The 144,179-nt window shown below is 39.0% G+C and overlaps 2 protein-coding genes across 2 annotated transcripts in view; both read right to left on the bottom strand.

The window, feature by feature from the left end:
• Positions 1-7,324, bottom strand: part of LOC134624775 (protein turtle homolog B-like) — a 16,800-nt gene extending 9,476 nt beyond the window's left edge. Inside the window, exons 1-3 of the mRNA XM_063469823.1 lie at positions 7,107-7,324; positions 6,280-6,612; positions 1-71 (exon numbers count right to left, since the gene is read on the bottom strand). The exon at positions 1-71 is cut by the window's left edge and continues 268 nt beyond it. Coding sequence (XP_063325893.1) covers positions 1-71; positions 6,280-6,612; positions 7,107-7,167 — 465 coding nt within the window. The 5' untranslated portion in view covers positions 7,168-7,324. The remainder of the gene's footprint in view (positions 72-6,279; positions 6,613-7,106) is intronic.
• A 27,534-nt stretch (positions 7,325-34,858) lies between these two features.
• On the bottom strand, positions 34,859-123,292 carry LOC134624770 (kin of IRRE-like protein 1). The gene is made up of 8 exons (XM_063469812.1): positions 123,104-123,292; positions 104,062-104,172; positions 103,226-103,561; positions 100,174-100,509; positions 98,085-98,414; positions 87,574-87,915; positions 39,951-40,286; positions 34,859-36,223 (listed from the first exon to the last, which is right to left on the bottom strand). The coding sequence occupies exons 2-8, from the start codon at positions 104,120-104,122 to the stop codon at positions 36,021-36,023; spliced, it is 1,944 nt and encodes a 647-aa protein (XP_063325882.1). The 5' UTR covers positions 104,123-104,172; positions 123,104-123,292; the 3' UTR covers positions 34,859-36,020.
• Positions 123,293-144,179: the final 20,887 nt, after the last annotated feature.

The following is a 144,179-nucleotide window of genomic DNA, read 5'->3' as shown; positions in this document are numbered from 1 at the left end:
GATGTTGTTGTTTGGAGCTCGACATGTCAGAGTGACGTCCTGTCCAGACTCAGCTGTGATGATCATTGGGTCTGAAAGAGGAAACAACACAGAGCAGAGAGGTTAAAGGTCAAAGTACAATTATGATCAGAATGACTGACTTGAAATATTTAGTTTATTTCCTTTGACATTTGAGTTTTTAGTCATGTTGGATTTCATGAACCTCTGAACATCCAGCAGCTATTTAAATGTTTTAAAGTGGAGTTTTCATAGTTGAACATGTTCTGTTGTCTCTTTCTCTTTAATCTCTCTCACACTCCTGTCACACTGGTGTGTGTGACTGCAGCAGCATCTGCACATGTGCAGCTGTCGGCTGCTCCTCCTACACTCAGCTTCAGTCTAACCTGATGTGACTCTAACTCTATTCCTGCCATGTGATTGGTTCAGAGTGATGCTATTTTCATTGTTAGTGAACTTTAATGTTACCTGTCAAAAATATGGATTGAATAAATTCTATTGACTTTCTATTGAGCATGTTTCTTGTTTCTACTGAGGAAAAGTTATTTTGCAATAATGATCTTTATCATTTCATCGCCCAGCTCTAGATTACAGTGAGAGACATTGAGCCCACACAGACTCCATCTACCCTGATGATGCCTTCACACACACAGACAAACTGAATCAATATGAAAATAATTCTTCTGAACTTCTGGTTTCTAACAGCTTCATCTGACCTGGAGAGACAAACAGCAAAGTGGAGCAGACTGACACAGTTACTGCAGACGTTTGTGTGGTATTATTACTGCTGATCTTACATTATTATACATGTGTGAGTCTGTAATCTCAGTGACTAACAGAGAACCTGAGTCTAAATGTGATCAGATGAAGTGTGAGGTTGTGAGAAAGTCTCTGACTGCATTCATAGATGTGTCCTTTCAGCTGCTCACTCTGATCCAACCTTTGGTCTCTAAGGAAGAGGCTTCATGTCACGTTCCTGGGTCTGTTGACCCAGCGTTTTGAGTTTTAGTTTATTTTGATGTTTATGGTTTATTTCTAACTTCATTAGGTTATCTAAGCTCATTTGTTTATTTAGATTCTCCTTGTGACTCCTACCCCTGTGTTTTAGTTTCCTTTTGGCCTTCATGTGTTTCATGTCTGTGTTCCTTATGTTGTCATGTTTGCGTTTCATTATACTTCCCATTTTATTTTGAAAGAGGTCCTGTGTTCCTGCATTTTGTTTTACTCTTCCCCTGTGACGTTGTTATGTTCATGTTGTGTCTACTGTGCCTTTCTGTCCCATGTTTCAGGTCCCTATGTTCTGTCTCCCCAGTCTGTTAAGTTTACATGTCTTGAGTCAGTCAGTGTGTTTCCTGTTTTACTTTCACAGTCTATGTCCTATGTTAATGTTTCTAGTTTTGCTTCCCTTGTCTCGTCCTGTGTAATTACTCCCAGCTGTGCTCTCCTCCTGTGGCTTATTCCCCCTCGTTATCCCTCTGTGTATTTAAGCCCCGTGTTTCTCTTTGTCAGTGTTGCGTCCTCCCTCATAGCTGTGTGATTTTCCCCTGTGGCTCCTTGTCCTTTAGTTTTCCCAGTTTAGTTTAGTTTTGTATTGTTTTTTGTGTCCCACTCCACGCCAGCAATAAAGCTGTGTTTTTTTTAGTTTACTTTTTGTCTCTGCGAGTTTGCGTTTGGGTCCTACTCTTGCCTGCACACAGCCGTATTGTGACAGAAGGACGCAACCAGACAATGGACCCAGCAGCTCATAATCCCTCCGTTGAGCTCCGGGAGGACATGATCTATGCGGTGGAGTTTCTATGCCAGGAATGGTTTGCGCTGCCATTTGAAGAATACCAGGAGGAGTTAGCCATCTGTCTGCAGAGGATGGTTTCTGGACTTCCCTGGCTATTTGGCGCGCTAAACCCTCTCATCCAGGACTTCCTCGTTTCCACCGTACACGTCCGCCCGAATCTGTCTCTCCAGTATGAAGACTCGGAGGAGGTTCAGCCCGGTCTGCTGGAGGATTCGCGGGCTGGCACGTCTCCTCCTCCTTCCCGGAGAAAACGGCGTTCACGCCGTCAGCGATCCCAAGCAGCGGAGAAGTTTTCTTCCATTGCTGGAGGGCCCGAGGAGCCCGTCCAGCCTCATGCCACGTCAGCTGGAGGGCCCGAGGAGCCCGTCCAGCCTCATGCCACGTCAGCTGGAGGGCCCGAGGAGCCCGGCCAGCCTCATGCCACGTCAGCTGGAGGGCCCGAGGAGCCCGGCCAGCCTCATGCCACGTCAGCTGGAGGGCCCGAGGAGCCCGGCCAGCCTCATGCCACGTCAGCTGGAGGGCCCGAGGAGCCCGGCCAGCCTCATGCCACGTCAGCTGGAGGGCCCGAGGAGCCCGGCCAGCCTCATGCCACGTCAGCTGGGGGTTCTAGTGAGCCCGTCCAGCCACCTTCTGCTTCACCACCTGTGGCTTCCGTGCCTCCGCCTGCAGCGCCACCACCTACTTCACCACCTGTGGCTCCCGCACCTGTTCCTGCCACGCCTCAGCCAGAGGTCTCCGCACCTGGTGGCCCTGCCACGCCTCAGCCAGAGGTCTCCGCACCTGGTGGCCCTGCCACGCCTCAGCCAGAGGTCTCCGCACCTGCTGGCCCTGCCACGCCTCAGCCAGAGGTCTCCGCACCTGCTGGCCCTGCCACGCCTCAGCCAGAGGTCTCCGCACCTGCTGGCCCTGCCACGCCTCAGCCAGAGGTCTCCGCACCTGCTGGCCCTGCCACGCCTCAGCCAGAGGTCTCCGCACCTGCTGGCCCTGCCACGCCTCAGCCAGAGGTCTCCGCACCTGCTGGCCCTGCCACGCCTCAGCCAGAGGTCTCCGCACCTGCTGGCCCTGCCACGCCTCAGCCAGAGGTCTCCGCACCTGCTGGCCCTGCCACGCCTCAGCCAGAGGTCTCCGCACCTGCTGGCCCTGCCACGCCTCAGCCAGAGGTCTCCGCACCTGCTGGCCCTGCCACGCCTCGCCTGGTCCCGCCTCACCGGCCAAGCCACGTCCACCGCTCCCTGGTCCCGCCTCACCGGCCAAGCCACGTCCACCGCTCCCTGGTCCCGCCTCACCGGCCAAGCCACGTCCACCGCTCCCTGGTCCCGCCTCACCGGCCAAGCCACGTCCACCGCTCCCTGGTCCCGCCTCACCGGCCAAGCCACGTCCACCGCTCCCTGGTCCCGCCTCACCGGCCAAGCCACGTCCACCGCTCCCTGGTCCCGCCTCACCGGCCAAGCCACGTCCACGTCCAGCACGGCTGTTTTTGGGGCCTGTCAAAACAGCCTATCCACGGAGACCCACCAAACCACCCGAGGGGTCTTGTCTACGCCATCAACCACAAGTCAAGCCACCCGAGGGTCTTCATGCAGGCCCACGTCGCCGCCGGCCGCCAGCCAAGCCGCCCGACAGGTCTCGTCCATGCCCACGTGGCCGCCGGCCGCCAGCCAAGCCGCCCGACAGGTCTCGTCCACGCCCACGTGGCCGCCAGCCAAGCCGCCCGACAGGTCTCGTCCACGCCCACGTGGCCGCCAGCCAAGCCGCCCGACAGGTCTCGTCCACGCCCACGTCGCCGCCGCCCGCCAGCCAAGCCACCCGACAGGTCTCGTCCACGCCCACGTCGCCGCCGGCCGCCAGCCAAGCCGCCCGACAGGTCTCGTCCACATCGCCGCCGGCCGCCAGCCAAGCCGCCCGACAGGTCTCGTCCACATCGCCGCCGGCCGCCAGCCAAGCCGCCCGACAGGTCTCGTCCACATCGCCACCGGCCACGAGCCAAGCCACCCGAGTGGGGCCAGCCTTACCTGCTTCACCACTGCCACTTTCCACGTGGCCGGCCCCCTGATCTGCTCCGTCGTCATCTCTGGACCCGTGGCCGGCCACCTGAACTCTTCGGTTATGAACTCCTGTGCTGTCGGCCTCTGGGTCGGCCCCCTGAACTTTTCAACTACGGACTGTTGTGCCCTCGACCCCCTGGTCGGCCACCTGAACGGCTTTGCTATGAACTCCTTTTCTGCCGAGATCATGGTTGCTCTCCTGAAACAGGGTCTCGGACTCTAATGCCTTGTATTTGGACTGAGTGGTTCAGGTTCTTTGTTTTTTGTAGTTTTGTTTCAGGCCCTCCATCCTGGACCCCCGCCACCCGCCCTGGGTGGGTTGTTTTGCTTTTGTTTCATGTTTATTTTCTTGTTCCTTTTTTCATGGTTTGATTGTGTATTTAAGCCCCGTGTTTCTCTTTGTCAGTGTTGCGTCCTCCCTCATAGCTGTGTGATTTTCCCCTGTGGCTCCTTGTCCTTTAGTTTTCCCAGTTTAGTTTAGTTTTGTATTGTTTTTTGTGTCCCACTCCACGCCAGCAATAAAGCTGTGTTTTTTGAGTTTACTTTTTGTCTCTGCGAGTTTGCGTTTGGGTCCTACTCTTGCCTGCACACAGCCGTATTGTGACACTTCAGGGAGATGTTTGCTACGTTGGACTGCAGGGCTCGCAAAATCGCTAGCCCGACGTCCCGGGGCTAGCGATTTTTCCAGTCGGGCTACCAAAATCCATCTCAGCCCTGCCCGTCGGGCTATCATAGGAATGAAAGATATATGTGACACATTGAAATCGCGTTTGAATTTGCGCTTGTTTTTTGCTTTCACTTTCACTTTGCGTCACTTTGCGATCGCGCAAACTGTGTATAGAGAGCAGCAGCACTGATTGGTAAGTCACAGATTAATTGCGCACCAATTGTTCTGACATCGTCTTATCAATCGTTAGCTTACTATCAAACATGGCAAGTGAAATCTCCTGCAGTAAGCTTAAACATGTGATAGAGGTTGATTGCGCAGAGAATTGCTGATCGTTATGTAAGTACGTGTGTAAAAGCAGATGGATTTACGCAGGTATTTTAGTTCTGCAGAGCCAAACAAGACAGGTCAGGGTGAAGAAGGGGCAGCCAAAGAAAAGCCGACCACAAAACGGAAAAGTTATGACAAATCAGACAATGAGGGAAAAAGAAAGCACAGCTTTTTTGGTTTCATGGACAAAAGAATTTATGTGGCTGGAATATGACGAGCTAAATAACATAATGTTCTGCCGGGTGTGTTGTGAGTTTCCCTCGATTTCTGAGTCGACAAGCGCCTTTGTTACTGGGACCAGTCATTTTAAGAAAGACCCCATCAGAACCCATGAGAAATGCAAGAAATACATTATTGCTCAGTCTGCAGTATCTTTCCCAGAACAAACACCAATTGCAAAAAAGATACTAAAAGTAAACCAAGCATAACAAGAAGTCCTGAAAAAGCTGTTTAGAACCGCGTGCTATGTTGCAAAGAGTGAACTACCACTGGCAAAATGTAGCAGTCTTTGCAAACTTCAAAAAGCAAATGTCCTAGATCTTGGTTCCACTTGCCTCTTACCTGTGATTTCAGTGGAAATTTCAAATTCAGGATCTGACACAGACTGATTCATGTTGTACACAGTTCTTGCAAGTTCATAGAAATTTCTGTTCAATTAGAACCAAATATTTGAGTTGATGGTTGAAATTGCTGTTGTAATTTGTGTTTTAAATATTTTTAGATTGATGTTTTGTTTCCTTTACAATATTATACATTAAAGTATAGGAAACAAAGGAAACAAAACATCAATCAAAAAATTGTCCTCTTTTTTTTTTATTCGGGCTACTTAAATTTATTTTGGGCTACCAAAAACTGAAGAGTGCCTGCCCGAAGGGCTACCAGGGATTTTGAAATTTTGCGAGCCCTGGACTGTAGGACCATCAGAAATGTGTGCAGTAACAAAACAGGCAGCACTGAAAGGAGCTCTAAGTGTTTGTGTTGTTCAATGATTTGTGCACAACAACAAAAATGGGACCTCTCTCATCCATCAGTCATCATGTGGACATTTTTCTGACACACTTTGAAGCTGATGGACGTTTTGTGTCTGCACTAAGTACGTTTTCACCAGCTATGGCACCGGCAGGATTCACTTTCACAGACTCACAACCACCAGCTTCACCCCTCCCCTCCCCCTCCAGCTGTAGGCTTTAATATTGAGTTTCCCCACACATGTTTACAAACGAGTTAGAGAGAAAAAGAGACTGATTCATAAATGTCTTTGTTTCTGCTCTAACCTTACCCAAACAATGCTGCTCTACAACTCTAGACTACCAGCCACAAAGACAACAGCTGGAGAAACATCTGTCTACCTCTGACATCCACCAGCTCATCCATACAACAAACAAACATCAACAACCAGGAAGCAGCTTCACCTCTGATCACACACACACTCAACTCTACTCACTCACCTGGAGGAATAACAACCAGGTAGATGACGCTGAGCTTCCATGAGTGTGTTTCTCTCATGAAGACACCACACTCGTATGTTCCAGTGTCATTAATCGTCACATCCTTCAGAATCAAAAACACGTCTCCATCCTTCATCTGTCTGTTCTGCAGATCCACCCGGTTCTCAAAGTATGGATGCTGTATGTGTTGAACAAGCTCTCCAATCTCGTACCGAAGCACAAATCCATCTTCCAGTTCAGCTCTCCTCAAGTCTACAAATCTGATATTGTTGTTTGGAGCTCGACATGTCAGAGTGACGTCCTGTCCAGACTCAGCTGTGATGATTTTCTGGTCTGAAAGAGGAAACAACACAGAGCAGAGAGGTTAAAGGTCAAAGTACAATTATGATCAGAATGATTGACTTTAAATATTTTGTTTATTTCCTTTGATATTTGAGGTCATGTTGGATTTAATGAACCTCTGAACATCCACCAGGTCACCAGTGACCCACTGAGGGGGAATTTTAGCTTCATGCTAAACATGCAAAGTGTCAGAAACTACAAGATGTTAGCTTCCACAGAACAACAACATGTGCTGATAATAAGTGAACATAATGTGTGAGAGAAAGCAGCCTCTCATTATAAGACACTGTGAGTCTCTGCATGCTGCCTTTATGTAGCTACAGCTGTTTGTATACACTGAACAAAAAGCTTTGTAGCTGTATACTGACTCCTGACACTACAACACATCACACTGACACACACATTACACTTCTTTGTCTCTGTCACAGCTGGATTACAGATGTTAAGTGTCCACCCACAGTCTGGTTTCTAACAGTAAATCTCACCTGCAGAGACGAACACAACAAACAGCAAAGTCGAGCAGAGCCACTGTGGTCCAGCTGCCATTTCCAAGTCTTGTAGTTCTTCTGATCCAACTCTTAGTTTGCTGTTTAAATCTGTCGTATTTTCAGTGAATAACAGAAGCTCAGTTTAAAACTTCACAAAATGAGATTCAATTTAAGGTTTAAATAAAGCTGAATGAAGTCATGGAGGTCAAGTGAGCTCTCCTTTGTGAGCCGCGGTTAAGCCAGCCGCGTCTTATCCGCCACATAAATTTCCTTGCGCTTCTACACAAGGCTTTACGGCAGAGCCTTTTCTCCTTCTTTCCCGGTCGCAAACACAGATCCGGACGTACGCACGCGCGCCCGCGCACTCACACATGCATGTGCGCACACAGGGACAGTCTGGTTGTGTCATTTTCAAAAATTCATTAAAAATCATCCCTGATAGTTGATGTTAAGCTTTCAACACATTCCTCCACTGGGCCACCTACTGTACCTCTGATCCAAGTTTCACCTCCATCCGCTGCATCAGAAATTATTCAAAATGAATGGATCAAAAATGCTGCTGAGAGAGTCATGACAGGGAATAGACAGAGAACATATTTCACCCATATTGGCTTGTGTTCATTGACATCCTTGTAAATACAATATTTAATTTACAAACATTTTCAAATTATATATTCATTCTCATATACTCCTTTTTCTTGTTAAAATATTTTTTTCCCCCCTGGCTTCTGCTCCGCGGCTGCTGAGTGACCCCTCATCTGGGACTCTCCTCAGCTCTTTCTGGGATAGTGGCGCGGCTGCCCCTCTGTTGGTCTTCCTTGGTCTCTTGTGTTCTGGGGGCCTCTGGATGTCTGGAGTTTTGATCTCCTCCATACCTGCTTCATGCCCTGGAGGACGGGGGCAGTGGCCCCCCACACCCTCTAGCAGATCATTACATGAAGGAACCTTTTAAAAAAACAAGCGCGTTCATGCTCACAGGTGTACACACAGGTGATCACACACACAAACTACACCCTTTTTGGCTCCTACCTCAAAGCACACTGTGCGCTGTCAATCTTATGTGCTGCACAATAATGTTTAATATTTAGTATTTACTGTCATATTCCCATATATCCTTGTGATGTTGTTTATTCTATTACTCTCGTTTTCTTCTGCTTGTTTTCTTTTTTCTTTCTCAACAGGTGATCCAGGTGATCGATATATGTATTTTTTGTCTACTTATTGTGTTGGTTTTTGTTTTTTGCCCTTTTTCCCTGTCCCTCTTCTCAGCTGTTTTTCTTTCCCTCTTTCTTTCTCCCCTTTCTTTCCCCCAGTCAAGTCTGTCCCGTATTCAGCAAGTGAAAATAAAATAAACAATAAAAGGTGAATCAAATAGACCATTACGGCAAGGCTGGGATGGTCCATTTGGTAAAGTAAATCCGTTGGGCATCTTTCTTCGCCTTTAGACAATAATTCTGATGGCAAAAGAGCCAAATGGGACAAGCAAAAAAAAATAAAAATAAATATTTTTTTCATTTTTTTGGCACCTCATGAACTAACCAACTTACTGGTAGTAACACACACTGTAACTGGGAGACACCAGGGAACGCTCAATTAAGGCATACTGCACCCAGAAAACACAATATATAGCTGAATTGATGCTTCAGACAGGGAGATTGGCCAAATTTATTCGTAGGATGGTGTTTAGGGGAATTGGAGACGCTGCGTAACACAGCAGGGATAAATTGGGAATAACAAGACAGGGGAAGTAAGACTAGACACAAGACGGAGACAAGAGGCCACCAAAATAAAACCCAAACTAAGACACACGAGCTTGACACTGACAAAACCGTAAACAGACATGAAGACAAGAGTAACTTAACACTAGAGTGTTTTAACAGGTCCTCCATCCACGTGTGGAACACTGAAAGTGAACTACACTGAAAAGAGAAATGCTTTATAAACTGACCGAGGACAATGTCATCATGTCATTTTTTTAATATCACATTTGATGCTCCTGATGTGCAGATAGTCCCATCTTACAAATACCAGGGAATCAGAGTGGGTGACAAGCCAGAGTTGTCTGCCCACACATCCACTGTCTACAAAAATTGTCGAGGGTGTCTTTACTTCCTACAGAGCCTTTGGTTGTTCAATGTATGCAGTGGTCTGCTGATCTTCAATCAGTCTGTTTTTTTCTAGCTGGGATACAGGCATGAAAGAAAAGGATGTAAACAAACTAAAAGTCATCAGGAAGGCAGAGTCTGTTGTTGATGTGAAGCTTCAACAGAACAGTTTTACTGTACAAAGTAAAATAAAACACGATGTGGTTTCAATGACAAACAATAAAATTGTTATTCATTTGTTTTTATTACATTCATGACCATTACATAAAACGTTTTTTCTTATTTTTTAGTGTTAAATATATTTTTAAACTGTGATGCACTTTAATTTTACTGCGTGTCTACAGTTTCTCTATTGAAACGTCCATTTTAAACCCTTTTCATGGGCTTTGTTTGACACACACAATTGCTTCTTTAATAGGTACAGCATTTTTACGTGCATGTGCTTAATTGAAAATACAAAATAGTGATACCATCTATAAACATACTGTATGCATAACTCATAGGAATTATCTAAATTATCTCAATTGGGCAGGTGAGTATGTTTTATATACATATTTATTTATTCATTTATTTATTTATTTTTAAGTAAAAGCTCCGGCCACGGATTCTGTAATTTTTCTGTAAGGCGTCCAGTGACATCAGGTGACCTATTTGAAGTACATTTTGCGCTGTGATCTGGGACATTGACCAAGGGTGATAGCGATAAGATGGTCAAAGGAGTCAGGTACTTGTGGTGGTGGTGAGACGGGTGCACATCTTGCTACAATAGAAACGTAGAAACTACAGACTGACGATTTTGCTTGACTGTTTTACACGAGCTAAGTTTATAAACTTCAGAGAGGATTCACATGAGTTTCAGATGTGTTGTAACGAGGTGTTTGGAAAGGCAAGTTTTAACCTTAATTAATATATTGGAAAAAATATGCTATTAAATAAACTTTGATATTACACACGTACATAATGCACAAAATTAAAAATTTAATTGACAATTATAGATGATTATATTTTATTGATTTTCTTTATTTTTATTTACAGATACGGAAAATCGTTCTGAAACGTGAAGCGCCTTGAGGTGACTGTTGTTGTGATTTTGTGCTTTATCAATAAAATTGAATTGAATATAATAAATAGTGAATAGAGATAGTGGACTTTTACAAGTACCTGGGTGTTCACCTCAACAATAAACTGGACTGGACTACAAATGCAGACATCCTGTTTTAGAAGGGCCAGAGTCGACTCCACCTGCTGAGGAGACTGAGGTCCTTCCGAGTCTGCAGGACTCTATTAAGGACATTCTATGACACTGTGGTAGCATCTGCCCTTTTCTATGCAGTGGCCTGCTGGGGGGTGGATGCACGGACAGGCACAGGAGCAGGATTGACAAACTGGTGCAGAGGTCTAGCTCTGTGCTGGGATGTCCTCTGGAGTCTGTGGAGGTGGTTGGCGAGAGGAGGATGTTAGTAAAGCTGACATCCATCATGAACAACCCACATCACCCACTGCATGAGTATGTGAGTGGGCTGAGCAGCTCCTTTAGTCAGAGACTGAAACACCCTCGCTGCAGGAAGGAGCGCTTTCGCAGATCATTCATCCCAACAGCAGTTAGACTTTATAACTCCTTAATCACGATGTCATAAGTCACTGGACACTGTGAACATCCACGTACACCACTTTATGCGTAATGGACCTTCTATGTATATGGACGTGTGCAGGTATATATGTATGTAAATGTATACATATGTATACTTAGTGTGTGTGATAGTGGACTTCCGGAGGTGCAGAGAAGTACACACCCCCATCACCATCAACGGCGCTGCTGTGGAGAGAGTGAGCAGCTTCCGCTTCCTTGGTGTACATCTGGCTGAGGATCTTACGTGGTCAGTACACATAAAAAAAACAGTGAAGAAGGCGCAGCAGCGCCTCTTCTTTCTCAGGAGACTGAAAAGATTTGGCATGAGCCCCCGCATCCTCAGGACCTTCTATCGCTGTGCCATTGAGAGCATCCTCACTGGATGCATCACCACCTGGTACGGCAACAGCACCGCTTACAACCGCAAAGCTCTCCAGAGAGTAGTGCGGTGCTCTGAACGGATAATTGGAGGTGAGCTTCCCTCCCTCCAAGACATCTACAGGAAGTGGTGCCTGAGGAAAGCGGGGAGGATCATCAAGGACTCCAGTCACCCCAGCCATAAACTGTTCAGACTACTTCCATCAGGAAGGAGGTTCTGCAGCATCCGGTCCCGTACCAGCAGACTGAGAGACAGCTTTTTCCACCAGGCCATCAGACTGCTGAACACGTCATAGACACCTCACCCTCACTACTGGAACTTCACCATTATGCACTCCATACTGTACATTAATGCCACTGTTTTGCACATGTCAACTACCGACCTCTGTATATTTTATATATCTTATTTTATTGTTTACTCTATTCCATTTGTAAAATATGTATATACACACTCACACACACACACACACACACGTAGAGAAACATATTTAGTATACACATCCAGTAATGCATATACTCTTATATATTGTACATATATTTATTACTTTCAGATTTAGCCATTCTTATATTTTGCTTTTTTTACGTTATTGTATTTTTGCACAACTCTGTTGCTTGTGAAGCTCGCACACAAGAATTTCACTCTCATGTACTGTACCAGTGTACCTGCACATGTGACGTGACAATAAAAGTGATTTGATTTGATTTGATTTGATTACATGTGCGTGTACGTGTCTATACATAGGAATAGTAGTGGTACAATAGTTCTGTTAAGCTATATAGTTTATGTCTTGCATATTTCCAACCATATCCATAATCACATACTGTGTATGCTACCATTGTATATAGTGTATTATCTTATTTATTTTTCATTGTTTATACTTATTTGTATTTTTTGTATTTTCCTTCTGATATCTGTACCTGAGCTGAGGTAACGCAAAAATGTCTCCGTAGTGGGATCAATAAAGTCTTGTCTTGTCTTGTCTTATCAAGGACATTGACACTTTCTCAGAATCAAGTAACAGAAAGAAACACAGTGTTCATAGAGAAGATGCATTCTGGACTTAGGAATACCAAATAATTGCAGCTGATTTGGCATTACTATCCCCCTGTTTGATTTTCCATGTTTTGATATATGTGAAAGGTTTTGGTAATTTTATTGGTGTTTGTGAGCATAACTTATGCAATATGCCTTAACTGTTTTGATAACTGCATTAACTGTGTTGAGAATGACATTGCCTGTGTGAGAACAGCGCCAAATAAATCAATAAAAACTGGAATTTAAACCTCTATTATATTTGTGCTAGAGAGTAGGAGCTAGATTAAATATTTTAAACTGAAACATTTATTTCTTTATTTAAGTGAACTCTTAAGTTATTAATTATTTCAAACTCAGGATGAAGAAAACACTGGTGACTTGAAGATGTCTCCACCTTCAAAGGAAGACAATGAGTCTCTGTAATCCCTCAAACACGTTGGATTTTGTTTTTCATTACTTTAAACTACTTTCACTCTATGAACACAATGTCTCTAGTTACAAATTATGTTTGTTTGGCAAATCTACTCTCATTCAAAGGATATATTGGAGGCCAGTGAGGACAATGGCATTGTTCAAAATGTTCCTGCTGAACTGAAACAACCACACAGTGATGTTTCTCCTTCACAATCTTCTTCATCACTTGAAACTATTTATCACATGAAATAATAACTATCTATTCTATTGTTTTCATAAGATCACGTCATAGATTATTAATCTCATGTCTTTTGTGCTACAGGAGTGGAATACAAATTCTTCTACCAATAGAACTGACAGCAGTAACGCTGAAGAGGACTTTTTCAAATGCTCTTTGCCACAGCAGCCATGTTTTTTTTCATTGACCAGAAAGAATGAAAAGACCTAAAAAAAACACAGAAATGGAGGCTTTTCAAAGGTTTGCAGTGGACTCATGTTGTAGCCACAGGCATAAAGTCAGTACACTCCTTTTGCAGTTTTGGATTTAAGAGGCATAGTATCCAAACAAGTCAGTCAACCAATAAGGCACCTGTACTCTCTTCTATGGCATACTGTTGTTTTCAGGATTGTCCAGTGACTGTAAAAGTGGAGGTTAAAGATGAGAAAATCATGAAGGCTAAAGTGTTTTTCCAAGGAGGTCAGGTGTGCCACAACACAAAAGAAATAAAATCAAGACCTGTGTGTGGACAGTCCACAAATGTCATTGTGGAAAATTTAGAAACAAAATTACCACAAAGTCTTTACCTGGATTCTCTTAATAAAATTCCACAACAAGTGTTAGAAGCAGGGTGTCGGGATGAGGCACCATCTAAAGATGTCCTCAAAAATATTTCATGGTCCCAGAAAAAAAACCACAGAGACCTCATTTAAATGAGATGTCCAGTCTGCAAATGTTGATAGACACACAGCAAGGACTTCCAAATGAAGTCCTTCAGAGAGTCCTCCTGCATCCTAAAGGGATAATATTGTTGTCCAAAAACACTCTTTCAGTCTTTTACCAGAGGTGCAAAGAAGACATCGTTTATTTTCATATGACTGAAAGCATTATCTGTAAAGATAGTATGAAGCAGCAGAAGCACTATGTCTGTGTATGAAGCTCACTAGTCTTTGCCTTGGTGGCATCAGCCAATTTAGCCAACCTGCTGTGCAATTTTAAGATGAAGCCTCTTCTCACAAACACTCTGGTATTATTTATGTTGCAGCCTCGAGCTGCGTTGTAACAGTCTAAGAGGTCATTGTGAGAAATCCATTCAAGGGATCATCACCACTACCAATAGCAACATATGTGACATGTGATCACACCACTGCTTCTGTGACCTATTTTCTTCAAGCTTTTCAAACAGAGCTTACAAGAATGTCTGGAAGCAGGGCAAACAAAAGGCCGGGGATGATTATATGTGATGGCTCTCTTGTGCTTCTACAGTCCATTTCAGTGACATTCTGTAGAGCAACTTTGGAAGAGCTTCTGGAGAGATACTTTCAATGTATCACTGGACAGTTAGACAAAGACAACTTTGATATACCCATTCTCCACCCATGTTTAAGCCACATAATGAAGAACGCAAAGGATCTTTGCAAAAAGAGGTACATGTGCTACAGTCTGTGAGTGTGAGTGTTATTTGTGTTCAAAATATACATGTTTATTGTTTATATGCTTTATTTCACATAGAATTCCCCAAAATTACAAATTAGGCATTCACATATTTGGACTTCTGGCATGTTCTTTCAACTTGAAAGAAATGGATGACATAATTATAAGTGCAACAGTCCTTTTCAAAAGTCCATGCAGTGGACTATAAGTTATAAAACACCTAAACAACATCAAAATGCTGATGGATCACAGGAAGTACACTGTAAAATGTAATTCTAGCTGTTTGTGATTTCAACATATTATTCTATATCAGTTTGACGATAGATGACTGAAGTTGTTGTTATAACATAGAATTACAAGTTAAAAACGTCCCAATTACACCAAAAAAAGCTAACTTGAAAACTCATGTCCAGCTAAATCAGAAACTTATGTGAACTTGACAATGCGGGTAAGTTGAGCACAGCAGGATTCAAAACTGCCTCACGTGACTGCTACCGAGGTGCATCATGGGGAATTGGCGGTTAACGACATGCTCACTTTACTTGGACGTTTTCTAATCGTCTTCTTTGGAATATGCTTTCAAGGTGAGTAACATTGGTTATAACTATAAGTAAAGAGAGCTACAAAAGTTGGAACATGTTTTGAATTTATGGCATGACATGTGTTTTTCTCTTTTACCGAAATGTTTGCTTTAGCTAATGTAACTTTAGCCGACAAGGTCCAGCTTGTGTGTCATGACCAAACTTGACCTAATAAACTGACATATGGCCTTTTTTATGGGTTTAATGTGGCGCTGAGCAAATCACAAGTATTGTGCCGCTAGCTTTAAGGTTGTGCACTCAACCACTGTTGCGATATTAGCAAGCTAACTCAGCTAATTAATAAAGCTTATTTCATATTGTCTCTGTACTTGTAAATTCCTTTCAAGTTCACAGGCTGTTGTATTTTGGTGGAAGTTCATTTTGGCAATATTTCCAATAACTGGCTGGGTTCAAAAAGACCTTTTTGGCAGGACTCGGATGCTTGTTGTCATCTGTTTATCCCTATGTAATCACTTAAGGTGTTATTAACTGCTGCATGCTAAGCTGCAAGAGTGCACTGAGGACAGAGACAAAATATGGTCTACAAACCAGCATTATATTAGTTTTTATCAGATAGTCCTCCAGTGTGCTTATTTTTTGCTTTAATTATATTGTGCAGTTATTTGTTACCCTGAAATGCTTTATGCTTAACAACAGTTCACTATTTTGACTTATTTTTGAACTCTTGTGATCAGTATGACTAGATTGTGTGAGTTTCCATACTAAACGAGCTGTAGTGATAAAATAATTGGCATCAGAGACACTGATTTTTGGCATGGTATACTGCAGAAGTTTTTTTTTTTTTGCATAATTTACCTTTTAATTAAACTGCATTCTCTGTATTGTAACAAAACTAACATTGTTTATATGTCAGAAAATTAGCAAACATGAATAAATGGCGAAAACAATATAATTATAACATATATTTTTATTTTACTTATTTTAGGTCTGTGAAGCCAAACTTGATGCTGGGGATTTATTTTTGTCAGTGGAGTCAAATGGTAAGTTACAATTTGTGCATTTTGTCATACTGGAAACACCTCAGATTATATTGTAATTTAATAGCTCTGTAGAACAAATGATATAAAGATTGTAGTGTCAGGGTACTTCTTAAGAAGTAATATGGCACTATTGATGATCACATGCAGGTGGCATAAACTAAATATTCAGACGTGTTACCAACAAATGATTCATTAACAAAAGCAATGGAGCAGACTGTTTAGGTTCTTGTGGTTGTAATAACATCCATAACTGCAAGTTTGTCATTAATTTATTTTCACAGGTCTAGATGATCACATTTGACTTTGTCATTTAAATGAGGTGGACTTGCAAACTTTGCGCTCTTTTGGGTAAATTGCTGTCCACTACATATACACAGAATCTGCACAGTATTTCAGATCTAAAAAGGGAGTATGTAATGGACTTGCTGGCTTTAATGTAAAAAGCCTGTTGTGTAACTTTAATGAGGCAGTTGGACTAAAACAGTATTGCTCATCAAGGTAAACATCTGAGGAATAAGTAAACTGTTACTTGTCCTTTTACTCAGTGTTCTTTTAATCGCACGTTTACTAAAGTTTTACATCACATAAGTCATTTTCACAATCATTCTACTTTAAAAGATTTCAAGACAGAGCTTATTGTTCTCTGAACTTCCTTGTTTGCTGAACGGCAGGTAAAGTGCATCTTTTTGTTTGTTTGCTTTTGTGTGTTTGTGTTTTCTCTAATGGGCCTCAGATGACTGTTTGCTTAAATTTGGGTCTCAAAGAATCTTTTTTTAATTCTGCCTGTACTCTCCACCCCTCTTCTTCTATTGCTCAGGTTGAAGCAGAATTTGCCCGTCTTACATCTGTTGACCTGAAAGGGTTCCTTTTTGCTGTGCTTGACCATTATGGAGAGGTTCGTGGAGCTGTACAAAATCAAGAGCGGCATAGAAAGGCTAACTAGGCTCATAAGATGCTTCGGAGATGATGTAAGTGTTCAACTGCGAAATCTAATCCTTTGTTTAAGTTTTAGGTTATCCAGTTCAACTGATGAACTCATTGAAAGAAAGCTGATAAGTAAAGTCTGTCATCATATTTCACAACTGGACATTTAGTGTGGTAACTTTTACAGAATCTATGTATATTAGTGGTAGGTTGGATATCATATTCTACTTGAATGTCCTGATAAGCCTGATTCAAAATCTCCAATGATAATCATATATTGATGGAATTATGCATCAAAAAGCTGTGAATTTGGAGCTGTCTACATGCTTCATAAACACTGTTTAAAAAGTGTTTTTGATTTCTTTTTGACTTCTTTGACCAGAGCCCTACACAAAGGAAGAGGACAGAGGACCTCATTTTCTAAAGGAAGATCCCTCACACACTTTCAAGACTGTGAAGGTTAGCATTGTTTCTTTTAGTAAATTTAATAATGACAGCACCACAGTGGATTTTAAATTAAAAAGTACATGTGTACTTTTTCCTCACCAAATGTATTATTACACGATCTTTGACACTGGATTTGGTCTGGGTTTCAGAGAAACTAACTGGCAAGCTAGCATTGATATTATTAGTGTCTTGTGTTTATTCATGTCTTCACCAGGGTCTTTGACATTTCGCTGCTGTACTGTTCACTTCAGCTTTACGTTTGATTTCTCACATTGTATATTGTAATGGCAGAGATATTAGGATATTTAAGGGGCTGCAGTGGCTGCTACAGCTGTGGGGGGCAATACTTTGGTGAAATGTCCTGGACCCTGGAAAAGAGACTGTGTAGACTGGGTAAGCAATTAAAGGTTACTGGCCGAGAGTCATTGGGCAGCTGGGTAAAGGTGGATGTTGATATTCAGTGCCAATTATGCAACCTGTTCAGCCATGTCTATATGCTCTTTTTTCATGCTGTTAATATAGGGGGAAAAAATAAACTTTAATCAATAAACTGATTAAAGAAGCATTGTCTATGGAGCCATAATCTGATCCTGTAGTGTAGCTGCAGTTTGCACATTTCATGTATTCTCAGCCAGATTTGGTTTAGAGCACAGCCAATATTTAGCATAAGTAGATTTAAATTCACACACTGGTGATGGCAAGCTACATTGTAGCCACAGCCACCCTGGGGCGCACTGACAGAGGCGAGGCTGCCGGACACTGGCACCACCGGGCCCTCTGACCACCACCAGTAGGCAACAGGTGAAGTGTCTTGCCCAAGGACACAACGACTGAAACTGTCGGAGCCAGGGCTCGAACCGGCAACCTTCCAATTATAAGACGAACTGTCAACTCTTGAGTCACGATTCAGTCATCCACCCATGTGTGTGAATGACTGAATGTGTAAAGCACTTTGGAGTCCTTAGGGGACTAGTAAAGCGCTATGCAAATACAGGCCATTTACCATTTAAATTGAAAATTTTGTTTGAATTCTGCAATTGAAGACATGCTCAGTTATTTATGAACATGGTCTTTGTTTAAAGCAAGAAATGGATTTGTAACATGGGGGTGCATATCTCATTCTGAAAAAACTTTAACAACTAATAAGTGTTACCCAAAGCCAATCACCATCATCCAAAGCATCAGTATGGCTCTTCTTTGGAAAGACATGAATTGTTAAGCACACGGGATATTGTGTAATTGTAATTGTGTAATTTTTTTTTTTTTTTTGTCTTTGAACCCTTTTATAGCCGACAAGTATTGAAGACACGTTTTCTAAGAGGATGAAAGTTGGCATTGCGATGGTGAAAGAAGAAGACATCGATGTGTTGGTTGTCCTTGAGGCAGCAGTAATCCTGTCTAATCTGAGGGATGTCTCAAGTGCCATTTCCATGCTGATGGGCCTTCTTTTTGCCCTCAACATACACTATCCAAAGGAACTTAAGGACATCTTTGAAGTCATTCAGAACATCCTAATGAACATTGGTGGAAGGCAGTGCATCTCACTAGTGCATGGTCTAAGAAACAGACTCTTGCAGAAAGCCATGCAGAACTGTAATTGTATGATCCTTAGTGTTAAGGACAGTTTTTATTTTACTGTTTGTTTTTTTATTCTTGCAAGTTCTCATTCTCACTTTTGTATGTCACTAAATGACTACACTTTACATTCCAGATTAGACAATTACTCATTTGTTCATGGTTTAAGAAACTTATGTGAACAACAATATAATGCTGGACTTTGCAGATGCTTATCTCATGCAAGTCAGTAGTTTTTCCTTTGTTTTGCAATTGAGCAGACTCAAACTAATGTTTCTGAAATATCCATATTATCAAATGTTTCAGAAGCATGCAGTCATTTTCAGAGATATTGGTTCTGTGGAATTTGTTGCAATTGTAAACGAAGACAAATACAAGAGTTTGATGTCTTAGTTGTTATAAACTGATCTTTACTGTCACTTATCAAAGGTTTTGTACTATTTTAATATTTCAAGTTTTATGCTAACAGGTGTGACTGAGCACAATGAAGTTTAAAAATTTTGTAAATGTAAAGAATAACTTTTCTAAAATAGCAAGTGTCCCGTTGATACATTACATTAATGCAGACTTTATGTTGTTACTTCACAAGAATCACTACTGCTCCTAGAGTATTGGTCAGAATTTAATCTTCACCCAAACTGGGCTCAAGACCAAGTTCAAATTTATTGTTTCACAGGGAGCAGCCTTTGAGTTTTGATGGATTGTGAGCCTGATGAGCTACGTCACTGATTTTTCTGTTTCTCAGATGACTAAGATGGCACAATAAATGGTGAATGTTGGGTGCTCATGAGTAATTGTCTTGTCATGTTCTTAAAACAAACTTTCTGTATGAAATGATCAGATAGACTTTAATGGAATCTGTGGGGTTTTATTTTTTTCTGTAAACAACAGAAAATTAATTTAAAGGAATGTAGATATTTAAACCTGAGATCTAAGATAAACCTAACAGGTAGTTTTGCTGAAATGGATGTTAGAAAGCCAAAAAAAAACAAAACAAAACTTAAGATGTTTAATACACATTTTTCTTTACATCCAGTCAATCAACTCTGATAATTAAAATGAAACTGATTTACAAGTTCACTCAGCTACCTTAAGGAGCTCAGTTAATTAATAAACTTAAATCAACTTAGCTAACAGATTATGTTAGTTAAGCTAAAATAGATTCCTAAGTTAAAAGAACTACTAAAGTATTTGAATTAACTAAAAAACCCAAGTCAACTGAACTAGGACAAGAGTTTAAACAATAGATTATTTTAATTTAGCTGAAAGGGTTTTCCCAAGTAAAGATGACAATTAAAGGAGTTGAACTGACTAATAAATCTCAGTCAACTAAACTAAGATGAAAGTTTAGACAACATGTGATTTTTCATTAAGATAACAATTGGTTGTGTTATAAGAACAAACTCTATTTCTTGACTTAACTTAAAATTTTAAGGCAGCCCTTTACCTCATATTTTTAAGTTGAAACAACAAGTTATATTTTACAGTGTAGCGGTTTTTGATACGGGCGACACGGGCGGTTGCCCGGGGTGGCATCACGGGCATCGGCAAAAAAAACTTAAAAAATTGCTCGTACTCATGCTGCCCCGACATCATGCCAGCGCATATTGGGAATGGTTTTCTGCCGCCCATTTGCTGGGAGTAAGGGTGCCCTCCGTTTGCCTGCTGTTTGCGGCACAGGGAGGAGAGGGCGGGGCGGCGGGGGGATTCTCTGGCTGGCTGGAGCAGCATCTAATAACCAACTCGCAAAATAAAACAAAATAAAAACAAACCAACAAACACGAAAACACCAGACATTATGATACAGACTTATAATTTGTTTTTTTTGAAATTCTGTACGCGAAAAGTGAGCGCGAGAGCCCTCGGTGCGCCTGCTCGCTGCTGAAGTCAAAGTAAACTTTATTGTCATCTCCGCTACATACAGTCCAGTATATAGAGAGACGAGACGACGAGGCTCCAGTTACAACAGTGCAAGTAAACAAACAAATATAAGAAGAGTAAGAAAATAAATATACAGGTCCTTCTCAAAAAATTAGCATATTGTGATAAAGTTCATTATTTCCTGTAATGTACTGATAAACATTAGACTTTCATATATTTTAGATTCATTACACACAACTGAAGTAGTTCAAGCCTTTCATTGTTTTAATATTGATGATTTTGGCATACATAACTCATGAAAACCCAAAATTCCTGTCTCAAAACATTAGCATATTTCATCCGACCAATAAAAGAACAGTGTTTTTAATACAAAAAAAGTCAACCTTCAAATAATTATGTTCAGTTATGCACTCAATAATTGGTCGGGAATCCTTTTGCAGAAATGACTGCTTCAATGCGGCGTGGCATGGAGGCAATCAGCCTGTGGCACTGCTGAGGTGTTATGGAGGCCCAGGATGCTTCGATAGCGGCCTTAAGCTCATCCAGAGTGTTCGGTCTTGCGTCTCTCAACTTACTCTTCACAATATCCCACAGATTCTCTATGGGGTTCAGGTCAGGAGAGTTGGCAGGCCAATTGAGCACAGTAATACCATGGTCAGTAAACCATTTACCAGTGGTTCTGGCACTGTGAGCAGGTGCCATGTCGTGCTGAAAAATGAAATCTTCATCTCCATAAAGCTTTTCAGCAGATGGAAGCATGAAGTGCTCCAAAATCTCCTAATAGCGAGCTGCATTGACCCTGCCCTTGATAAAACACAGTGGACCAACACCGGCAGCTGACATGGCACCCCAGACCATCACTGACTGTGGGTACTTGACACTGGACTTCAGGCATTTTGGCATTTCCCTCTCCCCAGTCTTCCTCCAGACTCTGGCACCTTGATTTCCGAATGACATGCAAAAGTTGCTTTCATCCGAAAAAAGTACTTTGGACCACTGAGCAACAGTCCAGTGCTGCTTCTCTGTAGCCCAGGTCAGGCGCTTCTGCCGCTGTTTCTGGTTCAAAAGTGGCTTGACCTGGGGCATGCGGCACCTGTAGCCCATTTCCTGCACACGCCTGTACACGGTGGCTCTGGATGTTTCTACTCCAGACTCAGTCCACTTCTTCTGCAGGTCTCCCAAGGTCTGGAATCGGTTCCTCTCCACAATCTTCCTCAGGGTCCGGTCACCTCTTCTCGTTGTGCAGCGTTTTCTGACACACTTTTTCCTTCCCACAGACTTCCCACTGAGGTGCCTTGATACAGCACTCTGGGAACAGCCTATTCGTTCAGGAATTTCCTTCTGTGTCTTACCCTCTTGCTTGAGGGTGTCAATGATGGCCTTCTGGACAGCAGTCAGGTCAGCAGTCTTACCCATGATTGCGGTTTTGAGTAATGAACCAGGCTGGGAGTTTTTAAAAGCCTCAGGAATCTTTTGCAGGTGTTTAGAGTTAATTCGTTGATTCAGATGGTTAGGTTAATAGCTCGTTTAGAGAACCTTTTCATGATATGCTAATTTTTTGAGACAGGAATTTTGGGTTTTCATGAGTTATGTATGCCAAAATCATCAATATTAAACCAATGAAAGGCTTGAACTACTTCAGTTGTGTGTAATGAATCTAAAATATATGAAATTCTAATGTTTATCAGTACATTACAGGAAATAATGAACTTTATCACAATATGTTAATTTTTTGAGAAGGACCTGTACACTTTAGGACCGGGGGTAAAGGGATCAATAACAATTTAAAATTTACAGTTTAATGATTTAAAGTCTCACACACAACCCGTCGAAAGGGGAGGGGGCCGGCTGCTTCGAAATAGAGCACATTTCATTCATAATGTTGTAAATCCAAGCCCATTATGTATTCATGATTTGAATCTGGTTGTGCGAAATCTCAGAAATAAACCCTAGACAAAGCGATTCTGTGAACTAAGGTGTAGGTTTATTAGGTTATGTTGTGGTGATTCTGGGGGATGGGTGTTCATACTGGAGTGCAAATTTAAAACCAAGATGGACAAGAAAAGTTCAAAGCCATCAGGTCCTCAGTTTAGAAAAAAGAGAAAAGAAGAGGAGGAGAAACGAGCAAAAGATACAGGTAAGCAGATGTGTCATTGGATAATGGCAGGTCATCCTGAAACAATCAGAACCAGAATACTTTATTAATCCCTAAGGAAACAATGTGGGTTACAGTTGCTCCAAGAAGAAATGGTAAAAATAGTAACAGTAACAGACTAAACTCCAAACAATACATTATGTTACAGATTTTAATATTAATTAGTCATTGTCAATTGTTGATTTGTCCTGTTCTCATTGTATGATGAATTATGATGGCTGTTTGGTAGCTGTTTGCATACTATCCATACTCTCTCTCTCTCTTCATATGTGCGTGTGTGTGCGTGTTTCTCTGGTGAAATTCAGTATGGTTCTGACAACAATTTTATGTTAATGTACAATCCTTAATATGTTTTATGTGTGTGTGTGCGTGTGTGCGTGTGCGGGGGGGGGGGAGTGTTTGCCGAGGGCACCAAGCAGACTAGGACCGCCACTGATCAGAGGGGGAACGTTGATGTTGGAGACACAGGCATCGTTCCAGAGGACTAGAAGGTAATTATAAAATTCAGCTTGTTCTGTCAGTGGTTGAGATATTAACTGTGTTCAGGTCATTGTGTGACACCAGTAACATTGATAGTAATAAAACATGTTTGTACATATATGACATGTAATTTTTTTCATTTCAGGTGGATATAGGTCCTTCATCGCTTAATTAATGCTTCAATCTTAAATATGATCAACCTATCCCTAATAATTGGCTACAGTACCACAGGCCTTCAAGCTGGCAGTAGTTTGATTTGGCGCATTTATTTATATAAATAAAATTGAACTGAATTTAAAGGGTTAAACATCACTTTGCAGAAGTCATTGCCAGAGCCCCTGTTGATGTTAGTGGACCACCGAACGTGTACCATGCACCAGCATTCATTTCAAGTATTTTCAAAATACTTTCTACCACATGCCACCTTGTGGTCTGGAATGCTGCTTGGTTTGTCTTATTTATTGAAGTGCTTTCTTGATAAAAATTCTGTTTGTCTATAGGAGAGCTTGGACGGCATGGGAAAGGCCCAGGGTATAATTTTCTCAGTAAACGGTACAATAATGTGTCGCAGTTGAAGAAGCAGGTAGAATAAGTTAGCAAAGTGAATGAAACCTTCAGAAGTAATGGAACAAAATGTAAATGATTCAATTTCCATTTTCAGAACTACACTGAAGACGATCGGACGCAAGGCATAATGGAAAAGAGTCAATGGGACCTGTAAAGACTTCAGTTTGAACGATGGCGTCTCACTAGACTAGATGATTTTGTGAGGCTATACCAATGGACACATGATGCTCTTCTATAAGAATATGCTGATGTTGGGAAAAAGGAAAAGAAAGTGCTGTTAAAAGTACAGTTTTAACAGCATTATGTAAAAACCTTTAGACTTTTGATTTATTCGCTCCAGTTCATGCTTTCTAATACAGCAGCTAATAAAGTGAAGAGATGGCTGGCATCTAGAGGAGCATTGTCTAATCTAATTGGTGAAATACATTGTAGTTGAGATTGTGAATGCATAGCACATTGGAGGGATTGTTTTTTATTGAGATCAAGTATAAATCATTATGTTGCACAAGGTGATTTTGTAATAATTGTAAAAATTATAGCATTCAACAACGCAGGACCTTAAATAATATGCATGTTATCATCACTGTATTTAAGATCATTCTTAATTTTATGAATTTTATAAATACTATAGTTTTTGTTGTAGTGAAAATTTTTTTGATAATGTAAACTAATATAATTTATACATTTTCCAAACAGGAGGACACAGAACAACCTGCAATAATGTCAGCACAAGTCACCAAAGATGTGAACCTTTCGGTGTGGACTGCTGATCTCTGCATGTTTAAAGTGGACGCTGTTGTTAATGCAGCCAATACATTGGCTGGAGCGAATAAATCAAAAGTCTAAAGGCAACATTGTGGTGGCCTGGCATTGGCCCTCTCTGAAGTTGGTGGGCCAAAAACACAGAAAGCGGTAACTACATAGCTGCCCATTGCAGACAGGAGAAGCAATTGTATCAAGCCTTGGGAACCTGCCATGCATATAAATTATTAACGTAGTGGGGCCAAGTCTGCGAAGCAAACCAACAGCAAAAGAGGCAAAACCTCTTTTGAGACGGGCAGATTCAAAGGGCAGAAGAGCACAAACTGTGTTCAATTGCAATTCCGGCAGTAAGTTCTGGAATCTACAACTTTCCTAGCAGAAAAGTTGAAGGTCAAAGTATAACTGTTTACTTTAAGCAGCTAATCAGAGTGAGGAGAAAACCCACAAACATACAAACGTGCTGATAATAAGTGAACATAATGTGTGAGAGAAAGCAGCCTCTCATTATAAGACACTGTGAGTCTCTGCATGCTGCCTTTATGTAGCTACAGCTGTTTGTATACACTGAACAAAAAGCTTTGTAGCTGTATACTGACTCCTGAAACTACAACACATCACACTGACACACACATTACACTTGTTTGTGTCTGACACAGCTGGATTACAGATGTTATGTGTCCACCCAGCCTCGTGTCTCCTGCACACACACAGACAAACTGAATCAATATGAAACTAATTCTAAGATAAATATTATTAATAAGTTAAACAAAGTCAAACTCAGTTTAGTTTCTAACAGTTAAATCTCACCTGCAGAGACGAACAGGACAAACATCAAAGTGGAGCAGAGTGACGCAGTTACAGCAGACATGTCTGTGTTCTCTGTTTCTGCTGATCTGACTCTTAGTTTGTTGGTATTTTCACTGAATAACTGAACCTGAGTTTAAACCTGAACACATCAGATTAAATTTAAGGTTTAAATAAAGCTGAAAATCCTGTTCCTGCTGTCAGAGCTGTTTTGTCATTCAGCTGCTCGGCCACTACACTTCTACTACACTTCTGATTTAACGTGACGTACAGAAGTTGCGTTGGACTGATGTTTGATATGTTCGACCAATAAAAATACATTTTCTACCACCCACATAGCAGACAGGTATGGCCTCAAGCTGGCTCTTCTTACTAGCTGGTGTCATGGCAGGGTGTATGTCAACCAGATGTGGCATACTGCTATAGTAGCCAACAATGCAGATTTGACAGGTTTGTGAGTGTACAGTTTATCCTTTATCCAAAACCTAGTGACGGTTTATTCATCTTTGCCAGCAGCTTGCTGTAACTCAGACGGTAGAGCAGGTCAGCTACTAATCAGAATGTTAGTGGTTTGATCCTGGCTCCTCCAGTCTGCATGTCAAGAGTAGAAATGTGTATGAATGTAGTTAGGAAACACTCAGTTTAGAGAAAGTGTGTGATTGGGTGAATGTGGCATGTTGTATAGAGCACATTGAGTAATCCAGGAGAGTAGAAAAGCACTATATAAGAATCCAGTCCATTCACTGTCTGAACAGAGTTTTGTCATGTTACTTTCGCGCTATTATGTTCTGGCACATGTTGTTATTACACGGCTTGATTAAGGTACACATTAGGCTGACATCTGGGGCCAGAGCTGAAACAGTTGTGGGCCAGCACAGGGCCAGCAGTGTGTCTGGAACTGGCCTGTGGCTGCACACAACTTACACATGTCCCACATACTGCAAAGAATGACGGCCCTTTGGTGGCCCAGATCAGGTTTGCCACAGGTAGTCCACTTCAGCAAAGAAGTTTAATCAGTACTTCAAATTTTACCAGAGTATTTGTACAGCTTGAGTATCAGTAATAATGTATAATTTACTGAATAATATGGAGAATTTAAAGCAGAAGCTGTGGGATGACTTACTGTAGTCAGGAGTTCAGGAGAATCCTCACAGTTTCTGCTCCTCATCATGATGGAAACATGAAAACATGTTGATGCTCTTTGAGCTGGAATCAGTCCAAAGCAGCCGTGAGTGTGAACCAACAGACATCATTATAATAACTCTGACATGAATCCTGATAGAAATCCTGCTCACTGACCTCTCTGACTGTAACTCTGTCACTGACACATCTGCCAACATCTGTTCCTGTAACAGCTCAGAGGAGTTCAGCACTTTCTCTCAGATTATTATCAGAAAAGTTAATATGACCGTGAATGTGGCGCAGCAATAAACAGATTCCAAATGATGTCTATGACATCTGTGAGCCTTTTATGGACACGTTTCATAAATCTGCATATTTGTCCCGTTCAGCACTGTAAGAATCTGAACTGTTGTCTGAAGGCCAAAAGATGCCAAACAGATTTAGGTTCCCAAGTCGACCATTACAGCATAATGTTCCACTTGAATCACAACAGACAAGACCAGGAGATACAAAAACAAATTAAGAGAAGTGTTACACTCAAAAGCCGCAGCATAGGCTTCAGAGGGGCTTTTAATTCATTTACAGCTCCTAGAGGAACCTTTTGAGGGAGGAGGTGTTACGCCCCTCTGCAGCCCTTAATCTCCTCAGTGTGTTCAGCTGTTGCTAATTGACCACACCTGGTCAGCTGTGGATAAAAGCTTACCTGAGACAGGCTTTCAGAGAGGCTCATTAGTCCTTGCCTGGGTGATACCAGCTGTTTTAGCCAACTTGATTTGCATTTTAAGATCAACCCTCTTCTCACTGAAATTCTGGTGTTCGTCTCCTTATTTATGTTGCAGCTTTTGAGCCGGGTGGTAACATAAGGGAGAAAGTTAACAGAAGGAGAGGGAGAGAGAAAAAATAACACAGTAGGCAAACCACAGCAACAACCAACATATGCATAAATAACAGTAAATAATAAATAATAATAATAATAAGTGCTCACCGGGCAGCCAAGCAGCCACCAGGAGTGAACCCAACCATATGGCTGGAGTCCTTCTCCCAGCCTCCAGCCCCAGAGTGGAGAACGCTGGTGTGTCAAAACCCCATTCCTCACTCTGCTCGCTCATATGTGGTGTTGATGTGTGCTGTTCTAAAGTGCATAAAGCCTGACTATGTGAAATTAACTTAGTGTTACTTGATTGGAGGAGTGGGAGTTGTTTGTTCTAATTTTTATGCTCTACGTGTCTCTGATCTTTAATGTTCTCACAAACATTAAAGACCATCATCAGCCACAATGATGTCACTGTATAAAAATGTATGTTGTACTATGGAGGAGGCAGCATTTAAATGTAGCCTCCATAAAACCACAGCTGTTCTGGAGAACTTTTTCCAAAGTTTCAGTGACAGAGAAGCAGCAGAACAAAGCAGATATAAAACTAATGAAAGACGAGCAGCAGAAAATAGTCTGCAGGGAGAGAGAGCATGCAGCGCTGCAGCACTTCCTGGAAGTCACATGACTGTAATGAGAGTACAGGGCAGTAACTGAGTACACTTCCTCTTTGTGATGGTGGTGATTTTCTTCTTTATATTGTGTCAGATAAAGTCTGACAGCTTTTCTTCAATTCATTTCATTTGATGTGTTTTCACAGATGAAACCAGTCAACAGTAAATCAGATGCTTTAAACTAACACCACATGACCTTCATCTGTAACCAGTAGCCACTTCCTGTTGTGTGTGTGTACTTGTGAAACAGCACTGGATCAATGCATATAACTGATGTGCACATGTCCAACAGAAGAAGGTCGTCATCGTCTGTCCTGTTCCTTATTCTGTCATTATTGCTCCCAGAAATGTGTTATTATTTCAAACATGTGAAGCTGAACTCTGACACATAACATCAAACAGCTCAGCCAACCAGTCACACATTCAAATGTACTGCAGCTCTTTGAGTGTTTGAACCTGCTGTTGTGTTGCTTTTGTGTGCTGGTGTCACTGATGGCTGCTGCTGCCGTGACAACACTGCATGAAAACATCTTAAAATATGAAGCTTTTACAGATTATAGAGGCCAGATTTCCAATTCTGCTCAAATCATGTGGGTAAAGATAATAAATACAAAGGTCAAAGGTCAGGGTCATGTGAATGAGGACAAAGCTTTAGTTTCCATCTCCAAACATTAAAGTAATATATTAGTCATTGGAGGACATGAACACTTTCTTTGTTTGAGCTTTTTAAAATATTTTTTCAGTGCAACATTATGTGACTTCACACTGACACAAAGATTAATATACTGCACTAGATTTACATATTAACACTGCTGACATCAGCACATGATCTATAAAATTTGAAGATGGCATCAGGCTGACACCAGCATGATGTCATAAAGACATCATAAAACATCAGTTTTAGTAGAGCCTCTTGTTATCTCCTGTAGTCTGAGTGTAGCCATTTTAACAGTGAGACAGCACTGCCACCATGAGGTCAAACTGGAGCATTGCAGGTAATAATTCTCAGCCTGAACACTGTTGGAACATCAGATTTAGTTTTATCAGAGTTAAAGGCAGTAATTAGGCTCCACCCTAGTACAGAGGCTACACCTGATGTTAATAAAAGCCTTTCTATGCAGCCTGGAATAAATATCTATGTAATATCAGCACTTTATGCTCGAGTTGAAAAGCACTTTATGAAACTGGTCCATTTACCATATTTAATGATTTTGGGATGAGACAAACTCCAGGCTTCATACCTGAACCAGCTAAATGACACTATTTGACTTTTTTATTATCACAGTAGATACCAAACATACATCTGTACCAAAACTGAATTCAGTTAGCTGTTAGCTTGTTTTTGTGTAATACATACTATTAGTTGTTTTTATGAGTCCCATGATTGATAATCAGTCAGGAAAAGGACTAAGATGGCAGTCACTGCACATAGTGGATTTATGAGCTAAAGACACGATTTATAGGTTTCATGGTCTGACTGTGTGGATGCTGAGGGTGTAGCTGTCTGATATTCAGATTTTTCTCTTTGTCACAGACGACATTTTGTTGGAGATGATGTATTTGAATACAAAATTACCTTAAAATTCTAAAACTTGACAAAATATAGTTTAACATGAGTTTTTGAATCCATGTTCACAGACTGTGTCTCGTCTGATTACAAATTTAAACTAAAAGTTGAGAGCAGTGAGTTCAGTTAAGTCCAAGTATAGAGTATTTAAGTCGAATGGACTGAATGAAGTCAGTGCGGACAATGATATTGAACTGGCTCAGTCTTAAAGCAGTGATTGGTTTATTTGTGGTTTGTCCTGGTCCCTGCTCACGTTCTGTATTAAGGGCTCATTTTTCCTTTTTCCTTGTTGTTGGTCTTTGTTTGTCTCATATGTGGTAAATCTGTGTGTGTGTGTCAGATCTCAGAAATAAAAGAAAAATTAGCAACATGTTTCATTTCATTTTCATTTCTGTGTGCATGTAAGAACAGCCACCAGTGATCCTACAGTGTTTCTGTTTTTACTATTAGACAAACTAAACAATATGAGACTCACACATGGACTGCTTATCTATTCAAAATAAACAATGTTAGATGGGGAGGATGTGGGTCACATGAAGTTTCAAAGGGAGAATGACAGAGAGTAAATATTTAAACCACACAAAGTGGAGGCTGATTGGCCCAAAGAAGGCAGGCAGGCAAGAAGATGACTGAACTAGAGTAACTACAAAAGTACTGAGAGTGACAGCGTGGGAAAGTGGTAGTGATGTAAAGAACAAAAAGCAACATAACACCTGGGAAAAGAGGCAGATGACTGACTACAGATCTGCCTTATTGAACTTTGGACTAAATCATAAAAAAAATAACTCATCTTTAGCTGCTTCAAGTAAAGAGTGGAAGGGAGTGCTGTCCTTGTAGAATCAGTGCCTTGTACATTCAATTAGGAGAGTATTATGGCCTAATCTTAAAAGTAGAGATAGTGTCTGTCTCCTGAATCCAAACTGGAAGCTGGTTCCACAGAAGAGGGGCCTGAAAACTGAAGGTTCTCCCTCCCATTCTACTTTTAAATACTCTAGGAACTACAAGTAGGCCTGCAGAGTGAGAGCGAAGTGCTCTAATAGGGTGATATGGTACTACAAGGTCAATAAGATAAGATGGGGCCTGATTATTTAAGACCTTGTATGTGAGGAACAGGATTTTGAATTCAATTCTGGATTTAACAGGAAGCCAATGAAGGGAAGCCAAAACAGGAGAAATATGCTCTCTCTTTCTAGTCCCTGTCAGGACTCTTGCTGCAGCATTTTGGATTAACTGAAGGCTTTTCAGTGAGTTTTTAGGACATCCTGATAATAATGAATTGCAGTAGTCCAGCCTAGAAGTAATAAATGCATGAACTAGTTTTTCAGCGTCACTTTGAGACAGGATATTTCTAACTTTAGAGATGTTGCGCAAATGGAAGAAAGCAGTCTGACATTTTTGTTTAATATGTGCCTTGAAGGACATGTCCTGGTCAAAAATGACTCCAAGGTTCCTCACAGCATTACTGGAGGCCAAGGTAATGCCATCCAGAATAAGAATCTGGTTAGATACCATATTTCTAAGATTTTCAGGGCCGAGTACAATAACCTCAGTTTGATCTGAATTAAGAAGCAGAAAGTTAGTGGCCATCCAGGTCTTTATGTCTTTAAGACATTCCTGCAGTTTAACTAATTGGTGTGTGTTACCTGGCTTCATGGATAGATAGAGCTGGGTGTCACCTGCATAGCAATGAAAATTTATGCTATGTCTTCTAATGATACTGTCTAAGGGAAGCATATTTCCCTTAGGAAACATGCACAAATTGGAGTCTATTAGGTGTGATTCAAACCACTGCAGCACAGCACCTTGGTGTGGAATTTTGTAAATAAAGTCTGTAACAGGGAAAGAGCTGTGTTCAAGCTACTGGGCAGAGAGCAACTCCCACTATCTTTTCCCAGGAAGCTCCTGGCACCGGTCATCTCGGGAGTTTTGTCCTTCTACTCCCCAACAGTTAGCAGATAACATAGTGAAACATCGTTAAGCAAAGCTAAGCAGTTTTCATGAGGTCATACTGACACATACTCGTGTCACAGTCTGGCTGAAGCAGACTGTATGGAGTGAGGAGTGGACCCAAAATGCAGACACGAATGAACATGAAACAAAACTTAATATTAAGTAAAATAATAATAATAATAATAATAATAGAATAATAATATATAATTTAAAAAAGTGAGCTGTTTACTGAGGTCTGGCAAAAAACTACAAACAAAAAGGGCAAGGGCGAAACTGAAACCTAAACTGGTGAACTAAAGCACAACATGAAAGAGCCTAACATGAACACAGATAATCTTGGGCATAAATAACCTAGACGTGGAACATGGGAACCTAGGAGCATGGCATGGAAAACAACAGACCACCTGACAAAGACTGAATGAGAAAACACAGACTGAATACACAAAAGAGGCTAATGAGGGAAGTGGGAACACATGAGGAACCAGCTGAAACAAATGAACATAACGTCAAAGTAAGAGAGAGATAGAGAAGAAACTAAGAGAAAAGCAGAAAGTTTAGGATATTGATTCTTAATGCTTGTGTTGCTTAACTTTCTGGGCATTCTTCCCAGACCTTATTATAGATCTTCATTACAGTCATCTTTGGCAGGTTTATGGCTGAGTTGAGTTCATAAAGTCAGAAGTAACGCCTGTTATGTCAGCTTTACAGTAAGAGATAATTACTCTTGCTTGACATTTCTCTGACTTTAAGACAGTTTGCATGACCAAAAATAAAACTTAAATCTTGCCAATTAGGAATTTCTACAACTTCCGGCACTTTGTGTTGTCAAAATGAGCCATATTTCATAAATAATTGCTGCTAACCTGTTGCATGCTACAAATCATTTAAGCTATAAAGCTGTTGAAATGAAACATAAAACTGTTAAAGTTGTCTGTAAGAACAAATTGTTAGATTGCAAAACAACAGCTGAACAGGTGTTGATGCATCAGCAGGGTAATGCATGATGCAAATGTAAACTTAACCTTTGTATATAGTTCAACACAAATGGGATAAACAGGTCAAAATGCTTAACATAGTAATTTATCTGAGTATCCCAAATCCTTGTCTAACAGAGCAAAGAGCAGTGGAAGGTTTTCTTTTACTGTATCTTTTGGACCATAAGGCGCATTAAGCAAAACAAAACAGTCAGAAATATAAAGTGGATTTGAGTGTTTAACAGGTTCAGTTCTTACATGATCTCCACAGAACACAAACACAAACCATCAGTCACAAACTAAAAACTATTTTTTTTATTTCACACATATAAATCAAAATAAGGAACAAAGCTGCCATGTGCTGTAAACACATGAATTCTCTGTATACTGCACTAAAGAGGAGGCAGCATTTAGCTGTAAATGGTTCTTTTCTGCACTGTTTTGTCTGTTTGTCTCTAACTGTAAACAGATGTGCTTAAATAATAGATAGGGTGATGTGCTGAGAAGAAAAGTGAAGAGGAAGAGTGTTTGATATGTGGAGGTGTGGTTTGAAATTATAATACCAAGTTCCAACTGTGACCTAAATTCCAAAGCACAGATTGTTGGAAGTGTTTGGAGGCTTTCCAGGTGTGAAATCCTTTCTGCGGAGTGACTTCCTGATACTCAACTTTGCGTGGGTGGAGGCTCTGAAATAAAAGCTTTGGAAAAAGCAGTAAACAGCCACAGAGGACAGGAAGAACCCACCCAAAAGGACTGGATCCAACATTATAACTAAAGTGCACAACAGAAGAAGTTAGTCACCATCAATGTTCCTTATTCTGTAATTATTGCACCCAGAAATATGTTATTGTAAAAATCTTAAACTGAACTGAACCAAACAGCTCAGCCAACCAGTCACACATTAAAATGTGATGCACGGCCCATTTAGTATTGTAGCCTGCTGCTGGCTGTGTCATATAACCACTGCTGCTTTTCTAGTCCTGCTGACCACTCGTAACTATACTTTCATCATGATTCCTTCATGATCCTTCAAAGACCAGCAGGTTTCTGTCTCCGTGGTAACATGGACAAATGTGGTGGGAACACACACAGTCCCCTTTGACCTCTGTCACCACTGTCCTAGAAATCGAATCGAATCGATTCTAGAAATCAGTGACGATACCCAGCCCTACTGCTGACCACTCGTAACTATACTTTCATACAGCACTTTATCTACTAAACACACACAGCCAGTTTAATCACCCTTTACCTCACATGGATGTCTGTGGACTGTGGAGGACATCGAGTACACTCAGGACACCCACACAGGCATAAGCAGCACATGCTGGGATTTGAACCAGGAACCTCCTTGCTGTGAAGGGACAGTACTAACCCACTCTACTTCCTGTTACAGATCTTGTTCCTGGGTCAAGGCACCCTATGACCTCTGCATGAGCCCTGTTCCTTATGTGTACCATATATGATTATTCCTAATCCTGTTTGGAGATTCCTTCATGATCCTTCAAAGACCAGCAGGTTTCTGTCTCCGTGGTAACGTGGACAAATGTGGTGGGAACACACACAGTCCCCTTTGACCTCTGTCACCACTGTCCTAGAAAGACACACTGATTTGAACACACTGGTGCTAAAACTCAGCATCAGTGTACAAAAATGTAGCAGCAGTACAACAATATAAAATTCTTATAGTTTCATTTTTGTGTATTTTTGTATTCCAGGCTAAAGAATAAAGTTTATCTTGTTCTTCTCTCAAATTGGACGTGAACATCATGTAAGGACTGAGAAAGAAACATTGAAGAGAAACTGTACATAATGAACAAGTTCACAGTGTTTACATTAACTAGTGATGGCCAGATGCTGTAGTGTTTTCAAATGATGGGACAGTGATTGTACTCAGGAATACCGGAGTGATCGACACTCTATTCATTTTTATTAAGAAATAATATATTTTCCACTGTGCCTGGACTCAGCTGGTTTCTCTGCTTGGTAATGTTACACTGTAGAAAATGATGGGCCAACTCGTCTCCTGTGCAACATATTTATCTTAGCAGAAACTTCAAAAACAGAAACAGCAGGTTAACAGTCTGCACGAGGCCTCATAACATACTGACTACACTTCTTCTGCACAGTGTTACAGTGACAATAACACAACACACCTGCACTGTAAAACAGCACCACAGTAGTACTGAAACAGTTCCTGTTATAACCAATGACAGCTTTATATCCACATACATCACTTTCATGAACTAAATCACAAACTCCCTGATTATCCAGAGACTTTATTGTGCAGCTCTGACCCAAACATACCTGTACAGACATTACAGACTTTCATCACAGCCTGATAACTGGATCAGCACAGGTGTAGGATCACATGTGTGCTCCGTAGCTTAGCCTGATTCTGCATTTAGTCAGCATTTCCATTTACACAAGCATCTCATGACATGACACATTTACTCTGTTCAACAAAGGTTTGTCCATAAGTTCATGATTTTACTGACGTTATGTGCATCTCTCAGTAGTTAGCTTACATCCTTTAAACTCACAAAGACATGAAACAGTTCTGAGATTCATTACCATGAACACACCGGACTATGAGTCCGCCATTTTAGCTACACGTGGTGGCCAATCATCTTTACAAACCCTTAACTCATGAATTCACTCTTTAGTTTGAGATCTGTTGCACTGTAAGACACTTATGATCGATTACTACTGTTGTCTATTACTTATATGTTATTTCCAACACAGCTCACCTGCAATAACAGAGAAACAGGAGCAGGTTAACAGGAGCTAATCAGTGTGGGAGCTGTAAACTACCTCATCACTACTGATTACACTTCTTCTAGCGAAGTGTAATTTCTGATGTGTGGGGCACTGAGCGCCGTCTGCTGGCGACACTAATATTACACTTTCAGATAGCAAAATAGACATTAACAGTAGTTTTTCCAAAATAAAGTGACTTTAAGCATAAAAATAAAATGGCTAATATTTTCATGTATTCATCTACATCATAGTGTCACAGTAATAACAGGGCTGCACCAGTATCCCACAGCAAGCCTGTGAAGGTTTGGATATATGCACCTCTGCATAGATGAAACCCACAAATGAGGTGTTGTTGTACAGCAGTTGCTTGACACACAACAAACAGTTCACATTGGAATGAAAAAAACAAACAAGTTGAATATTACAGCACTGACACATTTTATGTTATTTGTAGTATTTTACTGGGAGAGATCAGCTCAGTGCTGGCATCCAGGGGAGACCCTTCTCCTTTCAGCTGGCTCCATAGAAACAAGCTCCTCTGTATCACAGGTGAAACTCCCACAGCAACACTGACACACAAAGTCTGTGGGAATCCAATACCCACTTTATGTCCATAAACATGATGATAATCAGAGAAATGAGAAATAACATCTAATTCTGGATGTTTAATGTCCGTCTGCTGGAGGCTCAGGACAGTTCACTTCTGTCTGTCCTCTGACACAGTCCTGCTGTGGAGACTGAGGAGCCTCATTATTCTCAGTAGAAACCTCGTATGAATATCGGGACACTTTATGTTTTCTGTAGATCAAAAAACCAACAAGAAGAAGGAGAATAACAACTATCAGTGCAAGAATTCCTCTTGGTGGACCTGCAGGAGAGAAACAAAGTGTCAGCTGTGGATGGAGGTAAATGATGAGTAACTAACAGAATCGAATCAATTTCCTCTACTGCAGGAGAAAAAGTAAATAAATAGATAAAACATGTGAATAAAGTGTGAAAGTTTCCACCCTGGTAGATTTTCTTCGATCACTGATTAAAATAATACTGGTGAGCACCATTGTTACTGCTCAGCCTGCTACACTCAAAAAAAAAATATTTGAATAAAAAAGTCATAAAAAGGATTTCCACATGATTCAATTGTTTTTTTTTTAACATTATTATTCTGTTTTTTCAACTTAATGTACTTGAGTTGGACCAATTTAATTAATTAATGATGAATCGACTTAATTAACTGAGTTGATCCAACACACACAAATTACATTAGTCCAACAAAAGTACTTAATGCTGACAGAAAGACATTTATTAACGTAGAAATCCTTTCCATGATTAGTTTAAGTTCATTCAAAGAGTTATTTTTTGGAGTGTCCAACAAAACATAAAACTTGTCATGTGCATATTTTTCCCTCCAGTTTAATGGATTCATAACAAATGTCACACAGCTGTGACTCCATCCATCCTCTTCCACTTGTCAGGGTCGATTGGGGGCTGAAGCCTGTCCCAGGGCGAGAGGCAGGATACACCCTGGACAGGTCACCAGTCTATCACAGGGCTAACACAGAGCACACTTCTTTAGATTCATCAGTTAAAATGTGTTTGGACTGCGGGAGGAAGCAAAAGTATCCGGAGAGAACAGACACAAACACAGGGAGAACATCCAAACTCTGCACAGAAAGGATTCAAACTCAGGACCTTCTTGCTGTGAGGCAACAGTGCTGACCACCACACCACCGAGCTGTCACTCCAAATGATTACAAGACTTGATGCAGAATTTTATTTATGTTTTTGTCCTTGACTGTCGAGGCTGGCTGTGTGGCAGCAGGAGTAGGACCCAAAAACTAGGAGACATGAGGGACACAAGGCACACAGGACAACACACAACAACATGGACGACACAACAAAAAGCAGAGGAAGACAGAGGACTTAAATAGACAGAGGATAACGAGAGGATGGGAAACAGGAGGGAACACAGCTGGAAGTAATCAGACACAATGAGACAGGAGGAAGCAAAACAGAAGACACTGAACACAGGACGAGAAACTGTCAAAATAAAACAGGAAACACAGACAGAGTAACAGACAAGGGCTTGACACTGGGACCGAGGGAGAAACAGACACAGGAACAAGACAGACTGAGGAGACAGAGAGGGCGAGAGACATGACGGGCTGGTGAGAACACAGATGAGACCAAGACATCCAGAGCAGGAAAGGAAACTGATCCATGAATAACAGTAAAACACACAAACCCAGGACCATGACACTGACACATTAAACCACAACAAATAGCACAGATGTGGTGTGTGTCTGCTTTCCTGCCTCTTTAACCCTAGTGATTTTTCTGTGGTTTGAAATCTCGTGTGATCCTGTGATATCGCGAGTCCAGGAAACTAACCACTCTTACTAGATTGTATCACATCATCTCCACAAAAATAAATAGTGATAGGTTTGTAGCATAAACCCATTCACTGGAACGTTCAAGACAATTTACTACACAGCAAAAAGCAAGACACGAGTAGGCAAAGTTCTTTGTGTTACTCATGCATGAGGAGGCCTGCCTGGAGCCAAGTGTCGTTCCACCCACTTGACCTCCATCAGACTCTCAGCCAGGTTCCCCATAGCACTCCTTTTCTTGTGGTTACATGAATATGCATAGGTTCATTAACATATGACGTTTCATATAGGTATACATGTGAACAAAGAATACCTTGTCTCTCTGTGTGTGTGTGTGGTGGGGGGGGGGGGGGGGGGGGGGGGTCAGAGTGTGACCCCATAAAGACTTTCCTAAACCTGCTGGTCTGGAAGTCCAGCAGTTCATCTAAACAAAAGGCACTTAGAGTAAAACAGATATAGATGTGTTTGCTATACCATATATCAGCAAGAAAAGATACGACCTCTTCCCATGACCCTAAGATTGTGGGTGTGCATGCCAGAACACTCTGGAATGCACACAAAGTCTTTGCAGACTATTAAGGATCAAACCTCTACCAACATGACATTGATTATACAACTCTAAGCATATATGAGTAAATGTTTCTAAGCATAAATGACAATCAACAATATAAACCTGACAAATAGTTTGTTGAATTTAACGCAGATCATAGAAGATATATTTACGGTCACCATAGAAACATAAAATTATTTTGTTCACAGTACAGGTTAGACTCTTGTAAATGAAACAACAGCCCAATTTCACTGTTTTGAGTGTAGTAGAAAATCCTGGGTGACATTCTGCTCAAGTTATTATGTTCACAGGTTTGTCAGAAAACTTGACCTCTGACCTTGAACTTGAATCTTGTCCAACATTTGTAGTAGATGTACCTACGATATGAATTTGATTACATGAATTTAAAAAGCCTACGTCACCTGTGTTTCTAAACTTGGGTGTCCACACCACCCGTCCACCTGACCAGTCTTTTCTGACTGGGGGGTAAAAACACACATGAACTGACCATCTTGTTTTTAAATAAAGCCGCCATAAAAAGAATTTCCATTTGCAGCATTTCAACACGACCAGGACACACACTGGTTTTAAGAGCCCAGAGTGGAAACCCTCCGGCTTGATGACCTCATGATTACATCACTGCTCCTCACACATGATGTGCTACTTTAGGCTCCATCAGGTGGAGACCTCCAACTCACACTGTTCACAGCTGAGTGTGAAGCAGACGGTCCTCAGCCTGAAAAGGGTGGAGTGCCCACTCCTGTTTATGGAGGAGTTACCGCTCCAAGTGGAGGAGTTTAAGTATCTCTGGGTCTTGTTCACTAATGAGGGGAGAGACTGACAGACGGATCGGGGCAGTGGCTGCAGCGAGCTCTGGGAAGTGACCGAAAGAACAACATCTTGGATACAAGTGGCTTCAAAGAGCTTTCTCCGAGGGCTGGCTGGCCTCTCCCTCAGAGACAGGGGGACAGATTGGTGTGGCATGAGAGGCGGAGCTGGCACTTGATGGATGTTTTGTGTCTCCACCAGTGTTGGTGTAACGTGTTACTTTATAACAGCATTGTGTTCATATGTTACTTTGTAACACGTTACTGTAATCACATTACATTTTTCAGTAATGCAGTAGGGATTTGTGTTGCTGTGGGACTCGAGCCTGAGGTTCATATTATTACATGGTGATCATGTGACAGTGCATATCAGATCATTTTACAGAGTAACGAGAAAGTAACAACAAGTAGAGTAAGGAGTTACTTTCTCCAGTGAGTAATTAAGTAACACTTTACAGTACTGCTAAGGAAAGTTACGAGTAATACATGTAATAGATTACTCATCCTTTGTAACAACTCACAACCACCAGCTTCACCCCTCCCCTCCCCCTCTAGCTGTAGGCTTTAACATTGAGTTTCCCCACACATGTTTACAGAGGAGTTAGAGAGCAAGAGAAGAAGAGACTGATTCATAAATGTCTTTGTTTCTGCTCTAACCTTACCCAAACAATGCTGCTCTACAACTCTACACTAGCAGCCACAAAGACAACAGCTGGAGAAACATCTGTCTACCTCTGACATCCACCAGCTCATCCATACAACAAACAAACATCAACAACCAGGAAGCAGCTTAACCTCTGATCACACACACACTCAACTCTACTCACTCACCTGGAGGATCAACATGAAAGTGTATGATGCTGATGGGCTCCCATGAGTCTGTTTCTGCCATGAAAACACGACACTCGTATGTTCCAGTGTCATTAATCGTCACATCCTTCAGAATCAAAGACACTTTTCCATCCTTTATCTGTCTGTCTTGCAGATCCACCCGGTTCTTAAAAGATGGATGCTGCTCATCTGGAACGGACTGCCCATCCCTATGCAAAAGCACATTTTTATCTCCCAGGTCAGCTCTGCTCCACTTTAAAGTTGTGATGTTGTTGTTTGGAGCTCGACATGTCAGAGTGACGTCCTGTCCAGACTCAGCTGTGATGTTTTTCTGATCTGAAAGAGGAAACAACACAGAGCAGAGAGGTTAAAGGTCAGAGTTCAGACCTACCTAAGGGGTTTAAGGAGTATCTAGTGTACCTGTACCTACAATAAATAAGGAGCTAATTATTATTTAATTATTTCTTCTTTGTTATTGAATTCTTGCATTCTTACATCATAAAAGTCTGTATGTTCAGTGAATAATAGAGAATCTGAGTTTAAAGCTGATCAGACTTTCTATTGAGTATGTTTCATGTTTCTACTGAGGAAAAGTTATTTTGTAATAATTGTGTGGATGCTTTATGCATCCACACTATTGAATTCCTGTTTCTCTTTATTCTTTATTGTGTGGATGCCCTAAAAGGGCTTCCACACTATTGAGTTCCTGTTTCTCTTTATTCTTTATCCTACTTTATTGTGTGGATGCTTTAGGCATCCACACTATTGTTTTCCTGTTTCTCTTTATTGTGTGGATGCCCTAAAGGGCTTCCACACTATTGAGTTCCTGTTTCTCTTTATTCTTTATACTTTATTCTTCAAGTTGCCACTTTTTTTGCCGCTTAACTACTCCCTCAGTTTTCAGCCGATTTTCTCAGTTCAAACTCTAAACTGTTCTGCTCTTTCTGCTAATTCCTGCTATGACTTTTGGTGTTTATTACTATTATACTTTTTAAAATATTACACTTTTTTCCTTTAATTTGTCCCATCCTCTTGAAATGAATTGGAAACTTCCACAATTCTGTGCAATTAACTCAGAGTGAGTGCTGGTCTGTTCTGAATTTTCTCTTCATGTCTGAACAACTTCTTGCTACTCGGTCAATTTACACTCAACCCCCACAAATTATACATCGAAACGTAGGTATTTTTGCTGGGTTTCAGACAATGTCACTATCTTTATTGTGAAATTTACCGTTTTTTCGCAATTTGCCTCGAAGTGACACATGGTGTGGTTACTTCCCATTCAAAGTCAATGGGGAGGTTTTGAAATTCAGAGCTGAAATTCTGTAACGGGAGGCATTTTAAAATCGCCATATCTCCTTAACAAAGCAAAGTTAGGACATGAGGCTTGTGCCAATATATCTTCAGACACACTGACAGTGGAAGCAGTTTTTACATTCATCTTAACGTTGAGCCATAAATTACGTTTGTTTGAGGGGTGGAAATCTGTCCTCCTCTCAGTTCTCACACTCTGAAAATGAAGCCGTTTCTTCTCTCGTCATATCTCCGCGACGAAGGTACAAAGAGCTATGAAAATCGCAGTCAAAATACACCAAAGTCCGCTGATTCACCCAGTACAAGAATTATGCTGCTAGCCCTCCTAGTTTTTGAGTTACACTACGTTTTGTAACTCCAAAAAACGGCGCTTTTCGCCTCTCACCGCGATCTATTTCTGATTGCTGATCTATATGTTTTTTAGCCGCCCGCCCCCTTGCCAGGTGGCGCAATCAGTAATGACACGGCTCTGCAGCTCAAAGGTCGTGGGTTCAATCCCACCTTGCTTCAACATTTTTTTTTCATTACAAATTTAAACACTATCACAGACCTGTCATTTATATTGATCATTTATTACAATTCTGCAAAGTTTTATCATTTTAGCAGCTTTTCTAATATAGACCGAAATACATACAAGTACCCAGCCTAATGAAGCAGACAGAGGCAGTAGCTCTGATTGGTGAATTTGAGCAGAATCAGGTTGTTCTTTCATTTCATTTCTTTATTTATTTCACACATTGTTCATCGTGTTTCTTTTTCTACATACAGAACCTTCTGCCTCTTTTCAGCATAAATTCTGCCTCTTTTCAGCAGAAATTCTGCTCATTCACCTCTTTTCAGTGCAACATTCTGCTTCTTTGCCTCTTTTCTGCAGAAATTCTGCTGATTCATCTCTTTTCTGCAAAATTTTCAGCCTTTTCACCTTTTTCAATGCTTTCATCTTTTTCAAATCATAGAGTTCAAATCAAAATATAGTATTTTTACCAAAGCATTGTATTTGTACGAAGTACAGTATTTCTGCCAAATCATAGAATTACTGCAATTTCATAGTATTTTGAGGAATCCCTTTTGTTATAGTATTACTTCTAAGTCATAGTATTTTTGCTTTGTCATAGTATTTGTACTGAAACATAGTATTTCTGCCAAATCATAGTATTACTGCTATTTCATAGTATTTGAGTGAAATTACAGTGTTTCTGCAAAAACATTGTATTTCTGCTACTGTATATCCGCTGTATTACGTAGTGGCAAAGTTGGAGGCTGACTGTTACTAAGTGCGTCAGTGTACATAGGTCATCTCTTGTGTTGGAGTGCCCTCGTGTGGCGCTTTTTGGGTAGTGCCTTAGTAAACGTGAACACTCCAAAGAAGTGGTATCAGACTGGTTTGTAGTGGAGGAATTTGTTGCCAGTTTCTTTCATCTTTAATCCGTATTCATGTTGTAATGTAGTAACTTTTGTTGCACAAATACCACAATATGGCAGAAATACTATGTTTTGGCACAAATACTTTGATTTGGTATACTTTAGCTTCTTCACCCTTTTTCAGCAAAGTTTTCATTTTTTTCACCCCTTTTCAGCACGAATTCTAGATTTTTGGCTGTTTTCAGAAAAAAAACCTCTTTTCAGCAGAAACTCTGCTGATTCACCTCTTTTTAGCGCAAGTTTCTGCTTCTTTGCCTCTTTTCTGCAGAAATTCTGCTGATTCACCTCTTTTCTGCAAAATTTTCAGCCTTTTCACCTCTTATTAGCACAATTCTCAGCAGCTTCTGCTCATTTCAGCAGAATTGTCAGTCTGTCCACCTTTTCTTTGTGCAAATCAGTTTGGGTCAGTGAGATGAGTAGCTGCTCTGAGTCTGGCAGGGCCAGGTTCGAATCCTACTCAGGGTGAAAATTTTTTTTCACCACCATACAACTTTTTGCAACTTTTCAGCATTTTCAGCTTTTCAGCAGACAGCTTCAGCGTTAAGGCATCCACACAGCATTTTCGCAGGAAATGCAAATTTTCTAGTTCTTTATCTTTATTCTTCTAGTTGCTCCGTTCTTTGCCGCTTAACTACTCCCTCAGTTTTCAGCCGATTTTCTCAGTTCAAACTTTAAAAAATTCTGCTCTTTCTGCTAATGTGTGCTATGACTTTTGGTGCTCATAACTTCTATACTTTTTGAGATATTGAATATTTTTTGCAATATTTTTGCCCATTGAAATGAATGGAACACATTATCAATGTGGTCACTTGTTTCTGCTCGCTGGGCTGAGCTGTGTTTTAGCTCAGTGAGATGAGCAGCCGTTCTCAGACTGGGAGGCCTGGGTTCAAATCCCGCTTATGGCAACATTTCTTTCAGTTAACAATTAAACTTTTTTTTAACTCTTTTTAACTCAATTTCAGCTTTTTCACCCCTTTTCAGCAAAATTTTCAGTTTTTCCACCACTTTTCAGCACAAATCCCAGCTTTTTCAGCTATTTTCAGCAAAATTCTTCAGCAGAAATTCTGCTGATTGAAGTCTTTAGCAGAATTTTCAGAATTTTCACCTCTTTTCAGCCTAAATTCTGCCTATTCACCTCCTCTGCAAAATTTTCAGCCTTTTCACCTCTTATCAGCACAAATCTCAGCTGTTTTCAGAAAAAACCTCTTTTCAGCAGAAATTCTGCTGATTCACCTCTTTTCTGCAGAATTGTGAGTCTCTCCAACAATTCTTTGCAAGAGTAGGTTTGGCTCATTGAGATGAGTAGCCGCCTTGAGACCAGGAAGGCCAGGTTCGAATCCTGCTCATGGCAACATTTTTTTTTCACCACTTTTCAGCACAAATCTCAGCTTTTTCAGCTATTTTCGGCAAAAACATCTTTTCAGCAGAACTCTGCTGAAAATTCTGCTTATTCACCTCTTCTGCAAAATTTTCAGCCTTTTCACCTCTTATCAGCTGTCTCAGCTGTTTTCAGAAAAAACACTTTTGAGCAGAAATTCTGCTGATTCATCTCTTTTCAGCGCAACTTTCTGCTTCTTTACCTCTTTTCAGCAGAAATTCTGCTGATTCACCTCTTTTCTGCAAAATTTTCAGCCTTTTCACCTCTTATCAGCACAATTCTCAGCAGCTTCTGCTCATTTCAGCAAAAGTGTCAGTCTCTCCACCTCTTCATTGGGAGAATGAGTTTGGCTCAGTGAGATGAGTAGCTGCCTTGAGACCAGAAGGGCTTCGAATCCTGCTCATGGCAACATTGGGGGGCGGTTTCACCACTTTTTTAGCAAAATTTCGCCGTCTTTACCCCTTTTCAGTAGAATTTTTTGCTTTTCACCACTTTAAGCAAAAATCTCTCCTTCTTCACTTGTTTTCAGCAGAATTGTCCGTCTCTCCACCTCTTCTTTGTAAGAATGACTTTGGCTCAGGGAAATGGATAGTCGCCTTGAGACCAGCAGTGCCAGGTTCGAATCCTGCTCAAGGTGACATTTTTTTTCACCACCATACAACTTTTTGCAACTTTTCATCTTTTTCAGCTTTTCAGCAGACAGCTTCAGCGTAAAGGCATCCACACAGCATTTTCGCAGGAAATGCAAATTTTTCTAGTTCTTTATACTTTATACTTTATATCTACTTTATCTACTTCCACAATTTTCAGCCGATTTTTGCCGTTCAAATTTTAAACTATTCTGCTATTTCTGCTAATTCCGGCTATGACTTTTGGTATTTTTTGCTATTATACTTTTTAAAATATTAAGCTTTTTATGCTTTTTTTTGTCCCATTGAAATGAATGGAAAACTTCCAAAATTCTGCTAAAACTTGCCTGTTTTTGAAACTTAACTACTTCCTCATACTTTCACCTAGAACAACCATTCAAACTTTAAAATGTTCACAAATTATTGGGCTATTCATGGATGATTCAGCTTTTTCATATCTGTTACCATTTTCATCTTATCCCTTTTTAATTTTTCAGTTGCAAAATTGTGATTTTTCACAAAATACATGCGTTGTTATGGTTGCTATGCTCTTGGCTTCCAGTGTGCCACTGAAGGTTTTGCAGTCTTCTCTTCATGTCCGAACAACTTCTTGCTACTTCCTCAATTTTCACTCAACTTCCACAAGTTATACATCAAAACGTAGGTATTTTTGCTGGCTTTCAGAAAATGTCACTGTCATTGTTGTGGGATTTATAGAATTTTGCCAAATCTCCTCAGACCAACACAAGGTCGGAAAAGTCTCCATATAAAGTCAATGGAGAGTTTGTTCAAAATCACTGCTTGATTTCTGTCATGAGAGGCATTTTCGAATCGTCATATCTCCTTAACGAAGCAAAGTTAAAACATGAGGCTTGTCCCAGTATATCTTCAGACACTCCTGACGCTCACAATTCAAGAATTTGTTTCTCACCTATTACCATTCTGAAATGAGTTAGACTTGTTTGAGAGTAGGAAATTCGTCCTTCGCTCAGATTTCTTCAGATTTCAAACTCTGGAAATGAGGCACTTTTTTCTCTCGTCATATCTTTTTGATGGATTTCCACACAGACCTGAAAATTTCCATGACTGTTCACCAAAGCCTGCTGTCTCTTACGGTGAAAGAATGATATCGATACTCCATATAGATTTAGAGTTACAAAGCGTTGTTCGAGGGCAAGTCAGGGCAGTTTTGGCTTTGCCTCTTCTCAGTTATGGTGCATTAGGAGTCAAATATCTTCAATAATTCATATTTTAATGATAAATTGTCAACACTTGAAGATTCCCCCATCTCTTCTGAACAAAACGGTGTAAGAATGACTGTTCTAGCCCCTACGGTTAGGAAATTATAGCCATTTGTTTGAGGGGAATGCTCACTATGAGAAATAGACAGCACAAATCCTTTCTCTGTTCCTGCGTGTGTGTAAAAACAGGTGCACCAGTTTTGGCGGGAAAAAGTACACAGCCTCTCTGATTGGTGGATTCAAATTTAGCAGCTCCAGGCTGCTTGGCTGCTGCTGCTGCTACAGTTTGTGTGTGTGTGTGTGTGTGTGTGTGTGTGTGTGTGTGTGTGTGTGTGTGTGTGTGTGTGTGACAGAGAGAGAGAGAGAGAGAGAGAGAGAAAGCCTTTTTATGGGATGATCTCATTGTAAGATTCAAATTCAATATATTTAGACTGGTTGACTGAATTGGATCTTGTGTGTGTCTCTCTCTGTGCATGTGTTTTTCCATATGTGTCCATATATGTGATTGAGTGGCTGTTATATTTTTTTTGCCGATTTTTTTCATTTAACAATAATATTTGAGGGACCCTTAGCATGTACAGCATTTTTTCAGCTGTCCATTTTGCTTTTCCAATTTTTTTATTTAAGTTATTACTATTGTGCTAAATCATACTATTTCTGCTATTTTATAAGATTTGTGCTAAATATAGTATATCTGCTAAATCATACTATTTCTGCTATCTTATGACATTTGTGCTAAATACAGCATTACTGCTAAATCATACTACTTCTGCTATTTGATAAGATTTGTGCTAAGTATAGTATTTCTGCTAAAAAAATAGTATTTCTGCCAAATATAGTATTTTTGATTAATTATAGTTTTTTTTTTACCAAATCATAGTACAGTTTTTCTGCTTTTTATAGGATTTGTACTTAATATAGTATTTCTGCTTAATTATAGTATTTCTGCCATTTTATAGTATTTGTGCTGAAACACAGTATTTCTACTAAATGCAGTATTTCTGGGTAATCATAGTATTTCTATATATTTCTGCCAGCTCCCCAGGGAGTTAATCGTCTGTGAGGAGTGTAATAGTCAAATTTACATATCAGGGCCTGCACGACTTCCCAACCAGCCAATCATATCTGAGGGCTGACACATTCAAATTTGCATATTGGAGCCTTCATGGCTTCCCAGCCAGCCAATCATATCTGAGGGCTAACACATTCAAATTTGCATATCAGGGCCTCCAAGTCAGCCAATCATATATGAGGGCTGAGGCATTTAAATTTGCATTTTGGGACCTTCATGGCTTCTAAGCCAACCAATCATGCATGTCATATATATCTCTAAAAATTCATATTTTTATTTTAAATATACAACACTTGACGATTCCCCCATCTCTTCTGAACAAAACGGTATAAGAATGACCGCTCTAGCCCCTACGGTTAGGAAATTATGGCCATTTGTTTGAGGGGAATCCTTAATATGAGAAATAGACAGCAAAATCCGGTCTCTCTGTTCCTGCGTGTGTAAGGGTGCACCAGTTTTGGCGGGAAAAAGGACACAGCCTCTCTGATTGGTGGATTCAAATTTAGCAGCTCCAGGCTTTTTGACCCACCTAGAAACATACAGGAAACAATGTATGTACAGCCCCTGTTTGTTCACTTGCCTTTGCTGTGTGTGTGTGTGTGTGTGTGTGTGTGTGTGTGTGTGTGTGACAGAGAGAGGGAGAGAGAGAGCCTTTTTATGGGTGTATCTTATTATATGATTTAAATTCAATATATTAACACTTGTTGATTGAATTGGTTCCTGTGTGTGTCTCTGTACATGTGTGTTTCCATATGTGTTCATATTTGTAATTGTGTAAGTTATTACTATTATGCTAAATTACAGTAAATTCTGCTACTTTTCAGTATTTGTGCTAAATACAGTATTTCTGCTAAATCATACTATTTCTACTATTTTATAGGATTTGTGGTAAATATAATATTTCTGCATAATTATAGTATTTCTGCCAAATCTTGATAGTTCTGCTATGTTATTGTACTTGTAATTAATTATAGTATTTGTGCCAAAGCATAGTATTTCTGCCAAATTTTAGTATTATTGTTAAATCATAGTATTTGAGCAAAATCATAGTATTTGAGCATATGCTTTCTATTTGTGCCATAGCATAGTATATTTGCTGAATCACAGCATTTCTGCTATGTTGTAGTATTTGTTCTAAATCACAGTATTTCTGCAATGTTTAGGTATTTTTGTTTAAATAAAGTATCTCTGTAATCTTGTACCATGTTTGCTAAAATCCTGTATTTCTGAAAAGTTATCATGTTTCTGCTAAGTTACAATATTTATTCTAATTTCTGCTGCTAAGTTCTGCTATGTTATTGTATTTCTGCCAAATATTATGTTTTCTTTACATTATTGCAGTTCTGCTAAGTTATTACATTTTTCCTATGTTCTGTTGCTTCTGCAAATTTATTACAATTTTTTGCTACATTTCAGCTTTTTCAGCTATTTTTAGCAGACAGCTTCAGCGTTCCAGCATCCACACTGCATTTTCGCAGGAAATGCAAATTTTTCTAGTTATTCTAGTTGCCAATTTTTTGTACTTTTTTTGGCACTTAACTACTTCCACAATTTTCAGCCGATTTTTGCCGTTCAAATTTTAAACTATTCTGCTATTTCTGCTAATTCCGGCTATGACTTCTGGTATTTTTTACTATTATGCTTTTTAAAATATTAAGCTTTTTATGCTTTTTTTGTCCCATTGAAATGAATGGAAAACTTCATAGTCATAGTATTTCTGCTTTGTCATAGTATTTGTACTGAAACATAGTATTTCTGCCAAATCATAGTATTACTGCTATTTCATAGTATTTGAGTGAAATTACAGTGTTTCTGCAAAAACATTGTATTTCTGCTACTGTATTTCCGCTGTATTACGTAGTGGCAAAGTAGGAGGCTGACTGTTACTAAGTGCATCAGTGTACATAGGTCATCTCTTGTGTTGGAGTGCCCTCTTGTGGCGCCTTTTGGGTAGTGCCTTAGTAAACGTGAACACTGCAAAGTAGTGGTATCAGACTGGTTTGTAGTGGAGGAATTTGTTGCCAGTTTCTTTCATCTTTAATCCGTATTCATGTTGTAATGTAGTAGTACCACAATATGTAAGTTTTGGCACAAATACTTTGATTTGGTATACTTTAGCTTCTTCACCCCTTTTCAGCAAAATTTTCATTTTTTTCACCCCTTTTCAGCACAAATTCCAGCTTTTTTGGCTGTTTTCAGAAAAAAAACTATTTTCAGCAGAAACTCTGCTGATTCATCTCTTTTCAGCGCAAGTTTCTGCTTCTTTGCCTCTTTTCTGCAGAAATTCTGCTGATTCATCTCTTTTCAGCGCAAGTTTCTGCTTCTTTGCCTCTTTTCTGCAGAAATTCTGCTGATTCACCTCTTTTCTGCAAAATTTTCAGCCTTTTCACCTCTTATCAGCACAATTCTCAGCAGCTTCTGCTCATTTCAGCAAAATTGTCAATCTGTCCACCTCTTCTTTGTGTAAATGAGTTTGAGTCAGTGAGATGAATAGCTGCTCTGAGTCTGGCGGGGCCAGGTTCGAATCCTACTCAGGGTGACATTTTTTTTTCACCACAATACAACTTTTTGCAACTTTTCAGCTTTTCAGCAGACAGCTTCAGCGTTAAGGCATCCACACAGCATTTTCGCAGGAAATGCAAATTTTCTAGTCTTTATTGTGTGGATGCCCTAAAAGGGCTTCCACACTATTGAGATCCTGTTTCTCTTTCTTCTTTATTATTGTGTGGATGCCCTAAAAGGGCTTCCACACTATTGAGATCCTGTTTCTCTTTCTTCTTTATTATTCTAGTTGCTTCCGTACGTTTTTTGCCGTGGATCTACTCCCACAGTTTTCAGCCGATTTTCTCAGTTCAAACTCTAAACTGTTCTGCTCTTTCTGCTAATGATGGCTATGACTTTTGTTGTTTATTACTATTATACTTTTTAAAATATTACACTTTTTTCCTTTAATTTGTCCCATTGGAATGAATGGAAAACTTCCACAACTCTGCTAAAACTTGCTTGGTTTTGAAACTTAACTGCTTCCTCATACTTTCACCTAGAAACTCCATTCAAACTTTAAAATGTTCTCAGATTATTGGGCTATTCCTGTGTGATTCAGCTTTATCAGATCTTCTACCGTTTTAATTTTATACCTCTTTAAGTTTTCAGTTGCAAAATTGTGATTTTTCAGAAAATACATGCGTTGCTATGGTTGCTATGCAATTAACTGAGAGTGTGTGCTGGTCTGTTCTGAATTTTCTCTTCATGTCTGAACAACTTCTTACTACTCGCTCAATTTCCACTCAACCTCCACAAATTATACATCAAAACGTAGGTATTTTTGCCTGCTTTCAGACAATGTTACTATATTTATTGTGAGATTTACCGTTTTTTCGCAATTTGCCTCGAAGTGACACATAGTCTGGTTACTTCCCATTCAAAGTCTATAGGGAGGTTTTGAAATTCAGAGCTGAAATTCTGTAACGGGAGGCATTTTGAAATCGCCATATCTCATTAACAAAGCAAAGTTAGGACATGAGGCTTGTGCCAATATATCTTCAGACACTGCTGACACTCACAGTGGAAGCAGTTTTTACATTCATCTTACCGTTGAGCCATAAATTACGTTTGTTTGAGGGGTGGAAATCTGTCCTCCTCTCAGTTCTCACACTCTGAAAATGAAGCCGTTTCTTCTCTCGTCATATCTCCGCGACGGAGGTACAAAGAGCTATGTAAATCACAGTCAAAATACACCAAAGTCCGCTGATTCACCCAGTACAAGAATTATTCTGCTAGCCCTCCTAGTTTTTGAGTTACACGACGTTTTGTAACTCCAAAAAACGGCGCTTTTCGCCTCTCACCGCGATCTATTTCTGATTGCTGATCTATTTGTTTTTCAGCCGCCCGCCCCCTTGCCAGGTGGCACAATCAGTAATGACACGGCTCTGCACCTCAAAGGTCGTGGGTTCAATCCCACCTTGCTTCAACATTTTTTTTTCATTACAAATTTAAACACTATCACAGACCTGTCATTTATATTGATCATTTATCACAATTCTGCAAAGTTTCATAATTTTAGCAGCTTTTCTAATATAGACCGAAATACATACAAGTACCCAGCCTAATGAAGCAGACAGAGGCAGTAGCTCTGATTGGTGAATTTGAGCAGAATCAGGTTGTTCTTTCATTTCATTTCTTTATTTATTTCACACATTGTTCATCGTGTTTCTTTTTCTACATACAGAACCTTCTGCCTCTTTTCAGCAGAAATTCTGCCTCTTTTCAGCAGAAATTCTGCTCATTCACCACTTTTCAGCGCAACGTTCTGCTTCTTTGCCACTTTTCAGCAGAAATTCTGCTCATTCACCTCTTTTCAGCGCAACGTTCTGCTTCTTTGCCTCTTTTCTGCAGAAATTCTGCTGATTCATCTCTTTTCTGCAAAATTTTCAGCCTTTTCACCTTTCTCAATGCTTTCATCTTTTTCAAATCATAGAGTTAAAATCAAAATATAGTATTTTTACCAAAGCATTGTATTTGTACGAAGTACAGTATTTCTGCCAAATCATAGAATTACTGCAATTTCATAGTATTTTGAGGAATCCCTTTAGTTATATTATTACTTCTAAGTCATAGTATTTCTGCTTTGTCATAGTATTTGTACTGAAACATAGTATTTCTGCCAAATCATAGTATTACTGCTATTTCATAGTATTTGAGTGAAATTACAGTGTTTCTGCAAAAACATTGTATTTCTGCTACTATATTTCCGCTGTATTACTTAGTGGCAAAGTAGGAGGCTGACTGTTACTAAGTGCATGAGTGTACATAGGTCATCTCTTGTGTTGGAGTGCCCTCTTGTGGCGCCTTTTGGGTAGTGCCTTACTAAATGTGAAAATGTGAACACTGCAAAGAAGTGGTATCAGACTGGTTTGTAGTGGAGCAATTTGTTGCCAGTTTCTTTCATCTTTAATCCATATTCATGTTGTAATGTAGTAGTACCACAATATGGCAGAAACACTATGTTTTGGCACAAAACTTTGATTTGGTACACTTTAGCTTCTTCACCCCTTTTCAGCAAAATTTTCATTTTTTTCACCCCTTTTCAGCACAAATTCCAGCTTTTTTGGCTGTTTTCAGAAAAAAAAACTCTTTTCAGCAGAAACTCTGCTGATTCATCTCTTTTCAGTGCAAGTTTCTGCTTCTTTGCCTCTTTTATGCAGAAATTGTGCTGATTTACCTCTTTTCTGCAAAATTTTCAGCCTTTTCACCTCTTATCAGCACAATAAATTTGCAGAAATATATATATTATATTGATCATTTATTACAATTCTGCAAAGTTTTATAATTTTAGCAGCTTTTCTAATATGGACCGAAATACATACAAGTACCCAGCCTAATGAAGCAGACAGAGGCAGTAGCTCTGATTGGTGAATTTGAGCAGAATCAGGTTGTTCTTTCATTTCATTTCTTTATTTCACACATGGTTTATCGTGTTTCTTTTTCTACATACAGAACCTTCTGCCTCTTTTTAGCAGAAATTCTGCCTCTTTTCAGCAGAAATTCTGCTCATTCACCTCTTTTCAGCGCAATGTTCTGCTTCTTTGCCTCTTTTCTGCAGAAATTCTGCTGATTCATCTCTTTTCTGCAAAATTTCCAGCCTTTTCACCTTTTTCAATGCTTTCATCTTTTTCAAATCATAGAGTTAAAATCAAAATATAGTATTTTTACCAAAGCATTGTATTTGTACGAAGTACAGTATTTCTGCCAAATCATAGAATTACTGCAATTTCATAGTATTTTGAGGAATCCCTTTTGTTCTAGTATTACTTCTAAGTCATAGTATTTCTGCTTTGTCATAGTATTTGTACTGAAACATAGTATTTCTGCCAAATCATAGTATTACTGCTATTTCATAGTATTTGAGTGAAATTACAATATTTCTGCAAAAACATTGCATTTCTGCTACTGTATTTCCGCTGTATTACGTAGTGGCAAAGTAGGAGGCTGACTGTTACTAAGTGCATCAGTGTACATAGGTCATCTCTTGTGTTGGAGTGCCCTCTTGTGGCGCCTTTTGGGTAGTGCCTTAGTAAACGTGAACGCTGCAAACAAGTGGTATCAGACTGGTTTGTAGTGGAGGAATTTGTTGCCAGTTTCTTTCATCTTTAATCCGTATTCATGTTGTAATGTAGTAGTACCACAATATGGAAGTTTTGGCACAAATACTTTGATTTGGTATACTTTAGCTTCTTCACCCCTTTTCAGCAAAATTTTCATTTTTTCAACCCTTTTCAGCACAAATTCCAGCTTTTTGGGCTGTTTTCATAAAAAAAAATATTTTCAGCAGAAACTCTGCTGATTCATCTCTTTTCAGTGCAAGTATCTGCTTCTTTGCCTCTTTTCTGCAGAAATTCTGCTGATTCACCTCTTTTCTGCAAAATTTTCAGCCTTTTCACCTCTTATCAGCACAATTGTTAACGCTCCATGGCAGAAACAAGTACACAGCCTGATGAAGCAGACAGAGGCAGTACCTCTGATTGGTGAGATTGAGCAGAACCAGGTAATCAGTAATGACACGGCTCTGCACCTCAAAGGTTGTGGGTTCAATCCCACCTTGCTTCAACATTTTTTTTTCATTACAAATTTAAACACTATCACAGACCTGTCATTTATATTGATCATTTATTACAATTCTGCAAAGTTTTATAATTTTGGCAGCTTTTCTAATATGGACCGAAATACATACAAGTACCCAGCCTAATGAAGCAGACAGAGGCAGTAGCTCTGATTGGTGAATTTGAGCAGAATCAGGTTGTTCTTTCATTTCATTTCTTTATTTATTTCACACATGGTTCATTGTGTTTCTTTTTCTACATACAGAACCTTCTGCCTCTTTTCAGCAGAAATTCTGCCTCTTTTCAGCAGAAATTCTCCTGATTCATCTCTTTTCTGCAAAATTTTCAGCCTTTTCACCTTTTTCAATGCTTTCATCTTTTTCAAATCATAGAGTTCAAATCAAAATATAGTATTTTTACCAAAGCATTGTATTTGTACGAAGTACAGTATTTCTGCCAAATCATAGAATTACTGCAATTTCATAGTATTTTGAGGAATCCCTTTTGTTATAGTATTACTTCTAAGTCATAGTATTTCTGCTTTGTCATAGTATTTGTACTGAAACATAGTATTTCTGCCAAATCATAGTATTACTGCTATTTCATAGTATTTGAGTGAAATTACAGTGTTTCTGCAAAAACATTGTATTTCTGCTACTGTATTTCCGCTGTATTACGTAGTGGCAAAGTAGGAGGCTGACTGTTACTAAGTGCATCAGTGTACATAGGTCATCTCTTGTGTTGGAGTGCCCTCTTGTGGCGCCTTTTGGGTAGTGCCTTAGTAAACGTGAACACTGCAAACAAGTGGTATCAGACTGGTTTGTAGTGGAGGAATTTGTTGCCAGTTTCTTTCATCTTTACTCCGTATTCATGTTGTAATGTAGTAGTACCACAATATGGCAGAAACACTATGTTTTGGCACAAATACTTTGATTTGGTATACTTTAGCTTCTTCACCCCTTTTCAGCACAAATTCCAGCTTTTTTGTCTTTTTTCAGAAAAAAAAACTCTTTTCAGCAGAAACTCTGCTGATTCATCTCTTTTCAGCGCAAGTTTCTGCTTCTTTGCCTCTTTTCTGCAGAAATTCTGCTGATTCACCTCTTTTCTGCAAAATTTTCAGCCTTTTCACCTCTTATCAGCACAATAAATTTGCAGAAATATATACAAGTTCACAGCCTGATGAGGCAGACAGAAGCAGTACCTCTGATTGGTGAATTTGAGCAGAACCAGGTTGTTCTGCCTCTTTTCAGGAGAAATTGTGCTGATTCACCTCTTTTCAGCGCAACGTTCTGCTTCTTTGCCTCTTTTCTGCAGAAATTCTGCTGATTCATCTCCTTTTTGCAAAATTTTCAGCCTTTTTACCTTTTTCAATGCTTTCATCTTTTTCAAATCATAGAGTTAAAATCAAAATATAGTATTTTTACCAAAGCATTGTATTTGTACGAAGTACAGTATTTCTGCCAAATCATAGAATTACTGCAATTTCATAGTATTTTGAGGAATCCCTTTTGTTATAGTATTACTTCTAAGTCATAGTATTTCTGCTTTGTCATAGTATTTGTACTGAAACATAGTATTTCTGCCAAATCATAGTATTACTGCTATTTCATAGTATTTGAGTGAAATTACAGTGTTTCTGCAAAAACATTGTATTTCTGCTACTGTACTTCCGCTGTATTACGTAGTGGCAAAGTAGGAGGCTGACTGTTACTGAGTGCATCAGTGTACATAGGTCATTTGTTGTGTTGGAGTGCCCTCTTGTGGCGCCTTTTGGGTAGTGCCTTACTAAATGTGAAAATGTGAACACTGCAAAGAAGTGGTATCAGACTGGTTTGTAGTGGAGGAATTTGTTGCCAGTTTCTTTCATCTTTAATCCGTATTCATGTTGTAATGTAGTAGTACCACAATATGGCAGAAACACTATTTTTTGGCACAAATACTTTGATTTGGTATACTTTAGCTTCTTCACCCCTTTTCAGCACAAATTCCAGCTTTTTTGGCTGTTTTCAGAAAAAAAAACTCTTTTCAGCAGAAACTCTGCTGATTCATCTCTTTTCAGCGCAAGTTTCTGCTTCTTTGCCTCTTTTATGCAGAAATTCTGCTGATTCACCTCTTTTCTGCAAAATTTTCAGCCTTTTCACCTCTTATCAGCACAATTCTCAGCCGCTTCTGCTCATTCCACCATAATTGTCAGTCTTTCCATCTCTTTCCTTGTGAGAGTGAGTTTGGCACAGTGAGATGAGTCTGTCTTGAGCCCAGGAGGGCCAGGTTCAAATCCTGCTCATGGCAACATTTTTTTTTTCACCACCATACAACTTTTTGCAACTTTTCAGCTTTTTCAGCTTTTCAGCAGACAGCTTCAGCGATAAGGCATCCACACAGCATTTTCACTGGAAATGCAAATTTTTTTTTTCTAGTATTCTTAAAGTTGCTTCCGTACGTTTTTCGGCACTTAACTACTCCCTCAGTTTTCAGCCGATTTTCTCAGTTCAAACTCTAAACTGTTCTGCTCTTTCTGCTAACGACTGCTATGACTTTTGGTGTTTATTACTATTATACTTTTTAAAATATTACACTTTTTTCCTTTAATTTGTCCCATTGAAATGAATGGAAAACTTCCACAATTCTGCTAAAACTTGCTTGGTTTTGAAACTTAACTGCTTCCTCATACTTTCACCTAGAAACTCCATTCAAACTTTAAAATGTTCTCAGATTATTGGGCTATTCCTGTGTGATTCAGCTTTTTCAGATCTTCTACGGTTTTCATTTTATACCTCTTTAAGTTTTCAGTTGCAAAATTGTGATTTTTCAGAAAATACATGCGTTGCTATGGTTGCTATGCAATTAACTCAGAGTGTGTGCTGGTCTGTTCTGAATTTTCTCTTCATGTCTGAACAACTTCTTGCTACTCGCTCAATTTCCACTCAACCTCCACAAATTATACATCAAAACGTAGGTATTTTTGCTGGCTTTCAGACAATGTTACTATCTTTATTGTGCGATTTACCGTTTTTTCGCAATTTGCCTCGAAGTGACACATAGTCTGGTTACTTCCCATTCAAAGTCTATGGGGAGGTTTTGAAATTCAGAGCTGAAATTCTGTAACGGGAGGCATTTTGAAATCGCCATATCTCCTTAATAAAGCAAAGTTAGGACATGAGGCTTGTGCCAATTTATCTTCAGACACTGCTGACACTCACAGTGGAAGCAGTTTTTACATTCATCTTACCGTTGAGCCATAAATTACGTTTGTTTGAGGGGTGGAAATCTGTCCTCCTCTCAGTTCTCACACTCTGAAAATGAAGCCGTTCCTTCTCTCGTCATATCTCCGCGACGGAGGTACAAAGTGCTATGAAAAGCGCAGTCAAAATACACCAAAGTCCGCTGATTCACCCAGTACAAGAATTATTCTGCTAGCCCTCCTAGTTTTTGAGTTACACGACGTTTTGTAACTCCAAAAAACGGCGCTTTTCGCCTCTCACCGCGATCTATTTCTGATTGCTGATCTATTTGTTTTTCAGCCGCCCGCCCCCTTCCCAGGTGGCGCAATCAGTAATGACACAGCTCTGCAGCTACAAGGTCGTGGGTTCAATCCCACCTTGCTTCAACATTTTTTTTCATTACAAATTTAAACACTATCACAGACCTGTCATTTATATTGATCATTTATTACAATTCTGCAAAGTTTTATAATTTTAGCAGCTTTTCTAATATGGACCGAAATACATACAAGTACCCAGCCTAATGAAGCAGACAGAGGCAGTAGCTCTGATTGGTGAATTTGAGCAGAATCAGGTTGTTCTTTCATTTCATTTCTTTATTTCACACATGGTTTATCGTGTTTATTTTTCTACATACAGAACCTTCTGCCTCTTTTTAGCAGAAATTCTGCCTCTTTTCAGCAGAAATTCTGCTCATTCACCTCTTTTCAGCGCAATGTTCTGCTTCTTTGCCTCTTTTCTGCAGAAATTCTGCTGATTCATCTCTTTTCTGCAAAATTTCCAGCCTTTTCACCTTTTTCAATGCTTTCATCTTTTTCAAATCATAGAGTTAAAATCAAAATATAGTATTTTTACCAAAGCATTGTATTTGTACGAAGTACAGTATTTCTGCCAAATCATAGAATTACTGCAATTTCATAGTATTTTGATGAATCCCTTTTGTTATAGTATTACTTCTAAGTCATAGTATTTCTGCTTTGTCATAGTATTTGTACTGAAACATAGTATTTCTGCCAAATCATAGTATTACTGCTATTTCATAGTATTTGAGTGAAATTACAATATTTCTGCAAAAACATTGCATTTCTGCTACTGTATTTCCGCTGTATTACGTAGTGGCAAAGTAGGAGGCTGACTGTTACTAAGTGCATCAGTGTACATAGGTCATCTCTTGTGTTGGAGTGCCCTCTTGTGGCGCCTTTTGGGTAGTGCCTTAGTAAACGTCAACACTGCAAAGAAGTGGTATCAGACTGGTTTGTAGTGGAGGAATTTGTTGCCAGTTTCTTTCATCTTTAATCCGTATTCATGTTGTAATGTAGTAACTTTTGTAGCACAAATACCACAATATGGCAGAAATACTGTTTTGGCACAAATACTTTGATTTGGTATACTTTAGCTTCTTCACCCTTTTTCAGCAAAGTTTTCATTTTTTTCACCCCTTTTCAGCACAAATTCCAGCTTTTTTGGCTGTTTTCAGGAAAAAAAAACTATTTTCAGCAGAAACTCTGCTGATTCACCTCTTTTTAGCGCAAGTTTCTGCTTCTTTGCCTCTTTTCTGCAGAAATTCTGCTGATTCACCTCTTTTCTGCAAAATTTTCAGCCTTTTCACCTCTTATCAGCACAATTCTCAGCAGCTTCTGCTCATTTCAGCAGAATTGTCAATCTGTCCACCTCTTCTTTGTGTAAATGAGTTTGGGTCAGTGAGCTGAGTAGCTTCTCTGAGTCTGGCGGGGCCAGGTTCGAATCCTACTCAGGGTGACATTTTTTTTTCACCACCATATAACTTTTTGCAACTTTTCAGCTTTTCAGCAGACAGCTTCAGCGTTAAGGCATCCACACAGCATTTTCGCAGGAAATGCAAATTTTCTAGTTATTCTTCAAGTTGCTCCGTTTTTTGGACTTTAACTACTTCCTCAGTTTTCAGCCGATTTTCTCAGTTCAAACTCTAAACTGTTCTGCTCTTTCTGCTCTTTCCTGCTATGACTTTTGGTGTTTATTACTATTATACTTTTTAAGATATTACTCTTTTTTCCTTTAATTTGTCCCATTAGAAATGAATGGGAAGCTTTCACAATTCTAATAAAACTTGCTTGTTTTTGAAACTTAACTACTTCCTCATACTTTCACCTAGAAACTCCATTCAAACTTTAAAATGTTCTCAGATTATTGGGCTATTCCTGTGTGATTCAGCTTTTTCAGATCTTCTACCGTTTTAATCTTATACCTCTTTTAGTTTTCAGTTGCAAAATTGTGGTTTTTCAGAAAATAGATGCGTTGTTATGGTTGCTATGCAATTAACTTACAGTGTACACTCATCCATTCTGAATTTTCTCTTCATGTCTGAACAACTTCTTGCTACTCGCTCAATTTCCACTCAACCTCCACAAATTATACATCAAAACGTAGGTATTTTTGTTGGCTTTCAGAAAATATCAGTATCATTCTTGTGGAATTTACAGATTTTTTGCAAATCTCTTCAGAGCAACACAAAGTTTGAAAACTCTCCATAGAAAGTCAATGGAGAGTTTGGTCAAAATCAGCGCTGGATTTCTCTAATGAGAGACATTTTCAAATTGTCATATCTCCTTAATGAAACAAAGTGGAGACATGAGGCTTGTGCCAATATATCTTCAGACACTCCTGATGCTCACAATTCAAGAAGTTTTTTCTCACCTATTACCGTTCTGAGATGAGTTACACTTGTTTGAGTGTAGGAAATTCGTCATTCGCTCAGATTTCTTCAGATTTCAAACTCTGGAAATGCAGCACTTTTTTCTCTCGTCATATCTTTTTGATGGATTTCCACAGAGAACTGAAAATTCCCATGACTGTTCACCAAAGCCTGCTGTTTCTTACAGTGAAAGAATGATTTTGATGGTCCATATAGATTTAGAGTTACAAAACGTTGTTTGAGGGCAAGTCAAGGCAGTTTTGCTTTGCCTCTACTCAGTTACAGTGTATTACAAGTCATATATCTTCAATAATTTATATTTTATCTCTGAATTATAAAGACCTGCAGATTCCCCCATCTCTTCTGAACAAAACGGTGTCAGAATGAGCGTTCTAGCCCCTACGGTTAGGAAATTATGGCCATTTGTTCGAGGGGAATCCTGAATGTGAGAAATACACTGAAGAAGACTCATACTTCTCTCTGTGTCTGTGTATGTAAGTGCTGATTACAGCAGGTGCAGCCAATTTAGCTGACCTAGATATACCAAGCCCAGAGTCTTAACAGCCACTGCTCCCTTTACTCTCTGTGTATATGTGTGTGTGTATCAATATTTCTCCCATGTTAAAGTATTAGTCCTCCATAATAGTATTTCTGCTAAATCAAAGTACTTCTACTACATCTTAGTACCTCTGCTCAATCATAGTAATTCTGGGAAATCATAGTATTTTTGCCAAATCATGGTTTTTGTGTCAAATCATGGCATTTCTGATATGTTATAGTATTACTACTAGGTGGAGGTATTTCTGTTATGTTATAGTATATGCGCTGAATATAGTATATCTGCTAAATCATAGTATTTGTCCCAAATCATAGTATTTATGCAAAATTACAGTATTTCTGCTAAAAAGCAGAAATAGTACCTTTTAGCAGACATTTCTGTCAAAAGATATTATTTATGTTAAAACATAGTATTTCTGCTAAGTCATAGTATTTGTGCCAAATCATAGTATTTGTACTAAGTCATAGTACTTGTGCCAAATCACAGTATTTGTACCCAATCATAGTATTTCTGCCATATCATCGTATTTGTGCCAAATCATGGTATTTTTTTGCCAAATCATGTTATTTGTGCCCAATTAAAATTTCTGTTATGTTATAATATATCTGCTGATTATAGTATATATGCCAAATCATAGTATTTGCGCCAAAAACATAGTATTTCTTGCCAAATCATGGTATTTGTGCCAAATCATGGTTTTTGTGTCAAATCATGACATTTCTGATATGTTATAGTATTACTAGTAGCTAGAGGTATTTCTGTTATGTTATAGTATATGTGCTGAATATAGTATATCTGCCAAATCATTGTATTTATCCCAAATCATAGTATTTATGCAAAATTACAGTATTTCTGCTAAAAAGCAGAAATAGTACCTTTTACGAGAAATTTCTGTCAAAAGATATTATGTTAAAACATTGTATTTCTGCTAAATCATAGTATTTCTGCCAAATCATAGTATTTGTACTAAGTCATAGTACTTGTGCCAAATCATAGTATTTGTACCCAATCATAGTATTTCTGCCATATCATCTTATTTGTGCCAAATCATGGTATTTGTGCCCAATTAAAATTTCTGTTATGTTATAGTATTACTACTAAGTCGTAGAATTTCTGTTGTGTTATAGTATATCTGCTGATTATAGTATATGGGCCAAATCATAGTATTTATAGCAAATCATAGTATTTGTGCTAAAACGTAGTATTTCTGCCCAATTGTAGTATTTGTGCAAAAACATACTTATGCAAAATCACACTATATGTGTTATGTTATAGTATTACTACTAAGGCATAGTATTTCTACCAAATCATAGTATTCCTTCAAAATCATGGTATTTGAGCAAAATCGTACTATTCATGCAAAACATACTATGTCTGCCAAATCATAGCATATGTTATGTTATAGTATTACTACTGAGGCATAATATTTCTACCTAATCATAGTATTCCTTCAAAATCATAGTATTACTGCAATTTCAAAGTATTTGAGCAAAATCGTAGTATTTGTGCAACAACATAGAATGTCTGCAAAATCACATTATATCTGTTATGTTATAGTATTACTACTAAGGCATAGTATTTCTGTCAAATCATAGTATTTGTACTAAATCATAGTACTTGTGCCTATTCAGAGTATTCATACCCTATCATAGTATTTCTTCCAAATCATGGTATTTCTTTGACAAATCATGGTATTTGTGCCAAGTTATAGTATTTGTGCCCAAGTAAAATTTCTTTTATGTTATAGTATTACTACTAAGTCGTAGAATTTCTGTTATGTTATAATATATCTGCTGAATATAGTATATGGGCCAAATCATAGTATTTCTACTAAATCATAGTACTTGTGCCAAATCATAGTATTTCTGCCATATTGTGCTAGTTGTGCAAAAACATAGACTGTCTGCAACATCACAGTATATCTGTTATGTTATAGTATTACTACTAAGTGACAGTATTTCTGCCAATTCGTAGTATTTGTACTAAATCATACTACTCGTGCCAAATCATAGTATTCAAATCAAAATATAGTTTTTGTACCAAAGCATTGTATTTGTACAAAGTACAGTATTTCTGCCAAATCATAGAATTACTGCAATTTCATAGTATTTGGAGGAATCCCTTTTGTTATAGTATTACTTCTAAGTCATAGTATTTCTGCTTTGTCATAGTATTTGTACTGAAACATAGTATTTCTGCCAAATCATATTATTACTGCTATTTCATAGTATTTGAGTGAAATTACAGTGTTTCTGCAAAAACATTGTATTTCTGCTAAATCATAGTATTTCTTTCATCTTAAAGTACTCAATTATAGTATTTGTGCCAAAGTTTAGTATTTCTGCCAAATCATATTATCTCTGCTAAATCATAGTGTCTGCCAAATCATAGTATTTGTGCCAAATTATGGGATTTTGCCATTTTGGCTAAGTAGGAGGCTGACTGTTACTAAGTGCATCAGTGTACATAGGTCATCTGTTGTGTTGGAGTGCCCTCTTGTGGCGCCTTTTGGGTAGTGCCTTAGTAAACGTGAACACTGCAAAGAAGTGGTATCAGACTGGTTTGTAGTGGAGGAATTTGTTGCCAGTTTCTTTCATCTTTAATCCGTATTCATGTTGTAATGTAGTAGTACCACAATATGGCAGAAACACTATGTTTTGGCACAAATACTTTGATTTGGTATACTTTAGCTTCTTCACCCCTTTTCAGCAAAATTTTCATTTTTTTCACCCCTTTTCAGCACAAATTCCAGCTTTTTTGACTGTTTTCAGAAAAAAAAACCTCTTTTCAGCTGATTCACCTCTTTTCTGCAAAAGTCTCTGTCTTTCAGATGCCCGACCCCTTCCCAGGTGGCGCAATCAGTGATGACACTGCTCTGCAGGTCAAAGGTCGTGAGTTCAATCCCACATTGTTCAACGTTTTTTTTTTCACTAAAAATTGATACACTATCACAGACCTGTAATTTATATTGCTAATTTATTACAATTCTGCAAAGTTTTATGATTTTAGCAGCTTTTCTAATATGGACCGAAATACATACAAGTACACAGCCTAATGAAGCAGACAGAGGCAGTAGCTCTGATTGGTGAATTTGAGCAGAACCAGGCTGTTCTGCCTCTTTTCAGCAGAAATTCTGCTCAATTAACTCTTTTCAGCGCAACGTTCTGCTTCTTTGCCTATTTTCTGCAAAAATTCTGCTGATTCATCTCTTTTCTGCAAAACTTTCAGCCTTTTCACCTTTTTCAATGCTTTCATTTTTTTCAAATCATAGAGTTCAAATTAAAATATAGTAGTTTTACCAAAGCATTGTATTTGTACGAAGTACAGTATTTCTGCCAAATCATAGTATTACTGCTATTTCATAGTATTTGAGTGAAATTACAGTGTTTCTGCAAAAACATTGTATTTCTGCTACTGTATTTCCGCTGTATTACGTAGTGGCTAAGTAGGAGGCTGACTGTTACTAAGTGCATCAGTGTACATAGGTCATCTCTTGTGTTGGAGTGCCCTCTTGTGGCGCCTTTTGGGTAGTGCCTTAGTAAACGTGAACACTGCAAAGAAGTGGTATCAGACTGGTTTGTAGTGGAGGAATTTGTTGCCAGTTTCTTTCATCTTTAATCCGTATTCATGTTGTAATGTAGTAACTTTTGTTGCACAAATACCACAATATGGCAGAAATACTATGTTTTAGCACAAATACTTTGATTTGGTATACTTTAGCTTCTTCACCCCTTTTCAGCAAAAATTTCACTTTTTCTCAGCACAAATTCCAGCTTTTTTTGGCTGTTTTCAGAAAAAAGAACTCTTTTCAGCAGAAACTCTGCTGATTCACCTCTTTTCAGCGCAACGTTCTGCTTCTTTGCCTCTTTTCTGCAGAAATTCTGCTGATTCACCTCTTTACTGCAAAATTTTCATCCTTTTCGCCTCTTATCAGCACAATTCTCAACAGATTTCGCTAATTTCAGCAGAATTGTCGGTCTGTCCACTTCTTCTTTGCAAGAATAAGTTTGGGTCAGTGAGATGAGTAGCTGCTTTGAGGCCAGGAGGGCCAGGTTCGAATCCTGCTCAGGGTGAATTTTTTTTTTTTTTCACCACCATACAACTTTTTGCAACTTTTCATCTTTTTCAGCTTTTCAGCAGACAGCTTCAGCGTTAAGGCATCCACACAGCATTTTCGCAGGAAATGCAAATTTTTCTAGTTGTGTGGATGCTTTTTGCATCCACACTATTGAGTTCCTGTTTCTCTTTATTCTTTATTATACTTTATTATTATTATTCTAGTTGCCACTTTTGCACTTTTTTTGGCACTTTTCTACTTCCACAATTTTCAGCCGATTTTCACCGTTCAAATTTCAAACTATTCTGCTATTTCTGCTAATGTGCGCTATGACTTTTGGTATTTTTTGCTGTTATACTTTTTAAAATATTAAGCTTTTTTCCTTTAATTTGTCCCATTGAAATGAATGGGAAACTTCCGCAATTCTGCTAAAACTTGCTTGTTTTTGAAACTTAACTACTTCCTCATACTTTCGCCTAGAACAACCATTCAAACTTAAAAATGTTCACAAATCTTTCTGCTATTCTTGTATGATTCAGCTTTTTCATATCTGTTACCATTTTCATCTTATCCCTCTTTAAATTTTGAGTTTCATTTTTGTTATTTTTCACAAAATACATGCGTTGTTATGGTTGCCATGCACTTGGCTTTCAGTGAGCCACTGTAAGTTTTGCAGTCTTCTCTTCATGTCCGAACAACTTCTTGCTACTTGTTCAATTTTCACTCAACTTCCACAAATTATACATCAAAACGTAGGTATTTTTGCTGGCTTTCAGAAAATGTCACTGTCATTGTTGTGGGATTTATAGAATTTTGCCAAATCTCCTCAGACCAACACAAGGTCGGAAAAGTCTCCATACAAAGTAAATGGAGAGTTTGTTCAAAATAACAGCTTGATTTCTGTCATGAGAGGCATATTCGAATCATCATATCTCCTTAACGAAGCGACGTTAAAACATGAGGCTTGTCCCAGTATATCTTCAGATACTCCTGACGCTCACAATTCAAGAATTTTTTTCTCAACTATTACCATTTGGCCATGAATTGGGTTTGTTTGAGGGTAGGAAATTTGTCCCTCGCTCAGATTTCTTCAGATTTCAAACTCTGGAAATGAGGCACTTTTTTCTCTCATCATATCTTTTTGATAGATTTCCACAGAGACCTGAAAATTTCCATGACTGTTCACCAAAGGCTGCTGTCTCTTACGGTGAAAGAATGATATCGATACTCCAAATAGATTTAGAGTTAGAAAGCGTTGTTTGAGGGCAAGTCAAGGCAGTTTTCGCTTCACCTCTACTCAGCTATGGTGCATTACAAGTCAAATATATTCAATAATTCATATTTTAATGATAAACTGTCAACACTTGAAGATTCCCCCATCTCTTCTGAACAAAACGGTGTAAGAATGACCGTTCTAGCCCCTACGGTTAGGAAATTATGGCCATTTGTTTGAGGGGAGTCCTGACTATGAAAAGTAGACAGCACAGATCCTGTCTCTGTGCTGCGTGTGTGTAAAAACAGGTGCACCTGTTTTGGCGGGAAAAGGTACACAGCCTCTCTGATTGGTGGATTCAAATTTAGCAGCTCCCAGGCTGCTTGACTGACCTAAAAACTTGATTTTCTCTCCCTGTGTGTGTGTGTGTGTGTGTGTATGTGTGTGTGTGTGTGTGTGTGTGTGTGTGTGTGACACAGAGAGAGAGAGAGAGAGAGTTAGAGACTTTTTATGGGAGCATCTTATTGTATGATTCAAATTCAATATATTTAGACTGGTTGACTGAATTTGATCCTGTGTGTCTCTCTGTGCTTGTGTGTTTCCATATGTGTTCATATTTGTGATTGTGTGACTGTTATACTTTTTTTTGCTGATTTTTTTCATTTAACAATTACATTTGAGGGACCCTTAGCATGTTCAGGATTTTTTCAGCTGTCCATTTTGCTTTTCCAATTTTTCTATTTAACTTATTACTATTGTGCTAAGTCATAGCATTTCTGCTGATTTACAGTATTTGTGCTAAATACAGCATTTCTGCTAAATCATACTATTTCTGCTATTTTATAGGATTTGTACTTAATATAATATTTCTGCTTAATTATAGTATTTCTGCCATTTTATAGTATTTGTGCTAAAACATAGTATTTCTACTAAATGCAGTATTTCTGGGTAATCATTGTATTTCTATATATTTCTGCCAGGTCCCCAGGGAGTCAGTCCTCTGTAAGGACTGTAATATTCAAACTTACCTATCAGGGCCTGGACGGCTTCCCAGCCAGCCAATCATATCTGAGCCCTGGCACATTCAAATTTGCATATTGGGGCCTTCATGGCTTCTAAGCCAACCAATCATATCTGAGCCCTGGCACATTCAAATTTGCATATTGGGTCATTCATGGCTTCTAAGGCAACCAATCATCTATGTCATATATCTTTAATATTTCATATTTGTATTTTAAATGGTCAACATTTCAAGATTCCCCCATGTCTTCTGAACAAAACGGTCTAAGAATGACTGTTTTAGCCCCTACGGTTAGGAATTTATGGCTGTTTGTTTGAGGGGAGTCCTGACTATGAAAAATAGACTGCAAAAATCCTGTCTCTGTGCTGCGTGTGTGTAAAAAGAGGTGCACCTGTTTTGGCGGGAAAAAGTGCACAGCCACTCTGATTGGTGGATTCAAATTTAGCAGCTCCCAGGCTGCTTGACTTACCTAGAAACTTGATTTTCTCTCCCTGTGTGTGTGTGTGTGTGTGTGTGTGTGTGTGTGTGTGTGTGTGTGTGTGTGTGTGTGTGTGTGTGTGTGTGACACATAGAGAGAGAGAGGGAGAGAGAGAGAGAGAGAGACTGTTTATGGGAGCATCTTATTGTATGATTCAAATTCAATATATTTATAGACTGGTTGACTGAATTTGATCCTGTGTTTGTGTCTCTGTGCTTTTGTGTTTCTATATTTGTCCATCTTTGTGATTATGTGACTGTTATACTTTTTTTTAACAGATTTTGTTTCATTTAACAATTACATTTGAGGGACCCTTAGCATGTTCAGCATTTGTTCAGCTGTCCATTTTGCTTTTCCAATTTTTCTATTTAAGTTATTACTATTGTGCTAAGTCATAGCATTGCTGCTGCTTTTCAGCATTTGTGCTAAATACAGCATTTCTGCTAAATCATACTATTTCTGCTATTTTATAAGACTTGTGCTAAATAGAGCATTTCTGCTAAATCATACTATTTCTGCTATTTTATGAGATGTGTGCTAAATACAGATTTTCTGCTAAATCATACTTTTTCTGCTATTTTATGAGATTTGTGCTAAATACAGCTTCTCTGCTAAATCATACTATTTCTGCTATTTTATGAGATTTGCGCTTAATACAGCATTTCTGCTAAATCATACTATTTCTGCTATTTTATAAGATTTGTGTTAAATACCGCATTTCTGCTAAATCATATTATTTCTGTTTTTTTTATGAGATTTGTGCTAAAAACAGCATTTCTGCTAAATCATACTTTTTCTGCTATTTTATGAGATTTGTGCTAAATACAGCATTTATGGTAAATCATACTTTTTCTGCTATTTTATAAGATTTGTGCTAAATACTGCATTTCTGCTAAATCATACTAATTCTGCTTTTTTATGAGATTTGTGCTAAATAGAGCATTTCTGCTAAATCATACTCTTTCTGCTTTTTTATGAGATTTGTGCTAAATACAGCATTTCTGCTAAATCATGCTATTTCTGCTATTTTATAAGATTTGTGCTAAATACAGCATTTCTGATAAATCATACTATTTCTGCTATTTTATGAGATTTGTGCTAAATACTTCATTTCTGCTAAATCATACTATTTCTGCTATTTTATAAGATTTGTGCTAAATACAGCATTTCTGCTAAATCAAAATATTTCTGCTAAGTTCTGCTATGCTATTGTATTTCTACCAGGTATTATGTTTCCTCTAAGATATTACAGTTCTGCTAAGTTACTACATTTTAGCAAAGTTCCTTTGCTTCTGCAAAATTTTTACACTTTCTGCAACTTTTCAGCTTTTTTAGCTAGTTTCAGCAGACAGCTTCAGCGTTCCAGCATCCACACTGCATTTTCGCAGGAAATGCAAATTTTTCTAGTTATTATTCCAGTTGCTTCCGTACGTTTTTTGGCACTTAACTACTTCCACAATTTTCAGCCGATTTTCACCGTTCAAATTTTAAACTATTCTGCTATTTCTGCTAATGATCGCTATGACTTTTGGTATTTTATGCTATTATACTTTTTAAAATATTAAGCTTTTTTCCTTTAATTTGTCCCATTGAAATGAATGGGAAACTTCCGCAATTCTGCTAAAACTTGCTTGTTTTTGAAACGTAACTACTTTTTCCTACTTTCACGTAGAACAACCATTCAAACTTTAAAATGTTCACAAATTATTGGGCTATTCATGAATGATTCAGCTTTTTCATATCTGTTACAGTTTTACTTTTATCCCTCTTAAAGTTTTGAGTTGCAAAATTGTCATTTTTCAGAAAATACATGCGTTGTTATGGTTGCTATGCACTTGGCTTCCAGTGTGCCACTGTAGGTTTCGCAGTCTTCTCTTCATGTCCGAACAACTTCTTGCTACTTGCTCAATTTTCACTCAACTTCCACAAATTATACATCAAAACGTAGGTATTTTTGCTGGCTTTCAGAAAATGTCACTGTCATTGTTGTGGGATTTATAGAATTTTGCCAAATCTCCTCAGACAGACACAAGGTCGGAAAAGTCTCCATACAAAGTCAATGGAAAGTTTGTTCAAAATCACCGCTTGATTTCTGTCATGAGAGGCATATTCGAATCGTCATATCTCCTTAATGAAGCGAAGTTAAAACATGAGGCTTGTCCCAGTATATCTTCAGACACTAATGACGCTCAAAATTCAAGAGTTATTTTCTCACCTATTACCGTTCTGAGATGAGTTACACTTGTTTGAGGGTAGGAAATTCATCCTTCGCTCAGATTTCTTCAGATTTCAAACTCTGGAAATGAACCACTTTTTTCTCTCGTCATATCTTTTTTTTGGATTTCCACAGAGACCTGAAAATTTCCATGACTGTTCACCAAAGCCTGCTGTCTCTTACGGTGAAAGAATGATATCGATACTCCAAATTGATTTAGAGTTAGAAAGCGTTGTTTGAGGGCAGGTCAAGGCAGTATTTGCCTCGCCTCTGCTCAGTTATGGTGCATTACAAGTCAAATATCTTTAATAATTCATATTTTAATGATAAATCGTGAACACTTTAAGATTCCCCCATCTCTTCTGAACAAAACGGTGTAAGAATGACCGTTCTAGCCCCTACGGTTAGGAAATTATGGCCATTTGTTTGAGGGGAATGCTCACTATGAGAAATAGACTGCAGAAATCCTGTCTCTCTCTGTGTCTGTGTGTGTAAAAGCCTGCACTTGGTGCACCAGTTTTGGCGGGAAAAAGCACACAGCCTCTCTGATTGGTGAATTCAAATTAAGCAGCTCCCAGGCTGCTTGACTGACCTAGAGTCTTGCTTGTCTCTCCCTGTGTGTGTGTGTGTGTGTGTGTGTGTGTGTGTGTGTGTGTGTGTGTGTGTGTGTGTGTGTGTGTGTGTGTGTGAGAGAGAGAGAGAGAGCCTTTTTATGGGAGCATCTTACTGTATGATTTAAATTCAATATATTTAGACTGGTTGACTGAATTTGGTCCTGTGTGTGTCTCTCTGTGCTTGTGTGTTTCTATATGTGTCCATCTTTGTGATTGTGTGACTGTTATACTTTTTTTTACTGATTTTTTTTTTCATTTAACAATTACATTTGAGGGACCCTTAGCATGTTCAGGATTTTTTCAGCTGTCCACTTTGCTTTTCCAATTTTTCTATTTAAGTTATTACTATTGTGCTAAGTCATAGCATTTCTGCTGCTTTTCAGTATTTGTGCTAAATACAGCATTTCTGCTAAATCATACTATTTCTGCTATTTCATAAGATTTTTGCTACATGTAATGTTTCTGCTAAAAAATACAATTTCTCCCAAATATAGTATTTTTGATTAACCAATCATGTCTGAGGGCTTGCACATTCAAATTTGCATATTGGGGCCCTCGTGGCTTCTTAGATAACCAATCATCTATGTCATATATCTATGATATTTCATATTTTTATTTTAAATGGTCAACATTTCAAGATTCTCCCATGTCTTCTGAACAAAACGGTCTAAGAACGACCATTTTAGCCCCTACGGTTAGGAATTTATGGCTGTTTGTTTGAGGGGAGTCCTCACTATGAGAAATAGACTGCAAAAATCCTGTCTCTCTCTGTGCTGTAAAAGCCTGCACTTAGTGCACCAGTTTTGGTGGGAAAAATACACAGCCTCTCTGATTGGTGGATTCAAATTAAGAAGCTCACAGCTGTTTGACTGACCTAGAAACAAGCTGTTAACAGCCCCTGTTCACTTGCTGATGCTGCTGCTGCTGCTGCTGTGTGTGTGTGTGTGTGTGTGTGTGTGTGTGTGTGTGTGTGTGTGAGTGAGTGAGTGAGTGAGTGAGAGAGAGAGAAAGAAAGACACACACACAAAGACCCTTTTTAGGGCAGCATCTCATTGTTGGATAAAAATATAATATATTCATACTGGTTGACTGGCATAGACCCTGTGTGTGTGTCTCTCTCTGTACATTTGTGTACCCATATTTGATTTTCTGTGTATTTGGTGATTTGTGTATCTATATTTGATTTTGTGTATATCTGTTGGCTGTTCTTATTTGTTTTTTATAAATGTATTTTTATTTTATTTTTTTCACAGGTGAACAAAAATTAGTTTTGAGCAAATTTAACCTTGTTCCTTTTTATTCAGCTTGTCATTTTACCTTTCCAATATTTTCACTTAAGTTATTACTATTCTGCTCAATCATGGTATCTGTTCTAAATCATTGTTATTAAGCTATATTGTAGGATTTCTGCTAAATCATAGTATTTCTACTATATTATATTTTTCTTTCTAAATATAGCATTTCTGCTATAGAATAGTATTTCTGCTATGTTACAATATTTGTGCTAAACTGGAGTATTTTTGCTAAAACATAGTATTTATTCAAAATTTCAATATTAATAGTATATTACAGTGTCTCTGGTAAATCACTGCATTTCTGCTATGTTGTACTGTTTTTCTAAATCATAGTATTTCTGTAATGTTTAAGAATGTTTGGCTAAATATATTCTTTCTGTTATCTTATACTATTTCTCCTAATTTCTTGTATTTTTGAGAAGTTATCGTGTTTCTGGTAAGTTAAAATATTTCAGCTAAGTTCTGCTATGCTATTGTATTTCTGCCAAGTATTATGTTTCCTCTAAGATATTACAGTTCTGCTAAGTTACTACATTTTAGCAAAGTTGCTTTGCTTCTGCAAAGTTTTTACAATTTCTGCAACTTTTCAGCTTTTTCAGCTAGTTTCAGCAGACAGCTTCAGCTGTAAAGCATCCACACTGCATTTTCGCAGGAAATGCAAATTTTTCTAGTTCTTTATACTTTATTCTTCAAGTTGCCACTTTCTTTGCCGCTTAACTACTCCCTCAGTTTTCAGCCGATTTTCTCCTTTCAAACTCTAAACTGTTCTGCTCTTTCTGCTAATTCCTGCTATGACTTTTGGTGTTTATTACTATTATACTTTTTAAAATATTACACTTTTTTCTTTTAATTTGTCCCATCCCATTGAAATGAATGGGAAACTTCCACAATTCTGTGCAATTAACTCAGAGTGAGTGCTGGTCTGTTCTGAATTTTCTCTTCATGTCTGAACAACTTCTTGCTACTCGCTCAATTTTCACTCAACCCCCACAAATTATACATCAAAACGTAGGTATTTTTGCTGGCTTTCAGACAATGTCACTATCTTTATTGTGAGATTTACCGTTTTTTCGCAATTTGCCTCGAAGTGACACAAAGTCTGACAAGTCCCCATTCAAAGTGTATGGGGAGGTTTTGAAATTCAGAGCTGAAATTCTGTAACGGGAGGCATTTTTAGATCGCCATATCTCCTTAACAAAGCAAAGTTAGGACATGAGGCTTGTGCCAATATATCTTCAGACACTCCTGACACTCACAGTGGAAGCCGTTTTTTCATTCATCTTACCGTTGAGCCATAAATTACGTTTGTTTGAGGGGTGGAAATCTGTCCTTCTCTCAGTCTTTAAACTCTGGAATTGAAGCCGTTTCTTCTCTCATCATACCTCCGCGACGGAGGCACAAAGTGCTATGAAAATCGCAGTCCAGATACACCAAAGTCCGCTGATTCACCCAGTACAAGAATTATTCTGCTAGCCCTCCTAGTTTTTGAGTTACACGACGTTTTGTAACTCCAAAAAACGGCGCTTTTCGCCGCTCACCGCGATCTATTTTCTGACTGCTCATGTCTATGTTTTTTGAGCCAATTGCCCCCATCCCAGTTGGCGCAATCAGTAATGACATGGTTCTGCAGCTCAAAGGTCGTGGGTTCAATCCCACCTTGTTCAGCATTTGTTTTTTCACTACAAATTTATACACTTTCACAGACCTGTCATTTATATTTATCATTTATTACAATTCTGCAAAGTTTTATCATTTTAGCAGCTTTTCTAATATGGGCCAAAATGCATACAAGTACCCAGCCTAATTAAGCAGACAGAGGCAGTAGCTCTGATTGGTGAATTTGAGCAGAATCAGGTTGTTCTTTCATTTCATTTCTTTATTTATTTCACACATGGTTCATCGTGTTTCTTTTTCTACATACAGAACCTTCTGCCTCTTTTCAGCAGAAATTCTGCCTCTTTTCAGCAGAAATTCTGCTCATTCACCTCTTTTCAGCGCAACGTTCTGCTTCTTTGCCTCTTTTCTGCAGAAATTCTGCTGATTCATCTCTTTTCTGCAAAATGTTCAGCCTTTTCACCTTTTTTAATACTTTCATCTTTTTCAAATCATAGAGTTAAAATTACTGCAATTTCATAGTATTTTGAGGAATCTCTTTTGTTATAGTATTACTTCTAAGTCATAGTACTTCTGCTTTGTCATAGTATTTGTACTGAAACAAAGTATTTCTGCCAAATCATAGTATTACTGCTATTTCATAGTATTTGAGTGAAATTACAGTGGTTCTGCAAAAACATTGTATTTCTGCTACTGTATTTCCGCTGTATTGCGTATTGACAAAGTAGGAGGCTGACTGTTACTAAGTGCATCAGTGTACATAGGTCATCTCTTGTGTTGGAGTGCCCTCTTGTGGCACCTTTTGGGTAGTGCCTTAGTAAACGTGAACACTGCAAAGTAGTGGTATCAGACTGGTTTGTAGTGGAGGAATTTGTTGCCAGTTTCTTTCATCTTTAATCCGTATTCATGTTTTAATGTAATAACTTTTGTGACACAATTACCACAATATGGCAGAAATACTATGTTTTGGCACAAATACTTTGATTTGGTAAACTTTAGCTTCCTCACCACTTTTTAGCAAAATTTTAATTTTTTTCACCCCTTTTCAGCACAAATTCCAGGTTTTTTGGCTGCTTTCAGAAAAAAAACTCTTTTCAGCAGAAACTGTGCTGATTCACCTCTTTTTTGCTTCTTTGCCTCTTTTCTGCAGAAATTCTGCTGATTCACCTCTTTTCTGCAAAATTTTCAGCCTTTTCACCTCTTATCAGCACAATAAATTTGCAGAAATATATACAAGTACACAGCCTGATGAAGCAGACAGAAGCAGTACCTCTGATTGGTGAATTTGAGCAGAATCAGGTTGTTCTGCTTCTTTTCTGCAGAAATTCTGCTGATTTACCTCTTTTCTGCGAAATTTTCAGCCCTTTTACGTGTTATCAGGACAATTCTCAGCAGCTTCTGCTCATTCCACCATAATTGTCAGTCTCTCCATTTCTTCCCTTGTCAGAGTGAGTTGGGCACAGTGAGATGAGTTGCTGCCTTGAAACCATGAGGGCCAGGTTCAAATCCTGCTTAGGACAACATTTTTTTTTCACATCCATACAACTTTTGCTACTTTTCATCTTTTTCAGCTTTTCAGCAGACAGCTTCAGCGTTAAGGCATCCACACAGCATTTTCGCAGGAAATGCAATTTTTTCTAGTTCTAGTTGCTTCCGTACGTTTTTTGGCGCTTAACTACTCCCTCAGTTTTCAGCCGATTTTCTCCGTTCAAACTCTATACTATTCTGCTATTTCTGCTAATGATCGCTATGACTTTTGGTGTTTATTACTATTATACTTTTTTAAAATATTACACTTTTTTCCTTTAATTTGTCCCATTGAAATGAATGGAAATCTTCAGAAATTCTGCTAAAATTTGCTTGTTTTTGAAACTTAACTACTTCCTCATACTTTCACCTAGAAACTCCATTCAAACTTTAAAATGTTCTCAGATTATTGGGCTATTCCTGTATGATTCAGCTTTTTCAGATCTTCTACCATTTTAATCTTATACCTCTTCAAGTTTTCAGTTGCAAAATTGTGATTTTTCAGAAAATACATGCGTTGTTATGGTTGCTATGCAATTAACTCAGAGTGTGCACTTGTCCTTTCTGAATTTTCTCTTCATGTCCGAACAACTTCTTGCTACTCGCTCAATTTCCACTCAACCGCCACAAATTATACATCAAAACGTAGGTATTTTTTGCTGGCTTTCAGAAAATGTCACTATCATTGTTGTGGGACCTACAGATGTTTTGCAAATCTCCTCAGAGCAACACAAAGTCTGAACAGTCTCCACAGAAAGTCAATGGAGAGTTTGTTCAAAATCAGCGCTGGATTTCTCTAATGAGAGGCATTTTCAAATTGTCATATCTCCTTAACGAAACAAAGTGGAGACATTAGGCTTGTGCAAATATATCTTCAGACACTCCTGATGCTCACAATTCAAGAATTTTTTTCTCACCTGTTACCGTTTGGCCATGAATTACACTTATTTGAGGGTAGGAAATTTGTCCCTCGCTCAGATTTCTTCAGATTTCAAACTCTGGAAATGAGGCACTTTTTTCTCTCGTCAGATCTTTTTGATGGATTTCCACAGAGACCTGAAAATTTCCATGACTGTTCACCAAAGCCTGCTGTTTCTTACGGTGAAAGAATGATTTTGATGCTCCATATAGATTTAGAGTTACAAAACGTTGTTTGAGGGCAAGTCAAGACAGTTTTGCTTTGCCTCTACTCAGTTACAGTGTATTAGACGTCATATATCTTCAATAATTTATATTTTATCTCTGAATTATGAAGACCTGCAGATTCCCCCATCTCTTCTGAACAAAACGGTGTCAGAATGAGTGTTCTAGCCCCTACGGTTAGGAAATTATGGCCATTTGTTCGAGGGGAATCCTAAAGAGAAATACAGTGCAGAAAACTTATACCTCTCTGTGTGTCTGTGTGTGTAAGGGCTGATTACAGCAGGTGCAGCCAATTTAGCTGACCTAGATATACCAAGCCCAGACTCTCAACAGCCCCTGTACACTTTGCTCTCTGTGTATGTGTGTGTCTGTGTGTATCAATATTTCTCCCATGTTAAAGTATTACTCCTCCATAATAGTATTTGTGCTAAATCAAAGTACTTCTATTACATCTTAGTACTTCTGCTCCATCATAGTATTTCTGCTAAATCATAGTATTTTTGAAAAATCATGGTATTTGTGCCAAATCATGGTTTGGGGGCAAAACCATAATATTTATTGTATGTTATAGTATTACTACTAAGTGGAGGAATGTCTGTTATGTTATAGTATATTTCCTAATATAGTATATCTGCCAAATCATAGTATTTATCCCAAATCATAGTATTTATGCAAAATTACAGTATTTCTGCTAAAAAGCAGAAATAGTACCTTTTAGCAGAAATTACTGTCAAAAGATATTATTTATGTTAAAACATAGTATTTCTGCTAAATCATAGTATTTGTGCCAAATCATACTATTTCTGCCATATCATCGTATTTGTGCCCAATCATGGTATTTTTTTGCCAAATCATGGTATTTGTGCCAAATCATGTTATTTGTGCCCAATTAAAATTTCTGTTTTGTTATAGTATTACTACTAAGTCGTAGAATTTCTGTTATGTTATAGTATAGCTGCTGATTATAGTATATGTGCCAAATCATAGCATTTATAGCAAATCATAGTATTTGTGCCAAATTGTAGTATTTGTGCAAAAACAAACTTACTACTACTAAGGCATAGTATTTCTACCAAATCATAGTATTCCTTCAAAATCATAGTATTACTGCAATTTCATTGTATTTGAGCGAAATCGTAGTATTTGTGCAAAAACATACTATGTCTGCAAAATAACAGTATATCTGTTATGTTATAGTATTACTACAAAGGCATAGTATTTCTACCTGATCATAGTATTCCTTCAAAATCATAGTATTACTGCAATTTTATACTATTGGAGCAAAATCGTAGTATATGTGCAAAACCATACTATGTCTGCTAAATCACAGTATATCTGTTATGTTATTGTATTACTACTAAGGCATAGTATTTCTACCAAATCATAGTATTCCTTCAAAATCATAGTATTACTACAATTTCATAGTATTTGAGCAAAATTAAACTATTTGTGCTAAAGCATACTATGTCTGCAAAATCACAGTATATCTGTTATGTTATAGTATTACTACTTAGGCATACCATTTCTACCAAATCATAGAATTCCTTCAAAATCAAAGTATTACTGCAATTTCATAGTATTTGAGCAAAATCGTAGTATTTGTGCAAAAACATACTATATCTGCAAAATCACAGTATATCTGTTATGTTATAGTTTTACTACTAAGGCATAGTATTTCTAACAAATCATAATATTCCTTCAAAATCAAAGTATTACTGCAATTTCATAGTATTTGAGCAAAATCATAGTATTTATGCTAAAGCATACTATGTCTGCAAAATCACAGTATATCTTTTATGTTATAGTATTACTACTAAGGCATAGCATTTCTACCATATCATAGTATTCCTTCAAAATCATAGTATTACTGCAATTTCATAGTATTTGAGCGAAATCGTATTATTCATGCAAAAACATACTGTCTGTTAAATCACAGTATATGTGTTTTGTTATAGTATTACTACTAAGTCACAGTATTTCTGCCAATTCATAGTATTTGTACTAAATCATGGTACTTGTGCCAAATCATAGTATTTTTTGCAAATCATAGTATTCGAACCAAAACATAGTATTTGTACAAAATCATAGTATTTCTTCTAAATCATAGTATTTCAATCAAATCTCAGTAGTTGTGCTGAAACGCAGTATTATTGCCAAATCATTGTATTTGTACTGAAACATAGTATTTGTGCCCAAAGACTATTTCTACTAAATCATAGTACTTGTGCCAAATCATAGTATTTCTGCCACATTGTGCTAGTTGTGCAAAAACATAGACTCTCTGCAAAATCATAGTATATCTATTATGTTATAGTATTATTACTAAGTCGTAGACTCTATTTTGTTATAGCATATCTGCTGAATACAGTATATGTGCCAAATCATAGTATTTATAGCAAATCATAGTATTTGTGCTAAAAAATAGTATTTCTGCCACATTATAGTATTTGTGTAAAACCAGAATGTCTGCAAAATCATCATATATCTGTTATGTTATAGTAATACTACCCCGGCACAGTATTTCTGGAAAATCATAGTATTTCTGCTAAATAATAGTATTTCTGCCAAATCATAGTATTTGTTTCAAATCATAGCATCTGAACCAAATCATATTATTTGTGCCAAAACATTGTATTTGTACAAAGTCATAATATATTTTCTAAATCATAGTATTTCAATCAAATCTCAGTAGTTGTGCTACAACGCAGTATTATTGCCAAATCATAGTATTTGTACCCAAACATATCAGTTCAACTTATTTAACCTCTTAAGCCCCAACGCCCCCTGATACGGGGGCAAAAGGCAGGAGATCAGTTAGGCTTGGGGCTTAAGAGGTTAACTCTTCTCAACAGCCCAACACCTCTTCTTCACCCCGTTTCAGCAGAATTGTGAGTTTTTTCGCCCCTTTTCAGCACAAATCCCAGATTTTTCAGGTGTTTTCAACAGAAATCTCTTTTTTAGCAGACATTCTGCTGATTCACCTGTTTTCAGTGCAACGTTCTGCTTCTTTACCTCTTTTCTGTAGAAATTCTGCTGATTCACCAATTTTAAGCAGAATTTTCAGCCTTTCACCTCTTATCAATACAAATCTCAGTATCTTCTGCTCATTTCAGAAGGAAACTTTTCACCTCTTTTCAGTACAAATTTGAACTTCTGTATATATCTGTGAAGGTTCTCAGTTGAACTTCTGTACCTCTTTGAAGCAGAATCTTTGCCTTTTCACCTCTTTTCAGAAAAAGTTTCTGTTTTTTCACTTGTTTTAAGCATAATTTTTCAGTTTCTTTAATGCCATACAATTTTTGCAGCTTTTCATCTTTTTCAGTTATTTTCAGCAGACAGCTTCAGCGTTCCGGCATCCACACAGCATTTTCGCAGGAAATGCAAATTTTTTCTAGTTATTGTGTGGATGCTTTAAGGCATCCACACTATTGTTTTCCTGTTTCTCTTTCTTCTTTATTATTGTGTGGATGCCCTAAAAGGGCTTCCACACTATTGAGTTCCTGTTTCTCTTTATTGTGTGGATGCTTTAAGGCATTCACACTATTGTTTTCCTGTTTCTCTTTCTTCTTTATTGTGTGGATGCTTTATGCATCCACACTATTGAGTTCCTGTTTCTCTTTATTCTTTATACTTTATTATTATGCTTGTTGCTTCCGTACACTTTTTGGCGCTTAACTACTTCCACAATTTTTGTGCTATTTTCACCGTTCAAATTTAACTATTCTGCTTTTTTTGCATTTCCGGCTATATCTTTTGGTATTTTATACTATTATACTTTTTAAAATATTTCACTTTTTTCCTTTAATTTGTCCCATTGAAATGAATGGGAAACTTCCGCAATTCTGCTAAAACTTGCTTGTTTTTGAAACTTAACTACTTCCTCATACTTTTACCTAGAACAACCATTCAAACTTTAAAATGTTCTCCAATTATTGGGCTATTCAGGTATAAATCAGCTTTTTCAAATCTTTTACTGTTTTATTTTTATGCTTCTTAAAGTTTTGAGTTGCAAAATTGTGATTTTTCAGAAAATACATGTGTTGTTATGGTTGCTATGCACTTGGCTTCCAGTGTGCCACTGTAAGTTTTGCAGTCTTCTCTTCATGTCCGAACAACTTCTTGCTACTTGCTCAATTTTCACTCAACTTCCACAAATTATACATCACAACGTAGGTATTTTTGCTGGCTTTCAGAAAATGTCACTATCATTGTTGTGGGATTTATAGAATTTTGGCAAATCTCCTCAGACCACCACATGGTCTGTAAAATCTCCACAGAAAGTCAATTGAGAGTTTGTTCAAAATCGGCGCTGGATTTCTGTAATGACAGGCATTTTCGAATCGTCATATCTCCTTAACGAAGCGAAGTTAAAACATGAGGCTTGTCCCAGTATATCTTCAGACACTCCTGACGCTCACAATTCAAGAAATTTTCTTCTCATCTATTACCATTTGGCCATGAATTGGGTTTGTTTGAGGGTAGGAAATTTGTCCCTCGCTCAGATTTCTTCAGATTTCAAACTCTGGAAATGAGGCACTTTTTTCTCTCGTCATATCGATTTGATAGATTTCCACAGAGACCTGAAAATTTCCATGACTGTTCACCAAAGCCTGCTGTCACTTACGGTGAAAGAATGATATCTGTACTCCAAATAGATTTAGAGTTAGAAAGCGTTGTTTGAGGGCAAGTCAAGGCAGTTTTCGCTTTGCCTCTACTCAGTTATGGTGCATTAGAAGTCAAATATCTTCAATAATTTATATTTTAATGATAAATTGTCAATACCTTAAGATTCCCCCATCTCTTCTGAACAAAACGGTGTAAGAATGACTGTTCTGGCCCCTATGGTTAGGAAATTATAGCCATTTGTTTGAGGGGAATCCTGAGTATGAAAAATAGACAGCACAAATCCTGTCTCTGAGCTGCGTGTGTGTAAAAAGAGGTGCACCTGTTTTAGCGGGAAAAACTAAACAGCCTCTCTGATTGGTGGATTCAAATTTAGCAGCTCCCAGGCTGCTTGACTGACCTAGAAACAGGCTGTTAACAACCCCTGTTCACTTGTTGATGCTGCTGCTGCTGCTGTGTGTGTGTGTGTTTGTGTGTGTGTGTGTGTGTGTGTGTGTGTGTGTGTGTGTGTGTGTGTGTGTGTGTGTGTGTGTGTGTGTGTGATTTAAATTCAATATATTTAGACTGGTTGACTGAATTTGATCCTGTGTGTGTCTGTGTGCATGTGTGTTTCCATATGTGTACATATTTGTGATTGTGTGACTGTTATACTTTTTTTGCTGATTTTTTTTTTCATTTAACAATTACATTTGAGGGACCCTAAGCATGTTCAGGATTTTTTCAGCTGTCCATTTTGCTTTTCCAATTTTTCTATTTAGGTTATTACTATTGTGCTAAGTCATAGAATTTCTGCTGCTTTTCAGCATTTGTGCTAAATCATACTATTTCTGCTATTTTATGAGATTTGTGCTAATTACAGCATTTCTGCTAAATCATACTATTTCTGATATTTTATGAGATTTGTGCGAAATACGGCATTTCTGCTAAATCATACTATTTCTGCCATTTTATAAGATTTGTGCAAAATTTAGTATTTCTACTAAAACATAGTATTTCTGCCAAATATAGTATTTTTGATTAATTATACTTTTTCTACCAATTCATAGTACAATATTTCTGCTTTTTTATAGGATTTGTACTTAATATAGTATTTCTGCTTAATTATAGTATTTCTTCCATTTTATAGTACTTGTGCTAAATCATAGTATTTCTACTATATTATATTTTTCTTTCTAAATATTGCATTTCTGCTATAGAATAGTATTTCTGCTATGTTATAATATTTGTGCTAAACTGGAGTATTTTTGCTAAAACATAGTATTTATTTAAAATTTCAATATTAATAGTATATAGCAGTGTCTCTGGTAAATCACAGCATTTCTGCTATGTTGTACTGTTTTTCTAAATCATAGTATTTCTGTAATGTTTAAGAATGTTTGGCTAAATATATTCTTTCTGTTATCTTATACTATTTCACCTAAATTCTTGTATTTTTGAGAAGTTATCGTGTTTCTGGTAAGTTACAATATTTCTGCTAAGTTCTGCTATGCTATTGTATTTCTGCCAAGTATTATGTTTCCTCTAAGATATTACAGTTCTGCTAAGTTACTACATTTTAGCAAAGTTCCTTTGCTTCTGCAAAGTTTTTACAATTTCTGCAACTTTTCAGCTTTTTCAGCTAGTTTCAGCAGACAGCTTCAGCGTTCCAGCATCCACACTGCATTTTCGCAGGAAATGCAAATTTTTCTAGTTGTGTGGATACTTTAAGGCATCCACACTATTGTTTTGATGTTTCTCTTTCTTCTTTGTTATTATTCCAGTTGCCACTTTTTGTACGTTTTTTGGCACTTAACTACTTCCACAATTTTCAGCTGATTTTCACCGTTCAAATTTTAAACTATTCTGCTATTTCTGCTAATTCTGGCTATGACTTTTGGTATTTTTTACTATTATACTTTTTAAAATATTAAGCTTTTTTCCTTTAATTTGTCCCATTGAAATGAATGGGAAACTTCCGCAATTCTGCTAAAACTTGCTTGTTTTTGAAACTTAACTACGTTTTCCTACTTTCACGTAGAACAACCATTCAAACTTTAAAATGTTCACAAATTATTGGGCTATTCCTGGATGATTCAGCTTTTTCATATCTGTTACCATTTTCATCTTATCCCTCTTAAAGTTTTGATTTGCAAAATTGTGATTTTTCAGAAAATACATGTGTTGTTATGGTTGCTATGCACTTGGCTTCCAGTGTGCCACTGTAGGTTTCGCAGTCTTCTCTTCATGTCCGAACAACTTCTTGCTACTTGCTCAATTTTCACTCAACTTCCACAAAATACACATCAAAACGTAGGTATTTTTGCTGGCTTTCAGAAAATGTCACAATCATTGTTGTGGGATTTATAGAATTTTGGCAAATCTCCTCAGACCAACACAAAGTCTGTAAACTCTCCATAGAAAGTCAATGGGGAGTTTTTCAAAATTACTCCTTGATTCCTGTAATGAGAGGCATTTTCGAATCGTCATATCTCCTTAACGAAGCGAAGTTAAGACATGAGGCTTGTGCCAATATATCTTCAGACACTCCTGACGCTCACAATTCAAGAAATTTTTTATCACCTATTACCGTTCTGAGATGAGTTACACTTGTTTGAGGGTAGGAAATTCGTCCTTCGCTCAGATTTCTTCAGATTTCAACCTCTGAAAATGAACCACTTTTTTCTCTCGTCATATCTTTTTGATAGATTTCCACAGAGACCTGAAAATTTCCATGACTGTTCACCAAAGCCTGCTGTTTCTTACGGTGAAAGAATGATATCGATACTCCAAATAGATTTAGAGTTAGAAAGCGTTGTTTGAGGGCAAGTCAAGGCAGTTTTCGCTTCGCCTCTACTCAGTTATGGTGCATTAGAAGTCAATTATCTTCAATAATTCATATTTTAATGATAAATTGTCAACACTTTAAGATTCCCCCATCTCTTCTGAACAAAACGGTGTAAGAATGACTGTTCTAGCCCCTACGGTTAGGAAATTATGGCCATTTGTTTGAGGGGAATCCTCACTATGAGAAATAAACTGCAAAAATCCTTTCTGTCTCTGTGCTGCGTGTGTAAAAGCCTGCACTTGGTGCACCAGTTTTGGCGGGAAAAAGTACACAGCCTCTCTGATTGGTGGATTCAAATTCAGCAGCTCCAGGCTGCTTGACTGACCTAGGGACATACAGGAAACACAGTATGCACAGCCACTGTTTGTTCACTTGCTGCTGCTGCTGTGTGTGTGTGTGTGTGTGTGTGTGTGTGTGTGTGTGTGTGTGTGTGTGTGTGTGTGTGTGTGTGTGACAGAGAGAGAGAGAGGGAGAGAGAGCCTTTTTATGGGAGCATCTTATTGTATGATTTAAATTCAATATATTTAGACTGGTTGACTGAATTTGGTCCTGTTTGTGTCTCTCTGTGCATGTGTGTTTCCATATCTGTCCATATTTGTGATTGTGTGACTGTTATACTTTTTTTTGCTGATTTTTTTTTCGTTGAACAATTACATTTGAGGGACCGTTAGCATGTTCAGGATTTTTTCAGCTGTCCATTTTGCTTTTCCAATTTTTCTATTTAAGTTATTACTGTTGTGCTAAGTCATAGAATTTCTGCTGCTTTACAGCATTTGTGCTAAATACAGCATTTGTGCTAAATCATACTATTTCTGTTATTTTATAAGATTTGTGCAAAGTACAGCATTTCTGCTAAATCATACTATTTCTACTATTTTATGAGATTTGTGCTAAATACAGCATTTCTGCGAAATCATACTATGTCTGCTATTTTATGAGATTTGTGCTAAATACAGCATTTCTGCTAAATCATACTATTTCTGCTATTTTATAAGATTTGTGCTAAATACAGCATTTCTGCTAAATCATACTATTTCTGCTTTTTTATGAGATTTGTGCTAAATACAGCATTTCTGCTAAATCATACTATTTCTGCTTTTTTATGAGATTTGTGCTAAATACAGCATTTCTGCTAAATCATACTATTTCTGCTTTTTTATGAGATTTGTGCTAAATACAGCATTTCTGCTAAATCATACTATTTCTTCTATTTTATGAGATTTGTGCTAAATACAGCATTTCTGCTAAATCATACTATTTCTGCTTTTTTATGAGATTTGTGCTAAATTCAGCATTTCTGCGAAATCATACTATCTCTGCTATTTTATAAGATTTGTCCAAAACTCAGTATTTCTGCTATAACATAGTATTTCTGCCAAACATACTGTTTTTGATTAATTATAGTTTTTCTACCAAATCATAGTACAGTATTTCTGCTTTTTTATAGGATTTGTACTTAATATAGTATTTCTGCCTAATTATAGTATTTCTGCCATTTTATAGTATTTGTGCTAAAACATAGTATTTCTACTAAATGCAGTATTTCTGGGTAATCATAGTATTTCTATATATTTCTGCCAGCTCTTCAGGGAGTTAATCCTCTGTGAGGAGTGTAATATTCAAATTTACATATCAGGGTCTGCACGACTTCCCAACCACACAATCATATCTGAGGCCTGAGACATTCAAATTTGCATATTGGGGCTCTCGTGGCTTCTTAGATAACCAATCATCTATGTTATATATCCATAATATTTCATATTTTTATTTTAAATGGTCAACATTTCAAGATCCCCCCATGTCTTCTGAACAAAACGGTCTAAGAATGACCGTTTTAGATCCTACGGTTAGGAATTTATGGCTGTTTGTTTGAGGGGAATCCTCACTATGAGAAATAGACTGCAAAAATCCTGTCTCTCTCTGTGCTTCATGTGTAAAAGCCTGCACTTGGTGCACCAGTTTTGGCGGGAAAAAGCACACAGCCTCTCTGATTGGTGGATTCAAATTAAGAAGCTCACAGCTGTTTGACTGACCTAGAAACATGCTGTTAACAGCCCCTGTTCACTTGCTGATGCTGTGTGTGTGTGTGTGTGTGTGTGTGTGTGTGTGTGTGTGTGTGTGACAGAGAGAGAGAGAAAGAGAGGGCGAGAGAGAGTTTTTATGGGAGCATGTTATTGTATGATTTAAATTCAATATATTTAGACTGGTTGACTGAATTTGATCCTGTGTGTCTCTCTGTGCTTGTGTGCTTCCATATGTGTCCATATTTGTGATTGTGTGACTGTTATACTTTTTTTTTTGCTGATTTTTTTTCATTTAACAATTACATTTGAGGGACCCTTAGCATGTTCAGGATTTTTTCAGCTGTCCATTTTGCTTTTCCAATTTTTCTATTTAAGTTATTAATATTGTGCTAAGTCATAGCATTTCTGCTGCTTTTCAGTATTTGTGCTAAATACAGCATTTCTGCTAAATCATACTATTTCTGCTATTTCATAAGATTTGTGCTAACTATAGTGTTTCTGCTAAAAAAAAATGTATTTCTGCCAAATATAGTATTTTTGATTAATTATAGTTTTTCTACCAAATCATAGTACAGTTTTACTGCTTTTTATATGGCTTCTAAGACAACCAATCATATCTGAGGGCTTGCACATTCAAATTTGCATATTGTTGCCTTCATGGCTTCCCAGCCAGCCAATCATATCTGAGGGCTGGCACATTCCAATTTGCATATTGGGGCATTCATGGCTTCTAAGAACACCAATCATATCTGAGGGCTGGCCGGAAAAAGCACGCAGCCTCTCTGACTGGTGGATTCAAATTGAGAAGCTCACAGCTGTTTGACTGACTTAGAAACATGCTGTTAACAGCCCCTGTTCACTTGCTGATGCTGCTGTGTGTGTGTGTGTGTGTGTGTGTGTGTGTGTGTGTGTGTGTGTGTAAGAGAGAGAGAGAGAGAAAGAAAGACACACACACAAAGACCCTTTTTAGGGCAGCGTCTCATTGTTGGATAAAAATATAATATATTCAGACTGGTTAACTGGCATAGACCCTGTGTGTGTGTGTCTCTCTGTACATTTGTGTATCCATATTTGATTTTCTGTGTATTTGGTGATTTGTGTATCCATATTTGATTTTGTCTATATCTGTTGGCTGTTCTTATTTGGTGTTTTTTATAAATGTATTTTTATTTTATTTTTTCACAGGTGAACAAAAATTAATTTTGAGCGAACTTAACCATGTTCCTTTTTATTCAGCTTATCATTTTACCTTTCCAATATTTTCACTTAAGTTATTACTATTCTGCTCAATCATAGTATCCGTTCTAAATCATTGTTATTAAGCTATATTGTAGGATTTCTGCTAAATCATAGTATTTCTACTATATTATATTTTTTTTCTAAATATAGCATTTCTGCTATAGAATAGTATTTTTGCTATGTTATAATATTTGTGCTAAACTGGAGTATTTTTGCTAAAACATAGTATTTATATAAAATTACAATATTCATAGTATATTACAGTGTCTCTGGTAAATCACAGCATTTCTGCTATGTTGTACTGTTTTTCTAAATCATAGTATTTCTGTAATGTTTAAGAATGTTTGGCTAAATATATTCTTTCTGTTATCTTATACTATTTCTCCTAAATTCTTGTATTTTTGAGAAGTTATCATGTTTCTGGTAAGTTACAATATTTCTGCTAAGTTCTGCTATGCTATTGTATTTCTGCCAAGTATTATGTTTCCTCTAAGCTATTACAGTTCTGCTAAGTTACTACATTTTAGCAAAGTTCATTTGCTTCTGCAAAGTTTTTACAATTTCTGCAACTTTTCAGCTTTTTCAGCTAGTTTCAGCAGACAGCTTCAGCTTTAAAGCATCCACACTGCATTTTCACAGGAAATGCAAATTTTTCTAGTTGTCTTTATCATTTCATCGCCCAGCTCTAGATTACAATGAGAGACATGGAGCCCACACAGACTCCATCTACCCTGATGATGCCTTCACACACACAGACAAACTGAATCAATATGAAAATAATTCTTCTGAACTTCTGGTTTCTAACAGCTTCATCTGACCTGGAGAGACAAACAGCAAAGTGGAGCCGACTGACACAGTTACTGCAGACGTTTGTGTGTTATTATTACTGCTGATCTACATTATTATAAATGTGTGAGTCTGTAATCTCAGTGACTAACAGAGAACCTGAGTCTAAATCTGATCAGATGAAGTGTGAGGTTGTGAGAAAGTCTCTGCCTGCATTCATAGATGTGTCCTTTCAGCTGCTCTGATCCAACCTTTGGTCTCTAAGGAAGAGGCTTCAGGGAGATGTTTGCTACGTTGGACTGTAGGACCATCAGAAATGTGTGCAGTAACAAAACAGGCAGCACTGAAAGGAGCTCTAAGTGTTTGTGTTGCTCAATGATTTGTGCACAACAACAAAAATGGGACCTCTCTCATCCATCAGTCATCATGTGGACATTTTTCTGACACACTTTGAAGCTGATGGACGTTTTGTGTCTGCACTAAGTACGTTTTCACCAGCTATGGCACCGGCAGGAATCACTTTCACAGACTCACAACCACCAGCTTCACCCCTCCCCTCCCCCTCCAGCTGTAGGCTTTAACATTGAGTTTCCCCACACATGTTTACAGACGAGTTAGAGAGCAAGAGAAGAAGAGACTGATTCATAAATGTCTTTGTTTCTGCTCTAACCTTACCCAAACAATGCTGCTCTACAACTCTAGACTACCAGCCACAAAGACAACAGCTGGAGAAACATCTGTCTACCTCTGACATCCACCAGCTCATCCACACAACAAACAAACATCAACAACCAGGAAGCAGCTTCACCTCTGATCACACACACACTCAACTCTACTCACTCACCTGGAGGAACAAAAACTTTCAGGTTGATGATGCTGATGGGCTTCCATGAGCGAGTTTCATTCATGAAAACACGGGAGAAGTATGTTTCACTGTCATTAATCGTCACATCCTTCAGAATCAAAGACACGTCTCCATCCTTCATCTGTCTGTCCTTCAGATCCACCCGGTTCTTAAAAGATGGATGCTGGTCATCTGGAACGAAGTGACCATCCCGGTAGAAAAGAACATTTTCATCTCTCAGGTCAGCTCTGCTCCACTCTACACTTATGATCTTGTTGTTTGGAGCTCGACATGTCAGAGTGACGTTCTTCTGTCCAGACTCAGCTGTGATGTTTTTCTGGTCTGAAAGAGGAAACAACACAGAGCAGAGGTTACAGTGTTATGAAAGACTGTCAATGGCACATCTACTTGTTCCCAGTGCTGCTCTAAACTAGACTTTTAAACAGGTTGTTAATATAAAGGGATTAATGTATAAATATGACCAGAATTACTTAATTTAAATATGTAATTGTGTGGATGCCCTAAAAGGGCTTCCACACTATTGAGTTCCTGTTTCTCTTTATTCTTTATTCCACTATTTACTAGTTGCTTCCGTACGTTTTTCGGCACTTAACTACTTCCTCAGTTTTCAGCCGATTTTCTCAGTTCAAACTCTATACTGTTCTGCTCTTTCTGCTCTTTCCGGCTATGACTTTTGGTGTTTATTACTATTATACTTTTTAAAATATTACACTTTTTTCCTTTAATTTGTCCCATTGAAATGAATGGAAATCTTCAGAAATTCTGCTAAAACTTGCTTGTTTTTGAAACTTAACTACTTCCTCATACTTTCACCTAGAAACTCCATTCAAACTTTAAAATGTTCTCAGATTATTAAGCTATTCCTGTATGATTCAGCTTTTTCAGATCTTCTACCATTTTAATCTTATACCTCTTTAAGTTTTCAGTTGCAAAATTGTGATTTTTCAGAAAATACATGCGTTGTTATGGTTGCTATGCAATTAACTCAGAGTGTGCACTTGTCTTTTCTGAATTTTCTCTTCATGTCTGGACAACTTCTTGCTACTTGCTCAATTTCCACTGAACCCCCACAAAATATACATCAAAACGTAGATATTTTTGCTGGCTTTCAGAATATGTCACTATCATTGTTGTGGGATTTATAGAATTTTGGCAAATCTCCTCAGACCAACACAAAGTTTGAAAACTCTCCATAGAAACTCAATGGAGAGTTTGTTCAAAATCAGCGCTGGATTTCTCTAATGACAGGCATTTTCAAATCGTCATATCTCCTTAACGAAACAAAGTTGAGGCATGAGGCTTGTGCCAATATATCTTCAGACATCCCTGATGCTCACAATTCAATAATTTTTTGCTCACCTATTACCGTTTGGCCATGAATTACACTTGTTTGAGGATAGGAAATTTGTACCTCGCTCAGATTTCTTCAGATTTCAAACTCTGGAAATGAGGCACTTTTTTCTCTCGTCATATCTTTTTGATGGATTTCCACAGATACCTGAAAATTCCTATGACTATTCACCAAAGCCTGCTGTTTCTTACGGTGAAAGAATGATTTTGATGCTCCATATAGATTTACAGTTACAAAACGTTGTTTGAGGGCAAGTCAAAGCAGTTTTGCTTTGCCTCTACTCAGTTACAGTGTATTACAAGTCATATATCTTCAATAATTTATATTCTATCGCTGAATTATGAAGACCTGCTGATTCCCCCATCTCTTCTGAACAGAACGGTGTTAGAATGAGCATTCTATCCCCTACGGTTAGGAAATTATGGCCATTTATTCGAGGGGAATCCTGAATGTGAGAAATACACTGAAGAAAACCCATAGCTCTCTCTGTGTCTGTGTGTGTAAGGGCTGATTACAGCAGGTGCAGCCAATTTAACTGACCTAGATATACCAAGTCCAGACTCTTAACAGCCACTGCTCCCTTTAGGCTCTGTGTATGTGTATGTGAGTATCAATATTTCTCCCATGTTAAAGTATTACTCCTCCATAATAGTATTTGTGCTAAATCAAAGTACTTCTACTACATCTTAGTACTTCTGCTCAATCACAGTATTTCTGCTAAATCATAGTATTTTTGAAAAATCATGGTATTTGTACCAAATCATGGTTTTGGGGCCAAACCAATAATATTTATTTCATGTTATGAGATTACTACTAAGTGGAGGAATGTCTGTTATGTTATAGTATATGTGGTGAATATAGTATATCTGCCAAATCATAGTATTTATCCCAAATCATAGTATTTATGCAAAATTACTGTATTTCTGCTAAAAATCAGAAATAGTACCTTTTAGCAGAAATTTCTGTCAAAAGATATTATTTATATTAAAACATAGTATTTCTGCTAAATCATACTATTTGTGCCAAATCATAGTATTTGTACTAAGTCATAGTACTTGTGCCAAATCATAGTATTTGTACCCAATCATAGTATTTCTGCCATATCATCGTATTTGTGCCAAATTATGGTATTTTTTTGCCAAATCATGGTATTTGTGCCAAATGATGTTATTTGTGCCCAATTAAAATTTCTGTTATGTTATAGTATTACTAAGGCATAGTATTTCTACCTAATCATAGTATTCCTTCAAAATCATAGTATTACTGCAATTTCATAGTATTTGAGCAAAATCGTAGTATTTGTGAAAAAAACATACTATGTCTGCAAAATCACAGTATATCTGTTATGTTATAGTATTACTACAAAGGCATAGTATTTCTGCCAATAAGACTATTTGTACTAAATCATAGTACTTGTGCCAAATCATAGTATTCCTTCAAAGTCATAGTATTACTGCAATTTCATAGTATTTGAGCGAAATCGTATTATTCGTGCAAAAACATACTATGTCTGCAAAATCACAGTATATCTATTATGTTATAGTATTACTACTAAGTCGTAGACTCTGTATTTTGTTAAAGTATATCTGCTGAATACAGTATATGTGCCAAATCATAGTATTTATAGCAAACCATAGTATTTGTGCTAAAACATAGTATTTCTGCCCAATTGTAGTATTTGTGCAAAAACATAGAATGTGTGCAAAATCATAGTATATCTGTTATGTTATAGTATTACTACTAAGGCATAGTATTTCTACCAAATCAAAGTTTTCCTTCAAAATCATAGTATTATTGCAATTTCATTGTATTTGAGTGAAATCGTGGTATTTGTGCAAAAACATACTATGTCTGCAAAATCACAGTATATCTGTTATGTTATAGTATTACTACTAAGGCATAGTGTTTCTACCAAACCATAGTATTCCTTCAAAATCTTAGTATTACTGCAGTTTCATAGTATTTGACCGACATTGTAGTATTGTACTAAAACATATGCTGTCATTTTGCAGACATAGTATCTGTTATGTTATAGTATTACTACTAAGTCACAGTATTTCTGCCAATTCGTAGTATTTGTACTAAATCATGGTACTTGTGCCAAATCATAGTATTTTTTGCAAATCATAATATTCGAACCAAAACATAGTATTTCTACGAAGTCATAGTATTTCTTCTAAATCATAGTATTTCAATCGAATCTCAGTAGTTGTGCTGAAACGCAGTATTATTGCCAAATCATAGTATTTATACGGAAACATAGTATTTGTGCCCAAAGAGTATTTCTACTAAATCATAGTACTTGTGCCAAATCATAGTATTCCTGCCACATTGTGCTAGTTGTGCAAAAACATAGACTCTCTGCAAAATCATAGTATATCTATTACGTTATAGTATTATTAGTAAGTCGTAGACTCTCTATTTTGTTATAGTATATCTGCTGAATACAGTATATGTGCCAAATCATAGTATTTATAGCAAATCATAGTATTTGTGCTAAAACATGTCTGCAAAATCATCATGTATCTGTTATGTTATAGAAATAATACCCCGGCATAGTATTTCTGCAAAATCATAGTATTTTTGCAGAAACATTGTACCTCTGGTAAATCATAGTATTTCTACTAAATAATAGTATTTCTGCCAAATCATAGTATTTGTTTCAAATCATCGCATTTGTCAGTTCAACTTATTTAACTCTTCTCAACAGCTCAACACCTCTTCTTCACCCCGTTTCAGCAGAATTGTGAATTTTTTCACCCCTTTTCAGCACAAATCCCAGATTTTTCAGGTGTTTTCAACAGAAATCTCTTTTTTACAGACATTCTGCTTTTTCACCTGTTTTCATCGCAACTACTTCTTTACCTCTTTTCAGTAGAAATTCTGCTGATTCACCTATTTTAAGCAGAATTTTCAGCCTTTCACCTCTTATCAATACAAATCTCAGTATCTTCTGCTCATTTCAGAGGAAACGCTTTCACCTCTTTTCAGTACAAATTTGAACTTCTGTACCCCTTTGAAGCAGAATCTTTGCCTTTTCACCTCTTTTCAGCAAAAGTTTCTGTTTTTTCACTTGTTTTCAGCATAATTTTTCAGTTTCTTTAATGCCATACAATTTTTGCAGCTTTTCATCTTTTTCAGTCATTTTCAGCAGACAGCTTCAGCATTCCGGCATCCACACAGCATTTTCGCAGGAAATGCAAACTTTTTCTAGTTGTGTGGATGCTGGAAGCATCCACACTATTGAGTTCCTGTTTCTCTTTATTCTTTATTCCACCATAATCTAGTTGCTTCCGTACGTTTTTTGGCACTTAACTACTCCCTCAGTTTTCAGCCGATTTTCTCAGTTCAAACTCTAAACTGTTCTGCTCTTTCTGCTAATTCCGGCTATGACTTTTGGTGTTTACTACTATTATACTTTTTAAAATATTACACTTTTTTCCTTTAATTTGTCCCATTGAAATGAATGGAAAACTTCCACAATTCTGCTAAAACTTGCTTGGTTTTGAAACTTAACTGCTTCCTCATGCTTTCACCTAGAAACTCCATTCAAACTTTAAAATGTTCTCAGATTATTGGGCTATTCCTGTGTGATTCAGATTTTTCACATCTTCTACCGTTTTAATCTTATCTCTCTTTAAGTTTTCAGTTCCAAAATTGTGATTTTTCAGAAAATACATGCGTTGCTATGGTTGCTATGCAATTAACTCAGAGTGAGTGCTGGTCTGTTCTGAATTTTCTCTTCATGTCCGAACAACTTCTTGCTACTCGCTCGATTTCCACTCAACCCCCACAAATTATACATCGAAACGTAGGTATTTTTGCTGGCTTTCAGACAAATTTACTGTCTTTATTGTGAGATTTACCGTTTTTTCGCAATTCACCTCGAAGTGACACATAGGCAGGTTACTCCCCATTCAAAGTCTATAGGGAGGTTTTGAAATTCAGAGCTGAAATTCTGTAACAGGAGGCATTTTAAAATCGCCATATCTAATTAACAAAGCAAAGTTAGGACATGAGGCTTGTGCCAATATATCTTCAGACACTGCTGACACTCACAGTGGAAGCAGTTTTTACAATTATCTTACCGTTGAGCAATGAATTACGTTTTTTTGAGGGGTGGATATCTGTCCTTCTCTCAGTCTTCAAACTCTGGAAATGAAGCCGTTTCTTCTCTCGTCATATCTCCGCGACGGAGGTACAAAGAGCTATGAAAATCGCAGTCAAAATACACCAAAGTCCGCTGATTCACCCAGTACAAGAATTATGTTGCTAGCCCTCCTAGTTTTTGAGTTACACGACGTTTTGTAACTCCAAAAAACGGCGCTTTTCGCCTCTCACCGCGATCTATTTTCTGACTGCCCAAATGTCTGTCTTTCAGCCGCCCGCCCCCTTGCCAGGTGGCGCAATCAGTAATGACACGGCTCTGCACCTCAAAGGTCGTGGGTTCAATCCCACCTTGCTTCAACATTTGATTTTTCACTACAAATTTATACACTATCACAGACCTGTCATTTATATTGATCATTTATTACAATTCTGCAAAGTTTTATCATTTTAGCAGCTTTTCTAATATGGACCGAAATACATACAAGTACCTAATGAAGCAGACAGAGGCAGTAGCTCTGATTGGTGAATTTGAGCAGAATCAGGTTGTTCTTTCATTTCATTTCTTTATTTATTTCACACATGGTTCATCGTGTTTCTTTTTCTACATACAGAACCTTCTGCCTCTTTTCAGCAGAAATTCTGCCTCTTTTCAGCAGAAATTCTGCTCATTCACGTCTTTTCAGCGCAACGTTCTGCTTCTTTGCCTCTTTTCTGCAGAAATTCTGCTGATTCATCTCTTTTCTGCAAAATTTTCAGCCTTTTCACCTTGTTCAATGCTTTCATCTTTTTCAAATCATAGAGTTAAAATCAAAATATAGTATTTTTACCAAAGCATTGTATTTGTACGAAGTACAGTATTTCTGCCAAATTATAGAATTACTGCAATTTCATAGTATTTTGAGGAATCCCTTTTGTTATAGTATTACTTCTAAGTCATAGTATTTCTGCTTTGTCATAGTATTTGTACTGAAACATAGTATTTCTGCCAAATCATAGTATTACTGCTATTTCATAGTATTTGAGTGAAATTACAGTGTTTCTGCAAAAACATTGTATTTCTGCTACTGTATTTCCGCTGTATTATGTAGTGGCAAAGTAGGAGGCTGACTGTTACTAAGTGCATCAGTGTACATAGGTCATCTCTTGTGTTGGAGTGCCCTCTTGTGGCGCCTTTTGGGTAGTGCCTTAGTAAACATGAATACTGCAAAGAAGTGGTATCAGACTGGTTTGTAGTGGAGGAATTTGTTGCCAGTTTCTTTCATCTTTAATCCGTATTCATGTTGTAATGTAGTAGTACCAAAATATGGCAGAAACACTATGTTTTGGCACAAATACTTTGATTTGGTATACTTTAGCTTCTTCACCCCTTTTCAGGAAAATTTTCATTTTTTCACCCCTTTTCTGCACAAATTCCAGCTTTTTTTTGGCTGTTTTCTAAGTGAAAAAAAAAACTCTTTTCAGCAGAAACTCTGCTCATTCATCTCTTTTCAGTGCAAGTTTCTGCTTCTTTGCCTCTTTTCTGCAGAAATTGTGCTGATTCACCTCTTTTCTGCAAAATTTTCAGCCTTTTCACCTCTTATCAGCACAATTCTCAGCAGCTTCTGCTCATTTCAGCAAAATCACATCTTTTCAGCAGAATTCTGAAAAGAGTTCTGCAGCACTCTTTTCAGCAGAAATTCTGCTGATTGAAGTCTTCAGCAGAATTTTCAAAATTTTTACCTCTTTTCAGCCTGAATTCTGCCTATTCACCTCCTCTGCAAAATTTGACCTCTTATCAGCACAAATCTCAGCTGTTTTCAGAAAAAACTCTTTTGAGCAGAATATCTGCTGATTCATCTCTTTTCAGCGCAACTTCCTGCTTCTTTACCTCTTTTCAGCAGAAATACTGCTGATTCACTTCTTTTCTGCAAAATTTTCAGCCTTTTCTCCTCCTATCAGCACAATTCTCAGCAGCTTCTGCTCATTTCAGCAGAATTGTCCATCTCTCCACCTCTTCTTTGCGGGAATGAGTTTAGCTCAGTGAGATGAATAGCTACCTTGAGCCCAGGAGGGCCAGGTTCGAATCCTGCTCGGGGCAATTTTTTTTTCACCACCATACAACTTTTGCTACTTTTCATCGTTTTCAGCTTTTCAGCAGACAGCTTCAGCGTTCCAGCATCCACACAGCATTTTCGCAGGAAATGCAAATTTTTCTAGTATTCTTAAAGTTGCTTCCGTACGTTTTTCGGCACTTAACTACTCCCTCAGTTTTCAGCCGATTTTCTCAGTTCAAACTCTAAACTGTTCTGCTCTTTCTGCTAACGACTGCTATGACTTTTGGTGTTTATTACTATTATACTTTTTAAAATATTACACTTTTTTCCTTTAATTTGTCCCATTGAAATGAATGGAAAACTTCCACAATTCTGCTAAAACTTGCTTGGTTTTGAAACTTAACTGCTTCCTCATACTTTCACCTAGAAACTCCATTCAAACTTTAAAATGTTCTCAGATTATTGGGCTATTCCTGTGTGATTCAGCTTTTTCAGATCTTCTACGGTTTTCATTTTATACCTCTTTAAGTTTTCAGTTGCAAAATTGTGATTTTTCAGAAAATACATGCGTTGCTATGGTTGCTATGCAATTAACTCAGAGTGTGTGCTGGTCTGTTCTGAATTTTCTCTTCATGTCTGAACAACTTCTTGCTACTCGCTCAATTTCCACTCAACCTCCACAAATTATACATCAAAACGTAGGTATTTTTGCTGGCTTTCAGACAATGTTACTGTCTTTATTGTGCGATTTACCGTTTTTTCGCAATTTGCCTCGAAGTGACACATAGTCTGGTTACTTCCCATTCAAAGTCTATGGGGAGGTTTTGAAATTCAGAGCTGAAATTCTGTAACGGGAGGCATTTTGAAATCGCCATATCTCCTTAACAAAGCAAAGTTAGGACATGAGGCTTGTGCCAATTTATCTTCAGACACTGCTGACACTCACAGTGGAAGCAGTTTTTACATTCATCTTACCGTTGAGCCATAAATTACGTTTGTTTGAGGGGTGGAAATCTGTCCTCCTCTCAGTTCTCACACTCTGAAAATGAAGCCGTTCCTTCTCTCGTCATATCTCCGCGACGGAGGTACAAAGAGCTATGAAAATCGCAGTCAAAATACACCAAAGTCCGCTGATTCACCCAGTACAAGAATTATTCTGCTAGCCCTCCTAGTTTTTGAGTTACACGACGTTTTGTGACTCCAAAAAACGGCGCTTTTCGCCTCTCATCGCGATCTATTTTCTGACTGGTCATGTCTATGTTTTTCAGCCGCCCGCTCCCTTCCCAGGTGGCGCAATCAGTAATGACATGGCTCTGCACCTAAAATGTCGTGGGTTCAATCCCACCTTGCTTCAACTTTTTTTTTTCATTACAAATTTAAACACTATCACAGACCTGTCCTTTATATTGATCATTTATTACAATTCTGCAAAGTTTCATAATTTTAGCAGCTTTTCTAATATGGACCGAAATACATACAAGTACACAGCCTAATGAAGCACACAGAGGCAGTAGCTCTGATTGGTGAATTTGAGCAGAATCAGGTTGTTCTTTCATTTCATTTATTTATTTATTTCACACATGGTTCATCGTGTTTCTTTTTCTACATACAGAACCTTCTGCCTCTTTTCAGCAGAAATTCTGCCTCTTTTCAGCAGAAATTCTGCTCATTCACCTCTTTTCAGCGCAACGTTCTGCTTCTTTGCCACTTTTCAGCAGAAATTCTGCTCATTCACCTCTTTTCAGCGCAACATTCTGCTTCTTTGCCTCTTTTCTGCAGAAATTCTGCTGATTCATCTCTTTTCTGCAAAATTTTCAGCCTTTTCACCTTTTTCAATGCTTTCATCTTTTTCAAATCATAGGGTTAAAATCAAAATATAGTATTTTTACCAAAGCATTGTATTTGTACGAAGTACAGTATTTCTGCCAAATCATAGAATTACTGCAATTTCATAGTATTTTGAGGAATCCCTTTAGTTTTAGTATTACTTCTAAGTCATAGTATTTCTGCTTTGTCATAGTATTTGTACTGAAACATAGTATTTCTGCCAAATCATAGTATTACTGCTATTTCATAGTATTTGAGTGAAATTACAGTGTTTCTGCAAAAACATTGTATTTCTGCTACTATATTTCCGCTGTATTACGTAGTGGCAAAGTAGGAGGCTGACTGTTACTAAGTGCATCAGTGTACATAGGTCATCTCTTGTGTTGGAGTGCCCTCTTGTGGCGCCTTTTGGGTAGTGCCTTAGTAAACGTCAACAATGCAAAGAAGTGGTATCAGACTGGTTTGTAGTGGAGGAATTTGTTGCCAGTTTATTTCATCTTTAATCCGTATTCATGTTGTAATGTAGTAACTTTTGTAGCACAAATACCACAATATGGCAGAAATACTGTTTTGGCACAAATACTTTGATTTGGTATACTTTAGCTTCTTCACCCTTTTTCAGCAAAGTTTTCATTTTTTTCACCCCTTTTCAGCATAAATTCCAGCTTTTTTGGCTGTTTTCAGAAAAAAAAACTATTTTCAGCAGAAACTCTGCTGATTCACCTCTTTTTAGCGCAAGTTTCTGCTTCTTTGCCTCTTTTCTGCAGAAATTCTGCTGATTCACCTCTTTTCTGCAAAATTTTCAGCCTTTTCACCTCTTATCAGCACAATTCTCAGCAGCTTCTGCTCATTTCAGCAGAATTGTCAATCTGTCCACCGCTTCTTTCTGTAAATGAGTTTGGGTCAGTGAGATGAGTAGCTTCTCTGAGTCTGGCGGGGCCAGGTTCGAATCCTACTCAGGGTGACATTTTTTTTTCACCACCATACAACTTTTTGCAACTTTTCAGCTTTTCAGCAGACAGCTTCAGCGTTAAGGCATCCACACAGCATTTTCGCAGGAAATGCAAATTTTCTAGTTCCTTTTAATTTTGTGATTTAATTGTTGCTAAACTTTTAACATTCACCATTAATAAGAAATCAAACAAATGAACAAAAAACAAAACATTCACCTGCAACTATCAGGCTGCGACGACTCCTGAGCTTCATGCTTTCTTCAGATTTTTGAGTCACACGACACTCATATGTTCCAGTGTCATTAATCGTCACATCCTTCAGAATCAAAGACACGTCTCCATCCTTCATCTGTCTGTCCTGCAGATCCACCCGGTTCTTAAAAGATGGATGCTGGTTGTCTGGATCAAAGTGACCATCATGGTAGAAAAGCACATATTCATCTTCCAGGTCAGCTCTGCTCCACTTTACAGCTGTGATGTTGTTGTTTGGAGCTTGAAATGTCAGAGTGACGTCCTGTCCAGGCTCAGCTGTGATGATTTTTTCGTCTGAGGAAGAGGAAACAACACAGAGCAGAGGGGTTAAAGGTCAAAGTACAATTATGATTAGAGACCCTCTAAATGTTGATTCTGTTCATCTGGACATAGTGTTTTCAGTAGGAGAAACGTTTCTCCCTCTGAAAACGCTACGTCCAGATGAACAGAATCAACCTTTGGAGATTTACTTACCTTGATAATTGAGCATGCATCAAGAAGATATGATCAGGGACTTGAAAACTGATTCCCAGAAATTAAACTTCTTGGAGTTTCTGACATACAAGGTCTTAAATAATCAGGCCCCATCTTATCTTAATGACCTTGTAGTACCATATCACCCTATTAGAGCACTTGGCTCTCACACTGCAGGTCTACTTGTTGTTCCTAGAGTATTTAAAAGTAGAATGGGAGGGAGAGCCTTCAGTTTTCAGGCCCCTCTTCTGTGGAACCAGCTTCCAGTTTGGATTCAGGAGAGAGACACTATCTCTACTTTTAAGATTAGGCTTAAAACTTTCCTTTTTCCTAAAGCATATAGTTAGGGCTGGACCAGGTGACCCTGAATCCTCCCTTAGTTATGCTGCAATAGACATAGGCTGCTGGGGGATTCCCATGATGCATTGAGTGTTTCTTCTTCAGTCACAGTGTGTTTATACATCTCTCTGCATATAATCATTAGTTATTATTAATCTCTGGTTCTCTTCCACAGCATGTCTTTAGTCCCGTCTTCATCCTCTCACCCCTCACTGCAGATGGCCGCCCCTCCCTGAGCCTGGTTTTGCTGGCGGTTTCATCCTGTTGTTACGTCCCTCTGCAGCCCCTAATCTCCTCAATGTGTTCAGCTGGTGCTAATTGGCCACACCTAGTCAGGTGTGGATAAAAGCATACCTGAGGCAAGCTTCCAGGGAGCTCACTAGTGTTTGCCTTGGTGGCACTAGCCATTTTAACCAACCTGGTATTCATATTTATTATTATTATTATTATTTTTTATGTTGCGGCTTTTGAGCCGGATCATAACACTGTTAAACTAGTTTTTCCTTCCCACTGTCACCAAGGCTCTCACTCAAAGGGGGTCATCTGATTGTTGGGGTTTCTTTCTATTATTGTTATGATATTAAATTCCTTGAGGAGGCTGTTGCTTTGTGTTCATACATAAATACTAAGAGAAAGATTTTATGTATTAGCTCAGGGATTTGTGTTGGTGTGTTGGGCTGTAACTCATACATTTATATCGTTAAATGGTAACTATGAGAAAATGTGTTTTAGGTCATTTCAGGGAGAAATCTGAAAGTAATGAGTAGTGTAACTAATTACTTTCTGGGAGTAACTAAGTAACATACTGCATTAAAGTGTTTTGTGTAATAATTACTTTATTTGAGTAATGACACTGCTCACAACAAAGAGGGGAAGTACGTCCAACATGCACAAACATTTAACCACACAGCATTTAATTTGTATGAATGTAATATCTTTGATTTGCTGCTTAGTGACGGAGGTGACTCTCACAGTGGAGCCACTGAGTTTCCCCACATGTTTAAGACGAGTTAGAGAGCAAGAGAAGAAGAGACTGATTCATAAATGTCTTTGTTTCTGCTCTAACCTTACCCAAACAATGCTGCTCTACAACTCTAGACTACCAGCCACAAAGACAACAGCTGGAGAAACATCTGTCTACCTCTGACATCCACCAGCTCATCCATACAACAAACACACATCAACAACCAGGAAGCAGCTTCACCTCTGATCACACACACACTCAACTCTACTCACTCACCTGGACGAACAACATGAAGGTAGATGATGATGCTTATGAACTCCCATGAGTGTGTTTCTTCCATGAACACATGACACTCATATGTTCCAGTGTCACTAATCGTCACATCCTTCAGAGTCAAAGACACGTCTCCATCCTTCATCTGTCTGTCCTGCAGATCCACCCGATTCTTAAAAGATGGATGCTGGTTGTCTGGATCAAAATGACCATCCCGATACACAAGGACATATTCATCTTTCAGGTCAGCTCTGCTCCAAACTACTCTGATCTTGTTGTTTGGAGCTCGACATGTCAGAGTGACGTTCTGTCCAGACTCAGCTGTGATGTTATTTGGCTCTGAAAGAGGAAACAACACAGAGCAGAGAGGTTAAAGGTCAAAGTACAATTCAGAATGATTGACTTTAAATATTTTGTTTATTTCCTTTGACATTTGAGTTTTTATTCATGCTGGATTCAATGAACCTCTGAACATCCAGCAGCTATTTAAATGCTTTAACCTCCTAGGACCTGCCGTCCACATATGTGGACATCACATTTTTGGATATTTTGACCAAAATACTCAATTTTACTCTACATGGGCCTGATATCCACTTATGAGGACATTATACTGCTACTGTTCTATCAAAATTTTAAATGAATATCCTCATTTGTGGTTCTCATTTTTCTTAAAAACAAAAATAAGGTAAAAAAACAAAAAAAATCTGGAAATTCTTTGTTTTTACATTCATCGGGGCCCCAATATGCCCAAATATCAAAGAGAAATTAAAAATGCATGTTGTGGAAGAGTTCGGGTCTTAGGAGGTTAAAGTTGAGTTTTCATAGCTGAACATGTTCTGTTGTCTCTTTCTCTTTAATCTCTCTCACACTCCTGTCACACTGGTGTGTGTGTGACTGCAGCAGCATCTGCACATGTGCAGCTGTCGCTGCTCCTCCTACACTCAGCTTCAGTCTAACCTGATGTGACTCTAACTATTCAGGCCATGTGATTGGTTCAACCTGATGCTATTTTCATTGTTATTGAACTTTAATGTTACCTGTCAAAACAAAGAGGGAATAAATTCTATTGACTTTCAGTGTTGGGAAGGTTACTTTTAAAATGTATTCCATTACAGAATACTGAATAGATGCCCCAAAATGTATTCTGTAACGTATTCCGTTACGTTACTCAATGAGAGTAACGTATTCTGAATACTTTGGATTACTTAATATATTATCATGCTTTTTACAACTACGTGAATGTACTATTGCTGTGATTTATTACTGATACTGAAGGTCCGCGGCGCCGAACCATAGTAAAGAGACCTCTGGCTAATACGTCGGGTTCGTGTCGGGCTGGTAGCCGAAAACTAGCTTTACTTTGTTGTCTGGGTCAACTTTGCTTGCCAGAGACAGAGAGAGGCGTTGAAAGACTGCTCCAACGGAACTTATTTTTTCCGGAGGAAAACATGAACACAGCATACAGTTGAGTCTTAATAGCTTACTTACAACTGGGCTCGTCAGGCACTCTTCTTGGCTGCAGTGGTTATTATTATATTTACATGCTTCCAACTCCCGTTTTTGCTCGGTGACAGCTCGGACTTTTCCTTTTTCTCCCTCCCTCGCTCACAGACACATAACGTGTATGGCAGTCCATTCTCCCTGCAGCACGGACTACACTGCCCATGATGCTACGTTCTTTAGGGCCATGCCTGTAGCATTCTGCCTATTAGCTTAGCACAACAACAACAACAAAAAGGCGCTCTCTCACCCAGGAAACACGCAGAGAGAGCGTCACCCTGTAACCATGGCAACCGTAACGCTGCCGCCTGGAACAACATTACGTAGCTGTCAAACAAACCCAAACAGTCCTGACCCGCGACAATATGAAACAGGGAAGTACCGCCGTGTAATCCATTTATTTCAACAAAGTAACTGTATTCTGAATACCACCTTTTTAAACGGTAACTGTAACGGAATACAGTAACTCATATTTTGTATTCTAAATACGTAACGGCGGTACATGTATTCCGTTACTCCCCAACACTGTTGACTTTCTATTGAATATGTTTCTACTGAGGAAAAGTTATTTTGCAATAATTATCTTTATCATTTCATCGCCCAGCTCTAGATTACAGTGAGAGACATTGAGCACACACAGACTCCATCTACCCTGATGATGCCTTCACACACACAGACAAACTGAATCAATATGAAAATAATTCTTCTGAACTTCTGGTTTCTAACAGCTTCATCTGACCTGGAGAGACAAACAGCAAAGTGGAGCCGACTGACACAGTTACTGCAGATGTTTGTGTGTTATTGTTACTGCTGATCTACATTATTATACATGTGTGAGTCTGTAATCTCAGTGACTAACAGAGAACCTGAGTCTAAATCTGATGAGATGAAGTGTGAGGTTGTGAGAAAGTCTCTGCCTGCATTCATAGATGTGTCCTTTCAGCTGCTCGCTCTGATCCAACCTTTGGTCTCTAAGGAAGAGGCTTCAGGGAGATGTTTGCTACGTTGGACTGTAGGACCATCAGAAATGTGTGCAGTAACAAAACAGGCAGCACTGAAAGGAGCTCTAAGTGTTTGTGTTGTTCAATGATTTGTGCGCAACAACAAAAATGGGACCTCTCTCATCCATCAGTCATCATGTGGACATTTTTCTGACACACTTTGAAGCTGATGGACGTTTTGTGTCTGCACTAAGTACGTTTTCACCAGCTATGGCACCGGCAGGATTCACTTTCACAGACTCACAACCACCAGCTTCACCCCTCCCCTCCCCCTCCAGCTGTAGGCTTTAACATTGAGTTTCCCCACACATGTTTACAGACGAGTTAGAGAGCAAGAGAAGAAGAGACTGATTCATAAATGTCTTTGTTTCTGCTCTAACCTTACCCAAACAATGCTGCTCTACAACTCTAGACTACCAGCCACAAAGACAACAGCTGGAGAAACATCTGTCTACCTCTGACATCCACCAGCTCATCCATACAACAAACAAACATCAACAACCAGGAAGCAGCTTCACCTCTGATCACACACACACTCAACTCTACTCACTCACCTGGAGGATCAACTTTCAGGTGGATGAAGCTGATGAGGTCCCATGAGTCTGTTTCTGCCATGAAAACACGACACTCGTATGTTCCAGCATCATTAATCGTCACATCCTTCAGAATCAAAGACACTTTTCCATCCTTCATCTGTCTGTCTTGCAGATCCACCCGGTTCTTAAAAGATGGATGCTGGTCATCTGGAACGGACTGCCCATCCCGATGCAAAAGCACATTTTTATCTCCCAGGTCAGCTCTGCTCCACTTTAAAGTTGTGATGTTGTTGTTTGGAGCTCGACATGTCAGAGTGATGTTCTGTCCAGACTGAGTTGTGATAAATTTCAGGTCTGAAAGAGGAAACAACACAGAGCAGAGAGGTTAAAGGTCAAAGTACAATTATGATCAGAATGATTGACTTTAAATATTTTGTTTATTTCCTTTGACATTTGAGTTTTTAGTCATGTTGGATTTAATGAACCTCTGAACATCCAGCAGGTCACCAGTGACCCATTGAGGGGGAATTTTAGCCTCATGCTAAACATGCAAAGTGTCAGAAACTACAAGATGTTAGCTTCCACAGAACAACAACATGTGCTGATAATAAGTGAACATAATGTGTGAGAGAAAGCAGCCTCTCATTATAAGACACTGTGAGTCTCTGCATGCTGCCTTTATGGAGCTACAGCTGTTTGTATACACTGAACAAAAAGCTTTGTAGCTGTATACTGACTCCTGACACTACAACACATCACACTGACACACACATTACACTTCTTTGTCTCTGTCACAGCTGGATTACAGATGTTAAGTGTCCACCCACAGTCTGGTTTCTAACAGTAAATCTCACCTGCAGACACGAACACGACAAACAGCAAAGTCGAGCAGAGCCACTGTGGTCCAGCTGCCATTTCCACGTCTTGTAGTTCTTCTGATCCAACTCTTAGGTTGTTGTTTAAATCTGTCGTATTTTCAGTGAATAACAAAAGCTCAGTTTAAAACATTACAACATGAGATTAAATTTAAGTTTTAAATAAAGCTGAATGAAGTCATGGAGGTCAAGTGAGCTGTGATTTGTGAGCCTCGATCAAGCCAGCCGCCTCTTATCCACCGCATACATTTTCTTGCACTTCTACACTAGGCTTTACGCAGAGCCTTTTCTCCTTCTTTCCCGATCGCAAACACAGACCCGCACGTATGCGTGCGCGCGCACGCACACGTACACGCGTGCACAGACATTGCATTGGGACATGCTGGTTGTATCATTTTCAAAAATTCATTAGAAATCATCCCTGATAGTTGACGTTAAACTTTGAACACATTCCTCCTCTGGGACACCTACTGTACAAGTTTCACTTCCATCCGCTGCATCAAAAATTATTCAAAATGAATGGATCAAAAATGCTGCTGAGAGAGTCATGACAGGGAATAGACAGAGAGTGTCGTGTTATTCAATTATACGCGGGTCCACTGTACGATTCATAACCACTCTTTATTTTCCCATTCTTGCTCTGCTCCCCACATAACATAACATTACATTCAAAACACACCGGTCTCCCCCTCTAGCTGCCGTCAGCCTAACTACACTAACCGGCTGCATTAACATCTACTGTACAATGCAATTACACCACATCTCCCCTTTCTAGAATCAATGGGTAGACTACCATTGACTCACCAGACCTTAGAGGGTTATTCTGCCTCTGTGGCTGGAAGGTCTGGTCCTGCGCTTACCTGTAAGCAATACTATATAACGAAAATCTTAACTCTAATTAACCCGTAAGTCACACAAATTCTTACATGCTAACTCGTCACACCCCCTGTATTTCCCAACTTCTGAACATGCATATTTGAAAATGACAACCTTTTAGCTTTTACACTTTTACCCTTACTGTGCAAAGAATAGTATGAAACAGGGGTATTCTTGCGTAAAACTGTCCTTTCCATGTGATCCGTCACAAGTCCAATCTGGTTGGTCTCACAACCACTCTTCCAGATCTGGTTTTGGGTGTAGATGGAAGCTCTGGAGAAACTGTCTCTGGCATGTCCGTGGAGCACTGCTCCCCGGCTTCTGCAGATTCTGGCTCCCCATTATCGCTCTCAGTTTGGTCTTGAGAGTGTTTCATGGGAATAAGGTACCGACGATTCCGCCTAATTATCACACGAGGTCCCTCCACCAAGCCGTCTCCCGATCAAGAGTTGGGCTGGACTATAGCCATTCTGCAGTGGTGTGGCTCTTTAAGCGAGTAGAGCCAAGTGTGGATCAGCAGCTTTCCGCAATAGATTCTTGACAGTCTTAACTGCTCGTTCAGCTTCGCCATTGCTTTGGGGATATTTCAGGCTGCTTGTGATGTGATGGAAGCCATACACTTTTGGAAATGTCTCAAAAGCTGCCCCTGAAAACTGTGGCCCATTATCAGTTACCAGCTGCCTCGGGATCCCGTGACGTGCAAAAATCCCTTTGAGATGATGGATCGCATCCTCTGACTTTGAAGGTGTGAGAGGGGCAATCTCAACAAATCTTGAGGCATAATCCACAACAAGAAGGTAGGTTTTCCCCTTTAGCATGAACAGATCAGCTCCTAGCTTTTGCCACGGCCGCCCTGGATACTATGATGGTATCAGCGGTTCTGTGCGGTTTTCTCTCTCTTGGCAACATGTCCGACAGTTAAGGACAAGCTCATTTATCTGCTGGCTTAGCCCTGGCCACCAAACCGACTGTTGTGCCCCCTCTCTGCACTTAACCACTCCCTGGTGACCTTCGTGTAGCCTGGTGAGCACATCATTTCTCATAGTTGCAGGTATAACCAACCTGTCCCCTTTGATTAGCAGACCGTCATGTACGGTGAGGAACGCCCGTTCTGCCCAGTACAGTCTTAGCGCTGGTTCACTGTTGAAATGTGTGGGCCATCCTTCCTCACTCAGCTGCATCACGCGAGCACATACGCTGTCTCTCTTCAGCTCTTCCCTCAGCTGCTTCAAGAAATTGTTGCTAGCTGGCAGATTGTCCATTAACATGTCCACGTAAATATTTGTGCTCTCCAACTACTCCTTGTCTTGAAGTGTTTCTTTTGCTTTCACCGGAGATCGTGAGAGCGTGTCAGCTGCCACAGGTGCTTGCCTGGTACATGCGAAATCGAGTAGGAATATTGCATGAGATGCATCCTAAAGCATTGAATTCTGGGAGGGAGCGCATCCAGAGTTTGTGCCCCCAGCAGACTCAGCAGCAGCTTATGGTCTGTCTCCATTTGAAAGTGTTTGCCAATAAGAAGGTTGCGGAACCGCTCACAAGCCCAGGCCAGACCTAAAGCCTCCTTTTCAACCTGAGCGTATCTCTGTTCTGTTGCAGTGAGGGAGCGTGACGTGTAGGCAACAGGTCTCCACTCCTCGTCCCATCTTTGAAGCAACACCCCCCCTAAGCCATATGATGATGCATCCGCTGACACCTTGCAGTCACGGCTTAGGTCATACATGGCTAACACTAGCAGTGATATGAGCGCATCTTTCAGGTCCTGAAATGCGCTAGCCTGGTGAATGTCCCATCTCCAGCAGTTTTTCTTAGACAGTAAGTCTCTTAGAGGTTTGTCTCTCTCTGTGAACTGTGGGATAAACTTCCCAAGCTGGTTAAGCATTCCCAGAAAGCTCCTTAACTCACTCACACTTCGTGGCTCTTTCATCTCCCTCACAGCCTGGGTCTTGCTTGGGTCAGGGCTGATACCACTGGCTGACAGAACATGCCCTAAAAACGTCACCCGCTGTTTCTTGATGTCGCACTTGTTCCTGATCCTGCCCAGCACAGCATGTAGGCGAGAATCATGCTCCTCCTGCGTTCTGCCCCAGACCAGCACGTGGCAAACCACCCCTTCCATACCATCTGTGACCTCTGTGAACATCCTGTTATGGAAATGCTCTGGTGCTGAAGCAATCCCAAAGGGCAGTCTTTTGAAGTAATAACGCCCAAACGGTGTGATGAAAGTGATGTATTTGGCTGAGTTTTCCGTCAGGGGTATCTGCCAAAGCCCCATGTTAGCGTCCAGCTTGCTGAATATGCTGGCTCCAGCCAATCTGCCCAATGTTTCCTCCACCTATGGCAGTATGTACTTCTCTCGGCACACAGACTCATTGAGGTGTGTAAGGTCAACACATATGCATACAGCTTCGGTCTTCTTCGGTACCACCACCATGCTTGAGCACCAGTCAGTTGGCTCCTCAATCCTGCTGATCACCCCTAGTTCTTCCACACGGGCCAGCTCCTGCTTAACTTTGTCCATCTGTGGCGTCTTCAAGGAAAAGGGTTGAGCTCCAGGTTTCAGTTTGATGTCGTACGGCTGACATACTTCACCGAGACCACTGCATAGCTTTGGGTAGCACGTTTTAAGCGTCTCTATAGTTATGCTCTCCAGACGGGCCACAAACTCCAGCTTGCTGATGGCAGGTCTCCCCAGCAAAGCAGTGTGCAGGTGTCTGATGACAAAGACATCCTCTAGTATTTCTTCCTCAGTCTCCCTTCCTCAGTGCAAGCTCACTGACACCAACGACATCCAAACGACTCCTCCCGGGACCCAGCAGAGCCTTGGTTGGTTTGTGGAGACTGGGGGGGTGGTTGTGTCTGTAGAGCTCCTTAAACACCTTAAGGGGTAGGACTCTCACATCGGCACCCGTATCAATTTTAAATGACACGTTCTTGTTGTTTATGCTTAAGTCGACAGTCCACGGCTCACCCTCACACTTAACACTGCCTAGGAACAAATCATGTTCATCCTCTTCAACCTCACATATCAGCTCATCATGTAGCACTCCATAGTTGCAATGTTCTGCTAGCGCATACAGTGCAGTCACAAAAGCATCCACTGTCTCATTTTCTCCCTGTCGGCGCATGTTGAATTTGGCGTGCTCATAGATCACATTTTTCTTCACAATGAAAAAAGCCTGGAAACGATCACGTACCCCCTCATATGTTGTTCTTTGCTCAGGTGTTAAACTCAGACCGCGAAGCACATCGTCCGCCTCGTCTCCCATGCAGTAAATCAACGTGTTGACTTGGTTCTCCTCCGAACTGAGGTTCAAATTACTGGCGAGACGGAATCTCTTGAACCTCCGTATCCATTTGGACCACTCCTGCGGTTTTGAAAAATCGAAGGACTCCGGTGGCTGGATGCTGAATGTCGTGCTCGGCCCCGCCGGTGCTCTCTGTGCAGTCTCATCCGCCATATTCTCCCCCTCGTTTTTCCGCGAGCTCCACCAGACACAGGTTCGTTCAGTCGAGGTTATATGGATCAGTACAGAACGTCTTGCTCTGCTCCCCACATAACATAACATCACATTCAAAACACACTGGTCTTCCCCTCTAGCTGCCATCAGCCTAACTACACTAACCGGCTGCATTAACATCTACTGTACAATGCAATTACACCACAGAGAGCATATTTCACCCATATTGGCTTGTCTTCAATGACTTGCTTGTAAATCCAAAATTTAATTTTCAAACATTTTCCTCACATACAAGATCTTGAGCAATCAGGACCTTTTTTACCTGAAAGTCTTCACAGTACCATATCTCCCCAAAAGGCTGCTTCTGTCTTTCAGACTGCAAGCTTACTTGTGGTTCCTAGACTATTCTAAGGTTGAAAAGTAGGCAGTCTTCAGCTCTCAGGCTCATCTTCTGTGGAAACAGCTCCCAATATGAATTTAGTAGACGAACACCTATCTCTGCTTTTGAGATTAGCCTTAAAACCTAGTCAGGGTGAATCAGGTGACTCTGAATCTCCCCTTCTTTGCTTCAATAAACCTCTGCTCCTGTGGTATTGCCATGATGTATGTAGTTTTTCTTATTCACTCACTCTGTGTTTATACACCTCTCTGCATTTAACCCTTTAAGACCTACCATAGAACCAAGTTCGCCAGAGCTTATATTATATATTTACATGTTGTAGTGCCATTTTTGGGAGCATTTCAAGTTGATATACATCAATACAACCATTATAGCACAAATTTTAATAATATGTATGCATTAAGTGCATAGTAATTACATAAATTGCAAAAAAGTGCAATAAACTACAAAAAAATTGAAAACCGTTTTTGTTTTTTTAACATATATTTCTAGTTAAAGAAATTTAAGAGGCTTATCCCTCAAAACTGTAAATACAAAAAAGTTGCACAAAATAGTTTCCCACCACAGGAAATTTATTTTAACTGTCTTCATAGTTTTATTTTTGAAATACACCAATTTTTATATACTGCAGGATAAACTATTTCCAGCAGTGCAATATAAGTCCTAAGCATCCCAGAAACGACACGGAAAGTCATAAAGTCAAACATAACTTTTAAAAACACCAGTATAGGCTCATAAGGCCCTGATTAGGGATGGGTACCGGTGTCCGGTGCCATGATGGCACCGGTTCTGACATAAACGGTAGTAACCAGACCGAAAAGCAGCGCACATTTCGGTGCTTTTTTCGGTGCTTTTTTTTTTCCTGAGCCAATTCTAGCCAATCATTTTACGTTTCCGAGGATAGTAGGTGGGTCCAGGTACGTACGTTCTTTTAGAGCAGCGCTACAGATTAAAAATGCCCAAGACGAAGCGGTCAAAAGTCTGGCTGTACTTCGCAGCAAAAGATGCAAACTCAGCAGCCTGCAACAAGTACTTTAAGGTGATACTGTGATACTGTCAAAGGAGGTAACACCTCAAATCTGATGAAACACCTGGCGACGCATAGCGTTTTTTTTTTAAAGCCGAGAAATGCGCCGTGTTTGATAGCTTGCTGCGAGACCTCACACCGGCACATCTACTGCGGGTGTGGTGCCTGTTATCGGACCCGGAGTTAGCACCATCCCCCAAGAACCCGAAGAGTAGAGTCCTGGCCCCTAGCCCTGCCAGTGTAGCAGAGATGATGAGGATGATGATGACAGCAGCAGCCGTTCTTCTCTGCGTGAGTAACTTAATGTTGTTCGTGTGTAATTTACGTTGAGTAGGCTAACCACGTTATTACATTAATGCATGTAAGGTGAACTAGCAAACACCGTCGTAGTTACATGCGGCTGTCTTCTTGTTTGATGGCAGATCCCTTCACCCTGGCTAAAGAGGCTAAAATGACCAAAGAAAAAGTGAAAAACAGTTAAACATGAGAGGTTTTTGGACCAATTTTGTGTTTTTTCCATTGATTAAGCACTGCTTCCAGCCAAGAGTGATACCATATATCAAATCAAATCAAATCAAATCACTTTTATTGTCACGTCACATGTGCAGGTACACTGGTACAGTACATGTGAGTGAAATTCTTGTGTGCGAGCTTCACAAGCAACAGAGTTGTGCAAAAATACAATTACGTAAAACAAGCAAAATATAAAAATGGCTAATCTAAAAAGTAATAGATATATGTACAATATATAAAGGTATATACATTACTGAATGTGTGTACTAAACATGTTTTTCTACGTGTGTGTGTGTGAGTGTGTATATAGTGTGTATATACATGTTTTACAAATGAAATAAAGTAAACAATAAAATAAGATATATAAAATATACAGAGGTTGGTATGTGCAAAACAGTGGCATTAATGTGCAGTATGGAGTGCATAATGTTGAAGTTCCAGTAGTGAGGGTGAGGTGTCTATGAAGTGTTCAGCAGTCTGATGGCCTGGTGGAAAAAGCTGTCTCTCAGTCTGCTGGTACGGGACCGGATGCTGCAGAACCTCCTTCCTGATGGAAGTAGTCTGAACAGTTTATGGCTGGGGTGACTGGAGTCCTTGATGATCCTCCCCGCTTTCCTCAGGCACCACTTCCTGTAGATGTCTTGGAGGGAGGGAAGCTCACCTCCAATTATCCGTTCAGAGCACCGCACTACTCTCTGGAGAGCTTTGCGGTTGTAAGCGGTGCTGTTGCCGTACCAGGTGGTGATGCATCCAGTGAGGATGCTCTCAATGGCACAGCGATAGAAGGTCCTGAGGATGCGGGGGCTCATGCCGAATCTTTTCAGTCTCCTGAGAAAGAAGAGGCGCTGCTGCGCCTTCTTCACTGTTTTGTTTATGTGTACTGACCACGTAAGATCCTCAGCCAGATGTACACCAATGAAGCGGAAGCTGCTCACTCTCTCCACAGCGGCGCCGTTGATGGTGATGGGGGTGTGTACTTCTCTGCACCTCCGGAAGTCCACTATCAACTCCTTTGTCTTTGCGACGTTGAGGGTGAGATGGTTGTCTTGACACCAGTGGGTCAGGGCGCTGACCTCCTCCCTGTAGGCCGTCTCATCACCGTTGGTGATAAGACCCACCACTGTAGTGTCGTCCGCAAACTTCACAATGATGTTGGAGTTGCTAGTGGCCGTGCAGTCGTAGGTGTAGAGTGAGTACAGGAGAGGGCTCAGTACACACCCCTGTGGAGCACCAGTGTTCAGTGTGATGGGGGATGAGGTGGTGCTGCCCAGTCTGACCACTTGGCGTCTGTCAGACAGGAAGTTAAGGATCCAGCTGGAGAGGGAGCTGCTCAGTCCTAGATCCTGCAGTTTCCTGTCCAGCTTCGAGGGAACGATGGTGTTGAATGCTGAGCTGTAATCTACAAACAGCATTCTCACATACGCGTCTCTCTTCTCCAGGTGTGACAGGGCAGCATGGAGTGTCAGGGCTATGGCATCATCAGTGGACCTGTTGTGGCGGTATGCGAACTGTAGAGGGTCCAGTGAGTCGGGTAGTGCATATATGCCCTATAGCTGCAGAAAAGGCTAACATTGATATCTTTTTTTACAAAAAAACAGCTAAACATGAGAGGTTTTTGGACCAATTTTGTGTTCTCCATTCTTTAAGCACCGGTTTGAGCACCGTTTAAGCACCGGCACCGTTTCAAAAGTACAGGTTTGGCACCGGTATCGGATAAAACCTAAACGATACCCATCCCTAGCCCTGACGGTAAAAAACTACATTTCCGCAAAATGATGTCACCTCCGGTTTTGGGCAGGTCACGGCAGACATGCGATAGTTCGCGCTGATGGACGTAGGAAGTGTTACAAACAGCTGATCGGATCGGCAAAGCGTGTTTCTGGAATATTATGTTTTTGCTGCTGCAAGTGCTTTTTATGCAGTTTTTGCAAAGCTATATGTGGAAGAAAACGGTGACCTAGGACAAGCTGATGGCATGAGATGTAAGTACAACTCCTCCGGTTTCATATGCAAAAAAAATTATTGCTCTAGCTTACGTGGTTGCAGTGCTACCGGGATTTAAAAATAGTTATGCAAAACGGAGCGTGCCCGCTCCGACCGGCTTTAAAGGGTTAATCATTAGTTAGTATGTATCTCTTGCTCTCTTCCACAGTGTGTATGTTGTCCTGCCTCCTTCCCACGAACCTCAAACAGTCACAGAAGATGGCTGTCCCTCCCTGAGCCTGGTTCTGCCGGAGGTTTCTACCTTTACAAATGGAGTTTTTCCTTCCAACTCTCACTCATATGAGGTCATTAAATTGTTGGGCTGTTCTTTGCATTATTGTTGAATTTTTACCCAACAACATAAAGTGTCTTGAGGCGACTGCTTTTGTGATTTGGTGCTAGATACATAAAATTTAATTGCTAACACCAGAATGAATTAAACTGTATAAATTCAAATGATATATTCATTCTGATATACTGCTTTTGTGTTTTTTGGCACCTCGTGAACTACCCAACTTACTGGAAGTAACACACACTGTAACTGGGAGTGTGGTAGGACTTGACTTCAGCGGTCAAAGAAGTGCAGAAGACTGATGCTGTCCAGTGTAGCAAGTGATTTATTTACCATTTTGTGACCCAAACAATATTTACAAAGAAATAAATAAGAAACTCAACTCTATAATGAACTCAATTCAAATAAACATAACTGAACTTAAATCAACAGAAATTAAGGTCAAAATGCACACAGCGACACTGACCTGAACCTTTCTCCCCAAACAACCGAGTTCTTCTGCTTAAATAGTCCACTTAACCAAACAATTTCTCCTCTGGACTTTTCCATTCAGTAGGTAAGATGAACATGATTATATTCAAACCTCTACTGCTACTCTTTACTAGCAACCTAACCTCTGTGGTGTAATCCAATACATATTAAAACAATAAATCTATTTCTCCATAAACCCTCTAAAATCAACTTTATTAAATTACAAGAATTCTTCCCCTTCTGCACTTGGTCTCTTCCTGTGACCTCAGATGAACCCAGAAGCTATAAAGCAGGAAGTAAAATTACACTTCCTTCTTTTGCTTCTGGAAGACAGAAGACAGAAGACATTCTTATCTCCGGGTCTATACTGGACCTGGAAACAAAAAGGCTGGAGAGATAAATACCATCTTGTTATCCTGGCATTAGTGTCCTTCATATTATGAATCCATTGCAAAGCACGATGATCAGTCTCAAGAACAAACTCTTTCCCAACGAGATAATATCTTAAGGTGTCTAGAGCCCATTTAATCACCAATGCCTCCTTTTCAATTGTCGAATACTTAATTTCTCTTGGAAAAAGTTTTCAACCGATGTACTGGACAGGCAACTACTGCCCTTCCTCTCCTTGCAGTAAAACAGCTCCCAGACCCACCTCAGAGGCATCTGTTTGTACTGTAAAGGGAAGGTTAAAATCTGGACACTGTAAAACAGGTTTCTGACACAAACAGTCTTTCAAATCATTAAATGCATTCTCAGCATCCCTCGTCCACCTGATCTTTGTAGGACTAGATTTTCTTGTCATGTCAGTCAATAAAGCTGCTCTTGATGAAAAATTTGGAATTAGTGAACGGTACCAACCCACTAACCCCAAAAATGATCTCAACCTTTTCTTTGTGTTTGGCAAGGGTGCTGCAGCAACTGCATCCACTTTTCCCACCTGAAGGCGAATGCCTCCACCCCCTATTACATAACCCAGGTACTGCACCTCGGGCTTAGCGATGTGACATTTCTTGGCATTTATGACAAGTCCCGCATTTGTGATACGTCGAAACACATCAGCAAGATGTTTCAGATGATCTTCCCATGTACCACTGTAAACAACAATGTCATCAATGTATGCAGCTGCATGCTGTTCTGCACCCTTCAACACTCGATCCACCAACCTTTGGAATGTAGCTGGCGCTTCATGCAAAACAAAGGGCATCACTGTGAATCTAAACAGTCCACTTGGCACTCTGAACGTTGTTAAGTCCTTAGATGAGTCTGTCAAGGGAACCTGCCAATAACCTTTACAGAGGTAGTCAGAAATTTAGCATTTCCCAAAGGATCAATTAGTTCATCAACCCTCAGCATTGGATAAGGATCAAAAGCAGACACAGAATTTAACTTAGAAAAGTTTACACAAAATCTAAGCTTAGGATCATCTTTCTTCGGTACAAGCACAACAGGGCTACACCACTCACTGTGTGATGGCTCAATGATTCCTGCAGCCAGCATCTCCTCCAGCTCACTTTTCAACTCAGGCAATAGCTTAGTTGGGATCCGGTAAGTGGTATCTCTAATTGGCTGTTGGTCAGGAGAATGCAAAGTGATTTTGTGTTCAATGAGGTGTGTACGACCTGGCTTTAGACTGAAGAGTTCCTTGGTCATAAGTGATTGCACCTCCTGACGTCTTTCAAAAGGCAAATGGTGTAAATCTGGAAATACAGTTTTGACAGCTGAAGAAGGGAAGCTCCTGAGGCCCTTCCTCATCCACAACTGTACATGCCCACATGGATGTTGAGTCCTGTGGCTCGTCAGTCCACTCTTTCAAAAGATTGACGTGGAACACTTGATGATTCTTTCGACAATCTGGCAAATGAAGCTCATATGTGACTGGGCCTGTCTTCTTTGTGATTTCATATGGCCCCTGCCACTTTGCAAGAAGACTGCTCTCAGAAGTTGGCAACAGTAGAAGAACTTTCTGTCCCTCCCGGAAGACTCTTCTTCCTGACACTTTATCATATCTTTGTTTCTGCTGCTGTTGCGCATGGGCCAGATTGTTATTAGCAAGTTCTTGGAAATGTTATAGCTTGCCTCTCATTTTGAGGACATATGAGAGTTCACTAAACCTCTGCTCTGACATCGAACCCTCCCAAGCTTCTTTCAGAACATCCATTGGACCCCTGACAGGAGGTCTCTTCCTCTTTCAGTCACTAACCATTGAAATACCTGAAAAACAATTCAGACTATGGGACAAAATCACTTCCAAGTTTATATGGAATGGTCACAGACTGAGAATCAAATTTGAAACAGGATTAGGGGGGTTTGGCACTCCCAAACCTTAAGGGATATTTTCATGCTGCACAAATTAGGCATGTAATTTGTTGGTGTAACAAAGATTATGTAGCTAAATGGAAAAATTGAGAAAAATCAGTACAAGGAAGACAAATTCAAAGTCTTATTGGAGACAAAGAAGAAGCAATGAAAAATGGGAACTTCATGAATTTCCAGGAGATTAAATAAAAATATGATCTAAGTAATCAAGATCACCATAGATATTTGCAGATTGCAGATTTCAATAAAGAAATAAAACATAGTGTAAATCTAAACAAAAATTCTATAATTAAAACCATAACTGAAACCTACAACACAAAAAAATTCGGATTAATCTCTACAATTTACAGGCATATAATGGAGGAAAGAGGGATTACAACAGTGTATGTAAAACTGAAGTGGCAGAGAGAGTTAGGAGTGAATATATCTGACGAGGAATGGTCACAAATCTGGAAAACACAGCAGTCAACAACATGATCACGTGTCTGGAGACTACATTGTTGGAAAAATGTAATTAGACTTTTTTAACACCCAAAATTAGGAACAAACACATTTCATTACCACAGCCGTGTTGGAGAAGCTGCGGAGACGTAAATGTGAATCATTCACATGTGTTCTGGTTCTGTCCTAAGATTGCAAAATTTTGGGAAGATGTTCACTTAGTTGTGGGTAAAATTCTGGGTTATGCTTTATCCAAGTCTTGTACACTATTATATCTTGGTGTCATTAGTGGAAACGTGTTGAAAGAAGATAGATACATATTGAAAATTCTGCTAGCAGCCTGTTAAAAAGCAATTACAAGAAAATGGTACAAAATAGACCCACCATCACAGGACGAATGGATGAAAATTATAGACAAAATTCAAATCATGGAGCAACTGACTTACAGAATAAGGACTCATGAGGATCAATACTATCGAAAGTGGGAGAAATGGACAGAATACATAAAGTCAACAGGACAAAGACCACCACATTGACGTCGAGAAAGGATCTAACTGTAGTAACATGGTGATCCAACACGTTCTTTTTCACACTTTTTTCTCCCTCTTTTTTCTTTGTTGTTACCCCCATCTCCCCTGTATAATGTTTAAAGAAACACAATAAAAAGAAAGTATCAAAACAAAATTATGATACAAGAGGACAAAAATTTTGTCTTAACTACTTAAGCGTTGATTACCTCAGTGACAGCATAATCATTAAAATGTATAAATAGTGATAAAGGGTACTTCATCTGAGTTCTTTGTTCAGTTTTATGCTTAATAGAACCGTTTTACTGTACAAAGTAAAATAAAACACAATGTGGTTTCAATGACAAACAATAAAATTTTGTTCTGCCTTTTATAAGTTAAACTGATTATTATGGTTGTAAACTGCCCTAGAGCTCCCTCTAGTGGTTGCTATGTTATATGGGTTTAATTACTTTGGGAAACAAACAAACAAACAATAAAATTGTTATTCATTTGTTTATATTACATTCATCACCATAACATAAAACGTTTTTTCTTATTTTTCAGTGTTAAATATATTTTTAAACTGTGATTCACTTTAATTTTACTGCGTGTCAGCAGTTTCTCCAATTTAAACCCTTTTCATGGGCTTTGTTTGACACACACAATTGCTTCTTTAGTGGGTACGCCATTTTTACGTGCATGTGACTAATTGAAAATATAAAATAGTTATATCATCTATAAACATACTGTATGCACACATACAGAAAGGGAGGTTTTTTTGAAAGGTCTGCAGTGGAGTCATGTTGTAGCCACAGGCATAAAGTCAGTACACTCCTTTTGCAGTTTTGGATTTAAGAGGCATAGTATCAAAACAAATCAGTCAACCAAAAAGGCACATGTACTCTCTTGTATGGGATACTGTTGTTTTCAGGATTGTCCAGTGACTGTAAAAGTGGAGGATAAAGATGAGCAAACCCTGAAGGCTGAAGTGTTTTTCCAAGGAGCTCAGGTGTGCCACAACACAAAAGAAATAAAAACAAGATCTGTGTGTGGACAGTCCACAAATGTCATTGTGGAAAAACCAGAAACAAAATTATAACAAAGTCTTTACCTGGATTCTCTTAATAAAATTCCACAACAAGTGTTAGAAGCAGGGTGTCGGGATGAGACACCATCTAAAGATGTCCTTAAAAATATTTCATGGTCCCACAAAAAACACAGAGACCTCATTTAAATGAGATGGCCAGTCTGCAAATGTTGATAGACAGAGAGCAAGGACTTCCAAATGAAGTCCTTCAGAGAGTCCTCCTGCATCCTAAAGGGATAATGTTGTGGTCCAAAAACACTCTTTCAGTCTTTTACCAGAGGTGCAAAGAAGACATTGGGCGTTTATCAATATGCGTACTTGTGCGTACTTGCGTTCTCGTGTACTCGTGATACGTCATCAGTCGGAGACCAAGTACTGTTCCAATTGGAAGTACGCATCAAGCCGAGAACGCGAAAAAGTCCCGGATGTGTTCTCGATCCGCCCGTTTCATCGAGCATGCATCGGTGTGGACTTGGGACAGCTAAATATCCCAGAATGCATTTCGTCCAAAACTCAACAGCGGACTCCCGGCACATCGTTTTCAACCCCCCCCCCCCTCCGCTCGCGGACTTCTCACTACTCAGGTTAAAGAAACTCCAGCAGCTGTCTATAGTATTGAGTGTCCACTAGAATAGAAATAAAAGCGTTCTAACATCTCACCTATTAAGGTATGTACACGTATGTACATGTACATTATTTTTATTAATAGAGGTTTCACTACTGAGGTTAAAAATGATATATAAGTCACTTAGATCACTTCTAAATGTTAATGTTTGGTTTATTTCAGTGTTTTATTTGTTCCTGAGTAAACCGGTTTGGCTGTGATTAAAGTTAAGCTTCATAACATATTATTCACAGTTAAATTAAGAGGGGACGGCAGTAAAAACTCCGGACCTGTGACATCATCACGTACGCAGGTGTTCCAATTGTACATATCGCGAGTCCGTGCTCGCGTTCTCGGCGAGTACGTGCTCACCGAGAACGCGAGTACGTACTCGCGTACTTGGGCATTGATAAACGGCCCTTGTTTATTTACATGCCACAGGAAGCAGTATCTGTAAAGATAGTGCTTCTGCTGCTCCGTACTATGTCTATGAAGTCATCATGAGAAATCCAATCAAGGGATCATCATCATTACCAATAGCAACATATGTGACATGTGATCACACCACTGCTTCTGTGACCTATTTTCTTCAAGCTTTTCAAACAGAGCTTACAAGAATGTATGGAAGCAGGGCAAACAAAAGGCCGGGGATGATTATATGTGATGGCTCTCTTGTGCTTCTACAGTCCATTTCAGTGATATTCTGTAGAGCAACTTTGGAAGAGCTTCTGGAGAGATACTTTCAACTTATCACTGGACAGTTAGACAAAGACAACTTTGATATATCCATTCTCCACCCATGTTTAAGCTACATAATCAAGAACGCAAAGGATCTTTGCAAAAACAGGTACGTGTGCTACAGTCTGTGAGTGTGAGTGTTATTTGTGTGCTTTCAGTTTTTATATATATTAAGGGCACAAATATATGGTGTTAGGATTCTGGTCCTTTTATTTTATGGTTGAATTGCAGTTTGATTTCTGTGGTTTCTGCTAATGATTCGACTTTGTTACACTACTTAACTTGTGTTTAGTATTACTGCTTTGACATTGGTATTGTGTATCTTGGTGCGAAGATTTAAAGATTTTCTTTAAATTTTGTGAAATAATGTAGTTTATAATATACATGTTTATTGTTTATATGCTTTATTTCACATAGAATTCCCCAAAATTACAAATTAGGCATGCACATATTTGGACTTCCAACGTGAAAGAAATGGATGACATAATTATAAGTGCAACAGTCCTTTTCAAAAGTCCATGCAGTGGACTAGAAGTTAAAAAACACCTAAACAACATGAAAATGCTGATGGATCAGAGGGGGAACGTTGATGTTGGAGACACAGGCATCGTTCCAGAGGACTAGAAGGTAATTATAAAATTCAGCTTGTTCTGTCAATGGTTGAGATATTAACTGTGTTCAGGACATTGTGTGACACCAGTAACATTGGTAGTAATAAAACATTGCCAGTGCCCGTCTTGATGTTAGTGGACCACCGAACGCGTACCATGCACCAGCATTCATTTCAAGTATTTCAAAATACTTTCTACCACATGGCACCTTGTGGTCTGGAATGCTGCTTGGTTTGTCTTGTTTTGGTCAGTCAACAGTTATATTTATTTATTGAAGTGCTTTCTTGATAAAAATGCTGTTTGTCTATAGGAGAGCTTGGACGGCATGGCAAAGGCCCAGGATATAATTTTCTCAGTAAACGGTACAATAATGTGTCGCAGTTGAAGAAGCAGGTAGAATAAATTAGCAAAGTGAATGAAACCTTCAGAAGTAATGGAACAAAATGTAAATGATTCAATTTCCATTTTCAGAGCTACACTGAAGACGATCGGACGCAAGGCATAATGGAAAAGAGTCAATGGGACCTGAAAAGACTTCGGTTTGAACGACGGCTTCTCACGAGACTAGATGATTTTGTGAGGATATACCAACGGACACATGATGCTCCATGAGAATATGATGATGTTGGGGGAAAAAGAAAAAAGGTGAGGATTAAATAGGTGAATTACTAGTTTGGGATTGATTTGGTGCAGCTTTAACACAGAAAAAGTCATTCTCACTGCTATTACTGCAGTTCTCAGATCAGTAATGCGTATTCTCATTAACAGTAGAAATTGTGAGTGTTCTTTTTCATGCTTTAGTCTTAAATATATTTGTTAATGCAACTGTGACTGTTTTGAGAACTGCATTACAAGTCATGAGAGTGACATTTCTGATTTCATTAATCTTTTGGACTTGAATATCTGACATAAAAATTATTTGTCTGTATCGCATAATTGTACTTTTCAGTTTTAACGAGTGGAGCTCGAGAAGTGGAAGAAAAAAGTAGAAAGTAAAAAGGATTCTACGTTACTGCTCTGATGGAAAAACCTGCAAAACAAGTCAAAAACATGGTAGCATCAGTTCTTTCATCTATGCATCTCATATTAAATTTTTATATTGAAACGTTATGTGTTGTACTCAAACTTAAATGTATCTTTTTGGATCATTCAAATCAAGTAAGAGCACTTTTTAATACAGCCGATAATTTGATGATGTTGTTAACGTTTCTGTGGTCAATAGTTTGATTTAATTCCTTTTCAACATCTTTATGAAAGAAATATAAGACGTTAACTGTCGATGACTGGACAGTAATTCTAAATAATCCATGTCTTAAAAGTGTTTTGTATATATGAAATAATCATGCTATGTGCCATAATACATTTTATAATTAAAAACATTATTACTCTTCCACAACTTTTAGAACCAACATCATGATATCCCTTTGTAAACTCCATACATGCCCACAGCTAGCTCATAAAATACATGATGTCAGTGAATTAATTACAAATATTGGTAGTTATTGCTGTCATAGAAGGCGGTCGGTTTATATTGATTATCCATGTGTTACATTTCTATCACTTACCATTCTTTCTAAACGTGACAACATATAAAACTAGATAAAGATAAATTATATTGTCAAAACCTGTTCATGTAATGTAGCGAGTGATTAAATGAAGTTCTGCTTGAGACAGATATTTTTCATGTGCTCTAAGAGTTCAGTGTTAATTATTCTGTGTAAAGTTGTAATTTTATTATTTTTCTAAGGATCAGCAAGAAGAACCGCCACACTCAGATGTGCCCACAGAGCAGGCTGAAGCTGTCACTACACAGGTTTGTGAAGTATACAAAATAAAATTTAACAAATACGTAATATCTTTAATAATAATAATTGTTTAGGCAAAAACAGAAACTCTAGTATTATTAAGTATATAATGCTGAAATATTGAAAGTCAATATTTAGTCATCTTCTGCAATACAGACAAGCTGTGTTGTTATTTCAGTACTTTGCAAAAGTATTTATCCAGGATGCTTGTTTAAGGCCAATCACAATACTGGGTCATGTCATGCCTTATGTTGGCAGGTTCCTTTTTGAGTAACTCACAGGTTAGAGGTAATTTCTAGTCAAAGAGTCACTTGAGTTTCACTGAATGATGTCAGAAATGAGTGAAAAAGTCCAGTCATGTAATCTTGCGTTTTGTGAATTTGTCAGGGTTCCTGGGTCATTGACTCAGTGTTTTCAGTTCATGTTCAGTTTATTTTCCACATTCATGTTTCCCGCTTCACCGTGCCAGCCCTCTGCCTCAGTGTCATTAGTTCTAGCTCTACTTTCTATGTGTCAGATTATGTTCAGCTGTGTGTCTCTCATTATCATCCTCATCAGTCAGAGTATTTAAGTCCTCAGTTCCCTACATGTCCGTGTTCTCTGTTTCTGCTGATCTGACTCTTAGTTTGTTCTAAATGTCTGAGTCTGTTGGTATTTTCACTGAATAACTGAACCTGAGTTTAAACCTGACTACATCAGATTACATTTAAGGTTTAAATGAAGATCAAAATTTGTCTTTCAGCCAATCGCTCGATCTCAAAATGTCAGATTCATATCTTAAGAAAGTTGAGCCACGTGTTACATTGAACTGTAGAAAGATCGTAAGGTGGGGCAGAAAATATACTCATATATATGTATACACTCATTCACTGTGTATAAAGTTCTCTTTTTTTTGCACAGTCGAGGAGCGTATCAGGTCAGGTTGCACTGTGTGTTATATCTGTATAACCATGCATGTGACAAATAAAGAATTTTGAGAAAACTATTTACAAAATATAGAATATATAAAATCTAAAGCAGGTCTGAGGGTTTAACAGGTTCAGTTCTTGAATGATTTCCACAGAACAACACAAACATAACGTATCTCATCATCAATCATCAGCTACACACTAAAGACCATCATCAGCCAAATAATAAATTGATTAATAATAAATGCTGTTTAAACCTGACAGAAAGACAAACTGGTTTGATTTCACATTCTTCTCATTTCCATCAAGAAGGAAGAGCTGAAACAGAAACATCCTCTGTCTGCAGAGTATTTGCTGTTTATGTCTGTGTGTGTGTTTCTGCTGCTTCATTGTCCAGAACTGTGAACAGATGCACTGAGACATCTGGAACTTTTGAACATCATTATGAACTAAATCAACATCAACTAAATAACCTGAACAATTCTATTCAATTTTATTTATACAGCACCAAATCACAACAACAGTCACCTCAAGGCGCTTTATATTGTAAGGTAGACCCTACAATAATACATGCAGAGAAATACCCAACAATCAAATGACCCCCTATGAGCAAGCAAGGAAAAATTCCCTTTTAACAGGAAGAAACCTCCGGCAGAACCAGGCTCAGGGAGGGGCGGCCATCTGCTGCGACCGGTTGGGGAGAGGGAAGAAAAACAGGATAAAGACATGCTGTGGAAAAGAGCTGGAGTTTAACACATAGTGAGTGAGAAAGGTGACTGAAGAAGAAAAACTCAATGCATCATGGGAATCCCCCAGCAGCCTACACCTATTGCAGCATTTAAGGGAGGATTCAGGGTCACCTGATCCAGCCCTAACTATGCTTTAGCTAAAAGGAAAGTTTGGGGCCTGATTATTTAAGACCTTGTATGTGGGGATTTTGTATTGAACAACATAAACCAGCAGATGTGAGATCACTTACTGTTGTCAGGAGTTCAGGAAAATCCTCAGCTTCTGCTCCTCATCATGATGGGGAAAAAAATCAAAATGTGAAAACATGAAAAAAGTGTGTTAATGGAATCCGTCCAAATCAGCTGGGAGTGTGAATCAAACTGTAAAACTGAAGAAAGCAGAACAATCCTGATGAAGTCCTGGTCTCTGTCCTCTCTGACTGTAACTCTGATACTGAGTGAAGCAAAACCTTTACTATAACTATAAAAGACAGGATAGGACAGAGGATGAGGCGGGTCTGCTTTGTGTAAATATTTTCTGATATAACCTTGAAACTGGGCCTAAATTCCAAAGTACAAACTTCCTGTCTGTAAGGAGAGCTCATGTGGGAGCTCACGAGGAACCTTTATTTCTAATGTTTGCTTAATATGGTTTTGACAGTGATGATTAAATGAATCATTTTACAGTTGAGTCATTCATCAACATTTTTATACCATCCACATCCAATAAACATCCATTCCCACTCTCATGCTCTCATATGCAATTACTCAGCACTCACCCAACGTGGAGACAGACATAAATAGACACTGTACACACAATCACACTCCCCAAGCGTACTCTATACCCCAGGTCTAGGTACCTTTGCCCCTGGAGGGGGAAACTGCACCCAGACCCAGGTAGTGTTACCCTCTTCCCTGGGGTGGAGAAAAGCAGACCGCCCCGACTCTGCAGCAGCAGGGAGGCCCCACATCCCAGACCCCAATCGGACGGGCAGCTCCTCCTCCCAGCCCCCCGCCCCAACAGGCAACAGAGAACAGGGGTGTAATGGAGCTCTTTGAGTGTTTGAACCTGCTGTTGTGTTGCTTTTGTGTGCTGGTGTCACTGATGGCTGCTGCTGCTGCCGTGACAACAAAGGCAGAAACACTTTCATGTCAGAAATCATTTTGGAGTTGAGATAATTTGTGGTTTAAAGCAGATTTACTTCACTGTTATTATCTCCTTAGAGCCATTATAGCCATTATAACAGTGAGACAGCACTGCCACCATAAGGTCAAACTAGAGCATTGCAGGTGTTACGAAATTAGTTTCACCCCGGTTCTTTTTATTCCTCGGGCATCCAGAGATGGCACCAGACTCAGTAGTCATTTCACAAAAACCTTTATTCATCTTCAGTTAAGCATGCATCTTCTAGAAGGGAAGACGTGCAAGGCCAGTGTCCCTTTGCAGACCTTCATTTCTTTGTTTGTTACAACCAGTTTTATAGAAGCGACCCCATCATAAAACCCCCATGGTGTGTTGCAAACTCTGTGTTTGTGTATGCATGTGCGAGCACGTGAGTGCCTGTGTGTGCGTGTACCCGTGTGTCTATGTGAGTGCACGTGAGTGACTGTGTGCGCGTACCTGTGTGTATGTGTGAATGCACGTGAGTGAATGAGTGTGCGTGTGGGTGTGGGTGCGTCGTAACAGTTAAAACACTCTGTGTGTGTGTCTCTGTATACGTGACTTCCTGCCGGTCATAAAAGTAATCTTCTCTCCCAAGCTACACCAAATTCCTTTAGACAACATACAAAACAGAGTTAACATATTACAAACACTGAGACCCCCACTCTGCATCCACTGGGCCATTGGCCTCTTGTTGTCTTACATTTACAGATAAGCATGTGGAGAGTCTCCTGCAAACCTACTTCTAAGTTATGGCAATTATGAACTTTTATTAAATTCAGGTAAAAACATCAGCATCAGCATTCCCCGACTGTAGCTTCCTGTCTCCTTTTATGACAGCAGACCCCCAGTGTCAATAAATTCCTTTCCCTCTAAACAATTACACACTCTCAGGCCTATAGCTAAACCAAACTGAAACACAGACAAATCCTTCCCTATTGCTCTGATCTACTGCTGGACCCTCTCATCTAAGCAAATTTAACACATTATATTGTAATAATTGTTTTCTTGTACTGACACAGGCAATAATTCTCAGCCTGAACACTGTTGGAACATCAGACCTCCTCACACTTTGAACTCATTATTATTCTGAATGTTTCTAGTTTCACTTTGATTCTATTATTTTCTTCTCTCTGTGGTGATCCTTTGGTTTCTTAATGTTTCTGTGCCTCCATGTCTGTATTTGCTCCTTGTCTGTCTATTTGAATTCAATTCAATTCAATTTTATTTATATAGCGCCAAATCACAACAAAGTCGCCTTAATACAGAGAAAAACCCAACAAACATATGACCCCCTATGAGCCAGCACTTTGGCGACAGTGGGAAGGAAAAACTCCCTTTTAACAGGAAGAAACCTCCAGCAGAACCAGGCTCAGGGAGGGGCGGCCATCTGCTGCGACCGGGTGGGGGGAGAGAAGGAAAACAGGATGAAAGACATGCTGTGGAAGAGAGACAGAGATTAATAACAGATATGATTCAATGCAGAGAGGTCTATTAACACATACTGAGTGAGAAAGGTGACTGGAAAGGAAAAACCCAATGCATCATGGGAATCCCCAGCAGCCTATGTCTATTGCAGCATAACTAAGGGAGGATTCAGGGTCACCTGGTCCAGCCCTAACTATATGCTTTAGCAAAAAGGAAACTTTTAAGCCTAATCTTGAAAGTAGACATAGTGTCTGTCTCCTGAATCCAAACTGGAAGCTGGTTCCACAGAAGAGGGGCCTGAAAACTGAAGGCTCTCCCTCCCATTCTACTTTTAAATACTCTAGGAACAACAAGTAGGCCTGCAGTGCGAGAACAAAGTGCTCTAATAGGGTGATATGGTACTACAAGGTCATTAAGATAAGATGGGGCCTGATTATTTAAGACCTTGTATGTGAGGAGCAGGATTTTGAATTCAATTCTGGATTTACAGGAAGCCAATGAAGGGAAGCCAAAACAGGAGAAATATGCTCTCTCTTTCTAGTCCCTGTCAGTACTCTTGCTGCAGTATTTTGGATTAGCTGAAGGCTTTTCAGAGAGTTTTTAGGACATCCTGATAATAAAGAATTACAGTAGTCCAGCCTGGAAGTAATAAATGCATGAACTAGTTTTTCAGCGTCACTAAGAGACAGGATATTTCTAACTTTAGACATGTTGCGCAAATGGAAGAAAGCAGTCCTACATATTTGTTTAATATGTGCGTTGAAGGATATATCCTGGTCAAAAATGACTCCAAGGTTCCTCACAGCATTACTGGAGGCCAAGGTAATGCCATCCAGAGTAAGAATCTGGTTAGATACCATATTTCTAAGATTTTCAGGGCCGAGTACAATAACCTCAGTTTTATCTGAATTAAGAAGCAGAAAGTTAGCGGCCATCCAGGTCTTTATGTCTTTAAGACATTCCTGCAGTTTAACTAATTGGTGTGTGTTACCTGGCTTCATGGATAGATAGAGCTGCGTGTCATCTGCATAGCAGTGAAAATTTATGCTATGTCTTCTAATGATGCTGCCTAGGGGAAGCATGTATAATGTAAATAGAATTGGTCCTAGCACTGAACCCTGGGGAACACCAAAATTGACCTTAGTGGGTGAAGAGGACTCTCCATTTACAAGCACAAATTGGAGTCTATTAGATAGATATGATTTAAACCACTGCAGCGCAGTACCTGTAATACCTACAGCATGTTCTAATCGCTCTAATAGGATATTATGGTCAACAGTATTGAACGCAGCACTAAGGTCTAGCAGGACAAACACAGAGATGAGTCCACTTTCAGAGGCCATCAGAAGATCATTTGTAACCTTCACTAAAGCTGTTTCTGTGCTGTGATGAGCTCTGAAACCTGACTGAAACTCTTCAAATAAGCCATTCCTCTGCAGATGATCTGTTAGCTGTTTGACAACTACTCTTTCAAGGATTTTTGATATGAAAGGAAGGTTGGAGACTGGCCTATGATTAGCTAAGACTGCTGGGTCTAGAGATGGCTTTTTGAGTAAAGGTTTAACTACAGCCACCTTGAAGGCCTGTGGTACATAGCCGATTATTAGAGATAGGTTGATCATATTTAAGATCGAAGAATTAATTAATGGCGGGACTTCTTTGAGCAGTTTTGTAGGAATGGGGTCTAAAAGACACGTTGATGGTTTGGAGGAAGTAATTATTGAAGTTAACTCAGATAGATCAATTGGAGAAAAAGAGTCTAACTTAACATCAATGGTACTAAAAGTAGCTGTAGATGATATTACATCTGTGGGATGATTATTAGTAATTTTTTCTCTGATGATAAGAATTTTATTTGTGAAGAAGTTCATGAAGTCATTACTAGTTAACGTTAAAGGGATGGTTGGCTCAGTAGAGCTCTGACTTTTTGTCAGCCTGGCTACAGTGCTGAAAAGAAACCTGGGGTTGTTCTTATTTTCTTCAGTCAGTGACGAATACTAAGATGTTCTGGCTTTGCGGAGGGCTTTCTTATAAAGCAGCAAACTATTTCTCCAGGCTAAATGATGATCCTCTAAATTTGTGACACGCCATTTCCTCTCCAGCTTACGAGTTATCTGCTTTAGGCTACGTGTTTGAGAATTATACCACGGAGTCAGGTACTTTGGATTTGAGACCTTAGCTTTCACAGAAGCTACAGTATCCAGAGTCGTACGTAGTGAGGAGGTAAAATCATTAACAAGATAATCAACCTCTGTTGGGGTAGCGTTCAGATAGCTGCTCTGCTCTATGTTGGTACAGGGCATTGAAGATGATAACAGTGGTGTGTAATCAATTATTGTAAATGTAAATGTTATCAGGAAATGATCAGACAGCAGAGGGTTTTCAGGAAACACTGTTAAATGTTCAGTTTCTATGCCATATGTTAAAACAAGATCTAGAGTGTGATTAAAGTGGTGGGTGGGTTCTTTTACATTTTGAGAGAAGCCAATTGAGTCTAATAACAGATTAAATGCGATGTTGACGCTGTCATTTTTAGCATCTACATGGATGTTAAAATCACCCACAATAATTATTTTATCTGAGCTGAGCACCAAATCAGATAAAAAGTCTGAGAAATCAGAGAGAAACTCTGTGTAAGGCCCAGGTGGACGATAGATGATAACAAGTAAGACTGGTTTCTGAGTTTTACAGCTGGGGTGGACAAGGCTAAGCATCAGGCTTTCAAATGAATTAAAAGTCTGTCTTGGTCTTTCGTTAATTAATAGGCTGGTGTGAAAAATTGCTGCCACACCGCCCCCTCGGCCTGTGCTTCGAGATTTCTGGTAGTTAGAATGACTCGGGGGTGTTGATTCATTTAAACTAACATAATCATCCGGCTGCAACCAGGTTTCTGTAAGGCAGAGTAAATCGATTTGTTGATCAATTATTAAGTCATGTACTAACAGAGACTTGGAGGAGAGAGACCTAATATTTAATAATCCACATTTCACTGTTTTACTCTTTGGTTCAGATGTGGATACTGTATTGTTCTTTCTTTGTGATTTTTTATGTTTAAGTTGTTTATTGCTGGTTTTTAGTTTGTTTTTTGTCTGTTTGGGAGCTGACACGGTCTCAATGGAGATGGGTTTTTGGGGGGGTAGCAGGAGGAGAGAAGTTGCAGAGAGGCGTGTAAGACTGCAACTCTGCTTCCTGGTCCCAACTCTGGATAGTCATATTTTGGGGGGTTTAATAAATTTGTCCAAATTTCTAGAAATGAGAGCTGCTCCATCCAAAGTGGGATGGATGCCGTCTCTCCTAACAAGACCAGGTTTCCTCCAGAAGGTTTGCCAATTATCTATGAAGCCCACATCGTTTCTGGGACACCACTCAGACAGCCAGCAATTTAAGGAGAACATGCGGCTAAACATGTCACTCCTGGTCTGATTGGGGAGGGGACCAGAGAAAACTACAGAGTCCGACATTGTTTTGGCAAAGTTACACACCGATTCAATATTGATTGATTGATTGAATCTTTATTTTGAACATGTTGAAAAAGTACAACAAAATAGAATTAAAAGAGACAAATGAACAAAACAAAACATAAGGAAAACAAGCAACCACAACTCCAAATAACTTTCATGTTCAAAAAGGAGCAGGAAGAAGCATAAGCTTATTTAATCCCACCCCTTTTCCACTATCTAGTATCAATAGACTACAGAAATACCTCCTTGCAATTACATTATGTCATGTGTATTTTTTCTTTTTTCTTTTTTGTTTTTTTTTATATATACATATATGTTTCTATCTATCCATACATACGTATATACACATACGCACATATACACATTTTCACTAACCCCATTAACACCTGAAGGATACACAACCTACAAATATATATATATACCCATACCAATATACCCGTGCACCCGCACATACATGAAAATATTAGACAAGAACACCCTGTCAAATCTCTACCTCTTCCCTGTACCCTGTAAAAACCATATCCTTAAACCGCTTTTTAAACTGCGCCATGCTCGGACATTGCTTCATATCTTTACTTAGTCTGTTCCACAGCTTCACTCCACACACAGAGATGCAAAAACTTTTTGATGTTGTACGGATACGAGGATGTTTTAAATTTAATTCCCCCCTCAAATTGTATCCCAGTTTCCTTTTAGAAAACATTTTTAGAATATTGTCAGGAAGCAGGTTGTTTATTGCTTTATATATAATTTGTGCAGTGAGAAAATGAACCAGATCTGTGAATTTTAGAATTTTTGATTTTAAGAATAGTGGATTTGTATGATCTCTGTAACCAGTTTTATGGATTATCCTTATGGCCCTTTTTTGTAATATAAAGATTGATGATAGCGAACATTTGTAAGTATTGCCCCAAACCTCTGCACAGTAATTCAAATACGGTGCAATCAGGGAACAATAGAGAATGTGGAGTGATTTGTGGTCCAGAATGTGTTTTACTTTACTCAAGATTGAGATACTTCTTGAAATTTTGTTATGTATATGATTTATATGAGACTTCCAGTTTAATTTATCATCTACAATCACACCAAGAAACTTATGTTCAAGTACTCTTTCAATTTCCACACCATCTAACTGAATCTGCACTTGTGCATTTCTAAGGGAATTCCCAAATAAGATTATTTTAGTTTTACTTAGATTTAGCGATAGTTTGTTCCTGTTAAGCCATTTTTTAATTTTGCACATTTCTGAAGTAATTGTATCCTGCAGCTCCTTTAGATTCCCCCCAGAACAAAAAATATTTGTGTCATCTGCAAATAATACTAATTTTAATATATCAGATGCCTTACAAATATCATTTATATAAATAATAAATAATTTTGGACCCAGTACAGAGCCTTGTGGAACACCACAAGCAATGTCCAAGCATGATGAGGAATGGACACCCAGCTTCACAAATTGTTTCCTGTCACTTAAATAATTTTTCACCCACTGCAGTACAACCCCCCTGATCCCGTACCGTTCCAGTTTATTAACTAATATGTCATGATTGATTGTGTCGAATGCTTTCTTGAGATCCAGAAATACTCCAGCTGCATACTGTTTCTGATCTATAGCATTCGTAATCTCCTCAATTGATTCGATTAATGCCAGAGATGTTGATCTTTTTGATCTGAATCCATATTGACTGTCAGAGAGTAATTTATGTTTATCTAAGAATTTGTCTAATCGTTTATTAAACAGGTTTTCTAGTATTTTGGAGAATTGTGGTAGTAAAGAAACAGGCCTGTAATTTGTGAAGTGGTGTCTATCCCCAGTTTTATACAGCGGCACAACTTTAGCTATTTTCATTTTGTTTGGCACTTTTCCCGTCTGAAATGATAAGTTGCAAATATATGTTAGAGGTCCTACAATTCCTTCAATGACCTTCTTGACGATTTTCATGTCAATATCATTACAATCAGTAGATGTTTTATATTTACACATGTGTACAATGTCAATTATTTCTTTTTCCTCCACTGATGTGAGGAACATTGAGTTAGGGTTCCTATCAATCAGGCTTTCACTACAGTCCACTGATGGCAGTGACTCAGGAATTTGTTCTGCCAGTTTTGGTCCAATATTTACAAAATAATGATTAAAGCTGTTGACCACATCAGCAGTGTTTTCCATAATATTGCCATTGTCGATAAAGTATTGAGGATAACTTTGTTGTCCAGAATTATTTTTAATGATACCATTTAAAACATCCCATATTCCCTTCATATTATGTTTATTATTGTTCAATATTTTACTATAATACTCCTTTCTACATACACGTATAATATTGGTCAACTTATTTTTGTATTTTTTATATTTATTTTCAGCATCTTTTGTTCTTTGTTTTAGGAATTCCCTATAGAGTGTATTTTTCTTTTTACATGCATTTTGTAAACCCTTAGTGATCCATGGTCTATCTGAATATTTGTGCTTTCTGTTGTATTTTATTGTTGGACAGTTTTTATCGTACAACTCCATGAATATTCTTAAAAATATGCCATATGCAATATCAATATCAGTTTCTTTGTACACATTGTCCCAGTCCTGATTTAATAGATCGTTCTTAAGTGCATTCATAGTTTCTTCTGTCCTTACACGTCTGTATCTCAGTTGTTCTTCATGCTGATTTTTCTTATAATTAGTGTCATAAACTGCAAAAACTGGCAGGTGATCACTGATGTCATTAATTAATATTCCGCTCACAATGTTGTTTTCCATATTGTTAGTGAAAATATTGTCAAGTAAGGTGGCACAATGTGGTGTAATTCTGCTAGGCCTGGTTATTTTAGGATGTAAACTCAAACTGTACATAGTGTTTAGGAATTCGTCGGTCATTTTATGCTTTTTCGGATTCAACAGGTCAATATTAAAATCACCACAGATAAACATAACTTTTTGATTTGTTTTAGAGAATATTTCCACTATGAAATCATTAAATACTTGAATACTAGAGCCAGGTGTTCTATATATACAGCTAATTATTACATTTTTCTCTTTTTCCTTATAAATTTCAATTGTTATACATTCTAATAAATTATCAATTACAGTTGTCATACTTTCTACCACCTTGTAATTTAGGTTTTTATCCACATACACAGCTACTCCCCCTCCACTCTTGTTCTTTCTATTTACAAAATTCACATCATATCCCTCCAGTCCAAAGTCCAGTCCTTTCTCAGCATTGATCCATGTTTCAGAAATGGCAATGATTCCAAATGGATTTGTCAACTCATTTAGATATTCCTTTATATTGTTGAAGTTGGCATACAGACTTCTGCTATTAAAATGGATTATTGATAATTTATTTTCCGTGTTGATGGTGTGTTTAAACTGTTCATCAGTGAAGTAGCAGCAGTTACTGCTGATGTTGTAAAAGAAATTATTTTCCGGGTCTATATCCTTTTGTAAGTCTAGAGCATTATGGTCTGTGTATCGAAATGTTCTCAGTTCCATATTATCATAAAGAGAATTCCAATGAGTTATATTGATATTGTTGCCGGATGCAGATGAAGTTCTTTTGGACTGTGCCATGTGTTGTGTTGTGTGTCACGTCACATGTGTATTCATACCTCCAGAGTAAGTTGAACCTCAGTATTTGTCCAGCTCCTCCATATTTCTGATGACCAACACTTTGGCTTGTTCCGGTGTTCCATTGAGTTTAATGAATACTTTGCAGTTGGTGGTCCATGTATTTTGAATTTTTCCCTGTTTCTTCAAGTAACGTGCTTTCCTGGCAATGTCCGCATTTCTTTTTATCAGATGTTCATTCATGAAGACATCGGATCCTTTCAGTTTCCTTCCTTGTTTTAACAGTGCTGTTTTGTGTTTTCTGTTTGCAAATCTCACAATGATGGCTGGTTTGTCACTGTCATTTTTTCGGGGTAGAGGGTGGCAAGCCTCAATGTTGTTATAATCCACTTCCACACCTTTGGACCGTAGAAAGGTAACCACTTGATTCTCCGTGGAGTTGACATCTTCCTCTCCTGGCCCTCCTACATTGTCAGCGGCGACCGCCCGGGCGTATGACCGAGGTTTGATGCGAAGCCCCGTGATGATAACATCGTTCATCCGGGTGTACTGCTCCAAATCCGCCACTCTGTTCTCCAGGTACGCCAGCTGCCGATCCTTCTCGGCGTTCTGGATGCGGAGAGCCTTAACTTCCTCGACCATATTGGTTTTAGTGACCTCCGATTGGCGTAACCGGGTGTCATTACTGCCGACGTGAATTATGATCTTACTGTATTTACGTTTACCCTTAGCCAGCAGTTTTAAATTTCCTTCAATGTCGCCTGCTCTGGCCCCTGGAAGACAATTTACTATGGTTGCCGGTGTCTCTAGCTTCACATGTCTGAGAACAGAATCACCAATTACCAGAGTTTGACCCCCGGCGGGTGTGTCGCTGAGTGGGGAAAAACGGTTAGACACATGAACAGGTTGGTGGTGTACCTGGGGCTTCTGTTTAAGACTATGCTTCCTCCTCACCGTCACCCAGCCGCCCACTTTCCCCAGCTGCTTGGGGTCTGCCACCAAAGACCTGTTACCTCACGTCTTTGGTGATGTTACTTCCTATCCCTGTCTTTTCATGTCTGTGGCTGAACAATAAGTTTTTCTCATTGAGCTTTCTGAATCCCTACAGTCTCTGCAGTCATCATCAGAGATGTTTGAGTTCTGTGAACACTAAGGAAAGCCGCTTCAGTGTTTCCTTCATTATCTCCTTGAGTTATGACCACAGCTGAGTATAAAATGTTTGGAAATTCTATTTTGTCAGGATCTCTGTGGACGTCCCCCGTCAGTGAGAGAGGCAGATATGAGCTGAAACACAGGAATCAAACCAGGGATGCTGCTGTTATGGAGCTGAACTGGAACCATTCAGACACTGAGGCCCTCTGAACACATTTTAATTACAGCTGTGCAGAGACACACTGATGACTGACTGGAACACTATGATTCACATTTTACATTAACACCATCCTCAAACATGGTTTATATATATGGCCACTAGAGGGAGATGTTGGACACTAACATGAATACAGATCATCAGTGATGCTTCCTCAGTGTGATGACTCCTCCCCCTTGCTTGCGTCTTCCATTCCTCTTTCTTATTTTCCATCTTCCTCCTCTGTGATTTTTCTCCAAAACTCTTCTCCTGGTGTCTTATTAAAGGCATTCCTCATTTCTCCTCTGTCCTCAAGCCAATGATCTGATTGGTTTTGATTGAAGGGAATGATGTTTGATAATAAAGAATCGAAAAACTCAGGAACAAACAGGACAACTTGTTTACAGAGTCCTCCTCCCTCCGTGGTTTCTATGTTCCAGCTGTGGCATCTTTTATATTGGAAGATAAAAACACTTCTAAAGGCTCCACCTGTGATGCAGCTCCTCCTGCAGCCTCCTCTCTCCTTCTGCTAAGAAGTCTGAGCTCCAGTTTTATTGAGTGAAATTCTTGGATTTTTTTTCAGAAGCTCTTTTTTGGCTGCTCTCTTTATGAGTTTAGAGATTACCACAGAGTATCATCTGCCTCCACCTCACTCGATTCCAGCCTCTTTTTCTGTCACACCTCTGCATGTCTTTCTTTACTACATCCATCAATCTTCTCTGAGGTCTCCCTCTTTTCATCCTGCCTGGCAACTCTATATTGACCATGCTGTCACGGTGCTCATCTTTTGATGAAGCTTAATAACCTAGCTTGGTTATTAAGCTTATTAAGCTTTAGCTGATAACTCACTCATGGTCACTATGGTCACCCTCCACCAGTTTCAAATATCCTGAAGTCGTCTCCGCTCTGCCCTCTGTTCAAATCACATTCTAGTTCAGAGTGAATCAGTGCAGGACGAGTAACATCATTTCAGTTCACAGCAGCTTCAGAGCAGATTTCCACTCTGTGAACGATCCTCCATCTATGTGACAGGAACAGACTCAAATCTCAGGTTCATCTCTGCTGCAGGGAGGTGTTCTCAGTGAGCACCTCGACAGTCAGGGTTTATTGGACTGACTGCAGTTCAAGTAAAGTCTGCATCAACCGTTAACTCATTAAGTGGTTGAACATGTCAAACAACACTAAAAACAACTTTTAAAAAATCACAAAAACAAAAAATGAATTAAGAAAATAGCACCACCACCAGTTTGCAGTCTTTCCCTTTCAGAGAGATTTCTTCATATTCGTGAAATCTTTTGGTGATATTGTGTACTATAGATAAGCTGTTGAAAGTAACAATTTTAAACTGAGGAAAACTGTTTCTCAATTCTCAAGTATGTCAGATTTAAGAGGTTAAAGTATTGTGATTTATAAAGCAGCTGCTCTACTGTAGCACCCAGTTTCACCAGTAGATGGGAGCAGATGTTAAACATGATTCGTGGCCATAACAATCATCACAGAGCTGTTTAACAGGAGGAGCTCTGTGCTGGTTCAGGACATGTGATCTAGATGGAAGTCCAGTCGAGTCACATGTTCATAAGTTTGTATTTTACAGTTAGCTGAAGTGCTGTAATCACCAACAACTAATTAAATTAGCAAACATTCACATTAGCTGCTACCAATGAATATTTAGTATTTTTGCTTAAAATTGCAACAATAAAACTAAATAAATAAACAAAACAAAAATAAAAATCGTCAGTATCAAAGATACATCCTGTGCTGCAGCCACTGAGTGGTCTTTCTGCTGTTGTTGTGGTTTAATGTTTATTATTTGTTTTCTGTACAGAGTGCAGATGTGTACTTTTTAGCCATCAACAAATGACAAAGGGTCTATTTTATGATCTGACACCTCTGTGAAACCCACAGAACCACACGAGAAAAAAAAATGTGAGAACAAAAGTTTATTCGACCTGTAGAGAAACTAAACTGCTGCTGTGGAAACAGGAGCCACAAAACAATTGGAACTTTAATTGGATTCTTTAAAAAGAAAGTATGTAGAAAATAAGCAGTATTGGGGTCAGATCACTCCAGTTCAGCAAGAAAAAAAATTCGATCCTTATACAACAAGCTATACAAGAGCTAGGGCTGTATAAGCCAGACTCATTCCCTAATGGGTGTTGGACTTCACCAGGGCTGTTCTTTTCACCAGTTCTGTTTATTATGTTTATGGACAGAATTTCTAGGCATAGCCAAGTGGCAGAAGGCTTCCACTCGGGTGGTCTTAGAACTTTTTCTCTGCTTTTTACAAATGATGCGGTTTTGTTGGCTTCATAAGCGATCGTGGCTAAAGAGTTCGGAGTTCGCCTTGTAATCGGAAGGTTGCCGGTTCGAGCCCCGGCTTGGACAGTCTCGGTCGTTGTGTCCTTGGGCAAGACACTTCACCCGTTGCCTACTGGTGGTGGTCAGAGGGCCCGGTGGCGCCAGTGTCCGGCAGCCTCGCCTCTATCAGTGCACCCCAGGGTGGCTGTGGCTACAATGTAGCTTGCCATCACCAGTGTGTGAATGTGTGTGTGAATGGGTGGATGACTGGACGTGTAAAGCGCTTTGAGGTCCTTAGGGACTAGTAAAGCGCTATACAAATACAGGCCATTTTACCATTCATAAGATGGTCTCCAGCTCACTCCACCAAATGTGTGAATTGGCCATGGTCCTCAGCCAGAAAAGGGTGAAGTGCCCACTTTGGGTCAGGGATGAGTTACTCACCCAAGTCTTGTTCACAAGACAGGGTAGAAGTGAGCGGGAGACAGATTGTTGCTTCGGTTGCAGTGATGTGGACGCTATACGGGTGGTTTGAGCATCTGACAAGGATGTCTCCTGGGTGAGGTGTCTCCTGGGAACACCTTACTGTTCCCAGGCTGTTCCCTCCACAACCCAGCCCCAGATAAGCAAAAGAAAGTGGATGGATGGATTGATGGACAAATAAATAAATAACCTTCCCTTCTATCTAGTGACAAGTGTATATTTTTTATTTCTTTTGTGATTTTTTGGATTTTACTTTTCTTTTCTTGGACTAAATTCGATTTTTGGATTTGGAGGTTTTTGACTCCTTTTTTTAAACCTCTACCATCCTGCATCTGAGTCCTGTGTTTCACAAATCAATGCAACACATCTTTCCTCATGCAAAACATCAATGGTTTTTACGGTGGCCCCTAGAGACAAAGCACGTACAAACTACAAAACACTTGCAAACTCCAAAGCACTTGCAAACTCCAAAACACTTGCAAACTCCAAAACACTTGCAAACTCCAAAGCACTTGCAAACTTCAAAACACTTGCAAACTCCAAAGCACTTGCAAACTCCAAAGCACTTGCAAACTTCAAAACACTTGCAAACTCCAAAGCACTTGCAAACTCCAAAACACTTGCAAACTCCAAAGCACTTGCAAACTCCAAAACACTTGCAAACTCCAAAGCACTTGCAAACTCCAAAGTACTTGCAAACTCCAAAACACTTGCAAACTCCAAAGCACTTGCAAACTTCAAAACACTTGCAAACTCCAAAGCACTTGCAAACTCCAAAACACTTGCAAACTCCAAAGTACTTGCAAACTCCAAAACACTTGCAAACTCCAAAACACTTGCAAACTCCAAAGCACTTGCAAAATCCAAAACACTTGCAAACTCCAAAACACTTGCAAACCCCAAAACACAACGGAAGTGCTCCAGGACGCTAGGGGCAGTGTTGAGCTTTTGTTACATAGTAACTACACAAGCCACGAAGTACCAATGACCGGATTTGGGCTGTAGGCCGCATTTTAAGGCCGATTACGTCACAGCGACACGACGAAGGCTGTCCCAATTCAAAGGCTGCTCCAAATGCGGCCCTGAAATGCGTCCTTAATTTCCCTGAATTTTAAGGATGGGTCGGTGTAGCCTTCATGCCCCAACATACCCCAGATTTCATAGCGCGGCGGTGGTGTGGATAATTTTGCCGAAAAAACGGCGGAAGCGGAGCGGCCGAAGAGTAAACTTTCAGAAGTAAGTACTGAATATTATGTCACTTATTTATGCGCAAATGTTTTTATAATGAAGAACATTAAAACATTACTGTTGGACACATGTCGGGAAAGTTATGTGACATTAGCTTGGTTTTAAAGCCTTTACTTAAAAATATTCGCCGTTCAATGGTCGACCTTAGTCTTACAGAGATGTGATGATTTCATGGATAATTAAAGTCAGTCATATATCCACAAACACAACAAGCTGAAAGTCAGTGATGCTGCTCGGTTTGCAGTCCTGAATATGACGGCACAAGCAGGATTCACTGCACTGTTAATGTCAGCTATGTTTTATTGTTGCCTCTGTTTGGTGGTGTCGAGCCAAATGGACTTTAACGTGTCTTTGAACGAGCTGACAGTTCACTCGTTAAGCTGAAAGAAAGATGCTTTAATCACAGGAGTCACACATGTGTCCACTGGACCATCTGGGAACTCCTCTTGTTTAGCACTCGTAATAACACAAACGCTAAATCTTCCTTCTCTGTGTTGTTTTGTAGCAGTGCATACACCTGAGACTGTCACCTGTCTATCTGTCCTGCACTCTCTCTCTGTTTCTTTCTCTCTGATTGTAGAATAAAAGTATGAACATGTATTTATAAGTTACACTTGTGTTTGAATCCTGCAGCTTATCACACATTTGATTTCCTTGTGTGACAACTGCAAGTGTCCAGACTGAGGGACCCACTGCTGCACATCATCTGTGAGGCTTTGCACCCCTGATGATCCACCAGGACAAACTCAGCCGTGTGTGAGGAAGAAGAGGAGGAAGAGCCAGCAGCAGCTGACAGATGGAGAGAATAGACAGACTGTTCCCTGTTTGTGAAGGACTGGTAGAAAAGTTTAACATAACTAATGTCTGTCCTGAATCAATCTTATTAGGTAACCTTCAAATAATGTTATCATTCCAGTGTTTTCAGTGTGGGAGAAAGTACTCAGGGCCTTCAGGTTACACACTATGAAAGGCAGCAACAAGTTTAATGTTCAGAAACCTAAAGTATGTATCAGCAGCAGAATGGAGCTAAAAATAAATGTTTGTTTCAGTTCTATGAAGCTTTGAGTATTTTGGATTAGTAGCACTGCTGTGTTTGTTGCATCATATTGCTGTAATTGTTTATATGCTTTATATATTCTGAGTAGGGGTGCAACGATACTCGTATCGATATTGAACCGTTCGATACAGTGCTTTCGGTTCGGTACGCATGTGTATCGAACAATACAAAATTTTTAATTTATTTTATCAACTTTTCTTCTGACGATGCTGTCTGTGTTGAGAGCTCAGTGGATCTGCGTTCGACTACTCCGCCTAGGCTGCACTGTCGAGCGCAGATCCACTGAGCGCAGCGCAAGCTAGCAAGACAGAAGCTTAGCTCGTTGCAACATGGCAAATTGAACCTCCCCCTCCCTCATTCAGATCTGGCCTTTGGAACTGTTTTGGTCTTCATGTGAAGTATGACCCTGAAGGTAAGCGCATCATGGACAAAAGTAAAACAGTATGTCGGATGCTCAATTACATGGGTGGGAACTAGTGCTTAGCGCAGTTTGCTCGTTAACGTGTTGACGCTGTCCAGCCCCACGCAGGGGGCGATCCGCGGTAGCTCGTTAACGGAGATTTGCCGTGTTGTGGCATTAATGTCATTTCAGATTAACGCTGGCAGCACTAGTGGGAACACAACGAATATGACTGCACATTTACTCCGACATCATCCTAGTGCAAAGACAAGTGGAAGCAGACAAAAACAACAAGCACGCATGCTACAAACTTTACCCGAGTCATTTAGACAGCCGTTAGCACATGATTCTCCTTATGGGGACCTGATATGTTTAATATGCTGCTGAGAATATACCCCAGAAGAAGCGTATAGTATAGCTTTTATTTTGGAAAGAGCCATTTCTCTGTAATAAACTCTCTTTTCCAAAGATGAGGGATTTCTCCATGAGATATTTATGTTTTTATTACTTTGTCGTTTCAGCAACATTAAATTTAAAAACTGTACTTTTGAGTTAAAATATATATTTATAATTTTAATAAATGACAAATTAAAAAAGCATGAACATTTTTTGTATCGAAAAAATATCGAACTGTGACACCAAAGTATCGAACCGAACCGAACCGTGAATTTTGTGTATCGTTGCACCCCTAATTCTGAGGTAAGTTGATCTATAGTGTTACATCATATTCTATAAGGATGTTATGTGTTTGTAGACTTTCTGCCCAGTTTGACCCATTTAGCAGAAGTCAGCCTGTTTAAGGCTATGATATCTATTCTGTATGACTTAAAGCAGTTATGACATGGTCTGATTTTCTCACCCAATAAAGGAATATTTCATATATCAGTCTACTCTTCATTTTATCAGAAACAGTTATCACAGCTCGTACATTTTATTTTTATAAATATATGTAAGCAATGAGCCAAATTTAGTAATGCCAACATACTGAAGGAACAACATTTGTCTCTTATATATGATACACCTATCTATCTATCTATCTATCTATAGATATATATATATATATATATATATATATATATATATATATGCACTGTCAAAGATACTTGTCTTTGAGTGAAGATTTAAGGTCATAAGACATATAAATAACTGCAACTTGAATCTGTAAGGTCAGTATTTAACACAGAGTTCATGTTAACTGCCGTAATAACTAATAATGATTAATATAATAACTATAATATTGGCCATATAATATTTACATTACCAAAGTGATATGACTTTAGTCTCATGAACAACATTAGCAAATCATGTTTTACTGTCCTGTGGTCTCAGCCTCAGATACTTATCAAATCACACAAAGCTCTTGTAGAAACAAACAAACAAATGAACAAAATATGTTCTCCTTCATTTCTGTCAAACAAAGTTGTATGACACGTTTCCAGCGGTTAGTATCATGGTTGCTAGGCAACCTGGGAAGCGCGTCGGTCATTGGTACTTCATGGCTTGTGTAGTTACTAGGTAACAAAAGCTCAACACTGCCCCTAGCGTCCTGGAGCACTTCCGTTGTGTTTTGGGGTTTGCAAGTGCTTTGGAGTTTGCAAGTGTTTTGGAGTTTGCAAGTGTTTTGGAGTTTGCAAGTGCTTTGGAGTTTGCAAGTGTTTTGAAGTTTGCAAGTGCTTTGGAGTTTGCAAGTGTTTTGGAGTTTGCAAGTGCTTTGGAGTTTGCAAGTGTTTTGGAGTTTGCAAGTGCTTTGGAGTTTGCAAGTGTTTTGGAGTTTGCAAGTGCTTTGGCGTTTGCAAGTGTTTTGAAGTTTGCAAGTGTTTTGGATTTTGCAAGTGCTTTGGAGTTTGCAAGTGTTTTGTAGTTTGTACGTGCTTTGTGTCTAGGGGCCACCGTAGGTTTTGACAAAGTTATTTGAGGTTTAACTGGAGACTTGTCATTTCCGCTTTTTTATTCAATAACACTTTTTTATTCACTACTACAACCATTGGTTTACTCGCCTATACTTACTACTGAGTGCTTATGTGTTTATGAATAAGAAGAATACGTATGGATACATGTAGTCTGTAGTTATTCAGTTTTAGTCAACTTGCCTCTTTGACGGATTGCTCTCTCACAGCAGCTACTATGTTTTAATTCACCTCAAAGTCCTACCAAAAGGTTTATGAAGAGTATCCTACTGAGGATTACTGACATTTTGTTGTCTGGCCACAAAAGCACTGCACTGTTTTTTTTCTCTTGAGCTCTTAGTTTTTTACCTTGTGCTCAATATACAGTGGCTTGCAAAAGTATTCGCCCCCCTTGAACTTTTCCACATTTTGTCACATTACAGCCACAAACATGAATCAATCTTATTGGAATTCCATGTGAAAGACCAATACAAAGTGGTGTACACGTGAGAAGTGGAACGAAAATCATACATGATTCCAAACATTTTTTACAAATAAATAACTGCAAAGTGGGGTGTGCGTAATTATTCAGCCCCCTTTGGTCTGAGTGCAGTCAGTTGCCCATAGACATTGCCTGATGAGTGCTAATGACTAAATCGAGTGCACCTGTGTGTAATCTAATGTCAGTACAAATACAGCTGCTCTGTGACGGCCTCAGAGGTTGTCTAAGAGAATATTGGGAGCAACAACACCATGAAGTCCAAAGAACACACCAGACAGGTCAGGGATAAAGTTATTGAGAAATTTAAAGCAGGCTTAGGCTACAAAAAGATTTCCCAAGCCTTGAACATCCCACGGAGCACTGTTCAAGCGATCATTCAGAAATGGAAGGAGTATGGCACAACTGTAAACCTACCAAGACAAGGCCGTCCACCTAAACTCACAGGCCGAACAAGGAGAGCGCTGATCAGAAATGCAGCCAAGAGGCCCATGGTGACTCTGGACGAGCTGCAGAGATCTACAGTTCAGGTGGGGGAATCTGTCCATAGGACAACTATTAGTCGTGCACTGCACAAAGTTAGCCTTTATGGAAGAGTGGCAAGAAGAAAGTCATTGTTAACAGAAAACCATAAGAAGTCCCGTTTGCAGTTTGCCACTAGCCATGTGGGGGACACAGCAAACATGTGGAAGAAGGTGCTCTGGTCAGATGAGACCAAAATGGAACTTTTTGACCAAAATGCAAAACGCTATGTGTGTCGGAAAACTAACACTGCACATCACTCTGAACACACCATCCCCACTGTCAAATATGGTGGTGGCAGCATCATGCTCTGGGGCTGCTTCTCTTCAGCAGGGACAGGGAAGCTGGTCAGAGTTGATGGGAAGATGGATGGAGCCAAATACAGGGCAATCTTGGAAGAAAACCTGTTGGAGTCTGCAAAAGACTTGAGACTGGGGCGGAGGTTCACCTTCCAGCAGGACAACGACCCTAAACATAAAGGCAGGGCAACAATGGAATGGTTTAAAACAAAACATATCCATGTGTTAGAATGGCCCAGTCAAAGTCCAGATCTAAATCCAATCGAGATTCTGTGGCAAGATCTGAAAACTGCTGTTCACAAACGCTGTCCATCTAATCTGACTGAGCTGGAGCTGTTTTGCAAAAAAGAATGGGCAAGGATTTCAGTCTCTAGATGTGCAAAGCTGGTAGAGACATACCCTAAGAGACTGGCAGCTGTAATTGCAGCAAAAGGTGGTTCTACAAAGTATTGACTCAGGGGGCTGAATAATTACACACACCCCACTTTTCAGTTATTTATTTGTAAAAAATGTTTGGAATCATGTATGATTGGAATTCCAATAAAACTGATTCATGTTTGTGGCTGTAATGTGACAAAATGTGGAAAAGTTCAAGGGGGCCGAATACTTTTGCAAGCCACTGTAGGAGAAACTCTACTTTTTCTTGTGGCTTCAATCAAAAATAGACCCTGAACTATTGTATAGGGAACAAAACATAGGTGTCACGATGTTGCATGTCAGCTTCAGCAGCCTGCCTGATGTATTTTATTTTGGAAATCAACTGGATTTTCTATCAAATCTCTAAATCTGTTCCTGTTCTACTGCTCTGTCCAACTTGATGTGGCTTAAATCGTGATATGGGTTGCTTAGCTTAGCTTAGCATGATGGCTGGAAACCTCGTCAGCAAATAAAAGCAAAAATAAAGAGCAGCTGTAAGTGGGCCCCCTTGTTCTGTTTGCCCATAACTGACATCGTCATCGCTCACTGCTGGGTAGACCACAGCTGTATCACTCTCTGCAAGATAAACCACATCAAATTACCAAAGCTACAGCAAATGCACAGCAACAGCATTGCTATATTATTACATAACAGCTGTGAAGTCTGTGAAGTGAATAAAGAGATTAAGTGATGCTTTTTAAAATCATAGATTTGTTTTATAATAAATAAATAAATAATAAATACATTTTTATTTATATAGCACCTTTCAAGACAGAATCACAAAGTGCTGCACATAAGATTACAAGTCATAAAAAGATTTAAAAGAGAAAATAAAACAGGCAAAAAATTAACCAAAAGCAGCTTTAAAAAGGTAAGTTTTGAGTTGTTTTTTAAAAACAGCTACTGAGTCCGCAGTTCTTAATGCTTGGGGGAGAGAGTTCCACAGTCTAGGGGCCACAGTGGCAAAAGCTCTATCACCCTTAGTCCTCCTCTTAGTATTTTTTATAGCAAGTAAGCCCTGATCAGATGACCTCAAAGACCTGCTAGGGACATAGGGCTGTAGCAGATCAAAGATGTAGGCTGGTGCCAGTCCGTGCACAGCTCTGTAGGTCAAGACCAGGATCTTAAAATCGACTCTAAATTTAACAGGAAGCCAGTGTAACTGAGATAACAATGGTGTCACATGCGAGTACTTGGAGGATTTTGTCAAAAGCCTAGCTGCAGCGTTTTGCACAACCTGCAGATGATCCAGAG

Source organism: Pelmatolapia mariae, linkage group LG3_W, assembly GCF_036321145.2.
Source record: "Pelmatolapia mariae isolate MD_Pm_ZW linkage group LG3_W, Pm_UMD_F_2, whole genome shotgun sequence".
Lineage (NCBI taxonomy): Eukaryota > Metazoa > Chordata > Actinopteri > Cichliformes > Cichlidae > Pelmatolapia > Pelmatolapia mariae.
Note: the sequence above shows the minus strand (reverse complement) of the source record. Positions and strands in the feature narration are given on the sequence as shown.

Coding starts and splice junctions, on each gene's coding strand:
- LOC134624770 (XM_063469812.1), bottom strand. CDS start 104,122: ATGGCAGCTGGACCACAGTGGCTCTGCTCGACTTTGCTGTTTGTCGTG. Junction 103,562..104,061: donor TGTCGTGTTCGTGTCTGCAG/GTGAGATTTACT, acceptor TTCCTCTTTCAG/ACCTGAAATTTATCACAACT. Junction 36,224..39,950: donor CTTTCATGTTGATCCTCCAG/GTGAGTGAGTAG, acceptor TCTCTCCTGCAG/GTCCACCAAGAGGAATTCTT.